Genomic DNA, 144,179 nt, shown 5'->3' with positions numbered 1-144,179 from the left:
CAAATTGGATACAGAAGTTGGGAGGGGCGCCAAAAGATCCATCTGCTCCCTGCTCCTGTCTTTTGATGGTCCGCTCTGTAGTGGTTAACTGCACAGCTCTGTCCAACCAACTTTGTTGGAAAGCTGGAGGTTCAATTAGGCAGCACTGGGAGTTGACGAGTCAACTCACTCCTCATCCTAGGATTGGGGCATTCAATGAGGCATTAGCGCTCCAATCTCTCTCGTCTCTCTGTCTCTGTCTCTGTCTCTGCCTCTTGTTCTCTTTCTTATCTCTCTTGTTCTCTCTTCTTTCTTATTTGTTCTCTCTTCCCTCTCTTGTTCTCTCCTCATTCTTGTTCTTTCTTCTCTCTTGTTCTTTCTCTTATTCTTTCTCTTGTTCTCTTTCATTCTCTCTCTTCTCTCTGTCTTGTTCTCCCCTCCCTCCCTCTCGCTCACCCCTTCTTAATTCCTTAATTCATCTCTTTTTTCTGTTAATATGTTGTTCTCACCCTGGAGATGTATCTTTGAAAGGTAGATACATGAATGTTTTAAAGGACTGATATTTCCCAACCTAAAATGTCATTTTTAGATAAGTTTGTTCTCCTAAACTGGGAAAGGTAAGGACAAGGCAGACATACAGAATGCCTTTCCCCAAAGGTACTTTTGGGAATATTTTTCTGAATACCTTTCTGTGTTGAAAACATACACAAAGTCTTTATTACTATGAATAACAAACAGAACTCAAAATACATAAAGTCCCGTAACCTTCAGAAGTGCTTGCACTCTTCCTGGATGAAATGTTTGAACAGATACTTCTGTCAGGAGCTCACACAATGTCTTCTCACAATAATCTAAGAGGTGGGCGCCTTGATACTTTCAGATGGGAAATTCCTGTCTTGGATTATGTAGTAAATGCCCACAGTCACGCACCCTGCTGAGAAAGCAAAGTTACACTCATCTGCCCACAGACTGATGCTAGCATTCTGCCCTGACCCTGAAGCACAGTGGCACTGAGTCTTCCAGTCTGGGTGACAGGTGGCTGCCACTTTCAGTGTGTGGGTGAAGAATATAAGTAGTACCAGAAATTACACACCGCAGGATGAACTCCTTTTCTACGTCTCTGGGTTCAGTGTGCTGTACTCCCATGCAGCATCCACACTGACTTCCACCTTGTTCTTCACACAAATTGTTGGCAGGAGGGACGCTTGGGAGAGCTCTCTCCTCTATTGGACCCTGGAAAACCCAGGGAGAGACATGGAAGAGCAGGGCGATGCCTTAGGACTCTTTCTTTCTCTAGTCAGGTCTAGAACCAATGTCTATCAACACATTTTCAACTAGAACTTAGCCTGTCACCTTCTAATTCACCTGGACTTCTGCACCTTACTTGCATGCTCCTATTTTCACAGCAGAAGAGAAGTGTCCCCAACATTCTGGACTCTAAAACATTCCCAGGTACCTGTGTTTGCCTTTGATCCTACTGCAATTGGACAAGAAACCTGAGAATTTACTTCAGACTTCAGAGCTTTGCTTTAACGCCTTCTCCGGTTTCTTCCACTTGTCCACTGTTTCTCCGACACATGCCAGAAAAGTGTGCCTAGTTTCTCTCTCCACTGCATCCTCAATCCAGTGACAGGGCCTATCCCTACTACCTTACAGACAACACCACTCCTAGTTAGGCTAAAGTCAACCAGAGCACTGAGCAGTGATGCCTTCTGTCTTCTCTAAGTCTTCCAAGGTCTCATATGCTCTTTCTCAATGAAAACCCACAGAACAAAAAGGAATCAGTTGCACCACAACATAGTCATTTTATTCATTCATTTTTACAACACACATTTCCATGACCTCTTCTTTATTGGACATGAAGAAAACAGATGGTCTGTGACTAATATACCATGCCCCGAAATGACTCTCAAGTTATGAGTATATAACGGAATAAAGTCTCAGATTGGGGCTGACTTCCAGTAATTGGTGCATTTTGCAGGGATGGGCAGACATACACAGAACATCATCTAGACAAGGTCAGGTCAAGGAGGGGATGTGTACCCCACAGTAACACATCCAGACTTCACTCAGTGATCACTAGGAGTGAAATATACATTAGCTAATATTGGACCAGAACCTTGAGATTCTTTTACTTACTCTAGTCAGGTCTAGAACCAACGTCTATCACATACATCTCCAACTAGAATTCAGCCTGTCACCTGCCGATTCACCTGTCACCTTTTTATCGCTATTCCTGGCTGGTTGGGAACTTATGGTGTGTTTGTAGGGAATGTGTAAAGAATCAAAATCACCCACCCGAGCCCATTCATTCAATGAAAATCGTGAGCAAGCAACACCATCATCATTTTAGCCACTTAGGTGAGGGTAGTTTGTTACATTGGAGTAAATAAACTTTGTGGGGATGCATAACTAAAGCTTCTAGGTCAGTGGAGAATGTAGGCCTTAAACAAGAAATATCCGTGAAGTAAGATGACCATTCGGAGTTCTGTGGAGTAAAGCGGATGACTCCTTCAGGGGAGCTTAAATAACCAGTTTCAAGACAGACAGGCACATTGTAGGCAGAGGCAAGAGCACGTGTGAGGCAAAGGAGAAAGAGAGCAGGCATCAAGAAGGAACATGCTGAACTCCAATGCAACTTAACCCTAAATCAGGAGGGGCAGTAAAATGCAAGGAGGGCGCACTTTAAGAGCAGTGGCTCTCAACCCTCCTAATGCTGTGACCCTTGAAACAGTGTGACTCTCAATCGTGGGATTATTTCATTGCTACTTCGTAACTGTAATTTTGCTACTGTTACAATTTGTAAAGTAAATATCTGATTTGCAGGATATCTGATTGTGACCCACAAAGAATTCGAAATCCATAGGTTGAGAACCAGTCCTTGAGAAGCTCATAAGAATGAAAGTAAATAACATTTCTCCATGCTCAGTTTCATCTCATTTATGGTGTGAGTATGTAACAAGCCCAGAGAATTGGTCAAGTCAATGGGTGGCGGCACAGAAAGTCTTTAAGTGTGTGGGACTATCTACCTCTATTCCTGGTTGGTTTGGAACATGTGGTGTGTCTGTTCTTGACTCTAGAAGCTTTGGTCCCCATACTTTGCTTGCCTTTGAGTAAGCTAATGATTGAGACCAGAACTGATGCTTTCCACATGAGCTGCCTATGAAGAGGCCTTTGGCACAAACTGGTACAGCTCAGCTCCAGTGTGTGGAACTGCTGGTTAGTCCACTCCAACATCCCACCAAAGACACCTCTTGTCTTAGAAACCCCACATCCCTGGCTCAAGACCACTGATTGAAGCTTGTTCTAAAATACAGCCAAAAGGAAGATGTAGATACAGATCCAAAGAGTGGACGTTTTGGGCAGGAAGATTTAAATGAGATGCATCTTGGAATCTACAGATTGCTACATCTGGCAGAGAAAACAACATTCACCATCGGCTCCTTCAATGACCTCTCCCACACTTATCCCAGCCCTCCCCACCCCCAAAGCCCATTGGAGAGCTTCTTTATATTCTTTTGCAAGCATATGTAGGTAAGTCATGTTTTAAATTCTTCTTAAAGAAGGATACCCTACATTGTATACATTTCATGTGCTCCTTAAGCAAGCTGAACTGTCTGTCCACAACAGTCTTGGGGCTTCTCTGTTCAGTGCAGCCTTTCCTCCCAGCTCTTGAGACTGTTGGAAGAGCTCCTTCTGACCCAATACAATGAACCCAGACTCAAGCCTTTTTAAGTCATAATGCAAGGCTGTGGGCAAATACGAGACTACATCCTGGCAAAGCCACCACTAGATCATGTGACTGTAAAAGTGCCTTTAGTAAAACTGCAAGCTCTAGGAAATGCATTCTAACACTGCCACACTGTCCAGGTTCCATTGCACCAAATTTCACCTGGTGGACTCCAGTTATATTAAAGCAGATGTGTATGAGACACTGCCAAAGGCATCCTTTTTTTTAAAAAAAAAAATGAAATTCGCTTAATTTCATTTTTCTTAATTGTATTTGCATTTTTGTGAAAGTATGAGGAACAACAGAGAGATATGCTGTGTATTTCTCCTAGTCTCTCCCACTGGTAACAGAGCAAACACAGGACAGTGACACATCTATCTATTGGACTGCCTTTTAATGTATGAACATCAGGTGTTCACGCCATTCAGTTGAAACTGAAACAATAGTTTACCAGCTGGGAGAGTGTGACAGATAAGATTATTATTTTTATTATTTTTTGTTTATTCTTGAGAATTTCATGTATGCACACAACAAAACGTGATCATATTCATGTCCCATTTTCCCCCTCCAAATCTCCCAACATGTCCCCCAACTAAATTTTATCTTCTTCTAAATTTTGTTTTCTAAATAACTCCCTAACTACAGTTAGTGCAGCCTATATGTACATGACACCGAGAACAAGTCCCTCCCATAGCAGCTAAATGTTATTAGCTCCTTGGTAGAACCAGGGCTTTCCCTCTCCCAGAACTTTGGATGGCTTGATGTTGTGTGGGTCTTACCCAGGTGACCACACCTGCTGTTAGTTCGTTAGTATGATAGCCATGTTATAGAAGACAGCATTTCACAGCTCTCCTCCCCACCCTCTCTAGCGTTTACATTATTTTGTCTCTTTTTTCTATGCTGCTCCCTGAGCTTTGGTTGGGTTAAGAAATGCTTCTAAAAATGTTCCATTTAGGGCTGAGTACTTAGTCACTCCAAATGTATCCTGTCATGGGTATATCTTCCTGTCGCTGGGAATAACTCTACAGTAGAGTTACTGTCAAGACTCTACAGGAAAGGGCTGGGAGATACACGTGAAACTGTGGGAGGCCGTTGTGTCAGGAGTGTCAGCAGCTTCCTACTGTTACTTCAGCCTCACCCAAAGCCAAGAGATGAAGGCTCCAAATGACATTTTTGAAATCTCATAGGCAGTTTCGATTCCACACAGAAAAGTCTTTTTTTTTATCTTTTTCTTATCAAGTGAACTTGACTGTACAAAGGAGCAAGGAGATTTACCCATGGCCCCTGTGACACTTTTCATCTGACACATGCCCCATGGTGCTGCGTGACATCATTCCTGAGGAGACATGAATAAATATCTATCTGCTCCAGTTTCTCACCGATAGTGGATTAAAGTAAGCAGACCAACTAAATCCAGTTTGGTGAACCATAAGTTTTATTGAGGTTACTTCAGAAGTATGAGTGAACTGTTTACCACAGGAGCAGAAATGACTCAAAGATGACATGGATGACAGCTCATGAAAGATGGAAACCTGGAGTGCACTGCCCAGCATCCAGGCAGATCAGCAGGTTGGAAAGTCTCTTTCCCAGTGCTCAGTCTTGAGCCTGTTGCAGACAACTCAGTGGGTTTGATACATTTGGAGGTAGCTCAGCTTGTCAGTTTAGTGAATCTTGTCAGTTTCAAGGTTTCCCTAAACCTAGTGAGTTGTTTACCTTATGAGTTTAAGAAATTTCCCTGCAGGATGAAATGTTTCACCTCCCCTTGTAATATCCTGTTCTATCAACTCTGTTCTAGTTTTCTTTTTCCTGTTGTGATAAAATACCATGACCAAAAGCAACTTAAGAAGCTTACAGCTTGTAGTTCATCATGAGGGGAAGTAAGGAAGAAAATCATGGAGTGGAGGACACAGAAACAGGAACTGATGCAGAGGCCATGGAGGAGTGCTGCTTACTGGCTTGTGCCCTGTGACTTACTCAGCTTGCTTTTTTGTACAACTCAAGACTGTCTGCCTTGGATTGCCTTGCCACACATACACACAGCTATGTACAATAACATGCATATCTGAGCCTCTCCTACAATGAGATAGGCGAATCTCTGCAAGTTCATGGGCCAGATAGCCTGGAGTCTGCAATGGCAAACGGGAACAACACTGGATATTGTTCTCCAACTCCCACACCTCCACATGCATGCTGTGACACATGCTCCTCTGAGATTTTAAAAAAGCCTATCCCCATATGAGGCATTTGTGTGTCTTGTCTGGTGTTTGTTCTTTATAATGTTAATGGCTATCAGCTTCACAGGATACCTTGTTCTGATTTCGTGCCATATTTTTACCAAGTTCTGCTTCTCTCCTCACCCATCGTCTGCCTCCCCATGCCTTTCTTTGTCCAATCTGAGCTGTTTCTCTAATGTTTCTCTCAAGCCTGGCTCATCCAGAGAATCTTGGCTGCTTCTCTGCTACATGAATTACAGTCCTGCCCAATCATATCCCATCCCCATAGGGGTCTCAAACAATGGGCAGCACATGTTCAAGGACCCTGGAGAATGTGGTGGGAGAAAGGATGAGATTCAATCATTTAAAATGAGTCTAAATTATGATGTTAATAACACCTCAGGGTTATGGTCAAACACATGAAAATGTTAAAGGTCAGGAGGGAAGAGAGCAAGATGAGGTATATCACCTCTTTCTCCACTTGCCTCCTGTGACTGTAGTCAAATGAATATGATTTATTCTGCCTGGTCGCTATGTGAGACAAATAGGAGAGCAGTTGATTTTGAAATAAGCTGGGCTATAGACAGAATATCTTATGTATTGTATGTATGTATCATATATCAATTACAAAGTCTATAGCCTATGGCTTGGGCAGGAAATAGAAGGTGGAGCATCTGGGAGGAGAAAGAATTCTAGGATAGAGTGAGGTGTGGCGATCCACCCGGGAAGATGTGAGGAGATGGACACACGGTTCCTGAGAACAGGTGGCCACCCATATGGCAAAATTGTAGGTTAAATGGGTGGATTGCCTTTAGTTATGATCTGGCTATGTGGTCAAGGTGTTTTTAAATATATTTTGTGTCTGAGTCTTATTTCTAGGATCATGGGACTGAGAGGCAGAACCCAGCTTAACTTCTACACTGGACAATGTACAATGGAATAATGTACAATGTACTTTTACAATGGAGAAAGCCTCTTGGCACACCAGGACTGGCTATTTTGTGTGTGTGTGTGTTTATGTGTATGTGTGTGTGTGTGTGTGTGTGTGTGTGTGCACCCCTTGTAAAAGCCACCAGCAGTAAATATGAAAGGGCTGAATATTGTCTGCAATCCCAAGCCCTGGACTCTTCCCAAGTTTGGGTGGGTCTCATATACTTGGCACAAGTGTGAAGACATCTGTCTGTTCCCTGCATCTTGATTTCGGCTGAAACTGATTTATTCCAAAATCTGCTATGTATTTAGGGTGTGTTGTGCCCAGAATACCAGATTTCAGTGCTATTCCAGTAACTTGTACAATTAATTAAATTTTATACATGGGCTATTAGGGCTTAAGGTAGCAGGACACATGAACATAGAGCAGATGCTGTGTAATGCCTCACTCAATGGTTCACTCTGGGATAGTGTGCTGGAGTCTGTAAAGCACTGCTCTTTCAAATCTGCACAATAATCCCCCCGAGGTAGGTAGCTGGGTGAAAAAGATCACGATTTTCATAATGTGAAGGATGAACTCAAAACTCAGAGAAACAAAAGGTGACAGAGTCAGAACTTGACTCCAAATTCCTCTTAAGAATTGCCAGGTAATAGGGCTAGAGGGATGGCTCAGTGGTTAAGAGCACTAACTGCCTTTTCAGAGGTCCTGAGTTCAAATCCCTGCAACCACATGGTGGCTCACAACCATCTGTAATGGCATCTGATGCCCTCATCTGGTGTGTCTAAGACAGCTACAGTGTACTCACACATATAAAATAAATTAATTAATTAAAAAACCCTGCCAAATAACACTCGAAATGTATATAAGAAATACTCAAGTTAATAAAAAAATATTAAAAAAAACCCTGCCAAATAATTTTAAACATGCAACTTGTATGCTTAAACATGTAATGCTTAGGGCACTTTTGCTTAAGATTCCCTGTCATCAGTCTGCATTTGATCTTTACACAAGATCTTCACTGAAGTACAGCTGTAACACAACAAACTGGACACATCTAAAGTACACAGAGTGATAAGTTTTGAGATCCATATTTACCCATGGGATCGACTCTAATTAAAATAGTGAGCAGATCCATCACTTCCAAAATTTCCTTCAGCCATTTTGTATTCCTACCTGCCTCTTCCACCCTCCCATTCCTGTGCAGTCACTGGCCTCTCATTGATAATTAAAACTAACCCTTCCAGCAATCAACAGGAGAGCGGCTACTAAACCATGACCAATACACAATCAGGCTAATGTTTCATAATGAAAACGAATGATAATTGTTATATGCTGCATTTTTATGTATTTTTATGCATTTTCACGATTGAGTGAAAGAAGTCACATATTTTTTAAAGACTTCGACCTGAATTTTTAAAAAAATATTCTAAGAAATTTAAATAAATTAATGGAATGAAAATCAAATAGCATGCAATAAAAAGTGTACAGCAAGACATTCTTACAACACACTTATTAAACTGTCGTATTGTTGCAAAGTATGAGGGAGGCAAACTGGGTCTGAGTGTCCCTATGTGGGAGTTCTTGGGCACAGGATTCCTCCCACTTTATCTTGGGGTGCTGGATGGTTAGACTTCATGTGGTCCTGGAGCAGCACAGTGGGTGGGTAGAGTCTGGGAGTCTATACTTGGGGTCAGACTCCGTGTGCTTCTGTGGTAGTATCTTCATCTATTTTCTAGAGTGTGGGGCAAGTGGACTGTGCCACCAGACAGAAGAACTGGTAAGGATGTGTGAGCTCAGATATTGGGAATTTCAGAGACCTGAAATCGGCAGGAGTTGAGCCATTCCACATCCATTTCTGTACCTGCTCTAGAACACATAACCATGATACTGCACTGAGAAGAACATGGTATTCAGTCTTGTATGGAAAATACCTAGAATCCTGCCCCATGCGAATAGAGCAGCACTAACATCCAATAGGAAACATCTACCCCTAAATCCCACCCCACTCCTCAATATTTATACAGTCTCTGTCCACATGAAATAAAGCACACAACTTATTTCACTCAAGATTGTCTGAGAGTTGCTGATTTCACTGTAACGCTTGGGGAAGAGTTTTTCTCCCAAAGCATTCATCACTGGACTTTGGACGTGCCTGGTTGCCAAGGCTCACACTGCACCACCACTGCTCCTAGCGCTGCTGCTGTAGCAGATGAGAGACTCAGGACCTCGACCTTTGTTTTCCTTCTAAGAGCTGTAATACTTCCAGCATTCCTGGCTAGATCCAATCCCCATTCCTCCTGGTTCTGCTTCATCTTTGAATAGACAAAGGATGACAGTAGATTCCCGAATTACCTGCCTAGAGAATGGTCTCACCACAGGGTGGCCAGGTCCTCAGTTAACTTTATCATAGACATACCTAACCTCATTGACACTGTCACCAGATGATCCTAGGTCGTGTAAGCCTTTACAAAAACGAAGCTCTTCAGTTCTGGTCAATATGCAGGCATGAAGTCATTGCCTAATCATGTATTAGGTACACACTGAACACTATATAAACTCAAACTACATTTCAAAAAGTCTGTAGTCTATTACATCCCTATCAGTTCCAGTTCTCTCCATTCTTGCTAACTCTAGACATAATCAGCTTTGCTCAACTGTGTTTATAGTGGCTTTATTCATAATAGCCCCTAAACTGGAAACAATCTAGATGAATGGATAAAGAAAGTATGGTACATATACACAATGTCATATTATTCAGCTGTTTAAAAATGACATCATGAAATTTTCAGGCAAATGGGTGGAACTAGAAAAAAATTATCCTGAGTGAAGTAACTGGTGGTTTAAATATGCTTTGCCCAGGGAGTGCCACTATTTGGAGATGTGACTTTGTTGGAGTAGGTGTGGCCTTGTAGGAAGAAGTATCACTGTGAGCATGGACTTTAAGACCTTGTCCTAGCTTCCTGGAAGCCAGTATTCTTCTAAAAGTCTTCAGATGAAGTTGTAGAGCACTCAGCTCCTCCTGCACCATGCCTGCCTGGATGCTGCCATACCCCCACCTTGATGATAATGGACTGAACCTCTGAACCTGTAAGGCAGCCCCAATTAAATATTGTTCTTGAATCTTAGAAAGGACTTAAAGAGCTGAAGGGACTTGAGACCCCATATGAACAACAATGCTAACCAACCAGAGCTTCCAGGACTAAGTCACTACCCAAAGACTATACATGGACTGACCCTGGATTCTAACCTCATAGGTAGCAATGAATATCCTAGTAAGATCATCAGTGGAAGGGGAAGCCCTTGGTCCTGCCAAGACTGAACCTCCAGTGAACATGATTGTTGGGGGGAGGGTGGTAATGGGGAGAGGATGGGGAGGGGAACACCCATAGAAAAGGGGAAGGGAGGGGTTAGGGGATGTTGGCCCGAAAACTGGGAAGGGGAATAACAATCAAAATGTAAATAAATACTCAAGTTAATAAAGATAAGAAAAAAATATTGTCCTTGTAAAAGTTGTCTTGCTCATGGTGTCTGTTCACAGTAGTAAAACCCTAACCAAGACAGTAACCCAGACCTAGAAAAACAAAAATGATATGTACTCAGTGATAAGTGGATATTAACTGTTAAGTAAATGATAATCAAACTGCAATCCACAGACCTAGTGAAGTCGAATAAGAAGGAGGGCTCTGGAGAAGATAAGATCTCTCTGGGAAGGGAAAAAGAATAGATTTTGGGGGTATACTGGGGACAAGTAGAGATGGGAACAGGAAGGATTGGGTGGGGAAGGGAAGAATGGAAGGAGAGAGTGCAGGAAGAGTTGATTAGAATGTGGTGGTGATGGTGGTGAGGGAGGCTTTGGAAAGCAATGTAGAACCCCAGTGCAGTAGAAACTTTCTGAAACCTATAAGGGCGGCCTTAGTGAGGGCTCCCAGTAATGGAGGATACCGATCCTGAAATAGCAATCTTCTGTAACTAAGCAAGGTTTCCAATGGTGGGACTGGGACACCAACCCAGCCATAAAACCATCCATCTACAACAACCTGTCCTGCCTGTGAGATGTCCTGGGGCAATGGTGACCCAGAACTTGTAGGAGTGGCTACATGCATATATCATGTGTCATGGTATTCATATTGATCACAAAGAAATTTTACGTATGTCTATAAATACTTCCTAGAAACCATATATGAATCTTGGTGTTTCCTTTTCATGTGTTTGTGACAAAGATGGAGCCTGGGGCCTTGCACACGCTAGGCAAGAAGTGAAGCAACGAAACCACATCCCCAACTCAACTCTCTTCCTTCTTTTTCTCCTTCCTTTGCTTACTTTATTTTAAAAATTTGGGGTGCATATATGGTCCCCTGAGTGATGTTGTCTAATCATGGCTCTGCTTCTTGGTTCAGAGAGGCTTTCAGGACCCCAAGACCATTCTGCCTTCCCATGGAATCTTTTGGGAGCTCCAAATCTAACTAGGTTGGAACCCTGACTGACCAATCCCATTCTAGTTGGATTTGCCTGCCATCCTAATTGGTCAGCCTGGAACCCAGCCTGTAGAGGTGAGTTTCTTGAGGTCCTCTGAGCCCCACTGTCTAGCTCTAGGCTCATTCCTTGGTGGAGTAACATTGTGGGACCCTAAGAGCATCCTGCCTCCTTGTGGAAAACTTCAGGTACTCTGAAACTAGCCAGCTTGGAACCCTACTAACCATCTATCCTAGCTGGATCCCCCTACCACCGCAGCCTGCAGAGTAGGCTCCACACCCAACACAACACAGACTGTAGAGTGGGATCTGCCTGACACACAGACAACCTTCCTGAGAAGTCCTGATGCCATCAGGATCATCCAGCCAACAGCAGGGAAAACCAGATGCCCAAAGGACAGCATAAGAACACAGTCAACAAGACACAGGACAATATGGCACCACCAGAGTCCAGCTATTCTGCTACAACAAACCTGGGTTATCCTAATGAAACTGAAACACAAGAAGAGACTCTTACATCCAATCTTATAAAAATGATAGAGGTCTTTAAAGAGGACACAAATAAATCACTTTAAAAATACAGGAAATGCTTTCAAACAGGTAGAGGCATTAAAAGAGGAAGCATATAAATATAAAGAAATACAGGAAAAGACAATCAAACAGGTGAAGGATATGAATAAAACTTTCCAAGACATGAAAAGGGAAATGGTAGCAATAATGAAAACACAAACTGAAAACGGAAAACCTAAGAAAGAGAACAGGAACTGTAGACATAATCATCGCCGACAGAACATAGGAGACGGAAGAGAGAACATCAGTGTGGAATAAATGATAGAAGAAAACAATCTATCAGTCAAAGAAAATGCAAAATCTAAAAAACATTCATGACAGAAAACATCTGAGATATTTGGGACACTATGAAAGACTAAACCTAAGAATAACAGGAACAGAAGAAGAAGATTTCCAGCACAAAGGCCCAGACAACATCATCAACAAAATCAGAGAAGAAAATTTCCCTAACCTAAAGAAGGAAATGACTATAAAGGTACAAGTAGCTTACAGAACACCAAAAAGATTGGACCAGAATAGAAAACTCTCCTGCCATATAATAACCAAAACACTAAGTATACAGAACAAAGAAAGAATATGTAAAGCAGTAAGGGAAAATTCCCCGGTAGCATATAAAGGCAGACCTATCAGAATTGCATCTGATTTCTCATCTGAAACTCTAAAAGCTAAAAAGGTCTGGGCAGAGCTTGCAGACTGTAGGAGACCACAGATGTCAGTCCAGACTACTATACCCAGCAAAACTTTCAATCACCATAGACGGGGAAACCTAGATATTCTACAACAAAACCAAATTGAAGTACCTTTCCTCGAACCTAGCCATATAAGGATACTAGAAGGAAAACTCCAACCCAATGAGGCTAACCATACTTAAGAAAACACAAGGAAATTTCAGAACTTTGAAACCAATACAAGAGAAACACACACACACACACAGACACACACAGACACACACAGACACACACACAGACACACACACACACATTCAACCAACACCAACATCAAAATACCAGGAAGTAACAATCATTGGTCATTAACATCGCTTAACATCAATGGACTGAGGAGTGAATGAATTCCCCAGTAAAAAGACATAAATTAACAGAATGGATGTATGAACAGAATCCAGCATTCTGCGAAACACACACCAGAAACAATGGCAGTTATTGTTTAAATATAAAAGGTTATACAAAGATGTTCCAAGCAAATGCCCCCAGGCAAAGATGAAGTGGCAGTTCTGATATTTAATAAAATAGACTTTCAATCAAAAGTAATCATAAGAGACAGGGAAGAACACTTCATACTCATCAAAAGAAAAATCCACCACGAGGACACCTGAATTCTGAACATGTATGCCACGAATGAAAGGGCACCCAAATTTGTAAAAGAAACATTACCAAAGCTTAAGCCACATATCAAACACCACACATTAACAGCGGAAGACCTTAACACCCCACTGTCACCAATGGTCAGGTCATTGAAACAGAAATTAAACAGAGACACAGGGAAACTAACAGTTCCATTTAACAGATATCTACAGAACATTTCACCCTAAAACAAAAGAACATACCTTCTTCTCAGTACTCATGGAACCATCTCCAAAACTGACCATATAATCATTCACACAGCAAGCCTCAAAAGATACAAGAATACTGAAATAACCTGATGTATCTTGACCTGATCACCACAGATTAAAGCTGGACTTCAACAACAATGGAAACAACAGAAAACCTACATACTCATGGAAACTGAACCTAAGATCATCTTTCCATAAAACTATATTATATATGTTATATTTTCTACTTTCCTATCCTTTTGAGATAATCTCTCTCTCTCTCTCTCTCTCTCTCTCTCTCTCTCTCTCTCTGTGTGTGTGTGTGTGTGTGTGTGTGTGTGTGTGTGTGTGTGTGTGTGTGTACTAAAAGCTGAAAAGTAAATAGACCAAGTCACATACAAAAGCAGGGTAATTTTAATAACACCTGACTTCTCAGTGGAAATTTTGAAAGCCTGAAGCACCTGGTAGATGTTCTGAAAAGAGTATACATTATATATATTCCCTTTACCTGTATCTATTTTAGGGAGCTTCTGCATTAGTGAGTTTCCATGTTTTTTCACATAGCCGTTAGTGTTAGCTGCCCCTCCCCATTTCTTCCTTTACCTATCTCTCGTATCCCTCTTTCCCTCTTACAATTTTTTCTATTCTAGTTTCTCCTTCGTGCCGCCATAAGACTACATTATATTTTTCTTTCACTTGGAGAGCATCTGCTCTCCCCATGTTCCCTTAATGTGTATTTAACTTCTGTGGTTATATGCATTGCAACATAAATAATGAAGGATAATATCCACATTTAAGAGAAAACATACCATATTTATCTTTTGGGGTCTGGGTTATCTTGATATGATGTTTTATAGGTCCATCTATTTAACCTGCAAATTACATCTTTTAAACAGCTGAATAATATTTCACTTTGTACATGTACCACATTTTCATTGTGCATTCTTTAATGGCATCCAGGCTGTTTCTAGTTTCTGGTTATTAAGAGCAGAGCAGCAGTGAGCATGGATACGTGGGTATCTCTGTAGTGTGAGTGAGAATTGTCTGGGTGTATGGCCACTAATGATGCTGCTGGATCCTGAGGAACCACTACATCGGTTTCCATGGTGGCTCTGCCAGTTTGCACTCTCTCTAGCAATGATAAGTGTTCCTCTGTTCTTACATCTTTGCTAGCATGTATTGTCATTTTTTTAATTGAACTTGACCATTCTGACTGGGGCAAGATGAAATGTCAAAGTAGCTTTGATTTTCATTTTTCTAATGGCTAAGTATGTTGAACATTTCTTTAAGTGTTTCTCAGTCATCTGTTTCATCTTTTGAGAGCCCCACTTGGTTCTATACCCAATTTTTTAAAAATGTTTTATTTTTAAAAGTTATTTGTTTTCAGGGTTTTTGTTGTTGCTGCTCTTTATATATTCTAGTTGTCAATCATTTACCAGCTTCTCCCATTATGTAGGCTGTTGCTTTTCTTAGATGATGGGGTCCTTTGCCATACAGAAGCTTTTTGGCTTCATGATGTCCTATTTATTAATTGGTGGTCTTAGTGTATTGTCAGTGTCTTTTAGTCCTCGGGATATAGTGTATTGTTTTATAGCTGTTAAGACTTGGCTGGTGTCCAAGTATGTGGTGAATTTTGGAGAAAATTCCATGAGCTGCTGAGAAGAAAAACATGTTCTTTCATATTTCTATAGAATGTTCTGTAGATGTCTTCTAGGTCCACTTGACTTTTGATATTAGTTAGCTATAGCATTTCTGTTTAGTTTTTGTCTGGAGGATCTTTCCATCTGAAAGAGTGAGGTACTGAAGTCACATGCTATCAGTTTATCACTATTGAGGGTCATTGTGTGGTTTTAGCTGCAGAGGTGTTCTTTCATGTACTTTGGTGCCCTTACATTTGTTGCATAAAAGTTCAGAATTGCAATATCCTCTTGGTGTATTTTTCTTCTAATCAGCATGTGGTGTCCTTCCCTATCTCTTCTTAGTTTTGGATTAAAGTCTATTTTATAAGGTTTAAAATGGTTATACCTACTTGATTCTTGGTTCCCTTTGCTTAGGATATCCTTTTCTATCCTGTAAAAGAGTAAACCTAAGTTGGTGTCTGTCATTGATGGTGAAATGTGTTTCTTGAATGAAACAAAAGGATGAATCCTGTTTTCTAGTCTAGTATGTTAAAAACTGTTGTTCCTTCTTATTGGGGAACTGAAACTATTACTATGGAATGTTATCAAGGAGCAGAGTGTATTGACTCTTGTTACTTGGTTGTTACAGTGTGTGTTTTCACCCTGTTTTAATGGACTTAATCTGGGATTATTTATTCCTCATGTCATCTTGGGTTTACAGGCTGAAGATTTCATTCTAGTATATTCTGTAGAGGCAAATTAGTATTACTTAAATTTGCTTTTATTATGTTTTTCTTTGTCTATTGTAACTGATATTTTGGCTGGGTATAGTAGTCTGGCCTAGCATCTGTGGTCTCTCAGAACTTTCAAAGTATCTATGCAGGTTTTCCTGACTTTCAAAGTCTCCACTGATAAGTCAGGTGTTATTTTAATGGTCCTGCTTTTATATGTGACTTGGTCTTTTTCTTTTTCAGATTTCAGTATGTCTTTGTTGTTGCTGTTGTTGTTGTTGTTGTTGTTTACATTTAGTAATTTAGTTATTATGTGTTGAAGGGAATTTGTTTTTCTAATCCTGTCTATTTGATGTTCTGTATGCTTCCTGTACCTTGATAGACATATACTTCTTTATAGATTAATTTTCTTCTATGATTTTGTTATAAATGTTTTGTATGCCTTTGATCTGAGTTCATTCTCCTCTTGTAACTATTATTTATAGGTTTGTCTTTCTATAATGTCACGGATTTCTTAGATGTTTTGTATAGTTTTTATATTTAACATTTAGCCTTTTGAGTTCTTTGCATATTCTGCATAACATTACCAAGTTAGATGTATAATTGGCAAAGAATGTATTCCCATCCTGTAATTATTTCTTCACTCACTAGCTCTTTATTTTAGTATATAAAGTTTTTTTGTTTTAAGTAATATCATTTGTTAATTATGTGGGTTATTTCCTGGGATATTGGAGTCTTAGTCAGGAAGTATTTTTCCAATGCTTTCTTCTAGAAATTTTGTCATTTCGTGTTTGAAATTAATGTCCTTGTTCTAATTTGTATTGATTTTTGTGTAGGAAGAGATAGATGTACTTAATTTCATTCTTTTGCTGGAAAAACTGATCATTATCCAATTATTCCAGTACTGTTTGTTGAATAGGCTTTCTTTTCTCTGTGCTTGCTTTTAAAGAATGTTGTCAAAACTAAATGACTATAGATAAGTAGGCTTATTTCTTGATCTCCTAGCCTATCTCATTAATCTATGCATATATTTTTGTGGTAATATCATGCTGCCTTTGTCACTATGACTTTGTATAATTTGGTGTCAGTGATATATTCTTTAGCATTCTTCCTACTTACGATTGTTTTTGTTACCCATGGTTTTTGTTTCCATGTAGATTTTAGAATAGCTGTTTTAGTTACATGAAAAATGTCTTTGGGATTTTTAATGGAGATTGCTTTGAATCATTAAATGGTTGATATAACCACTTTCACAGTATTACTTCTGTCCCTCTAGACTGGAACTTAGTAACTTTCTACCTAGATAGAAGTGTGCTACCTGCATACATAGGTGGAGGATGAGATTGAACTTAATGGAGCTACCACTTCCTTCTCAACTTCCTCTTACAAGGGGTGGTTTTGCAACTTCAGCCTCCTTTTTCCTTTCATCCTCATAACTCTTCAGTTAAACATTGCTTTCTGTGTGGTTCTTCCTACTGAACATATCTGCAATTTTTCCTCAAGTATCAATATTCCATATGTGGGTTTGGCCACATTTTGCTACTTTCTAGCTATTCCTTTTCCAAGAAGTTCTAGTTTATTGCTGTCACCACTGGGGTTTACAACAGCTTTCAATGTGGCTCCCTCATGACCCTCATTAATAGGCAGTTATCAGCTCTCCTCACATCAGGACACCAACCACAACAAAACCCAATACTGAGGTGTGGAGACCCTGTGGTAGTAACTTTTTCTTGGGGAACTTAAAGAGCTTCATGGAGGAGGACTCTAGGTAGGAAAGTGGAAAAGGCTTTTCTTTACAGCACGCAGACTTTCATCACACACACACACACGCACGCACACACACACACACACACACACACACGGGGTGTGTGTGAGTGAGTAATAATGTAAAGACACAGACAGAAAAATATGCCACAGCATCTCTGTTTTTATAAATTTTGAATCACAGCCATGAGTAACTGCAAGTTTTAAGGCCTAATACTCCTGGTAGTTGTTTAAATAAAAAGGCTAAATGAAGGAGCACTTGACAAAGGAGTTTAGTTGCTGACTGCTGTCTTTAATGTCCCGAAGGCATCACCTTTTGGTCTTAGATACATTTTAGTTCTGTGCTTGGAGCTTGGTGTTTCAGTTTTAGCCTCAGAAAAGGAATATCTTCACCATTGGTGAGAAATAGTCTCATTTCGAGTCTCAGATTTGGTTTTCTGAGTTGAATCTTTTCTGTTCACTGCCCCCATCTTGACTTAGGGTCATAAATATCAAATCCACAATTCATGGCTATCCATTGAGCTATGGCAGGCCTCACTACTCAGCCTCCTCACTGCAATCCTTCTGTCCCACTGATGATATTCTTGCGATTTGAGGACATAAGGGTAATTTCCTAAATTCACTATATAAATCTAAAATCAGGTGAAAAGGTTCTCAGCGGTTCTACACTTTAGACTCACTGTGATGGCTTTTAGGAATTGGCAAAGTAGTCACTGGTTTGAGGTCACACACAACTTAAAAAAAAACAAAACTGATGAAAGATTTCATTCAAGTCTTCCAACCAATAGGTCATTGAGTAACCCATGCCAGAAACTCAGAGGAGAGCCCAGCATTCTGCTCTCCCAGGCTTTTACAGTGATCTGGTCAGTGTTTCTGTGAAAGTAATGAGCACCCACTGGGAATTAAAATGGTACAGGGAGAGGACACCGGAAGGTGACCCCAGTTACAAGATACAGTTCTGTACAGTTGTCTTGCGTATGCGAGCTGCCCATGTCTGCTCACTCCAGTGCAGTCTTTGGTCCTACTTGGTTCCATTTCTCCTGGTGGTCTCTTGAAAGCAGTCAAAAGCTTTGCTGGAGGGGACTGTCAAGAACTATCAAGCTACTCTTCTTCAAGGAGAACTAGAAGGATCAGTTTCAAGGCATGGCAAGAGGGTAGCTCCACGCAAGGCCTCATCCATCAGTCTTCTTTGGAGTCAGGAGAAGAATGGAAGCTTTGAAATGAAGACAGTGCACGGGGAAAAGTACAGAAATAAAAGTTATGTGGAATGCAACTCTGGGAGAATGACCAGAATTCTTTTTCATAGAGACAGAGGTATCACTGGCTGGCAAGTCATGGGCCTCCACACACTACTCCCTGGGGCAGCTTAACTAGAGAGAGGTGTTTGATTGAAGACACTCCAATGCAGAAGGAAAGGCACCTTAGAGAGAGGCAGCATGAGAGCTCCACAGATGGAAACGGCCCTTTTCCTGCTAAGGGCTGAAAGCTGAATGCTAGTTCCCCTGAAGGTAGAGCTGCTCAACAGAACCTTGGTACCTTTCATGACTTACTCATAGCTCTGGGCAGATGGAAGCTGGAAACTTCACACCCACCCCAGAGAGGCAGGAGTCAGGTCAGCACAGTCAGATGACAGCTAATGGAGGAGAGTTTCTGCTTTGCAGACTGGGGCCTTCCATTAACTTTTGCCACACCTTTACAAAGTCAAGATAGAGGAGAATTTCTCTTACTGGGCAGTTCTAATGATTACCTAAAATTAATGTATGATAATTAAGTGGTACGTAATAGATGTCAACAAATGCCTGTCCTGTGTTCCTTTACTCCAGAAGTTCTCAGTGGCAGCATGATAAAAATACTACCTGCTTTTCCTTCAGTCTCTGCTCAAGGAATGGTCATCCAGAGCCTGTCCCACCTGGGGATCCAGTCCATATACATAGAGCCACCAAACCCAGACAATTGCTGATGTTAAGAAGTGCATGCTGACAGGAGCTTAATACAGCTGTCTCCTGAGAGGCTCTGCCAGAGCCTGACAAATATGGAGGCAGATGCTCACAGCCAAGCATTGAACTGAGAATGGGGTCCCCATTGGAGGAGTTAGAGAAAAGACTGAAGGAGCTGAAGGGGTTTGCAACCCAATAAGAACAACAATACTAACCAACTAGAGCTCCCAGGGACTAAACCACCATCCAAAGAGTACGCATGGACAGAGCCATAGCTCCAGGTGCGTATGTAGCAGAGGATGGCCTTGTTGGGCACCAATGGGAGAAGTCCTTGGTCCAGCCAAGGCTGGATCCCCCAGTGTAGGGGAATGTCAGGGAGGGAGGTGGAAAGGGGTGGGTAGCTGGGGGAACATTGTCATAGAAGCAGGGGGAGGGAGAATGGAATAGGGAGTTTATGGACAGGAAACTGGGAAAGTGGATAACGTAAAAAGTGTTCAATAAAAAAGAAAATAGGAAGATAAATAAATAAAATAAGCAAACAATTATAAATGAAAAAGAAATGATTTGGAGATCACTCTCATAGAAGCAGGGGGAGGGGGAATGGAATAGGGAGTTTATAGACAGGAAACTGGGAAAGTGGATAACGTAAAAAGTGTTCAATAAAAAAGAAAATAGGAAGATAAATAAATAAAATAAGCAAACAATTATAAATGAAAAAGAAGGGGAAGGGGCTGGGGATTTAGCTCAGTGGTAGAGCGCTTACCTAGGAAGCGCAAGGCCCTGGGTTCGGTCCCCAGCTCTGAAAAAAAGAACCAAAAAAAAAAAAAAAAAATAAATGAAAAAGAAATGATTTGGAGATCACTCTCATCGAAGAAGGGGGAGGGGGATGTGATGGGGGTTTATGGATAGAAAATCGGTAAAGGAGATAACTTTTGAAATGTAAATTTAAAAAAAAATCCAAGAAAAAAAAAAGAAAAAAGTTCTGTGGACATTAAAAAAAAGTACCATCTGCTGATCACTTTATTTCTTGAACTGGTTTTGAACACACCCCTATGGGGGTGGGGGGTTGAAAGTAGGAGGAGAGCAATGACAGCCATTTTCCTGCATGAAGAAAACAAGAAATATCCAGTGGCAGTAATTTTACTTTAGGCAAGCTCCTCAAGTCGTGATACCCCCACTTTGTAAGGATAATCTCAACCCACAGGGAAAGATCTCTATTCACTTCTGTTTACAGACAATCCATTTGAATTACCATGCTCCGTACATTTTCACTTGCCAGGACACCTACCATTTCACCACTGTGGGACACAAAGGTGGGCAGCCTAATGGAAGCTTTGTTTTAGAGAAATGGCGGGTATAGTACTGTGTGAGAATAGACCGTGTTCCTGAGGCCATAGCATTTACAGAGCTCTGACAATCAGGCTGCGCAGTCCATTTTACCTCACAGTATTATAGAGAATATTAAATACATGACAATTAATAATTAAATAGACCTACGTAAATCTAGATTGACTTCATAAAAATAAATGGGTATGCTTGCTTTTCTTGCATGTATGTATGTGCACTATATGTGTGCCTGGTCCCCTCCCCTGGAACTGTAGTTGGCCTGTGTTAGAACTGTGTGGGTGCTGGGAATCAAACAGGCTCTCTGAAAGAGCGCCCAGCATGCTTCACTGCTGCTGTCTCATCAGTCCCTAGATGGATCCTTTTAGAAAGAAAATATTTAAAATTATTATAACAAAACATTTCTGTTAAAATATTTCTCTTTTATGACCAGTATTTATTATTTCTACAAAATATTCTATAAGACATGATCAGAGTATATATTTTACTTTGATCTTATTTACCCTATTAATCTCTCTTGCACCTCTTGCATCTTCTGGTCCCTTTGTCTCCCCATAATCTCGTCTATTTTCATTCAGACTCCTTGAATATCAATGGCCACCTTTATAGCTCTTCTAGGCTGTGTGTACCATGCTTCGCCACGTACACGCTTACCCGCTTCCTTAGCTTGAGTGACCCTAATGGCTCCTCATTCTTATCTCTGTGTCAGATCTCACTCTCATCCTGGGGCTCCCCACAGCTTTCACACTTTGCCTACAGAAGGAAGGTGTGTCCCTCAATTCAATGCTTGACCACTCTGTCTTTACTCACTGAGCTCTAGCTTGATTGAGCCCATCCTCTCTTGCCTGGAATTAATCATCACCCATATTCTGATGACATCTACAGATTCAGTAATGCTCACCCCAATTGGGATTACATCTCTGCTTTTCCCAGCTTCTGAAGTTAGGAATGACAAATAAGACAGATTCTACCAAGGGACTCTGAGAAGCCGAGTGCTACTCCTAGCTACAGAAGCAAGCGGTCAATGTGTATATAATTCTTCAGCATCTTTCTCCTCTACCCTAGATGAAGACCCAGCTTTGTCAGCTTCAGTTCCCAAGTGAGAGTGAGCAGCAGAGTCCAGAACAAACACACATCTGACACATAGAATGGAATATTGTTTCTCAAGCCTCTCGGATTTGGGCATTGTCTGACACTTCAGGTTAAATGATCTGTCATCCTGATTTCAAGTCTGTTATCTAGCCTCAAATCTCCCTACAGTAATTAATAAATTATTTTTTAATCTAATCAATATTTCTAGCCCTGATTGTTTCCCAAGCTTTCTCTCATTGTCTTTTGTTTAATCGGCTACAGGACAAATCCATTACTCAGAAGCACCTCATTCCCAGTGCTATTCATCTCCGTGAGACATTAAATTAGAAAAATCGGGAACTGATACAGACATCTCCAGAACTCCCTAGACCACTCAAACCAAGCTGTGTTTCCTAAAACACCTTCTAATTGTTTCTTTGGTTTCCTTATTAGTGTGCCAACTATTTGTGTAGGGAAGTAAAATTGAACCGTGACTTTTATGTGTCTTACCCTTCTGTCAAACAATGCTCACCCTAGTCAAAAAAGATCCTCTAACTTACAAATATAGCCACACTGAAGATCATTTGTAACTTTTGTCTCTTTCCATTTATATCACCACTGGTTCTTGATTTATCAGTTGTGATCCACACCCATTTGCTATGCCATCCCCATGCCTTCGTTAGCATTGCCTTCTGCACAGTCATCAATCATTTCTTCTCTCCTAAGTGTAACTGGCTAGATCCTATCGATCCTTTCAGACACACCTCTACATCACCTCTGGCAGAAGGCCTCCCCTATCCTCACTTTCGTCTCTCCATGTTTTCGAGGTGAACTTTGCCTACACTAGGCAAAGAATGTCCCAAGATCTTGCTTTGACTCTATTACAAAGGTTCTCAACTTTCCCAATGCTGCGACCCTTTAATAGTAGTGGTGACCCTCAACCAAAATTATTTTCATTGCTACTCCATAACTGTAATTTTGCTATGCTATGAATCATAATGTAAATATTTGTGTTTTCTGATGGTCTTAGGTGAGCCCTGTTGAAAGGGTCTTTCTCCCCCGCAAAGGGGTCTTGACTCAGAAGTTGAGAACTGCTGCTCCATTGGGACATGTTTTATTTGGAGATTGTCTTTCCCTAGTTTCTTTCCTCATTTCAGGAGTCCTTCCTTCCTCCTTTTCTTCCCTGGCCCTCTTCTCATCCTTTCCTCTTCCTTCTCAAATCAGAATGACTAGTTCAAATCCAAGCTATACCACTTAGTAGTAATGTGACCATAGAAAAGCATCATAACATCTTTATTTTCTTTTTTAAAATTTTTATTGGTTATTTTATTTATTTACATTTCAAATGTTATCCCCCTTCCTGGTTTCCCCTCTGCAAACCCCCTAAATAAGAAAAGGCATGCTGCCTGTCTCTATTTTTGTCTTGCTGGAATACGCTAAAGATGAAATGAGGGGAGCATGTGGAATGCTCAGAATAATGCCTCTTACCATTCAAATGACTATTTACTGATGTTTGTGATACTCACATGACTATTTAATATTCCTTTGTTATACTCAATGAACAACTCAATGACAATCGACATTTAAGCATTTTTCTAACCCTGAAGCCATACAAGTTAAGCTGACTGAGCCTTTGGACTTGGGCCCAACTCCTTTGTTCACCCTGAGCTCTCTGTCTGGGATCCTGCAACCAATATTCCATAACCAGGGTTTGAGTCTTCTGACTTGAGATTTGTTCTCCTCTTAAATCACAAAGACCACATAAAGTCTTATCAATCATTTATAATGCCCTCATTGAAGTTGTCCCAGGCAAGCCCAGGTGGAAATAATAATAACCCATATTTCTGTGTTCATTGCAATTTATAAAGCACCCTCACACACCCTTGTTCCTGTGATTCCTACAGCACTGCTGTGGGGTGAGAGAAGTGGGAATGATTACCATTGCAGGGATGTGAGCCCTGAGACTCACAGACAGCTGGGAGTCTACATCTCCTTGGAGGGAAGACCATGTCCTTGGAGCTCATTGTTATGTTTTGTAACTCCTTAGCACACAGTCTTTTCATTCACAGTTCTTATGCATCCAGGGGCCTCTTGAGTGGCAGTACAGAATTTAGAACCAGGGTGCAGTCAGCTCACTCCTCACTCTATCACTTGCTGGTCAATCTTGGAAAAAGCACCTCTTATATGTACTTCAATGTTGCCACCTATAAAGCAAGGATAATATGTACTTAGTAGAGTTGTTCAGAGATAAACCGAAGCCATCCATTTTTAGCCCTTGGCCAATGAATGGCAGTCCCTTTCACTGATAATACTTTCTAACTGTAGTGTGTGACGTTGAGGAAACCTGAGGTAGAAATAGCTTTTCTACAGGCATTTCTAAATGAGAATGACACGTAGTGAACGGAGCAACACAGTGCTGGTGAATATGTTTAGGTGCCAAAGAAAGACTTTGAAGTGATGTTCAGGATTGGTTATGCTGGGGTAATCTGAGGAGGTAGGTAAGCAGAAAAAAATAGCAACTTGGTAGGTTTTGAATTCTTCTGGATTGTTTAGTTTGACAAAAGCTCCTGACGCCTGGTTGTCTTATCATTGTCTAATAATTGCATTAAGGTTTTTCATGAAAAAAATCACTGATACACATATGTGTGTATATATATACATAATGCATATATGCATATACATATAAGTATGTGTGTGTCTGTGTGGATATGTGGGAGTGTGAGAACCAAGACTTGTTTTGTTCCACAAATAATGATCTATGGAAGCTTAGAAAATGTGCACACAGTAAGCTGGATAATCAGGAGACCCAAAGTATGGTTCCAATCTGGAGACCAGAAGACCCAGAGAGCCACAGACGGAATATGGGGCCAGGAAAAGGGTAGAGCTCAGTTCAGTCACTGAGGAGGAAAAGTTTGCCTTTTATTCAAAGAAGGATCAGCCCTTTCTGGCTGCTCAAGCCTAGGGTGGCAGGGTGGTTGGAAGCCACTCCCTGCAGGGTAACTACCCTCATCACCCAATCTACCAATCAGGTGGCAAGTCATTCATAAGGCGTTTCAGTCTCAATATTCAGCCGCCAGGAGTGATAAGGAATATGGACTGAGTTATAGATGCCATCTGTGCTGAAGAGAGCTATCCTGGAGGCTTGAATGGGAAAATAAGGAAAGATCCCAGGACAAGGACTGAGCAGACCCTATGAGGTGTTCAGCAAACAGCACCCCTGGAGCAGACTACAGATCAGTGACACAGTGTTTGCTGAGATGCACCAGCCTTTGGTTTCACTCCCAGGAGTCACAGTGACAAAACAAAGCAAAAACCTATGATGGTTCTGGGGAGGAACTAGGGTTGCATAAATGCAGGCATAGAAGGAGGTGTTGGGGTCCACCATGCCTCTCAGGGGGAGCTGGCCTGAGAATCTAGACTCTCTTTTTGACACTTTTCATGGCTAGACTAGGATAAAGACTTCTATATTCTGGAACTTGAGTGTCCTCTCTCAGCCTCTGTCTAGAGGCAGACAGAAGGCTGAAGAATATTTCACTGGGATGAATACTGGTTAGACTCATCATATGAACACACAATACTCAGTTAAATTTTGATTTATCAGTAAAAATGAAAAGTTTAAAACGCAAACATGTCTATTCAGGATATACTTATAAAAATTCATTGATTGTATAAATTTTAAATTCAACTGTGTGTCTTTGAGTTTTTATTTTGGAAAATTTGAAATCAACACTAGATCTTTGTATGTGTGTGTGTATGTGTGTGTGTGTATGTGTGTGTGTGTGTGTGTGTGTGTGTGTGTGTGTACACGGACATGCATGCACACCCAGCTGGACAGTTAGTTGGCAATAGTTTACAAGAACTAAAAGGATTTATGTAAACGATATAAATGACTAAAGGAGGCTTCAACTTCACAGAGTATTTAAGAAAGAAAGCCTAACACAGCAAACAACATCAACAACAGAAAACACTGAGTCACAGTTAAGGGGAACATTGAAGTTAAATGACCTTTTGATTTTTTTTTCTTTTCATTTTCTCTTTATTAAATTGGGTATTTCTCATTTCAATGTTATTCCCTTTCCCGGTTTCCAGGCCAACATCCCCCTAACCTATCCCTCTCCCCTTTTCTATAGGTATTCCCCTCCCCATCCTCCCCCCATTACTGCTCTCCCCCCAAGAATCCCGTTCACTGACGATTCAGCCTTGGCAGGAACAAAGGCTTCCCTTCCACTGGTGCCCTTACTAGGCTATTCATTGCTACCTATGAAGTTGAAGTCCAAGGTCAGTCCATGTATAGTCTTTGGGTAGTGACTTAGTCCCTGGAAGCTCTGGTTGGTTGGCATTGTTGTTCATATGGGGTCTCAAACCCTTTCAGCTCTTTTAGTCCTTTCTCTGATTCCTTCAACAGGGGTCACGTTCACAGTTTAGTGGTTTGCTGCTGGCATTCGCCTATGTATTAGCCTTATTCTGGCTGTGTCTCTCAGGAGAGATCTACATCCAGGTCCTGTCAACCTGCACTTCTTTGCTTCATCCATCTTATCTAGTTTGGTGACTGTATATGTATGGGCCACATGTGGGGCAGGCTCTGAATGGACGTTCTTCACACTCTGTTTTAAACGTTGCCTCCCTATTCCCTGCCAAGGGTATTCTTGTTCCCCTTTTAAAGAATGAGTGAAGCATTCCAATTTTGGTCATCCTTCTTGAGTTTCATGTGTTCTATGCATCTAGGGTAATTCAAGCATTTGGACTAATAGCCACTTAACAGTGAGTGCATACCATGTGTGTTTTTCTGATTGGGTTACCTCACTCAGGATGATATTTTCCAGTTCCATCCATTTGCCTATGAATTTCGTAAAGTCATTATTTTTGATAGATGAGTAGTACTCCATTATGTAGATGCACCACATTTTCTGTATCCATTTCTCTGCTGAAGGGCATCTGGGTTCTTTCCAGCTTCTGGCTATTATAAATAAGGCTGCTATGAACATAGTGGAGCATGTGTCTTTGCTATTTGTTGGAGCATCTTTTGGGTATATGCCCAAGAGAGGTATCGCTAGGTCCTCAGGTAGTGCAATTTCCAATTTTCTGAGGAACCTCCAGACTGATTTCCAAAATGGTTGTACCATTCTGCAATCCCACCAATAATGGAGGAGTGTTCCTCTTTCTCTACATCCTCGCCAGCATCTGCTTTCGCCGGAGATTTTGATCTCACCCATTCTGACTGGTGTGAGGTTGAATCTCGTGATTGTTTTGATTAGCATTTCCCTTATGATTAAAGACATTGAACATTTCTTTAGGTGCTTCTCAGCCATTTGATATTCCTCAGCTGTGAATTCTTTCTTTAGCTCTGAACCCTATTTTTTTTTAAAGATTTATTTATTTATTATATACAAATACACTGTAGCTGTCTTCAGATACACCAGAAGAGGGTATCAGATCTCTTTACAGATGGTTGTGAGCCACCATGTGGTTGCTGGGAATTGAACTCATGACCTCTGGAAGAGCAGTCGGGTGCTCTTACCGCTGAGCCATCTCTCCAGCCCTATTTTTTTTTTTTAAAGATTTATTTCCTATTTTTAAATAGGGATATTTCTCTCCCTGCTGTTTAACTTCGTGAGTTCTTTGTATATTTTGGGTATAAGACCGCTATCAGTTGTAGGATTGGTAAAGATCTTTTCCCAATCTCTTGGTTGCCATTTTGTCCTAATGGCAAAGTCCTTTACCTAACAAAAGCTTTGTAGCTTTATGAGATCCCATTTGTTGATTCTTGATCTTAGAGCATAAGCCATTGGTGTTTTGTTCAGGAAATTTTTTCCAGTGCCCATATGTTCAAGATGCTTCCCCACTTTTTCTTCTATTAGTTTGAGTGTATCTGGTTTGATGTGGAGGTCCTTGATCCACTTGGACTTAAGCTTTGTACAGGGTGATATAAGAATGGATTGATCTGCATTCTTCTACATGCTGACCTCCAGTTGAACCAGCACCATTTGCTGAAAATGCTATCTTTTTTCCATTGGATGATTTTGGCTCCTTTGTCAAAAATCAAGTACCAATAGGTGTGTGGGTTCATTTCTAGGTTTTCAATTCTATTCCACTGGTCTATCTGCCTGTCTCTCTACCAATACCATACAGTTTTAAATCACTATTGCTCTGTAATACTGCTTGAGTTCAGGGATAGTGATTCCCCCAGAAGTCTTTTTATTGTTGAGGATAGTTTTAGCTATCCTGGGTTTTATGTTATTCCAGATGAATTTGCAAATTGTTCTGTCTAACTCTCTGAACAATTGGATTTGAATTTTTGATGGGGATTGCATTGACTCTGTAATTAACTTTTGATACAATGGTCATTTTTACTATATTAATCCTGCCAATTCATGAGCATGGGAGATCTTTCCATCTACTGAGACCTTCTTCAACTTCTTTCTTCAGAGGCTTGAAGTTCTTATCATACAGATCTTTTACTTGTTTGATTAAAGTCACACTGAGGTTTTTTATATTACTTGGGACTATTATGAATGGTGTCATTCCCTAATTTTTTTTCTCAGCTTGTTTCTCTTTGTGTAGAGGAAGGCTACTGATCTATTTGAGTTAATTTTATACCCAGTCACTTTGCTGAAGGTGTTTATCAGGTTTAGTAGTTCTCTGGTTGAACTTTTGGGGTCACTTAAGTATACTATAATATCATCTGCAAATAGTGATATTTTGATTTCTTCCTTTCCAATCTGTATCCCTTTGATCTCCTTTTGTTGTCTGATTGCTCTGGCTAGAACTTCAAGAACTATATTGAATAAGTAGGGAGAGAGTGGGCAGCCTTGTCTAGTCCCTGATTTTAGTGGGATTGCTTCAAGTTTCTCTCCATTTGGTTTAATGTTAGCTACTTGTTTGCTGTATATAGTTTTTACTATGTTTAGGTATGGGCCTTGAATTCCTGTTCTTTCCAGGACTTTTATCATGAAGGGGTGTTGAATTTTGTCAAATTCTTTCTCAGCATCTAATGAAATGATCGTGTGGTTTTTATCTTTCAGATTGTTTATAAAGTGGATTACGTTGATGGTTTTCCATATATTAAACCATCCCTGCATACCTGGGATGAAGCCTACTTGATCGTGATGGATGATTGTTTTATGTGTCCTTGGATTTGGTTTGTAAGAATTTTATTGAGTATATTTTGCATTGATCCTCATAAGGTAAATTGATATGAAGTTCTCTTTCTTTGTTGGGTCTTTGTGTGGTTTAGGTATAAGAGTAATTGTGGCTTCATAGCAGGAATTCGGTAGTGCTCCATCTGTTTCAATGTTGTGGAATAGTTTGGATAGTATTGGTATGAGGTCTTCTATGAAGGTCTGATAGAATTGTGCACTGAACCCATCAGGACCTGGGTTCTTTTTGGTTGGGAGATTTTAATGACTGCTTCTGTTTCTTTCGGAGTTATGGGGTTGTTTAAATGGTTTATCTTTTCCTGATTTAACTTTGGTACCTGGTATCTGTCTAGGAATTTGTCCATTTCCTCCAGATTTTCAAATTTGTTGAATATAGGCTTTTGTAGTAGGATCTGATGATTTTTTGAATTTCCTCTGATTCTGTAGTTATGTCTCCCTTTTCATTTCTGATTTTGTTAATTTGGACATATTCTCTGTGTCCTCTGGTTAGTCTGGCTAAGGGTTTATCTACCTTGTACATTTTCTCAAAGAACCAGCTTTTGGTTCTGTTGATTCTTTGTATAGTCCTTTTTGTTTCTACTTGGTTGATTTCAGCTCTGAGTTTGATTATTTCCTGCCTTTTACTCCTCCTGGGTGTATTGGCTTCTTTTTGTTCTAGAGCTTTTAGGTGTGCTTTCAGACTGATATTGTATGCTATCTTCAGCTTTCTTTCTTTCTTTCTCTTTTTTTTTGAGTCATTCAGAGCTATATTTTCTCCTCTTAGCACAGCTTTCATTGTGTCCCATAAGTTTGGGTATGTTGCACCCTCATTTTCATTAAATTCTAAGAAGTCTTTAATTTCTTTCTTTAGTTCTTCCTTGACCAAGTTATCATTGAGTAGAGCATTGTTCAACTTCCATGTATATGTGGGCATTCTTTCCTTATTGTTATTGAAGACCAGTTTTAGCCCATAGTGGTCTGATAGGACGTATGGGATTATTTCTATCTTTCTGTATCTGTTGAGGCCTGTTTTGTGCCCGATTATATGGTCAATTTTGGAGAAACTACCATGAGCTGGTGAGAAGAATGTATATCCTTTAGTTTTAGGGTAGAATATTCTATAAATATCTACTAAGTCCATTTGGTTCATGACTTCAGTTAGTCTGTCTACGTCTCTGTTTAATTTCTGTTTCCATGATCTGTCCATTGATGAGAGTGGGTTGTTGAAATCTCCTACTATTATTGTGTGAGGTGCAATGTATGCTTTGAGCTTTAGTAAGGTTTCTTTTATGTATGTAGGTGCCCTTGTATTTGGAGCATACATATTTAGGATTGTGAGTTCATCCTGGTGGATTTTTCCTTTGATGAATATGAAGTTTCCTTCCTCATCTTTTTTGGTGACATTTGGTTGAAAATCGATTTTATTCTATATAAGAAAGACTACTCCAGCTTGCTTCTTCAGACCATTTGATTGGAAAATTGTTTTCCAGCCTTTTACTCTGAGGTAGTGTCTGTCTTTGTCTCTGAGGTGTGTTTCCTGTAGGCAGCAAAATGCTGGGTCCTCATTATATATCCAGTTTGTTAACCTGTGTCTTTTTATTGGGGAATTGAGTCCATTGATGTTGAGAGATATTAAGGAATAGTGATTATTGTTTCCTGTTATCTTTCTATTTGGAGGTGAGATTATGTTTGTGTGCTTGCCTTCTCTTTGTTTTGTTGCAAAATGATTAGTTTCTTGCTTTCTAGGGTGTAGCTTGCCTCCTTGTGTTGGGCTTTACCATTTATTATCCGTTGTAGGGCTGAATTTGTAAAAAGATATTGTGTAAATTTGGTTTTGTTATGGAATATCTTGGTTTCTCCATCTATGTTAATTGAGTCTTTTGCTGGATACAGTAACTTGGGCTGGCATTTGTGTTCTCTTAGGGTCTGTATGACATCTGTCCAGGATCTTCTGGCTTTCATAGTCCCTGGTGAGAAGTCTGGTGTAATTCTAATAGGTCTGCCTCTATATGTTACTTGACCTTTTCCCTTACTGCTTTTAATATTCTTTCTTTGTTTTGTGCATTTGGTGTTTTGACTATTATGTGATGGGAGGAGCTTCTTTTCTGGTCCAATCTATTTGGAGTTCTGTAGGCTTCTTCTATGTTTATGGGCATCTCTTTCTTTAGGTTGGGGAAGTTTTCTTCTATGATTTTGTTGAAGATGTTTACTGGTCCTTTGAGTTGGGAGTTTTTACTCTCTATTATATGTATTATCCTTAGGTTTGATCTTCTCATTGTGTCCTGGATTTCTTGTATTTTTGGGCCAGTAGCTTTTTCCATTTTTCATTTTCTTTGACAGTTGTGTTGATGATTTCTATGGAATCTTCTGCTCCTGAGATTCTCTCTTCTATCTCTTGTATTCTGTTGTTGATGCTTATATCTACATCTCCTTGTCTCTTCCTTCAGTTTTCTATATCCAGGGTTTTCTCCCTTTGTACTTTCTTTATTGTTTCTATTTCCATTTTCAATTCCTTCACCTGTTTGATTGTGTTTCCCTATAATTTTTTCAGGGCTTCTACTTGTTTACTTGTGTTTTCCTATGTTTCTCTAATGGAGTTCTTTATGTCTTTCTTGAAGTCCTCCAGCATCATGATCAAATGTGATTTAAAATCAAGATCTTGCTTTTCTGGTGTGTTTGGATATTCAGTGTTTGCTTTGGTGGGAGAATTGGGCTCCGATGATGCCATGTAGTCTTTCTTTGTGTTGCTTGGGTTCCTGTACTTGCCTCTAGCCATCAGGTTGTCTCTGGTGTTACCTTGTTCTGCTATTTCTGACAGTGGCTAGACCGTCCTATAGTCCTGTGTGTCAGGAGTGCTGTTGACCTGTTTTCCTGTTTTCTTTCAGCCAGTTATGGGAATAGAGTGTTCTGCTTTCAGGGTGTAGCTGTTCCTGTCCACTGGCTTTTAGCTCTTCCTGTGGGTGTGTGTCCTGAGTCCACCAGGCGGGTCACTTGGAGCAGAAAAGTTGGTCTTACCTCTGGTGTCAGTCCCAAAGTCGCTCCTCTGGGCTAGGTTTCAACTCTCTATGAGGGCAGTAACCAGAAAGGCCTGCCCCTCCTTCCTCTGTGCCTCTACATATAGGGCACCCTGATAGTGCTAGACGTTTTCCTCTAGAGTCAGAAATGTGGGCAGAGAGTAGTCTCCTCTGGTTTCCCAGGTGTGTCTGCCCCTCTGAAGGTCTAGCTCTCCCTCCTACAGGATTTGAGTGCAGGGAGCTGTTTGTCTGGCCAGTTCAGATCTGGGTGCACTCTGGACCGCAGGGCTCCTGCAGCTTGACTGCTGCTATCTTCCTGTTCCCAGAGGCCCTATATAGTTTCCTCTTGGGCCATGGATGTGGGCAAAGGTGGGCAGAAGTGGTGGTCTCTCCTGCCCTGCAGTCTCAGGATTGCCCACACACCTGGGCAATGAGCTCTCTCTCCCACGTGGTTTGGGAGCAGGGAGCTTTGGGCCAGGATCAGCAAGGTTCGGGCGCCAGCTAGAGATCTTTTTCTAAAATATTATTTTTTAAAATATTTTATGTGTTTATTTTTACATATATGGGTACTTTGCATGTATGTTTGTGTACCACACGCATGCCTGGTGCCTTTGGAGGCTAGAAGAGGGCATTGGACTCTTTGGAACTGGAGTTACAGATGTTGTGATCTGCCATGTGGGTGCTGGAAATCAAACTTGTGTCCTTTGCCAAGCAATTAGAGATTTTATCTTATCTCCTAAGCCATCTCTCCACCCCCAAGTGATTTTTAAGAGAACTCATGTTGAAGTCATTAGTTCCCTTTGATGGAATCATATGACCCCAGCTCCCAAAACTGCCAGTCAGCAGGTGATGCCTGATGCTGCTTGGTTACCAAGAGACAATGTTGATCTAGGGACCCACAAGAACAAGAGATAGAAGACTCTGCTTGGTGCTTGGATTTTATGATGGGATGATCTGGGTTCAAATTCTAGTTCCATGATCTTAATGAAACCACTTATCCTTTCATGTGGTTTCTTCTGTGGACAATGAAAATAGGGGGCATGGAGAGACTACTCAGTTGCTTGCAAACAATCATAAGGACCCAAGTTCCAGCACTAACACACACACACACACACACACACACACACACAAAGCTGGGTGTAATGGCAACCCAACCTTTCTCAGCACTGAGGAGGTGGAAGCACATGAATCTCTGGCTCCCAATTGCTAGTGAGGCCACCCAGATCAGTGTGAGCCCCAGTTCCCAGAAGGAAGAGCGAACTGATTCCCAAAAGTCATCCTCTGACCCCTTTCTATGCCCACGTGCTGACCTCTGACTCCCACAGAAGGGTGTGCATGTGATCATGTGATGCCTTGAGGCTTTCCATATGATATGCTTATTATTTTCAAGGGATAGTAGTCGTGTCTTACTTTGAGAAACCACTTCCATATCTTCATTTCTTGTTTATGACTTTTTTTTCTTGGTTATTCAAGACAGGGTTTCTCTGTGTAGCCCTGCTTGATCTGGAACTTGCTCTGTTGACCAGGCTGGCCTGGAATTCAGAGATCCTCCTGCCTCTGTCTCTTGAGCACTGGGATGAAAGGGGTGTGTCACTACCACCCCACAGTTGTCATACATTTTTTAAAGGATTTATTTTTATTTTATGTGCATTGCTGTTTTGCCTGCATGTGTGTCTGTATGAGAGTGTCAGATCTTGGTGTTACAGACAGTTGTGAGGGGCCATGTGGGTGCTGGGACTCGAACCCTGGTCCTGTGAAAGAGCAGTCAGTCCTTTTAACTACTGAGCAATTCCTCCAGCCGCCAGTTGTCATACATTAACCATTATCTTGTGTCATAGTTTGTCGTTCTCATGATTTTCAAAAATATTTTAAAATTTACTTAGTTTTTATTTTATGTGTATAGGTGTTTTGCCTACATGTATGTCCGTGCACCACTTTCATTCCTGGTGCTCTTGGAGAGCAGAGGAAGGGTCAGATCTCCCGAAACTGACATTTCAGACATTTCTGAGTTATCATCGGTGCTGCATATCAAACCTAGGTTCTCTAGAGGAACAGCCAGTATTAACCACTGTGCTATTTCTCCAGCTCCTCCATGACCTTTAAAGAAAAAAGAAAAAGGAAATAAGTTGTTTTAAAGACCGCTGAGCATCTTGATGGTTGATGAAATGTCACTGCAGGACTGCGTGGTTTGTACCTGAACCTGGACTCCTTAATATGATTGCTACTGGGAAGGGGGTGGAGCCATGGTGTGTTTGTCTGTGCCAGGCTATGGGTCTCTGCTGACATTGACTGTTACAAGCTCTGGACTGTAGGAAACATTGTCTTGTCTACAGAACAATACTGAGCACAGATCCAAGGGTCCCCACTAAACAACTGTTATTTCTGTTCATGACAGTTCAAAGGTGTGAGGCCCACGAAGGCTAAATGAAGCTTCTCTAGGGATTTGCCAAAAGCAGCAGCAACAACAACAACAAAAATAGAGTGAAAAAGTTGATATGGAAAGAGCCCACTAAATGAACCGTCTGCTTTTGCTCCCTAGTGCATCTGGTGCCTGTGAATGGTGCCTATATACAATAGACTAGGAACAGCTCAGCAGGTCCAGCTCAGCAGGTCCAGCACACTCACTACCTAGCCAGTGTTGACTTGGAATGCACTATTGAGATTACAGTCTGCATTGGATATGAAAATAAAACAGTAAGAGCAGTTTCCACAGTCTTGCAATTTTTACTGCATGTAGTATGAGGCTGTGAGGTTAAGCAAGGATTGTCCCGTTTAATACTCTCATTGACCAGTGTAGTAGGTGTTCGAGTTTCCACTCACTCTCAGGAAATGTGGCAGCCCCCTAAAAGGCGAAAATGGCAGTGATAGGATGTGATTAAAGTCGATCAGAGTTGACATCCTCTCTCCTGCTCCCTGGAAGAAACAGGACCAGTAAATATCTATACAGAGGCTTTTTACTGCCTTGTGGGACTCGCCCCCAAGACCCCATCTCCTTTCCACTTCCTGGTCAGGAGGGGAGATCCAAGGCAGGGCAGCCAGGGCATGAAGTCGACCCTGGATTCCCACACTTCCTTTATAGCTTTCATCCCTCCCAAAGTAGCTGCAAAGAGGACGTGAGGTGAATATTAAAAGCCGCAGGCTGGAAGACCTACTCAGTTCAATCTCCCCCCAACCCCCAGTGCTGGGACTTCAAAGCGAAAGGAAGCGCGTGCAGAGAGGGAGGGGGCGAGGGTCCTCCCCACCGCCCGCCCGTCGGAGCTGTGAACATTTGCAGACCCTGTGCCCAGCGCGCACCAGGTGTTCCGGGCCGCTGCCCCGCCCCGCCGCGCCCCGCCCCTCCCGCGTCTGCCTTTCATGTGGATCAAGGCCTGGAAGATGACAAGCCTCCTGACTGATAGATACACCGAGGCTTCGCTGGTGATTTATTGGCTTTCTGCACCTGACTAGAACCACTAGGCTTATCCGAAGACGGAAATATATGGGCTTTCCTGACTCCAAGTGGCAGCCCCGGGGCGAGCATGTGATGTCAAGCTGGGCCGTGAAAAGCAGAGCTGTGCACCAGCCTGTGTTTTGTAAGTGGGTCTCAGTTATAAAAGTGTCAGCAAGCGATATATTTCTTGTGGGGGATCCTCTCTGGGCTGTGGCCAGCACCCTTTCTCCCGTGGCTGGCAGCTGAGTTGGCTGAGGATGTCCTTGTCCTCTTAGTTCAGGATGATGCAGGCCCAAGGTTCCCAGTCACTCTGCACTTCACTTCCAGAGTAGAACACTGACAGGGGCTTACCAAGGCCGCAGGCATGCATTCTTGTCCTTACTCCATTCTGGCGTCTCTCACGTCACATCTGGCCTTCGGCAGAGTACATGCTCAGAACCTGCAATCAAATAACTTGGATGGGAATTCTTGTTAGTTGGGGGAATCCTAAGCAAATTACATCATCCCTCTGCACCTGCCTCCTAGAAATGACATTAACATTAAACATGAAGCAGAGAGAATTGCTATAGGAAGCAAAATTCTGCCCTGACTCAGGATGACAGAAGTCATACTAAGAAGTCCCTAAGCACAGGAAGCACAAAGGACCTGTCCTGGACCGCAAAAAAGTAAGCAAGTCATGTTGGAGATAAGACCATTTATATTCTGTTCATTTTCCTGTACAGACCCAGCATGCTGACCTAGCTCTTATAGAGGGTGGTTATGCCCATCCAAACACTAAAGGGCGGTTGATCCAACTTCTCTATCAAACTTTTGCTGCCGCCAGTGCTGGTGTTTCTGGGCCCATCTGGTGCTGTACGTGGCCTTGCTCTCATGGCGTCACTCCCATGCAAACTTATCACAGCATTAAATTCCTGAACGCTGTGGAGTTTCTGTAAAGGATTGATCAAATTCACTGTCTCTTTTGTATAAAAAGTAATGATTCTAGACAATGAATTCATTATTTCCCTGGAGTGACTTAAAACTGTGTGCGACTTTATGCCAATATGGTAGCCTACCCCCTCCTACCTCAGCAAGATGTGAGAGCCTTCTGTTACTGACGGGAGCCATGACAGGGATGTTCTGAGAGAGAATATGTGAAGGCTGCTGCTTCTCCAGATTTGAAAACAGAGCTGAAAAGGGCCTCGGGAATCCTCTCAACCAAAGTCTGAGGACAGCAGGGGCTGGGGTTGGGGGTTAATCCACAGAAATAAAATGAACTGCTTGGGAGGGAAAGATTAGGCTTGCAATTTGAGCTCAATACAAAAGCTAAAAGAGTGAGTGTGTGTGGTGTTCACGTGGCATTATGTGCCCGGTACTGTACAGTGTCCTTATCCAGACCACCGATTAGGACACTGTGGTTATATTTGCGGGCACATGCTAATCATGGAAATGCTATCTTTGTAACTATAAGACAATATTAAGGGCGTTCCTTCAGCCATACCTAAGTGGCAGCTTCTCATCCTCAAGGATCAGTGTTGAGAAACAGAGTCGTCAAGGGGCAAGATGAAGCTGGTATTCTCCAAATCAGATATAAATATTCTCTCCACGAGACATCGACCTGGGACAATCAGGTGTGAGAATGGGGGACAAAATGGAGATGGGAAGGCCTTTGAAAAATAAAAGGGATTAGACCCATACTCCGAGTTGGTAAGGAAGTATCTACAACAAGTCATGACCTATATTGTCTTTACCTCAAATTACTGTTTGTGATTGCAGTACAGGCTCAGAACTAGGTTTGAGATACTCAAGGCACATCTTTGATCATCCCTTCTCAGAACTCCACCCCACCATGACAGTAAGAAATAAGCTAATGTTATATTGTATATGCAACTTGAAGATGTTTTACCCGCCCCTCATCTTTCCTTTTCCTCCTACCATGGTCTTAGCAAAGATTTCATGGGTAGATGTCCTGTTGAATTATTTCATTTAAGGACTCGGCGAAAAATGGTGGCTGATCAAACAAGCAAACAAAAACCAGCAACAGCAAAAAACCCAAACCTGTGAACACAGAAAGCAGCAACTCAAGCTACAGTTCAAAGTGACTGTTCGCAAGGTCACTCCAACTCTGCCTGCATCACATATGACCCCCTTCCCTCCACAGTTGTAAAACAGGTACATTTTCTCTCTTCTCTATACATTTAGCAAAACATGAGAAGGGCCACGATGTCCATTCAGGGCCCTGTGGCTTGGGAAATAGAACACAAGGGAAGTTTCAGCCCTTCAGTGAGTCAACTAGCTTGGGAACGGTGGCTTGTGTGAGGTTCTTCTGCACAGGCTCTGGTGGCCCATTCTGTTACCTGCTTTCCCGCCAAGATGTCCTTTGGGAATCAATGTGAATACCTGGAGTGCAGGCCCGTGAGACTCCAGCCCCAATACTTCCAGTGTATGTGATTTGGGACTCATCTGTTTATCTTCCGGGGTTACTTTTCCAGTCTGTAAATGGCTCTGGCTCCATCGACTTTCACAGGGTGCCTGTTGAGCTGAAACGATTCCCACTGAGCACTGATCTGGATACTGTAGGCCCTGCTTGTTTAACCACAGTCTGAGCTGCAAAAGTCTGTAAACGATTCCTGGGTCCACTCAGGCCTTAGAGTGAGTAAGAGACAATTGGATAAGAGAGCCTTTTCCTTTGCTCTGGACCCTAATGCTGCAGAACAATCTATCATAGGTGCTCTGGCTGTGCCCAACACTGCCTAGCTACAGGACATGGCAGTGGCCTCATGGCAAGTCCTGACAGTATGACCTTGGCCTTAAGTCAGTAACTGAGGAAGGTCATCGTTCTTAACTTAGATCCCCTGCAAAGAGCAAGTGCCTGCAGCCTTGCCCTAGTTTCTGATGTTTCTCATGGAACTTGAGTTACAAGACAATTTCAACACATTGCTTCCTGGTGTAGCCATAGGGCATTTAAATATTGCCAACAAGCTTGCCACCTAGCAGGACTTTGGTAAATGTTGCTGTGGAAGGCTGCTCCAAACTAGCATTGAGGGGATTATGCTCATCCGTTGCTTCATCCTCGACCCTGCTGCGAGCTGTACATTTTACTGAGAGGATTTAGATGGTGCCTCTTCTTTGACTTATTAGTTGTGTTAAGGCAGTGTCTGTCCTCACTCTGCTGGACCATATAATGTTCAATCCAAGCTGAAAGCGATCCAGGATGAGTGCTGAGGGGCACTTAGTCCTCAGACCCTTAATGAGCAACATTTCAACAAGAGTATAAAGGAGAACTGGGCCCTGGAAAGGAGCAAGGGAACGCTTCAATGTAGGATTTGAGGACAGAAGTACCTGGGGAGCAGAGCTTGGGAGCACCATGGAGAGGGCACCCTGGGAGCACTATGGGGAGCACAGACTGGGAGTACCACAGGGAACCCAGAAGCAAGGAATATCCTGGAGTCAGCTCTCTATCCCAACTTTCCAGAAGTATTAACTTTCCCTTTCCTTCAACAGCATGATGCTAATGAAGATGTTTACACCGTCATGAGCCCAACTTAAGGATGGTGTGGCTTTGTGCAAGGAACATATATATGTCTCTGAACTTCTTTCCTCATCCATTTACCTACCAAAAAATGTGAAAGTGTGACAGAATATCTATGGTTTAGCTAGATAACAATACATCTGAATGCATATTGCTTCATTCCTTGCTGGCCTTTTATAAATATTATTGCTATTGGCCTATTTTTTTTATATTATTGCAATGTTCTAAAGGTTTATTTCATTCATCACAGTTCTAAAAATGTGATGGAAAAAATAGACATGTTTTAAATTTACATTTTATTTTATCTACATGAGTGTGAGTATCTGTACCATGTAGGTATTTGGTATGTATCAGTAGAGGGCATCAGATCCCCTGGAACTGGAGCTACAGATGGTTCTGAGGTTCCATGTGGGTTCTGGGAAACAAACTCAGGTTTCCCTACAATAGCAATAAGTGTTCTTAACCACTGCACCATCTCTCCAGCCCTCAATAAACACATATTTTAAATTTTTTAATAAATGGGTGTGAGTGATCTCGTTCTGCTATATTTCAAGAATCCAGAGTCAATACAAACCTACCCTGGGTATGACCTTGGCCTTAAGTCAGTAACTGAGGAAGGTCATCATTCTTAACTTAGATCCCCTGCAAAGAGCAAGTGCCTGCAGCCTTGCCCTAGTTTCTGATGTTTCCCATGGAACTTGAGTTACAAGACAATTTCAACACATTGCTTCCTGATGTAGCCAGAGGGCATTTAGATATTTTTCCACCAGAGATCAGGAGTCATGAAGATTAAAAACTAAACAAAGAGCTTCCCAATAAGACTGTCAACTTGTCTGGATCTGGGTGAAGGGGAATCTGGTAGGCTTCGAATTTGACCACTGGCTCTCTTCCTGGAAATAGGTTTTTGTATTACGGCAAGTCTTTTCATACAAATGCAAAATGTAAATACTTTAGCATTTCCAGTCTTGGTCTCTGTCTAAGCCACTCTTTAGTGTAGCTTAGAGGTATCCATAGATTGGGCCGTTACAATACAACTATACAGAAGCAGGCATCAATCCAACTTTGCCCCACAGGCTGCGTATTGCTGGCCCCTGCTTCTTACTATTTATATTTCTGTTGCTAAAAGTTTTCTATGGGTCTGAGAGTAGTTATTTCTCCACATATACTCTAGTTTTGACAAATCGAGAGAGGTGGGGGGGGTGGAAGAGTGAGGATGAGATCAAACTGAGGCAAGCTGAAAAGGCGAAGCCTGGGTTTACATGAGACCTGGATAACGTCTGTCTAGCTCACTGCCTAAGAGAAGGCCCTTATTTTCTCAGTAAATAACCATTTACCTACTTGGTTGGTTTCTATGAATGGGAATTTACTGTTTGGTTGTCCTAGAGCAGCCTGGGTGCACAGGTCAAACACCAGCTTCACACCTTATCACCAATGAACCTTTTCTGCTAAAGTCAAGAGTGAAGTTAGCCAAGAGTCAAAGTAGCCAGGCTCAGGTCAAATCGAGCATCACCTCAGCTGATCTGAACATCTGTGGAAACTGCTGCAACACAACAGGTCTCAAGTCTCCTGGTTTCCCCCAGACATGTTTTCCTGTAACAAGCCCTTGGATTCCTTTGGGCCACTGGCATTGGGAATTCAGTGACAGGGAAGGTCGGCCTACATCTGAGCATCTTACAACATCTTGTTCTTGCTTTCCCCCTCAGTCAAATGCATACTTGATGCCTACATTCAGCTCAGAAAAGAGGCTGAAAGGGCCATGACCAGAAGGAAGGGGCGCCTCACTTTCTTCTGTGACTCTTTCCTTCCCTTTGTCTAAAAGGGAAGTCTAGTTTGAGGGCTTGGTCAGGCAGACAGATTTCCATGTCTCCCACATATTTCTAACATCACTTCTCTGCCATCACTTACCATCTGTGACTTGACATGTTCTACACATATGGGCATGTTGTACACATTAAGACATGCTTCCTGTGCTGGATTTTCCCAGACTGAGGACATTTCCCAAAGCAGAATTGAAGGATGAGTTCAGGCATTCAGGCTGACTTGAACATCCACAGGTCCAGAGGAGGTTTGGGCCATCTTGACTGTAAGGGTTTATAGTGGAGAGTCAGGGAATGCTAGTGGAAAGCCTGCTCTCTGTACAGTGGATAGCTGCTGTCTCCCCTATCAACAATGGATGGTACCCTGGCCTGAGCTGTCTTTTTCCTTCCCCTTCCACATGAGGAGAGGCCTGCAGCCCACAGCTCACCTGGAATGCCTCTGGCTGCTGAAGGGCTGGATGGAGACGCTGAGACAACCTGATGGATCATCTCATAAACAGAGCCCGCAGGAAGGAAAAGAAAATTATGCCAGCAGAATGCACTTATGGGAAATAGATATGTGCGGTGCAGGGAGAAATGCTTTGATATTAAAATTTTTTTGTAACTTAAAAAGGCATGAAAAATGATACCGACCACTAATCAACATTCCTCTGTGAATGCAGCTTCAGTTCCTAACCAAAAACACATCCCCCGCTATTGTCTTGTCTGAATCCAGATGCAAACATGATTAATTAAGTTTCAGGCAAGGAGTAGGAGGGGGCTGGTCAGGATGAATGGTTCTCCAAGGATCCTTTTTGTACACAGGCTGAGGAGCCTCTCTTCTCCACACGGCAGGCCTACAGCCAGTGGGCTCGGTAAAGGGACCGTATCCAAATCTGCAGGGTAGCTGGACATTCAGGAGTTCTCCAGTGTACCGCACAGGGCAGGGAAAATACATGCGAAGGCTGTGAGGAGACCTAGCCTCTGCTCGCCACATGGCTACTAAGCAGACTGGGCTCTTGGCAAGCTGCCTCAGTTTCCATACTCATGAAATGAAAGCTTGGACTAAATGTTTTTCACTCTGGAGTCTGGGTTCCCTCCCACTAGCAGGTGTAATCAGATGCTAGGCGGGTCTGTGTGTCTGTGACTGTCAGACCTGCTCACCGTGGGCAGGAGAAGGGTGTGACATGAACACATCCCACACAGGTGACCAAATTGTGCATCCCGACCAGCCCTGTGGGAGCCAGCAGACCTGCCATCTGATCCCTGATAGTAAATCTAGAAAGCACAAGGAAGACACCTGCCTCCTCTGTAGGACTCAACTCATCGGTGCTCTTACGCTATTTGGACAGAGGGGACAATGACAGCGTGCAGGCTCTTCCCCTGAAGCAGTCTGCTTGCCTAACCAGAGCCATCACCCTCTGAGGTATACTACAGATGAGTGCTTAGAAAAAGGACGGACTCAAACTGCCTGCGTTGAGGTTACTTAGCATCCTAAACCGTGATGTGTGTCATAGACATCCTTTGGGCAGATCTGACTCTCCCCATAAGATGAGAGTGAAAACCTCCTGCACGCCTTACACATTTGCTGTGAAAGTCAGAGAACATATGTAAAATGCTTACAGCCAGGACTTACACATTTAGCAAGTGTTTAGTAAGTGTCGGTGTTGTTACTGCAGGGCCTTCCCTAGCTTTGAGCGCCCACCGAGTGTTCTGTACTGGGTGGGCATGGAGTTCTGTGTCCTAGAAGAGGGAAGTAACTGGAGCTTCCTGAATGTTCAGTGGCATGGAGCAGGCACTTTTTCTGCTTTCCTTTGGCATACATCACTGAATTCTACAGCACATCCTTTAGCTGGGCTCTGGTGAGACATTAAATGGCGCTTCCAGCCTAGCTGAGACCTGGACTCACCAGAAGAGCATGTAGCAGCTGCCCTCCATGCTTAATACTTCTCCACAGGTGACAGAGTTTTATACGGTCAGGTGGATCCCAGGACAGTGCAGTGACAAGTCTAATACCAACAATTTCTCTGCATTAGACTTTGAAACCTAATGAGAGTTTGGTGAGCTGTTTAATGTTTTTTTCCTGTATAACCTGTTGATTTCACTTGTCTTTAGTCCCTGTTGAGGTCAGCTATAGGTACTAGCAGAACACCAGCCACACCCTCTCAAGTATTGAACAACAAATTGTCCCCCTCGAATACCACAGTCCCGTTTGATTCCCAAAGTAAACAGTATTACTTTTCCATGTGCCTAACTTCATCCCTGTAAACATTATGAACTATACAGCATCTTCTTACTTATGTGGGAAATCAAAAATGCTGTATCTTTTTATCCATCTTCATGTTTTCAAGAGAAGGTTTGTTATTCCCATTTCCCAGATGGATAAACTGAGAGCAGAGTCAGGAGACAGCTTACACAGGGCAGGAACCACAGTGAGATTAGGGGATAGAGCCAAGAATCAATTCTTATTCCTTGCCTCTAAATTCACAGCAACCTGAAAATGACCTTTCAGGATAGTGCTAGGAAATGGGTTAGAATGGAGAATAAAGATGGTGATTTCATAAGGAGTGCACTGCTCTCGAGAAGTCAAGACAAGTGGACTGTTTGATTGTAATTTAAGGTAATGCAGGTCTTCCAGGGAGGTTCCAAGAAGATCCCAATCACACGGACAGTGAGTTCCAATTCATGCTAATGAAGACTTAACTCTTACAAGGTACAGGGTATGGCTCCAATGAATGCTTTACAAAGTTACCAAGATGAGAAGGAATTCCCCTTGAAATAAGAGTGCAAGGATGTAGAGATAAAATTTTGACTCCCAAACTGTACATGAACTAGTCTGGCTTTGCAATTCAGCCAAGAGCAATTCACCCCTTGCCTCAATTTCCAGGCAGCTTCTACTCCTCCCAAAGTTCAAATGGCTGTTTCTTTTGTCCTCAGGCTTGGACTTGGTGTCTCTGCTTGGATTCCCTTGCTTTTGTCCTCAAGTCCTTGGGTTCAGACGTGTTGAGACATATTGTTTCAGCATCCTGCCATCAAGGTCTAGGGACCTCTGCTTTCTTTTCCTCTCCTCATGATCCAAAGAGCCCTAGCATTGAGCTGCTTGTCTAAGACTGGGGACAGAACAGGGCAGGAATTCAAGGCTCAGGAACAGAAGAGTCCTCACAGGTAAGCTTATGCAAGAACTGGTTACCCTTCTTGCTAATCTCTCTGATTAAAAATTCTGTCATATGCCCAAGTTTCAACACATTACATTTTCCACCCACTCAAGTCTGTCAGGGAAGGCTGTAAACCTCCTCCATCCTCAGATAGCCCGGATGCACATCTTAATGTACAGCCACTTTCTTGATCACTTGGAGGGTTTACTGGGGAGCTTGAAAGGACCACAGGAAAGGCAATGGGGGATGTGTTGAGAATCATGGATTGTTCTAAAGATCTTTGCAACTTCTCTTGAGTACTCACAACAACCTCATGTTGGAAAGATGGGCTTCCTGATTTTCTGAGAAACTGGGTCCCTAGGGGATACAAAAGCACCAGTTACTAAGTATCTGGGTGACTTGAAAGACTAGAAAGAAAATGCAAGCTGGTCAAATTCTAAAGCCAGAGTTCCGTGGACAATGTCAAAATAAGTATACCAAAGTCCAAAGAAAGGATTGGCAGAACTTTTGTTGTTAAACAAACACAATTCTTGAGCCACAGTCTTCTCTTGGAAACACATCCGTTTTGCTACATTTCATTGTTGTTTTAGTCACCTTGTAATACTGCAGAAGCTATGCTCTGCCATTAGGTCACAGTGCATTAATCCCTGAACAAAAGATCTGAGCATGGAATTGCATTTAGGATGAGGACTAACGTCAACACATTAATTACTGGTCTCACTTAGGAGGTTCCGTGGTAAGCACTGCTGAATACTGACAAACTAGCAGCTTCTGAAAGTTTTGTTTTGAAAATTTGTAATGAGAACAAAGCACCACCAGGGCCTAATCAAAATATAGGCATAGCTCGTTTATGAAGACCTTCAAAAATAACCTCTAGGCATGAATAATCCGTGCCATTATAAAATTGATCTATTTTAACATTTAGCTAATGTTGGGGCACTTCTCTGAAGCACTGAAGGGAGAGAGAGAAAAATCTGCCAGCCAGGCAGAGTCAAGGCAGGTCAGGGTCTGTTGGAAGGTTTCCCAACCTGCTGAGGCATGGAACAGAAAGGGGAGGTGCATTCGAGGCAAGGGACTGAAGATTCTATTGACCTTGGTGGAAGGACTAGGAAGGCTTTTGAATGGCAAGAGATGTGACTTTGCCTTCCAGAGAACTGTGAGGTATAAAAGGCCTAAGAAAAGTACATTCAAGGCTGGTATGGTATTGAGTGCAGCCCTCTGACATCTGTCTCTTGAATCTTCTTTCCACATTTCCTATCTTTAAACCTTGATTTCCCCCTCAGAGGCTGTTTGACTTCCTACCAGCAGGCCGGTAGAAGTACACATTCAGTAATTCTCAATTATCACACATACAATAGCCACGTTTCCTATTTAAGTATAAAACTGTACATTAAAAACACCCCACAAAACTGCAAAAGATATTGTTAGCCCCATTAACACTAAAAATGGGGCTAATAATGTACGCTGCTGAAATGGTATAGGCTTTCGTTCAACAGAAAGAGTGAGCCTGTGTTGTTGGCCAACTGGAAGGAGAAATTCTAAGAAGTTCGGTATGGACTGCTTCTTGCTTTTTCATACCAAGGCTTACCCTAGGTTTGTATTCTTCCTTTCCTTTAAAGTCAAAAAAATATAACAGTTGCATGTTGAAAGTCAAGCACGTCCAGTGATCTGCATATCACTTAAAAGTAAGTGTAAAATGGTTGCTATTTTCAAAAAAAGTGTAATTATTAATATAAGAAAGAATTGAATGGATGTCATTAAAAATCTAGAGGAAAAGTGTCTCTGACTTAGAAGTATATTCAACCTAGCAGGAGCTAGGTCAAACTCTTATTACAAGTAGCCATTTTGGTTGAAGTTATATTTAAAAAGGGATTAATATATGTTAAGCATTGAACGGGCTTTCAGTAGAGAACAACAGAATTTCCTTTTATCACAGATGTGAATGTTCAAGAGCAAAGTGCAAAGAGGCAACTTGAATATGTCTACTCTGAGGACAATAATTTTGTCACAAAGGCACCTCTTCTTATTAATCTAAATCTAATTATAGATAGATTCATGGTAGAGTATTCGTCCCCTTAATTGTGTACAGCTGATGACCCCACCAGGCTCCAAAGTATTTTTCCAATCTAGTGGTCATACAGATGACCCTAATTAACTCAATTGAATAAGAGAACAAAACCAAAAGTCATGAGTCTAGGAAAGAAACAAGGGTTTGGGAGGTTGACATTGTCAAAGAACTAACTTTAATAAAACCTGGTTAGCCAGATAAACAAAATCAGCCGAGGTATAATGAAGTACATTGTTTACCTGGTCGGTAAGTGAATTAATAATGTAATATATCACAATAGTGTCAGGTCTCTATATGGGCTACACAAAGCATTAAAGCTCACTATTATTACTGGAATCCCACTTGAGGTAACTTCAAACAACCAGAAAGCTGTGCAGCTGTTCTTCTTAATTGCCTCTTCATGGTGCCATGGTTGCCAGTTCTTATTTCAGCATGGTAGGACATCTAAGTTTTCTCAGTTTGTTCGAGTGATCTACAAAAAATGACTAACATGAGCTCAGGTGTATGGTGGATAAGGAAAAGCCATATTTGAGGTTTTAGTTGCCTTTCCAATGGTACAGTGCTTCAAGACCTTCAACAACATCATTTAAGGACTTTTGTAAAACTTGTGAGGAAATTGGTTGGTATTTTGTCTATAATTTGAGATAAAACGTCTTACATCTAATGATTATATGTTCAAGGTCACCTAGGAATGAAAAGCCCTGTCTGGAGCCTACCCAGGCCACTGCATGCCAGCTTAACGCTGTTCTTCTCAATCTGTTGATTCCTTTTGTCGGTGTTGGCAGGATAGGAGGTGGTTCAGCCGTGGGTGTTCTTTGAATCTTTCAAGAACTTCTATTCAGTTAGAAACTGGGCTCCCCGGATGTAGATCTCTCCTGAGAGACACAGCCAGAATACAGCAAATACAGAGGCGAATGCCAGCAGCAAATCACTGAACTGAGAATAGGACCCCCGTTGAAGGAATCAGAGAAAGGCCTGGAAGAGCTTGAAGGGGCTCGAGACCCCTTGTGAACAACAATGCCAAGCAACTAGAGCTTCCAGGGACTAAGCCACTACCTAAAGACTATACATGGACCGACCCTGGACTCTGACCTCATAGGTAGCAATGAATATCCTAGTAAGATCACCAGTGTAAGTGAAAGCCCTTGGTCTTGCTAAGACTGAACCCCCAGTGAACGTGATTGTTGGGGGGAGGGCGGCAATGGGGGGAGAGTGGGGAGGGGAACACCCATAGAGAAGGGGAGGGGGAGGGATTAGGGGGATGTTGGTCCGGAAACCGGGAAAGGGAATAACATTTGAAATGTAAATAAGAAATACTCATTAATAAAAAAAAGAAAGAAAGAAAGAAACTGGGCTCCCGGTTTCAGTGAAGAAAAACAAGGTAGTATAAAGCACAATTTGAGCTTATTGAAAGACATTTTAACATAAATCATAAGCTCCAGGGTTAATGCATTGGATGTGAGGCACTCAGGAAAGGAGTAAGACTTACCCAAGTGTGACCCATGCTTTTCCAATGGTGTGTGTATGTGTGTGTGTGTGTGTGTGTGTGTGTGTGTGTGTGTGTGTGTGCATGTGTGAATGTATGTTCTAGTAGAGAATATACACAGGTCTTTGGAAACATTGGGAATTTCATTGTTCAGCAAGTTTCTAAGAGACCCTCACCTGCTCTATCTCTATTTTCCCATTACCCCTTTCAACAGTAGAGATCACAGGCAGTTCCAAGGATGCCTGGGATGGGATTACAATCTGATAAGGCACAATCAGACGCCTCTGTGGCTACACATGAGACCTAGGACATGTACTTTTACTGTGAATGGCTTTTCTGGTAAGATTCCTACAAAGTCCCAGGCTTACAGCTGGGCAGGGAGGAAGTTAATTCTTAATTGTGCTGGAATTCTTGATTCTCAGCTGGTTGGAGGCTTCAACCAGATTCTGGGATGAGGAGCTCTGTCCCCCTCCACGTCCTCATAACATCTCTTGTCTTTAGATCCTGCATCACTTTTAAAGCAAACAAAACTCCCTGCCTTGAGGACTCCTGGATGGTGTGCTATGCTGTGTACCCTATAGAACAAAGACCAGCTGCACAGATGAGTGGCCAGGTGGACATAGAAGCCTGGCTCTGGGAAAATGCATGACACTGATGAAAGTGCTTCCCACACTTATTCTCAGACATGTCATCTGCTTGTGGCCTGAATAGCTGTGTATAATCCAAACACGGCAGAAAAATGAATACAAGCTCCGGCTTTAGAAAGAAACTATTGAAGGTAGGGTTTGTCTTCTTCCCTCCGTCTGTGTCCACTGCCCAGTCAATAGAAAAAAAGTGGGAGAGAGACTAGAGGGATAATGAAGAATAAAGTGTCATGTAGAAATTGGATATCTTTCCAATAATGAAATATGGATACACATGTGTCTAGTGGGAATATTCAACTTCTTTTAAACTGGGTCACCTGAGAGTGGAGAGAACATGAGTTTTGTTTTCTGTATGAAATCTATCTACTGAGTTGTTAATGTGATCTATTGTTATATATCAAAAGTAAGGTAGAGAATAGTAGCTTGACATGGTGTAGCCAGAGACCATCCTGAGTGTGTCACCTTGAATGTGGTTATGAAGAGCTATCTAAAACCATTGCTGAGGATAATGATTAATATTACTGTCAACTTGTCTTGATTTGAAATCATCTGACATATTTAACTCTATGCGTGATGATGAGGATAATTCCATGTGGCTAACTGAGGTGGCAGGGTCTACCTACCCTGAACACAAGTGGCATCGCCCTGTGGCCTGACAAGCCAGGCTGAGTAGAAAGAGAAAGAGAAGACCTGATGAAAATTATGCTTCCCCTTTCTCTGCTTCCTGACTGGCTCCATGGAGCAGATGCCTTCTTCTACCACACCTTCCCCACCATGATGGACCTCATTTCTTTGAACTCTGAGCCAAACTAAAGTATTTCTCCCTTAAGTTGCTTACTGTCTGACATTTGGTCACAACAATGAGGAAAATAATAAATTAAGACATGAAAACAATCTGGGGTAAAGTGAGCCCACTGGGAACCTTGAGGCCACCAGAGGTGAACACTGGTTCAAAAGGATGGAGTCCAGACATGGTGTTCTAAGAGAACATAGTTGCATCCTGGAGGACTGCTGGTATGTGGGAGCATAGCATAGCTGCACAGAGAGCAGGGCCTCTTGGAAGCAGTGTTAGCAGAAGATCAAAGCAAACCAGAACAAGGAGTATATGCCTATACTGATCTCCCTGAAACACTTGGAAGTGTAAGCAAGAGCGGCCAGATGTTTGTGGCTGAACGGTCCACTAAAATGAGGAGGAAGTGGGAGAAGAAAATCTTCACTGTGACTTTGTTCATAAGCTTTCCCATGGTGGCTTAGAAATCAGCAGGTTTAATGGAATTACTTAAGGAATTACATTCATGTGTCTCTGTTAATTTAAATGGAGATTCGAGACAGAAAGTTGGGCCTGACATAAAAACAAAACAAAACAAAACAAAACAAAAAAACTGGCACTTTCCTTCTTTGCTCGTGTCTGTTTAAAGAAATGTGTATTTAGACTGGCTATTTATCAAGTACCAAATATATATATATATATATATATATATATGTATATGTATTTCATGTATACCAACTCATTTATTTTAATCTTAACTATTATCATATTACTTTCCCTTCTCTAAAAAGAATGTGTTAACTATTAACTATTCGAATGAATGAATTAACTATTCGAAATAACCCACTAATCACAGACCTGCTTTAGACCCATATACACCTGTGCTTGTCGCTTTAGTCCCTGTGAGTTCATATGTGTCCTGCTTAGTTGGTCCAGAGGGCCATGTTCTTCTGGTGTCCTCTACACCCTCTTGACTAAATTGTTAGTTTTTACATAAAGGTATCTGTGGCTGCAACCCATGGTGCATCTAGATCCATTTCTTATCTGATTTAGCTTCATGCTCACATGTGTTATATTTATTATCAGGGAATGTAGAATCTCAGTAGTTTTTTAGTTTTCTTCTATAGAACGTTTTACCGGCCCAAGCATTTCAGGACAGTTGCAGTTTTCTTCCAGGAAGAGAATTTAAAATCCCTCACAATTCCTACGCGAGTTGGTAACTAATCTTCACTTGTATCTGTGATGGTCTTCCTTGGGTTACTATAGTGCTCCAGGCCTAGATTGTAACTCAAGCTCCTAGTTCCTTGATCTGCCCTCATTCTTCAGATCACAAGCACTGGCACCCGTGTCCTTATGTCTAAAGAAGCCCACACTATGAAGTGCGCCATGTGTGCCTGAGCATGTCCCCTCCCATGCTGGCAAAATTCACTACTAGTTTCAGTTCTTCACCCCACCCTACATTTTTGCCTTTTGCCATATGACTTTGAAGATTTTCCACTATAAAGAGCAGAGCGCATTTCCTGTCTCTTATAGTTAAATGTAGCCACGTGACTTGTCTTGACCAATAGAAAAGAAGGAAATTAGTCGTCTGCTCTAATACTGGGCTGTAAGAAGCCTTACACATTCTTGCTTGTGGAACTATGTTGAGCTACACCAGATACGACCTTCCTGGATCAGCTGCGCTTTAACGCATTTGAGCATGGCTGTCGGAAAGCAGATAAAGCACGCAGCCGCTAGCAGTACCGACTGGCCAGTCTTTAGTAACTACGAGAATAGAGTTAGTTCTTCCACCTTTTGTTATTGCCCCTCAGCGTCAACACGACCACTGTTAGGTGCTTCCTGGGATGGTTAGTTATTGTGTTCCTCGCTGTGATTCCTCCTTTCTTCAAGACAATGTGAATTTTAGGGACCCTCCTGGTCATCCCTCTCTCTGGCGTTGATCAAGGGAAGCCCAGTTCTACCTGCAGCAGCTCGCTCCCATTTTCTCCTAAAGGGGTAATTTTGCAAAAATTGTATAATTCCCTTTAAAAGGTTCTCTTCTCTGAGGCAGAGGCAAGTTTGTGAGTTTTAAAGATCAAAAGTCCAGTAGCACCCCTCTCCTACAACATGATAGTATGAGCTTTCAATTCCGTGAAACCCCCAGGGATGCACAGGATGGGCCTTAACAGGGTTTTGGAGACTTTTCTAAGTGGAAAAAGTCTCTGAGAACACATTGAGATAAATAAGTCTTTATTTGATATCCTATCGCACATATAATTCTAAGCTAATGGTTTTATAAAGCAATTTTAAATTTAAAAAATTGAACTATACAAAATCCGAACATTCATGTTAATTAACTTTATGACACTGCAATAAATGCCCTGGATAACCAACTTTTAGAAAGAAGGAAGTATTTTGTCTCATAGTTTTGAGAATTTCCTCCATGATCAATTGGCTCAGGTCTTTTTTGGGGGGTTGGGGGGCCGGAACTATGAAAGCATGTCACCACAAGAACATATGTCTTAGTTTCTTTTCATGTTGCTGTGATGAAATACTCCAAAAGAATCGAATTCAGGAGGGGATGGTTTATTTAAGCTCATAGTTCAAGGTTACAATCCGTCATCGTGAGGGATGGTCATATTGTATCCTCTGTGAGGGAGCAGACAGCAATGAATGAGTGGTGGCTCTTTCTCAGCTTGCTCTCACCACTACACAGCCCCGGCACTGCCCACAGTTAAGGTGAGCTTTCCAATATCAATAAACATAAACATAATTCATACAATCTCACATAGACATGGCTGGAGGCCTAACTCTCTGATGGTGACTCTGGATTCCTTATGCCCGATAAGAACAGCCATAATAACATGCACGAGATCCCCTAAGTTAAAACACCTAAAGAAAGAGAGCCACGGTCAAGACAGTTTAATAAGTTCTCCATTCAGTATCTTGCCATTTAAACTATGTAGAGGGCATCTGGGAACAGCCAGTAAAAGCTCCCAGCTCTCTGTTCTGTATGAATTAACAAAAGCAGTAATTGGCACATGGGGTTGGGAATAACCTGTGCTTCTTCCAGAAGTCAGACTGGAAGCTATAGACATCTGACACTCAAGTGAGCCTGCCAACTCTCTGACACTCAAGTGAGCCTGCCAACTCTCGACTCTGACAGTGGGAAGTAACCTTCCCTGGGAGATCAAGAGGACTCCTTTTTGTGAGCAACTCACTCCCCAAGAGGCGAATCTGAGCTGAGCATGCCCAGAAGATTCAGAAGCTAAGAAACTCCAGCCTTCCCTGGAGAACAATAAATAAGGAAACAAGGGAACCAGAAAGCTAAGTCATTCCCTTTTCAAAAGAAAAAAAAAGAGGAAATATTATAAGCTTCATGAAAATATTCTCACAGTATGTTGTATTCATTTACTATCAATTTAAGTGGGGCTTTATTAGAACAGTTCCCGTCACATGCTTCTACTGCCGTAAACCGAGACAGATGTGTCTTCTGTCTCTTTATTTTCAAAGACATTAACACCTTTTAAATTCTCAAATGGAAGGTGCTATGAAGTGCAGGGGCCTTTGTATGCAGCCGACCTGGCCAACTCAAGTATCAGAAAAACTCCCCTGTGTTTTATCAATTTGCTCACTAATAACAGGCTATCTTATTTCTAATAAAGACTTATCTGAATCCTATTACAGTTGGCCTTGCCCGCTTTCAGATGTAGTGTACTTTATTCTCAGACAGATTCATCTTCTTCTAGAAACACATCTCTTCAGAAAATTTAGATCCTCTGTGTGTTACCATTTTAGCATGTGCCCAACCCATGACCAAGTTCATCTGCACAGGGGCGTATTGGGGTCAATGAACATTCTACAGTACACATTATGTTATAAGAACCAATAGATGGATTCCCCAATGTGATTGCCAAGACTTTTTATAAGGTAGGTGGAGAGCAGGTATGGTTCCCATCAGATCCTGTCTCCACCATCTTACCATCCTGATTCACCTGCAGTTAAAAAGAATGAGGGTATGGAAGAGAGAGAGAGAGAGAGAGAGAGAGAGAGAGAGAGAGAGAGAGAGAGAGAGCGCATATGTGTGCATGTGCGCATGTGTGTATGTGTATATGAGAGAGTGTTTGTGTGTGAGTGTGTATGTGTGTTTCAAATTGCATTTTTTTTGGCTACATCTCCAATGAGATGATTAAAGAACTTTAGCTCTTTGCAACCAGCTCAGCCAAAAGTTTGACTATGTTTCACTTTCCCAATATGGTTCTCATTTGCCTCCAACCTCATTCATTTCTTATTATTTGTCTTTCAGAGAAAAAGGCAGCAAGAAAAATCAACCTTGGGCTTCGTTAATTAAGGCTCACATTCTTGCTGGTATATTTCAGGAAGACAGTTGGTAACTCTTGCCCTATCCTCCAGAGACCCTTATAATGTGGTCCTGTCCATTCATCAAGGCTCCGAGCAGCTCGGGGGCCCATACGGGTTTGGTGGTCTTGAAGTCTGTTTTCATGTGGAACTGTGGACATAGTATCAGCTTTTTAAAAGAGATTTTAGAAAGTGTCCCTCCCTGCAGAATTCCAACAGGCAAAAACTAGGATGGCCTCGTAGATAACCCCTGGGAAGAAAGTAGGAAGTAAGGATTTCGATCAGATTTGGTTATTTTTAAAAAATAAAAAAAAGAAAGAAAGGCACGTAGCAGTTTGCTCCCTCCACACGCTCTCCAGGACCCAATACAATCCCCTTACTCACTTGCTCTTTGACACCCTGACCCATCCTAGCCTTGTTTGTCATAATAAACAAAAAGAAATAAATGCAGGGAAATGCAGGGTTATTTTCCTTAACATGGAAGCAGACACGGGAAGAGAAGCCATATGTGTGCCTTCTGGTCTCTCTTTGTCCTCACATCTCTGCCTCTGGAAAGGAGACCAGTGTGATTCAGTCACTTCCCCTCAGTACCTTTCACTATTTTTTTCAAAATAAAGCATTCAAGGTGGGATTCCCAAGGTAGGAATGGCTCTTTAAATCAACCATCATCTGTTTATTCAACTCTTTTGCTAAAAGCAACTGTGCGGGTGTTCTGGAGAAGTATTGGGAAGTGAAGTCACAAGTCATATAAAATCCACATACAAGACAGAGTAGGACAGACATACAGCAACAAAATGAGTTATAGACAAAAATGTAAGGAGGGAAGGTGTAATACAGCCCTTATATGATGTCACTGTTTTGGCATAGGTTAGGCATACCCTACCTGATCGCAGTTTTGTTGGCCTAGTCCTCAGGCCCTCTGGATGGTCCTTTGCGGTAGGGGGTAAGAAGGCATGGAGTTAACAACACAGACTTTGAGAGTCAGGTGAGAAGCAGAAGCAGACTCATTTACTGCAGAACTGTGGAGTACCCTCCATCCATGCCCCATTGATCCATGACATCTCGCCCCTTGTTGCTGGCACCATCTGATTGGCTGGCCAGGTAATGCTCTCTGTCAGCATCAATCTGGAGATGCAGCTGTTGCACGTCGGTGGACCATTCTGGGCTGTCAGTCAGGGTATGATGGCTCATTCCTCCTACACGTTCTGTCACAGTGGCCAGGTAAGAAACGACAGGTGAACAGTGCCCTCCCATTAGAGGGCATGTCTGGTGGGACAGTCAGTCGCAGGACCCTCTTGTTCTGACTAGGTGTGATGGCAAAGCTGGGCTAAGTGGCCTGAGAAACCGGAAACAAGGAATTAATTCCCATGGCCTTAGATGGGGAATGGTACAGGGACACTGTTATTTTGAAATCAAGATGATAACAATGGAATGACCAAGGGAGGCTAAGAAAGAATAGCCAGCGAGCTGATAGCCAAGTCACAGTAGGTCTGCAAGTAAGTGCAACAAGTACCCGGTACCCTAGCATGGATGCTGCTAACATCTAGCAAGAGAGCAGAGTCTTAAATCCCAGGGTTAGCCGTGATTTTGAACTATAAAAGTAGAAACAAATGCCTGGTTTAATGGGAAGAATGGCCATGATTATTGACATCACTTATCATCGAAAAAAATCTTTGAAAGGTAAAATTAAGCATTATGCAGAGAGCAAGAGGCCTTAGGATGCTAAGCCCTGAGTGGGATGTCTCCACCAAATCCCTCCCCTTGGTGCTCAGAGAACCCTGTGGAAGTGGAGGCATAAAGAGAATCTGAGCCAGCAGGGAAGGAGCCACCAAGAGAACGAGTAAGAGCTCCTATGAACTCACGGAGACCGAAGCAGAGGTGCAGTGCCCGCTGGGCCTGCACAGGTCTTCTGCTTCTGTGCTGAGGTAATGGCTTCCTGGTGGGCTTTCATGTGATTACTGAGTGTCTGAAGGAGTCGGTCTCTGATTCTTGTACTTGCTCTTGGGTTCTCTTCCTTCTGTTTGTCCTGTTCAACTCTGATGTGACAGTTTTTGTTTAATCTTATGGTATTGTTAGCTCCTATAAGCCTATTCTTAGGAGAGACAGAAAGGGAGTGGATCTGAATAGGGGTGGGGGGAGTGGAGAGGAACTGGGAGGAGTAGAGGGCGTGAAAACCATAATCAGGACATAGTATGTGTGAAAAACATCTATTTTCATTATGAGGAAAAGAATTAAAGACTAGAAAGGATGGAAGGAAGGAATAAATCAAGCAAAGCAGGCAGGCTTCAGTGTTTGGATGGCTCTATTCTCCGTTACCTGTTCTTTCTGATGCTACAGAATAATTACCCTAAATTTTCAGCTTCCTAGAACAATAGCCTTGACTGATTTACAACTCAGTCCCTGAAGCTTCCATAATCATTTATTTGTTTGTTTAATCTTCATAGTGACCATTTATGGTGATTGGTATTATTGAACCCATTCTACAGATGAGGAAAACAAAGCACTGAGAGGTTCACTCATTTACCCAAGACCGTATACTCAGGAAGAGTTGAAGGCAGAATTCAAACAGCTAGACTGGCTCTTGGGCTCACACTCCCATTCCTGTGGGAAGGACCCAACACAAGCCCTCCTCCTTGAGTAGCATCTGCTTTTGAGATAATGAGGATCTTTCTTACAGTGCTTGCCTTTCTGAGCACCACATCCTTCTTCCAGTCACTGAAGGTACAGCAGCGGCATCGGAAGACTCACGGGAGCCCCAGTGTTCTGCATTCTCGACGCTATGCACGGGACTCCTGTTCTCTGTGATCTTTATTCACAGTGACCTCAGTCACTACCTCTGGAGGTTAATTAAAGAACTGGAGTGGTGATGATGGGCAAGGGTAGCCCAGGAGGCCAAGGCAGTGCCAGATTATTGGGGTAGGGGGACGACAGTTACCAGTGGTCCTCATGCCCCTAGCAATAAGTCTCACTGATAAAGTGTGACCGCGTTTCCTACATACTCTTTACAAGAAAGCGTGCTCACTGCCAGCAATAATCTGCCGTGTCTGGTTTCCCTTTCTTTGATAACCCCATCTAGCTATTGTTATATCTGATGGGATGACCCAAGTCAAGGTATCCCAATACGGTATTTCCAGGACTACTCCGTGATAGTGTGCCAGGACTCAGGGTCTATCCTTCCTCTCTGCCGTCTGGCCTTTTTAGCATCTTGTCTTATATACTTGGTAGCCTTCCTCACATCTAGTCCCAAGTATAACTGTTATTCACAAACATGGCAGTCTCCAGCAGTGGCTGTGTCTGAGAAGGACAAACTCCTTATTAGGAGCTGTCCATAAAACATCCCTCATACACATCGACTGGAACTGAGTACCATGCTCATCTCAAACCAAGCACTGGCCAAACAAAACAGAACAAGATGCCAGATCTTTCAACAAAGTAATAGAATTGGTTTTTCTAAGCACATGATTATAGGAAAGAAGGTAGAAAAGAACACAAGAACTAAAACAAACAAATAAAATACCCCCTCAGATTTCCCAGAGTTTTTAGCTAAGAGTGAAAGTTGGCCCCAGGTGAGTTTTATATGTGCAAGCCTCAATGTCTCATAAAGCAGCCCCTGTTGGCCACATGGATTGACTGCCACCTCACCATGTTGACTCATCCTGCTGGTTCTCAGAACTGAGCTGTGGGGAAATAGCACCTGGGTCAGTATGGCTTAGAGGAAGAGAGGGAAACAAAGCCATAGGAAAGGCTGGAACTGTGTGCTGTGCCTTACTGAGCAGATGGCACAATGTGAAGGTCGCTCAGGGAAGACCGAAGTGCAGAATGAAAATGTTCCCGTGTACACATCACTACCATAGGTCATTCCGTTAATCCTCATAAAATCCTTCCCAAATATGTTTATACATGCATATATACACATATATGTGTATACATACAAATACATATGTTCAGACACATAAATGTAGGTATATGTGTATGTATATCTGTATGTATACATATATATTCTATTACAGGCAAAGGGATAAAGAAGAAAGAGGAAGAAAGAAAGAAAGAATGAAAGAAAGAAAGAAAGAAAGAAAGAAAGGAAGGAAGGAAGAAAGAAAGAAAGGAAGGGAAGAAGAAAGAAAAGTGAAGGCAAGGAAGGAAGGAGAACAGAAAGGAAGAAAAGAGATAAGAGAGGAGAGATGAGGAGGGGAGGGGAGGGGAAAGGAGGGGAGGGGAAAGGAGGGGAAAGGAGGGGAGGGTAGGGGAGGGGAGAGAAGAGAAGAGAAGAGAAGGAAGGTAGGACAGGAAAAACTGAGTCACTCTTCAAGAGTTATATAGCCAAAGAATCTTGGTAGCTGTGGACATTGACTGAAGTTTTTTCCACAAGGCCAAACAATTTAAACAATAACAATAGCAAAAAAAAAAAAAAAAAAAAAAAAAAAAAAAAAAAAAAAAGGTCATCACCTGAGGCTTTTGGCCTTGTCTCTGTGAAGTCTTTTGACAAGATGGGCTTTTAGGAGACAGGAAGACTGAGAGTTGTTAGGAAAGGGGAAATTCACAACCCCCATCTGCTGAAAACAAGTCAGCTAAAAAGCAATTTGATGAAATTATTAACTGGGCAAGGTCCATGTGCCAAACTAGCAATTGATAACTTATTTCTGTTAGTTATTCATAGAATTTGGAGAAATTTTTGCTGTTAGCAGTCATTTCAACAGATTTTGCAGAATTCTCTCTTGGTCCTTTGAGCTTTTGTCATGGCCGGAAGAACAGGTGTCACAGAAGAGTTCTCAGAGGAGAGGTGTGCTTGATCTAAGTGAAATTCAAGTTTTCACAGAATTTTAAATGCATGCCTTTGGGAGGGATGCTTATAACGCAATCAAAAACAGTCATTTAGCCAGCCGGCAATGCCAACTCAACCAGGACTGGGCATGCAGGGACTAAGGTGACTGCCTGCACAGGTAAGCAAGTCAGGACTAGGGACTGAAACAGTCTACATGCTGAGTTATTAAATCTAAAATTCCCATAGCCGCTGAGAGGAGTATAGATGACACCTGTGCTAGCAGCTCACAGGAAGGCGGCATCAATTCACCCAGGAGGGTCCGTGCTCTCCACCACTGAACAAGGATGTAAACACTGTCCAAGTGCAGAAGCCATGTGCATGGCCGGCATCATTAACATTTGATAAATAGCCGTCCGGCAGAGTGCTACAGAGACAGCAGCTGCTGAGTCCATGGTTCAATCTGATAGCTCAAAATGACCCTCTGCAACCGATATTTAAAACTTCTGGGAGGGAGAACTAGATAACACATAAATTTAATGTAATCAAGGGGTTAAATCAGACAAGATACACAAAATGACAGTTTCATTTACATATTTCCCAATCGTTTATCTACTGGGTTGTTCCAAACAGGTATTTCAGGTTATTCAGAATCATTTAAGGCAATGGCTTTCAATCCTGAAATCTTGCTGGAATCTTGATTAAAACTGGCATCTGTTCCCTTCAAGCTGAATGACTTTGAACAAATTTCTTGTGTTCTTTGAGCTTCGTTTTCCTAGCTATACCACTCCTAAGACCTACCAAAGCTTTTATTGAAATGCTGCAACTGTGCATGTGGCATTTGAATGCAATGCTGGGCTCTGTCCACACAGACTGTCTCCTAGAGCACCTTGTAAATTGTTTGAAATTGGTGTGATTTAATGGTTTTCTTATTCCGTTCATAACATCGATTAAAATAAGAACAAGTAAAAAAAAATTATATGTGATTATATGTATTAAATCAGCGGATACGAAGATTCCACTTGAAGCCCAAATGTCAGTCCTCCGTGTTTGCTCTGCCTTACTCTGCCTCAGCTCTGGTAGCCCAGCTAGGGTGCCTACCTGCTGCTACCGCAGTTAGCAGTTAGCGGTTTCTCCAGTCTCAGTTTGCCCTCCTTGCCAGCGGCCTGGAGTCGACTTCCTCTTCCTGGTCTGGAGCGCCGCCTGGAGGTCTTGCTGTGCACTTGGCTTTCTTCTTTACACTGAAACCCATGGAGCTATTAAAAGGTGATTCCATCTCCTTTCTTTGTTTAATGCCCTCCATTCCCTCTAGCACTAACATCTTGACTCTGCCCCCATACATCTCTATATTGTAGGAAACTCCTTTTCCAAATGACAGGCTCATCTTACTCTTTGTGGCAAATTCTCCCCACTGGTGTTACCGCCCAATTCAGTAACAACAGCTTCCAACTCTAGATCCCACTTAAGTATCTCTGTGCAGCTCATTTTATATATACATATATGTATATATATATGTGTGTGTATATATATACACGCATATATGTGTGTACATATGTGTGCATACATACACATATATGTGTATATGTAATATATAATGTGTGCAATGTACATATATTTCTATATATGTGTAAAATACATATATCTGTAAAGAACATATATACAGATATATCACATGTGTATGCACACACACATACATACAAAGTTATTTATGTAGATAATAAGTCTATATAGTGGGCAATAATGAAAGAGGAGAGGTTTGTGTATTCAGCACAGAACATAAGTTTTAAATTTTATATGTGGATAATGTTTTTGTTACATTAATTAATAATTTTTATTGCTTAGCAGTTTTGTACCTTTATATAATGGGTTTCAGTAGTTTTATATACCCCGTGCCTCTACCTCCCCAGTACCCTTCTCAGTAAATCCCTCTTTACTCTGATACCTTCTTTTGTGTGTGGCCCACTGACTTTAGACTTTCTCACCCAAGCAGGATGGGAGTTTATTTGCTGGATCGGAGACAGCAAACAGCTTCATCACATGATATAGAACTCCATCAACCACTTTAATTGTCAGGGTCACTTTTCTATCCTTGATGAAATCCTGAGGGAACCAGTCCTGTGAGATGAGCACAGTTGCAGTGAGGTCGTGCGCACAATGGCTCTGTGATTTCCAGAGGACAATTGAAAAATCATTTCTAGTGCACCCTTATGAGTGTCAAGCCTCAGGCCTTAGAAGTCAGCTGTGCAAACCACTGAACTGAGAACGGGACCCCCGTTGAAGGAATCAGAGAAAGGACTGGAAGAGCTTGAAGGGGCTCGAGACCCCATATGAACAACAATGCCAAGCAACCAGAGCTTCCAGGGACTAAGCCACTACCCAAAGACCATACATGGACTGACCCTGGGCTCCAACCTCATAGGTAGCAATGAATAGCCTAGTAAGAGCACCAGTAAAATACTTAGAGGTCATTGCTGCTTTGGTCCAAGAAGGTCTGACTGCTGCTTGAATTTTCAGCTGAGCTTGGCATTGTAAACATACCCGTTTACAAGGAAGCCCTTGCTCCTGCCAAGACTGAACCCCCAGTGAACGTGATTGTTGCGGGGAGGGCAGTAATAGGGGAGGATGGGGAGGGGAACACCCATCGAGAAGGGGAGGGGGAGGAGTTGGGGGGGATGTTGGCCCGGAAACCAGGAAAGGGAATAACAATCGAAGTGTAAACAAGAAATGACCAAGTTAATAAAGATGAAGAAGAAGAAGAAGAAGAAGAAGAAGAAGAAGAAGAAGAAGAAGAAGAAGAAGAAGAAGAAGAAGAAGAAGAAGACACTCATGTTTGAAAGTGACATCTAATTGAGAGGCACACAAAGTGATGAATCAGAGGAAGATTTGGCACAATGCGTAAGAGATAGCATATTCCAACCTCTCATTAGAACAGACAGAAAAAAAAAAAGAGGCTACTTAAGGTAGAACTAGAGAAAAAAAGAAAGAGAAGGGGACAGTTTTACTGAGCGAGTTTTACAGAGAGAGGTTAAAGAGAGAACAAGCTAGATACAGGTGAAGACAGAACAAGCTAAAGAATGATAAGCCAGAAGACTAAAACAGATTGCCAGATTTAGGCTGAGGCCAAGCAGATTAAAAAGTCAAAGACAGAGAAAGAAGCTAGATTATGTCAGTCACCTTGGAGAGGTGTTTGAGTCAGAACTAGGCAGATACCCTAGTCAGAACCCTAGCCACAGATAGAATCATCCAGTAGGACTCACAATCCAGAGAAATTTTTCAATCAAAGGTTCAGAGTGTCCACTAAATTCAATACAACTTGATGGGAATGCAGCCAAGCACCAAGAAGACACTTCTATGTACCATTGTCTGCTTCTGTCGACAGGTTAAAGTTAACCCAGGACAAAACGCCTTAGCCCTGATTCTCCTGTAGGCAGGTAAAGTAGCCAGAAGCCTTCAAGGGAGAAGCCCCACTTGGGTGGCCAACTTTATAACTGACATAGGTCTGCTTCTGGGTAAGCACAAAGTCAGTAAGTTCAGCAAGGCTGTAGCGTAGGTGCTGAACCTCAGAGTATCTGTCTGCCTGCCAACAGTACTAGCTCTCATTTCAGGAGCATTTTCTGCTAATAACACAATGTCCTCTACACACCCCTCATTTCAGAACTGTGAGGTCATCTGGTGCCTATGTCCAGGAGTCCCAGTATGAGGTGGTGGTATGAAGTAAGTTGTTACTTCTCAATAAAAGAATTTTTTCTCATACTCTAGACATTGGCTCTTGCCACTTAATTTGCATTTAGTTGAGTTTGAGCCTCCATCATCATAAACCTTTCAATAAAGACAAACTATCTCCAATATGTCAATGGCTTTCACACCAATAGGTTTTTGCTAGTGGGTCCATAGTACCTTGCTGTGAGCACCTGTTGGAGAATTTCCTCGAGTTATTTGTTAAAGACAACAGGAAACCAATCATTGACCGAAGATATTGAGGCGGGATCTTCCAAACAGAACAGGAAGAGAAGGGGAGAAGAACAAGGTCAGATGAGATGGAAGACAGAGAAAGAAGAAGATGGAGGGAGAAAAAGATGAACCAGATCCATGTGGCCTGGAGGAGCCACAAGTAGCTAGGGATGTCTTAGGTGGGCAACAGAGTAACGGAGGGTGCATTTTCCCAATCTAGGTGTGCAGCTTGTATTTATATCAATTGAGTTTTGTGCTCTTGTGCAGGCATTTAGGGGTTGGAGATTTACCCATTATAAATCTGGCTGGTATATTAGAAGTATCTAGTGCTATCATTTTACTGGGCTAAGGGGATCTGAGTGAGCAGTAGCTGGCTTTCTGCAGGCTAGCCACAGGGGGTGGGTGGCCTGGGAAGTGCAAGCATCTCCAGGTATTTCAGAAAAGACTGGTTCTGTCAGCTTAGCAAGCAGAGAGGAGAGAGCTATCATCTGAGCAGTGATAAAGCACTTTTGACTAAAGTGGCTTGGCAGCGGGAATCAGGGCAAGATGGCCACTTGGGGCTGGCCATGGGGGCGAGCAGCACCACCGACACCAGTGCCTAGCAGGATTTAGCGTGGTTCTCTTTTAAAACTACTCACTACAGGCACCCACACTCATGATAGGAATATTGATGTCCTGTGCTATCTCTAGAATCCAGCTATCTCCGTGATCCAAGGAAGGATCAATCCCATGTCCGGACACTCCATTTGTTTCCAGTCTGATCTGACGTAGGTAGTGAATTCAGCAGCTGGTGAACAATTTTGACTCCACAAAATAAGGACAAATGATGTAAATCTATTTGTCTTGTACCCAAGACCCCCAAAAGTCCCTCTTTAAGTTTTCTTCCCATGTGTCCTTGTAACTATGCCATGCCTCTGGACCTACCAATAGCATAGCCACTGCTGAAGGTTCATAGCTTATAATGGGATCAGACATATGCAAACTTCTCTTGATATGACTTAGCCCTACCCTTGAATGATTTCAGTAACTGAAGTGTGACACTATGCTGATTACCTTCAAATGTCAAGCATGACTTTCAGTCTGATGGTCTTCAGTCATGCATAACCAAGTCTAGGGTTCATCCTGACCTGCAGAACTATCTCAAGTGAGACTCACCGTAGGACTAGAACAGAAGAATTCAATTGCTCAGGACTCAGGCATTTGATGGAGGGCAACTACTGCCTGCTTTCTGGCTGGATGATGACTACTTAGGATGGCAGCTCATTCTCCTCACCAAAACTAAGCAGGCACATTGCAGAAAAGGTAGTAATGGCCACCCAAGAAAGATAAGTACCACTTCCCAGTTGCACCCCAAGTTCTCTCAAAATCTTACTGGTGATGCTTGGTAGAACCCAGAGGAGTCCGAGACTGGTCTGTCTCACAATGAACCAATTCTCTAAAATGAAGAGATGCTGTCCAACTTTCATCTCAGCTGGTCCTGTCTGTGATCTTATATCTCCTATCCATTGAGAGTAACTCCCTTAGGTGAGGGTATTGGATACTTATATAAAACGTTCCATCTATGAAGAGGGATCTTCCTTAGCTCAGCTCAACAACCCAATTCAAAAAGGATCTAGGATGATACATAGCTCAAATTTGAGTCTCCTATGAGATCTTTCTCTTCTCTGCTACTAGCGCTCACCTATATCAACTCATTGCTTCTTGTGCTGGTGAGATTTTCTTCAACTGGATACAAGCTAGAGTCATTTAAAAAGAGAGAACTTCAGTTGAGAAAATGTCTCCATCATGCTGGTCTCTAGGCAAGACTCTGTGGACATTTTCTTAATGACTGAGGTAGGAAGACTCAACCTACTGGTAGTCACCCAGGACTGGTGGTCCTGTGCTATGCAAAAAAATAACAAAAATAAAACAGTCTGAGGAAGCCACGAGGAGCAAGCCAATAAGAGCACTTCTCCTCAGTTTCTGCTTCAGTTCTGGCCTCCAGGCTCCTACCTTAGCTTCCCTCAACAATAGATTATGACTCAGTATACTAGAACAAACACTTTCCTCCCCATAGCCAACAGAAAACTGGACACTTCTCATGGTGGTTTGAGAGATGTGAAGACATAAGCGATGTGCAGTGGTTAATAAGTATGGCAGTGGTGGTGCATGCCTTTAATTCCAGCACTCAGGAGGCAGAAGAAGGTGGGTCTCTGTGAGTTTGAGGCCAGCCTGGTATACAAAGTTAGTTCCAGGATAGCCAAGGATACACAGAGAAACCCTGTCTCAAACAAACAAATAAAATTAAGTAACATAGATAGAAACTAAAGCCTCATCTACTTCATGGTGTAATGGAAAATGTCAATTAAAACACTGTATGCTGTCCAGCTGTTGTTAGAGTTGACCACAGGTATACGTGTACTCCAGGGCTAAATACAAAGGGGTGAAAACCACTGTGCCAAAGAAATTTCCACATTAACTGCAGGCGATTTTGAAAGCATTTTTGAGATAGTATTGCCATCTAGTGGTCATCCTCCCGCCCCCCACCCCACCCCCACCCCAACTCCAAGCAGATAAAATAGGGAAAGTTTGGGCAACAGAAAGGAAAACTTCTTCTTCACTGGCACTGCAGATTCTGGAAGAAGATCAGGTCTCACTCCCACGACCATTAGAAGATATTGAAGTTCTGCAATGGCAGTCAGTGGGTCTTCCTGTGCTCATGGCCAATACAATCCACAAGGGCAGTGGTGTCAAGCCAGGGTTTAGATTCTCTGTGAGGACAGATGGTGACTATATCACACCAGGATCCACAGTCAGTGGGCAGGTCAAGCTTGCTTAGGGTGCTTAAAGGCTTATAAAATTTGGGAGTCTGAGGGCAGGGACATGCAGGATGGGCAAAGATCATTGACTGGAGACCTTAGGGTCCTGGGAATGCCTCATTAGCATGAGGAAGCACCTCAGGAATCTCAGGAGCTGGCTGAACAGGTTCTGTCAGAAGAAAGGAAATTGATTCTATAAACTAATTAAGGCTATGTGACATTCTTCAAAGGCAAGTGTGGCAGCTTAGAATTCCCCAGACAAGGTCGGAGAAGGAGAAACTCTGGTAATGAAGGGAGTCAGCCATTCCATGCTGAGCTCCAGAAGGCTATCCAGTCAACGGTAGACTTCCACCTGAATTGGCACTCTTCCCACAGCAGTATTAAGGTCAAGTTAGGTTTAGATCTTAATGGTGCTTATTAGTGTTAGTGTTCATCTTGTTTTTTCATCACTATGACTAAGTGCCCCAGGAATGCAATTTAAAGAAGAGAGAATTTATTTGTGCTCTCTGTTTAAAGGGAGTCAGGATAGTCCACTATAGGCAGCAAAGGGTGATCACGTCGTATCCATGATCAGGAAACAAAATGGTGGATGTTCCTGCTCTCCTATTTCTCTTCTGTTTTGCTTGTTCAGTCTGGTTTCGTTCTGTTTTGCACTGTTTTGCTTGGCTTTGCTTTGTTTGAACAGGGCTTTACGCTGTAGTTCATACAGTCTCAATCTCACCATGTAATTTAGGCTAGCCTTGAACTTCTGACAATCTACTTATCTTGGCCATCAGAATGACTAAATTGCACCCATGAACCACGACATCAACTTTTTTTTCCTTTTTTTTAAACTAAGTCTGGGGTTACAGCCTGTGGGATGGTGCCCCACAACATTCTGGCCAGATTCTGTTCAGCTCACTCAGACTATAGAAACACCCATACTCATACCCAAACACACCCAGAAAGGCATTGCCCAGGTGAGCCTAAATCCCATCAAGTTGACAGTCAAGATTAACCTTCACAGTGGTAATGGCTTTGAGCAGGTTAATTAACCCCATTCATTGTTCTGAAAAATGGGGGAAATGTCTAACCATGTGTCTGGGAAGCAATCAAAATATCTTCTAGAATGTGTCTGCTGTGTTGTAACCACTTAAAAAGTTACATGCTGTTGTAACGCAAAAACTTCTGATAAGAGCTGGGTAGAAAAAGAGAAGGGGGTCTGACAATTAATAAATTAGTCAGCTTGAGTGAATCAACCCTACAAGACTGTCCTGAGGGAATCAGTTCCCCCCCTGCACCCCCAAATACAGTTTCATTTCATCTTGCAGTCATCCTATTTAACTGAATCATGTTGTCCTCAGAGACATAAATGTTTGTCTCCTGCGTTAATTTGGTCGTCTATTTCAGTATGTAGGGCACCACACCATTCTTCTGCAGCCCTGTCCTGGATCCTCACTATCTTCCTGCCCATGGCTTTCAAGCTCTAATCTGCTTTCTCCGGTTACCACACTCTGGGCAAAGGCTCCTTTTTCCACTGCAGGATATTTTTTAACTCTCCACCTGAAATCACTCATATCTTTCCGTTAACCATTCTTATGAACAGGCGGCTGAAAAGCTAATAAACAACTACTTTATATTTTGAACTTTAATCAGGGCAAATCTCGGGATTTTTTTTGTATCTTTTAAACAACGAGTTTGGGGAACAAACATTACAAAGTCATTCAAGCTTATGTCAAGGCTAACTTCAATCTGGACTGGTTATTTATTACTTCCCTGATAACTGGTTAACCAAAAGGTTAGTGTTTATCCTTGAATATATTTTACCTCAGAGCTGGGCAATGAACCACTGTAGCGGGCTTTGCATTGCTGCCTCTACCTACAGCTATTACTGGTCATTGGAAGACCTTAGAGTCAGGTTTGTCTTGGGGTATCTTCTATATGCTTGGAACTTGGGGGAGAAGATGAAATAGTAGGTGAGGTTGGGGTAGGCATAATGAGAGCTTGGCAAAGAAAGTTACATGGAAATAGGTGGACGGGGTGCAGGAGAGGGGGAAACGGGACATTCAGGCACTACCCAAGGAAGCTGTAGTATCAAAGTCTGCAGGCAGAAAAGGTTCAGTGTAGTGAATTTAAACCTGGAAATGGCAGAAGGTGTGTGCATCCATAGGCGAAAATTAGCCAAAATATGTTCTTTAAAAAGGTTCCTGCCCTTAAATGTGCTTGTTATATGGAGCATTGGCTATACTAAGAATGCTGTCTACCACTTTTTTGAATTTCTTTTTTTCCATCTTTATTAAATTGGGTATTTCTTATTTACATTTCAAATGTTATTCCCTTTCCGGGTTTCCAGGCCAACATCCCCCAACCCCTGCCCTTCCCCTTCTATATTGGTGTTCCCCTCCCCATCCTCCCCCAATTACTGCCCTCTCCCCAAAAATCTCATTCACTGGCAGTCCTGCCTTGGCAGGACCCAGGGCTTCCCCTTCCACTGGTGCTCTTACTAGGATATTCATTGCTACCTATGAGGTCAGAGTCCAGGGTCAGTCCATGTATAGTCTTTGGGTAGTGGCTTAGTACCTGGAAGCTCTGGTTGCTTGGCATTGTTGTACATATGAGGTCTCAAGCCCCTTCAGCTCTTTCAGTCCTTTCTCTGATTCCTTCAACGGGGGTCCAATATTTGCCGTATTCTGGCTGTGCCTCTCAGGAGAGATCTACATCCGGTTCTTGCACTTCTTTGCTTCATCTATCTTATCTAGTTTGGTAGCTGTATATGTATGGGTCACATGTGGGGCAGGCTCTGAATGGGTGTTCCTTCAGTCTCTGTTCTAAACTTTGCCTCCCTATCACCTCCCAAGGGTATTCTTATTCCCCTTTTAAAGAAGGAGTGAAGCATCTGCATTTTGGTCATCCTTCTTGAGTTTCATGTGTTCTGTGAATCTAGGGTAATTGGAGCATTTGGGCTAACATCCACTTATCAATGAGTGCATACCATGTGTGTTTTTCTGTGATTGAGTTACCTCATTCAGGATGATATTTTCCAGTTCCATCCATTTGCCTATGAATTTCATAAAGTCGTTGTTTTTGATGGCTGAGTAGTACTCCATTGTGTAGATGTACCACAATTTTTAAATCCATTCCTCTGTTGAAGGGCATCTGGGTTCTTTCCAGCTTATGGCTATTTTAAATAAGGCTGCTATGAACATAATGGAGCATGTGTCTTTGTTATATGTTGGGGCATCTTTTGGCTATATGCTGGGTCCTCAGGTCCAATTTTCTGAGGAACCTCCAGACTTATTTCCAGAATGGTTGTAGCAGTCTGCAATCCCACGAACAATGGAGGAGTGCTCCTCTTTCTCCACATACTCGCCATCATCTGCTGTCACTGGAGTTTTTGATCTTAGCCATTCTGACTGGTGTGAGGTAAAATCTCAGGGTTGTTTTGATTTGCATTTCCCTTATGACTAAAGATGTTGAACATTTCTTTAGGTGTTTCTCAGCCATTCGGCATTCCTCAGCTGTGAATTCTTTGTTTAGCTCTGAACCCCATTTTTTAATAGGGTTATTTGTCTCCCTGCAGTCGAACTTGAGTTCTTTGTATATTTTGGATATAAGCTCTCTATCAGTCGTATAGTTAATTTTTTTCAAATAATGAGAACATTTATTTGGAGGTACTCTGTTCTTTGGAAGCAGGTGTGAGTTCTCTTCAGTAGAAGGACTTCTTGTGGTTGTGTTCAGTTTCCACACAAATCTGGAAAGGACTGAGAAGAGGAGAAACCAAGGCTGGGTGGTATTGGCATATAGATAGCCAATACTTGAATGGAATGGATGAATGAGGAAACAGAACAAAAGAAAAGGATGTTTTCTGTTCTTCTACAGCTCCCACAATGCACATCGCCTAAATCCTCTACTTGGAACCACTCCGTCATTGTAAATTTTACAGAATTTTTTAGTTCTTACAGGAACCCTGGGCTTGAGAGTGATGCTGTGATTTTATAACTTAGTAACAACTGGAACTTATACAAATGATATTGGGAATCATCTGAGATCCCCTTTGAGAAGAAATGGGAATTTTTTTCCATATTTCCAGTAGCTCTCCCTAGGAAAACAGTCATGTAAATCTCTAAATTATACCAGTAAACTGAGAATGAAATACTGAATCCTATCTTCAACTTTTACTGTGTCTTGAAAGCTGAGCCTGAAAAATGAGCTTTTTACTTAACCTGCATTGTTTAGGACAGTGCCTAGATATCTAATTAAAGCTAGTCACTATTGTAAAAATACACCCTACAACATCAGTGAGTTAATATAAAAATATGTATGTACAAATACACATTTTTTTTTCATTTAAAATCAACAGACCTACAAGGCTGCCCATTTACAAAGACAGATTTGGAAATCCAAGTTGCTTTTATCTCATAGATGTGGATTTTGGAAGATGGAGCACCTGGCTGGCTATAGCAGCAAAAAAAAGAATGTCTTACATCTTCTAGCAAACTAGTATGGTGGGACCACACCCAGCCAATTGGCCAGATTAGCCCTATAAACCCATCTGTCTTTAACAACTGGGAAATGTTAATAGTCTAGGGGAGCAGGAAGTGGTACAGCTATGGTAGTGGAATATTCTTGTGTGTATAATGGGATGCCCTGGGCAGGAACATGAGGTCTAAAAACAAGATTCGCTTGGACTTCACTCTAAGGTGCCAACTCTTTTGTACCGTAAACAACTCTTGGCAACAGATGATTTCTTCCTTTCATAGTGATTTACAGCCAGGCAACTGAAATTAAGAAAACACAACTAGATGTGTGATTTTTGTATGAAATGTCTTAATCTTTCACTTTTGAAATGGAGGAGAGCAATAATTTCATTTGGGGATGACAATGAGAGTTAATATATTAGTATATATAAGCCACACACAGTGTGCTCAGTATCATGACACACTAGACAGATGGTTACAGTGTGGCATTCATCATCATCATCATCATCACCATCATCATCATCATCATCATCATCATCATCATCACCATCACCATCACCATCATCATCAATTACTATTACTATTATTTAGAAGGATCAATTGTGCTGCTTTCAAATATACACAATTAAATCATTCCATTGCTTAACCGAATCAGGAAACCCCTCAATCTTTCTAAACTCTCTATTGCTGTCTTTTCTAGCATTCCCCCAACTGTCTCCAACTCCCATACAAAGCAAACAATTAACAGCATAGCTGAGCATCAACACTCTACCTGGGAGTTATTTCTTCAGAGCTCAGAACATATTGTTCCCAAAGATAAAATGATAGTGAAATAGTGATTGGATTCTAAGTGACAGAAAGCACTCCCTTGATTAGCGAAGCTTCTGAAACTTGGGACACTCAGGATACAAAAGGCTACAGAACAATGTTGGTGTGTTGGTACTAATCGTTCAACATTGGAAACTATAAAAAATATATTATACATAATTTAAGTTCTCGTGAATGTTATTTATGGAGAATAGTAACCTTTTTTTTTTTTAGCTGAGGACTGATCCCAGGGCCTTGTGCTTGGTTGGCAAGCGCTCTACCACTGAGCTAAATCCCCAACCCCAAGAACAGTAATCTTAATTGTTGACACCACAGAGTAAAAGAAAAATAAGGAATGACAAGATGCTTATGGTCTCTGGGATGAGCATGTTCTGGACCTGGGATACACAAGTCCCTAGAGTAGAACACAAGCATGAATCTGTCCCTTGGACCAGTGTAGATAGAGTTCAGAAAAACACAAATAGCACACTACCCATGGCAGCACAGGGCACAGGACAAGAAAGGAAGAAACATTAACAGGGAAGGGGAACAGCTAGTGAGAGTTTGAGGGTTACTGAACAAAAGAAAAGAGCTTATTTCCTCATCATGAAATCAATGAATGAGCATCACAGCCTGAAAGGGTCCTGTGCTTTTAATATGATGGACCAAAGATCCGACCAGAATTGCTTCTAGGCTGATCAATCCTTGTAGCCTCTGACTAAACTGATGCCTGTTAGGCCACAAGGGGCTTCTGTTCCTTTACTCTAATGTTTCTCAAAGTACCTTTTGCTGCAGCACTCCTTTCATGGTATTACTCTGATTCAAATCTTTTTCCTGTTAGTTACCTCCCCTGTTATTGTTTTCCTGGGACTATCCCCATGATTGACACTCTTTGCCTAAGGTACCTAAGTGATCAAGCCCGCTGTCTGAGACCCCTTGTCCTGAAAGCATGCAGAGTCTCATCCTGCTGTACTCTTTCCCTCAAGAATTCAGCCAAAAATTTAATTGTGCTTTTCAAATATTTATTTAACATTAAGATTAAGAATACTCAAGATAAATTGCTGTGGATAAAGGCTATGAAGGTTATCCTGACTTTTGCAACATCTATCTTTGAGGCTGGAATTGTCTTCCCAGAATCCATTTCAGCTAACCTTGGATCCCATAATCTCCCAAACTTGGCTTCAGGATGTGGTCCTTGATCTTATCTTTGACTTTACAAACCTTGGCCTAAATTCCAAGAGAGTAGGCCAAAGGATCTTGAAATGACATATCCTGAATTACCAAAGAAGCCTTCAGTGAGGCAAACTGATTCCCTTTGTGTCTCCCAGTGTGCTCTGTAATTCTCTCCTTGTGCCCTACAGAGGACCCTAGGGTCTTTGAACCAAATGCAAACTCTGATACCCCACAGTTTCTTAGGTAACAGCACAATGTATGCTATAAAATCCTCAAAGAAAACAATGCTTTGTCTAGGATAGTGGGCTCAGTTCAAATCATCACCCAGAACAAAACAAGGTCTTCCTCACCAGGGGAGCTAGCTCCAGTTTGGGTCTTTGGTCAAGGATCAGTGTTGGACCATCAGAGCATAGCAGCAGATACCTGAGAGCATCCTTGCTCTTGGGGTTTCATTTGTCTTTTCTGAAATGTTTCTCTTCATGTTCAACCCTGAAAGAACGAGTTTGAAGACACTCAAGGAGATAAGGCTCCAGAAACAAAGTCTGGCCTGCGTGTAAAATGCTTTCCTTGTGCCCAGCCTGTTTCTCAGGACAATCAGAGTCAAAAAAGAACAGACGTAGAACACATGAATGAGACCAAGGAAATAGTCCCACAAGAAACGGTTGGATGACTCAAATCTTCCCTTCAGTTTCTGGTTTCAACACTGTTATGAAGCAGATTGCAATATACAAAAATACTGCATGAAGCAAAGAAGTGCAGACAGACAGGAGCCGGATGTAGATCGCTCCTGAGAGCCACAGCCAGAATACAGCAAATACAGAGGCGAATGCCAGCAGCAAACCACTGAACTGAGAATAGGACCCCCGTTGAAGGAATCAGAGAAAGAACTGGAAGATCTTGAAGGGGCTCGAGACCCCATATGTACAACAATGCTAAGCAACCAGAGCTTCCAGGGACTAAGCCACTACCTAAAGACTATACATGGACTGACCCTGGACTCTGACCTCATAGGTAGCAATGAATATCCTAGTAAGAGCACCAGTGGAAGGAGAAGCCCTGGGTCCTGCTAAGACTGAACCCCCAGTGAACTAGACTGTTGGGGGGAGGGCGGCAATGGGGGGAGGGTTGGGAGGGGAACACCCATAAGGAAGGGGAGGGGGGAGGGGAATGTTTGCTCAGAAACCGGGAAAGGGAATAACACTCGAAATGTATATAAGAAAAACTCAAGTTAATAAAAAAAATATTGCACCAAGTTCCTTCTCAACTTCAGGAAAAGCTTTGAAAAGTGAAGTGTGATTCTCTTCAACTGTAACTTTTACATTGTTCCTTTAGTAAGAACAATGAACTCAGTACTCTATTGACCTTTGCTTACGTCATAGAAAGAAAATTGGACAATTGTATCTTTATGCTTCCAACCTTTTCTTAAATGTAATTTAACATGCAATTTAAATCACTGATCAAAATTAATATATATACATAATATATATAAAACTTACATAATATTTATATTTTAAATTTCTACTGTGACAACTTTGCTCCTTACTGTTGAATTGGAGGAGAGCATATATCTTTGGAGGCTAACAAGAGATATAGTTCCCAAGTCATTGCCTACACTAACTTATTATCCAATAATCCACAAATTTCCTATTTTCTGAACCCCATTCCCTCTGAATCAAAAAAAAAGAGAGATTAACAGTCCATTAGCTAATGTCTCTGTCTATTTGACAGAGAAGTTGACAGCTACTAATGGAAAGAAGAGAAGAGACAGTGAAAGTGAGATAGCTTCAGTTACATCTAAAGATGCTGAGATTAACACTTAATTGTCAAACATTTCAAATTCCATAATCACAGGTAATGGACGGGTAGTGCTGAGTTGCTTCTCATGAATTAGATTCCAGTTCTGTACAGTTTCTACGCTAGACCAATTCACAAGAACATTACCACGGGCATTTAATGTGTAGGAAGGCAGTAACTGAAATCTGATGAAATTTTACCCTTCCTCAAAAGCATAAACCCGGCACACAGGGGAATGCTAAATTGAAGACATCAACACGTCTGCATACTAATTTAGTTTTTTATCATCCCAAGGCCAGGGATACAGCTGTGGAATCAGTGTGTTCAGTAAGGGAACCCACCAAACTCAACACATCAGTGAGGCAATAAGCTATTTCAGTGATAAAATGCAAAGAAAAGTTAGGATAGGGAAAGGTCTGAGGAAAAACAAGTATAAGCTTCCAAGAGATGTGTTGAATTCTCTAGTGCCAAGATGAGACATGTTAGAGGCTATATGCCTACCAACTCGTGTTGGGGGATGTTTGTATGACCCCTCTCTGTAACAAAGTCCTAGGCTCCTAGAAGGAAAGCAGATGTTTAGTATAAATCACATTGTTAAAATAAGCAAACAGAACAGTTCAGTTAAACTAAATCATTCTTATCAGGCCCTGCTGTGGAGTAAGTTTCTACCTATAAGCCAAGTCCCAACCTTGAAAGCAACATCACTCTCCAAACTGCTGTACTAACTTTTCTATGCACACAGAACTGTGAATGAGGAATTGCAAGGTAGTTGGATGTAAAATAAGTAATTCATTTGCCTATGGTGTATTAATGCATCCAGGAGTAAGGTAGGTAGGGGTGGCACTTTGTCAGAATAGCTCAGCATTCGGACAGTGTCCTGCCCACTGACTGACAAGGTTGCCCGTGCAAAGCTCTGTAGATGTAGTCAAATGCCTCTTCCTAGCTTCCATGGAAAGTGCCCACGTCACAGGGACTTTTTTTCAACAGAACTCTTGTTTAGCCCCGTAGCTTCTCTGTTGGGTTTCTCTGGGCCTAGTTCCAGTTACCCTCAGACCAGTTCTGCTTCATCTCTACCCCAGCCAAAATATTCAGCACCCCCATTTTTGTCTGGATCTTGGGTCTTTTGCCATTTCCTGTTGAAGAGTGAGTTTCTGGTACATGTATCTTTCCCTCAGCCAGTAACTTAAATGCTCTTTGGTTTCTAGTTTTAGGCTCAAGGTAATTTTTACCCAATTATCTCCTGCACTAGAGTTGGCTAGGTATTTAAAGCTTGCATTTTCCATCCTTTCCTTTCAGAATCTTCTTGTGTAAGAGCCCTGAATGCTGTGACCAACCCCAGTGTCTACAGCATCTTTGCAGCTGTTAATCTCACTGTTCTCGTTCCTATTGAAGAAATTACTGGTAAGCCCTAAACTAGGCTCTCTTCAGTCCCTTTGGGTACTTGTATCAGAAGTCCCATGCACTAGATGCAGGGTTCATATCATTGACAGAAATAAACGGGAACAAAATATGCTCTTGGCAGAAATAACAAAAGGCAGAAGAAGGCAGTGACATTTTGGCAACATGTCCAATCACCCAGCCAAGGGGCAACCCAAAATAATCAGCTGCTTTCACCATGCTGTCCATAGCCTTGAGCAATTCAGATATCTTAGAGATCCTGCGAACTCTCACTGATATCAGAGCAGACCTGACTTCACACAGTGGTACGAATGCCATCTCACAGTGAAAGGAAACCCATTGAGACATGACACTGAGTAGGCGCTTAGGAGGTAAGGTCCTGGAAAGAGGTGAGTGAAATGATATGGGCACTAGATATGCAATGAGACTTCCATTTTATGAAGGTCTCACCACCCAGAAAGAGATGAAGAGGCAAAAAACCCTTCAGTTGTAATCCCTTACGGTACAGCACAGCCTTTACTGTCTAGAGCAATGTGTGCGGAATGTAGGAAGAAGCCATGGTAGACATTTAGAAGACCAAACGATCAGGTATGGGGAGTGGCTTTGAAAGGAAGAAAGTCTTCTAGTTTGGGGGTCAGCAGAAGTGCACTGAGTTAAAGCACACCAACAAACAGATGTGGCTTCACACGCGGCCCCCACCCCTGTATGCCCAAAGTGTTTTCACTGGGTTTGTTTTGTTTTTCTGTCTTGAAGGCCCAGAAATGCCTTTGGTGTGTTTGGCAGACTTTAAGGCACATGCGCAAAAGCAGCTGTCTAAGACCTCCTGGGACTTTATTGAAGGAGAAGCTGACGACGGCATCACCTACAGTGAGAACATAGCAGCATTTAAAAGGTCTGCTCTTTACCCTCTCCATTGTCATTCTAGGATGGATTGGTTGGAAGCTCCTGAGATGAGAAAAGTTCCACCTTTAGTGAATACAGTATAGACAGGGAGATGGCAGGCTTCTGTGTCTTATCATAGGGTGGGGCTGAGGGATAGGGAGCTGAGGAGAAATGTTATATATAATCTATCTTAGATCTAGGACAAGTGAGTGATCAGCTCTCTATATCCCAGCAACTTCATTGCTGGGAAGACAGAACAGGACCAATGGTCGTGTGGGGTGGAGAAAGCTGCATGCAGATCTAGATGTCCTGAGCTCCCAAAAATGCTGTCTTGGAGGAGAAAAATGTAAAGGGGGAGAGAGGACTCAAGTTTGGAGAAAATGACATTAAAAGATGTTTAGGGATAATGGAAGATTGATTTGGGTGAAAATTGGACTCGAAAGCTAAGGGTTGCAGCATATACTAGTCAACAACAAAATTTTCAAGTTTCCATGTGCTCTAAAATAATGTTTTAGATATCATTTGTGAATTACCCTACCTCCCATAAAGCAGTATATACATCAAATAAATTAGTTCCCTGAGGATCAGATGAGGGACATGATTGTTTTCTAGGATTTGGACTCTTGATTGCCTTGTCTTTCTTTCTGGGGATGCCTGAAATTTTCTTTCCCTGTCTAGTCATTACTGATAAAGACTAAATAAACTAAGCATCTAATCACTGAGAGTCAAGACATTGTGCTCTAACAGCACAAGACAGAAGCTAAGTTGGATTTTGGTTCACCAACAATTTAAATGGAACCGGGTTAATGTAGGCAATGGTTTCCTGGAAATTCTCCTCCTCCTAAGCCTATGCTGCTTATTTGGGATCAGCAAACTTATCCTAAGAAGGGCTCAGCAATCTAAGTCTGCTTAGATCTGCATTGTGAATTAGGGTCCCAGCTCCAGAAGCCTCAGCCATGCTGGAAAATAATCCACTGTATTGTCTGGCTAGTGCAGAATCCGCCTCCGCCCCCGATACCTGAGAGATATGTCAAAGGTGGACACCAGGACCACAATCCAAGGGCAGGAGATCAGTGCTCCCATCTGCATCTCACCCACAGCCTTTCACTCCATTGCCTGGCCGGATGGAGAAAAGAGCACAGCTAGAGGTATGGATCATCTCGCCTGAAGACTGCCTTTCCAGAAGGCCAGAATGAATGAGATATCTCACCCAGATAAGTGGTAGGGAGCATCAAGACCTCTTATGGAAAGATCTTAGGGACATCAGTCCCGTGGGGATTAGGAATGGTGACTAAGAGACTGCATAAGCCACAGCTGTGTGACACTGACGTATACTGTGGGAATGCTCGCTGTCCATAATAATGATCCCAGTGAAAGAGGAGCTGTTGATAAATAAGAGGTGCTGAGACCTCACGTTCTCCCTTGAAAGAGGGGTGCCCAAAGCCCCTGAATCAGACCAAGGGAAAAGGTGTACCTCAGAGGGAGGTACTAAGCATGGCACTGAGAAAGGGCCCTCTCTGAAGTTTTAGGGGCTAGAGATGGGACTGAATTCTGAGTTTATATTTAAGATGAGGAGTAATTGCCCCTAAATCCTTACACAGGGCTTGATAGCTAACCTTTTCTAAGAAGTCCTTGTCTCTTCTTGATTGACCTTGTCATCTTGTATAACAAAAAGGTTTTCAGAGGTTTTAGCTCCTTCCTAGTAAACCCCAGAGAGGTCTATCCCTGTGACCTCCACAAATAACACCATGGATAGTAACAGTAATGAATGAGAAGATATAGGACTGAACATATTCTTGGAAGTCCATTTTATTGATTCCAGGCCAAATATGGTTGTGTGTGTGTGTGTGTGTGTGTGTGTGTGTGTGTGTGTGTGTGTGTGTGTTTCTCAGAAGCCTTCTGATTTTTTTCCCTATGGACTTCATGATACATGAGGCAATCAGCCTGAGAATTCCCGAGACAAACAGTCACAGCTAAGTGGAAGCATTAATGTCATATATGAAGACGGTTGACTTACCTTACTACTGTGTTGTCTAGTAGTGGAGTGAAATAAGCTGTCTCCTGCTGTCATGAGGAATTGGCATCAATCTTTGATTAGAACAAATTCTCTGGCCATGGATGTAGTTTCACAGTGAGATCAATGTCCTGGAGAGATACACTGAAATGATCACAATAGAAAATGAGAAATAACAATTTCAGTATATATGACATTTATTAGTACCTTTCCCATTTAACAAATAAAGGAACTAAGTCTCAAAGCCAAAGAGCCCCTACAGAGCAGCTTACACAGAAGAGAACACAAACACTAACCTTCTCCATTGAACCATGCCATCTCACAAGGGGAAGTAGAATTGAACTCAAGCTTTCTCTCCGCTCACTGGGCAACCTGGCCAGAGGCTAGGTCAGAACAGCTTTGTGCCTCAGACTAGATCATACCCCTTGCTTTCCAGCTGCTCAGGAGGCCAACATCTGCTATGTCATCAGCAGTTATGCCAGCTATTCCCTGGAAGATATTGTTGCTGCTGCCCCCGAAGGCTTTCGTTGGTTCCAACTCTACATGAAGTCAGACTGGGACTTCAACAAGCAGATGGTTCAGAGGGCAGAAGCCTTGGGTTTCAAAGCTTTGGTGATCACTATAGATACGCCTGTACTTGGCAATAGGCGACGGGACAAGAGAAACCAGCTGAATTTGGAGGCAAACATATTGTTGAAGGATCTCCGAGCCCTCAAAGAGGTGAGAAAGGTATCAGACTCAATTGGCATTTATTTTAAGAAGGATTTAGGATAAAAAAAGATGATTAGTGTCCCTCCTTCTTTCTCTCCATTCTTCCTTCATACAACTATTCATCCATCCACCTCTCCCTCCCTCCCTCTTTCTTACCTTCCTTTCTGCAAATACTCTCCCCTACCTGCCTTGTTGTGGCAGACATTGGAAGTGTAGCAGTTACAGAGTCTGACCTGGATTTTTGCTTTCCAGGACCCAGAACTCATGACCGAATGCTCACACCTCTGGAACTGCTCAGTCTATTATCGCAGATGATGCTCAAGCCAGGGCTGAGGTTGGGAGACAGGGGAGCCTTAGGGAGGAGTTTTGCAGGAACTGGAGAGCAAACCAAAGTGTTATTCTCATACTTTCTGTTTCTTGGTGGGTTCAGAAAGTGATAATTTCACATAGGAGGTACAGGCAAACTGACTCTCTAGAGAGGACGCTCAGCACAATTGTAGAGCCAGTCAGTCTAGCCAGCTGGGGCCCTAATCTACTGCCTTGAAAACCTAGCACTGCAACATATCTTTTGGAAACCTTTCAATTGAGGAACTACTGTGATCACTTCCTTCATTAAATTCTGACTGAAGAAGATGGCATGTCCTTGAGAGCAAAAATCATGGCTAAGATAAGTCAGCTTTTCAGCCAGTGGGCCGCTAAGATTCCTCTGTGTGTCCCTGAACATTAGAATTTAAGGATATATGCTGCATAGTGTGAGCCAAGGCTAGATAATAAGCAGTGCCTGGTTTAAGATCCTTTTTGCTTTGGTTTTGTTAGCCCATGGATAGCTAAACCATAAAATGTCACTGTGTCCTTGGATATGTTTCTTAACTCGTCTCACATACCACATACCACATACCACACCCTTTTAAAGTACAGTTAATATCTTGCCTGTTATTGTGTCTATCTAGATCTTAAAATAATTATCAAGCAAAGTTGTTGAATAATGGTCAGTGAACGAGCAATCGAAAGTAGAAATTCTTCATGCAGCTTTTGGGAGAGGAAATAGCATCAGTGTTGAGTGGCACTGTTCAGTTTTCATAGTCTATGACAGTGCTGCAAATGCACCTCATCTTGTGAGTAAATCAAGTTATGTGAGCATTCATTTCAGACTAAGAGTCATCTTCTAATTCCCTACAGGAAAAGCCCACACAGTCTGTCCCCGTGTCTTTTCCGAAAGCATCTTTCTGCTGGAATGATCTTTCCTTGCTTCAGAGTATAACTCGGTTGCCCATTATCCTCAAAGGGATTTTGACGAAAGAGGATGCAGAGTTAGCAATGAAGCACAACGTCCAAGGCATCGTTGTTTCCAACCATGGTGGGAGGCAGCTTGATGAGGTTTCTGCTTCAGTAAGTAGGATGACATCAGAGGGGTATGTCTGAATGTTCTATGCCAACGCTCCCTACTATCTGGTGCACATTGCCCTCTGTCTTATCACAGGTATTGCCAATGAATCTTAAGGATGGGTTAATCACTAATAAGAGCCTAGTGTTCATCTGATTATTTTCCTAAACTGTGTGTAACATATCTAAACTTTGTGACACCACTACAAAATAGATATATCCATACTTTACAGTTAGGGATGCCAGAGTTGAGAGACATCGACTAATGAGTACCCATTCACAATGGACCAAGGGAGATGTTTGAAAGGCATCGAGGACCCTGTCTTCTGCCAGCAGTGATTGGATTGAAGCTAATGTATCTTCATAGACTTTGGAACTTTCAAGTTTTCCTATTTGACACAATGCAGGAAGGAGAGACATTTTCCAAAGTAGAAGTGCAATGCCAGATGCACTAGTCCCGTAGTACGCTGACGAATCTTTTGCTGAATCTATAACACCCTACATTAGCTCACAAATATATATCTGTTGTGCATGGCGATTAGGAGAAAGAAAATGAGGAAAGAAGAGTTGAGAAAGAGTCTTTATGTGGAAACTAGTTAATTTTTCTTCATAGACATATTTATGCTATTGTTTCTCCAAAGGTTCTTCCAGTAATGCATGTCTCAATTTAACAAAGTGAAGCTTTTTCTTCCTCAGTTCCTTTGACCTCTTATGAAAATATCCATGAACAAAAAGGAAATTGTTTTTTACATCTCTAATTTTGCCACAATCATTGGTGTTATTGTCTTGATGCTTGTTAATTCAAATACATCTTTTTTTCTGGTTTAAAATATATTAATATGTTTCATAATTTCCTTCTTTTCAGTTATCTACTGTATCAGGCACATACTTTTATTTCAATATAAGTCTCTCTTCCTTTTAACAATGTCTCACGAATAGAGAGTTTATATAATCAACCCCTTGCTGTCAAACATCTGCTTTGATTCCAGTATTTCCTTACTCTGTTGCTTTTTCTTCCATTTGTTGGTTTGTTGTTTGATTGTGACAAGGTCACACCAGATAGCCCATACTAGGTTTGGGTCCTTGATCTTCCCATCTCTGTTCCCTGAGGCAGGAAATTAGAGGCCTTTACACACTATATCTAGCTTATTTACTTATTATTTATTTATTTATTTAACTATTTTTAAACAATGAATCAGTAACATCCTTAAAATTAATATCTTAACTTGATTATTTTTTAATTTTTTATTATATATTTCTTTACTTACATTTCAAAGGTTATTCCCCTTCCCGGTTTCCTCTCCATAAGCCCCCATTCCCTCCCCTCCTTATGCCCCATACAGGTATTCCCCCTATACATCCCCTTATTGCCCTCCCCCATATTCCCCTGCACTAGGGGGTCCAACCTTGGCAAGATCAAGGGCTTTTCCTTCCACTGGTGCTTCAACAAGGCTATTCTCTGCTACATATGCAGTTGGAGCCCAGGGTCAGTCCATGTATAGTCTTTGGGTAGTGGTCTAGTACCTGGGAGCTCTGGTTGGTTGGCATTGTTGTTTTTATGGGGTTGTAAGCTCTTTCAACTCTTTCAATCCTTCCTCTAATGCCCCCGAAGGGGGTCCTGTTCTCAGTTCAGTGGTTTGCTGCTAGCATTGACCTCTGTATTGGACATGCTCTGGATGTGTCTCTCAGGAGAGATCTATATCCAGTCCCTTTCTGCATGCAATTTTTAGCTTCATCAATCTTATCTGGTTTTGGTGGCTGAATATATATGGGCCACATATGCATGAAGTTCTGAATGGCCATTCCTTCAGTCGCTGCTCTAAACTTTGCTTCCATATTCCCTCCTATGAATATTTCCCCCCTTTTAAGAAAGAGTGGGAGCATCTGCATTTTGGTCATCCTTCTTCTTGAGCTTCCTGTGGTCTGTAGATTGCATCTTGGGTAATTTGAGTTTTGGCTAATATTCACTTAACGATGACTGCATACCAAGTGTGTTTTTCTGTGATTGAGTAACCTCACTCAGGATAATATTTTCTAGTTCATTCCATTTCCCTATGTATTTCACTAATCATTGTTTTTGATAGCTGAGTAGTATGCCATTGTCTAGATGTACATTTTTTTAAATCCATTCCTCCATTAAAGGGCATCTGGGTTCTTTCCAGCTTCTGACTATTGTAAAGAAGGATGCTATGAACATGGTGGAGCATGTGTCTTGGTTGTATGTTGGAGCATCTTTGGGGTATATGCCCAAGAGAGGTATAGCTGGGTCCTCAGGTAGTGTAATGTCCAATTTTCTGAGGAACCTCCAGACTGATTTCCAGAGTGGTTGTATCAGTCTGCAATCCCACCAACAATGAAGTAGTGCTCCTCTTTCTACGCATCCTCGCCAGCATCTGCTGCCACCTGAGTTTTTGATCTAAGCCATTCTCATTGGTGTGAGGTGGAATCTCAGGGTTGTTTGGATTTGCATTTCCCTGATGACTAAGGATGTTGAACATTTCTTTAGGTGCTTTTTGGCCATTCAATAATCCTCAGTTGAAAATGTTTCATTTTGTTTTGTACCACATTTTTTAATAGGGTGATTTGGCTGTCTGGAGTCTAACTTTTGAGTTTTTTGTATATTTTGGATATTAGCCCTCTATCAGATGTAGGGTTGGTAAAGATCTTTTCCCAATCTGCTGGTTGCCATTTTGTCCAAATGGCAGTGTCTTTTGCTTTACAAAAACATTGCAGTTCTATGAGGTCCCATTTCTTGATTCTTGATCTTAGAGCATAAGCCATTGGTGTTTTGTTCAGGAAATTTTCCCCAGTGTCCATGTGTTTGAGACTCTTCCTCACTTTTTCTTCTATTAGTTTGATTGTATCTGGTTTGGTGTGGAGGTCCTTCATCCACTTGGACTCAAGCTTTGTACAGGGTGATAAGAATGGATCAATTTGCATTCTTCTACATGCTGACCTCCAGTTAAACCAGCACCATGTGTTGAAAATACTATCTTTCTTCCACTGGATGGTTTTAGCTCCTTTGTCAAAGATAAAGTGGCTATAGGTGTGTGGATTCATTTCTGGGTCTTCAATTCTGTTCCACTGATCTACCTGTCTGTCTCTGTACCAATACCATACAGTTTTTATGACTATTGCTCTGTAATACTGCTTGACGTCAGGGATAGTTCCCAGAAGTTCATTTATTGTTGAGTATAGTTTTCACTATCCTGAGTTTGTTGTTATTCCAAATGAATTTGCAAATGGCTCTTTCTATCTCTATAAAGAAGTGAGTAGGAATTTTGATGGGGATTGCATTGAATCTGTAGATTGCTTTTAGGAAAATGGCCATCTTTAATATATTAATCCTGCCAATCCATGAGCATGGAAGATCTTTCCATCTTCTGAGATCTTCCTCAATTTCTTACTTCAGAGACTTGAAGTTCTTGTCATACAGATCTTTCACTTGCTTGGTTAAAGTCACACCAAGATATTTTATGTTATTTGGGACCATTGTGAAGGGTGTCATTTCCCTAATTTCTTTCTCAGGCTGTTTATCCTTTGAGTAGAGGAAGGCTACTGATTTGTTGAGTTAATTTTCTACCCTGACATTTTGCTGAAGTTGTTTATCAGGTTAAGTAGTTCTCTGGAGGAACTTTTGGGGTCACTTAAGTACACTATCATATCATCTACAAATAGTGATATTTCGATTTCTTCCCTTCCAATTTGTATCCCTTTGACCTCCTTTCGCTGCCTGATTGCTCTGTCTAGGACTTCGAGTACTATATTGAATAAGTAGGGAGAGAGTGGGCAGCCTTGTCTAGCCCCTGATTTTAGTGGGATTGATTCAAGTTTCTCTCCATTTATTTTGATGTTGGCTACTGGTTTGCTGTATATGGCTTTTACTATATTTAGATATGGGCCTTGAATTCCTGATCTTTCCAAGACTTTTATCATGAAGGGGTGTTGAATTTTGTCAAATGCTTTCTCAGCATCTAATGAAATGATCATGTGGTTTTGTCCTTTCAGTTTGTTTATATAATGGATCACGTTGATGGTTTTCCGTATATTAAACCATCCCTGCATGCCTGGGATGAAGCCTACTTCATCATGGTGGATGATTGTTTTGATGTGCTCTTGGATTCGGTTTGCCAGAATTTTATTGAGTATTTTTGCGTCGATATTCATAAGGGAGATTGGTCTGAAGTTCTCTTTCTTTGTTGGGTCTTTGTGTGGTTTTGGTATAAGAGTAATTGTGGCTTCATAGAAGGAATTTGGTAGTGCTATGTCCGTTTCAATTTTGTGGAATAGTTTGGACAGTATTGGTATGAGGTCTTCTATGAAGGTCTGATAGAATTCTGCATTGAACCCATCTGGACCTTGACTCATTTTGGTTGGGAGACTTTTAATAACTGCTTCTATTTCTTTAGGAGTAATGGGGTTGTTTAACTGGTTTATCTGTTCCTGCTTTAACTTTGGTACCTGGTATCTGTCTAGGAAATTATCCATTTCCTCCAGATTCTCGTTTTGTTGAATATAGGTTTTTATAGTAGGATATGGTGATTATTTTAATTTCTTCAGATTCTTTTGTTATGTCTCCCTTTTCATTTCTGATTTTAATTTGGATACACCCTCTCTGTGACCTCTGGTTAGTCTGGCTAAGGATTTATCTATCTTGTTGATTTTCTCAAAGAACTACTTCCTGGTTTTGTTGATTCTTTGTATATTCCTTTTCATTTCTACTTGGTTGATTTCAGCACTGAGTTTGATTATTTCCTGCCTTCTACTCCTCTTGGTTTTATTTATTTCTTTTTGTTCTAGAGCTTTTAGGTGTGCTGTCAACCTGCTGACATATGCTCTCTCCTGTTTCTTTTTGCATGCACTCAGAGCTATGAGTTTTCCTCTTAGTACCGCTTTCATTCTGTCCCATAAGTTTGGGAATGTGGTCTCTTCATTTTCATTAAACTCTAAGAAATCTTGAATTTCTTCCTTGGCCAAGTTGTCATTGAGCAGAGCATTGTTCAACTTCCAAATATGTGTGAGCTTTCTGTCATTATTGTTGTTATTGAAGACCAGTCTTAGTGCATGGTGATCTGATAGGATGCATGAGGTTATTTCTATCTTCCTGTATATGTTGAGGTCTGTTTTGTGACCAATTATATGGTCAATTTTGGAGAAGGTTCCATGAGGTGCTGAGAAGAAGTTCTGTCCTTTTGTTTTAGAATGGAATGGCCTATAAATATCTGCTAAATCCAATTGATTCATAACTTCTGTTAGTTTCTCTATGTCTCGGTTTAATTTCTGTTTCCATGATCTGTCCAGTGATGAGAATGAGGTGTTGAAATCTCCTACTATTATCGTGTGATTTGCAGTGTGTGCTTTGAGCTTTAGTAAGGTTTCTTTTATGAATGTAGGTGCCCTTCCCTTTGGAGCATAGGAATTTAGGATTGAGAGTTCATCTTGGTGGATTTTTCCTTTGATAAATATTAAGTGTCCTTCCTTATCTTCTTTAATGACTCTTGTTTGAAAGTCAATTTTATTTGATATTAGAATGGCAACTACAGCTTGTTTCTTGGGTCCATTTGCTTGGAAAATTGTTTTCCAGCCATTTATTCTGAGGTAGCATCTGTCTTTGTCTCTGAGGTGTGTTTCCTGCATACAGCACAATGCTGGGTCCTCTTTACGTATCCAGTCTGTTAGTCTATGTCTTTTTATTGGGGAATTGAGTCTGTTGATGTTCAGAGAGATTAAAGAATAGTGATTGTTGCTTCCTGGTTTTTTTTTCATTGTTAGAGGTGGAATTATGTTTGTTTGTCTCTTTTGGTTTCATTGCAAGGAAATTATATTCTTGCTTTCTGTACGGTGTAGTTTCTCTCCTTGTGTTGGAGTTTTCCATGTATTATCCTTTGTATGGCTGGATTTGTAGAAAGATATTGTGTAAATTTGGTTTTGTCATGGAATATCTTGGTTTCTCCATCTATGTTAATTGAAAGTTTTGCTGGATACAGTAACTTGGGCTGGCATTTGTGTTCTTTTAGGGTACGTATGACATCTGTCTAGGATCTTCTGGCTTTCATAGTCTCTGGTGAGAAGTCTGGTGTAATTCTTATAGATTTGCCTTTATATGTCACTTGACTTTTGCCCTTACTGCTTTTAATATTCTTTCTTTGTTTTGTGTATTTGTTGTTTTAACTATTATGTGATGGGAGGAATTTCTCTTCTGGTCCAATCTATTTGGAGTTCTGTAGGCTTCTTGTATGTTTATGGACATCTTTTTCTTTAGGTTAGGGAAGTTTTCTTCTATAATTTTGTTGAATATATTTACTGGCCCTTTAAGTTGGGAGTCTTCACCTGTTCTATACCTATTATCCTTATGTTTGATCCTCTCATTGTGTGCTGGATTTCTTGTATGTTTTGGGCTAGGAGCTTTTTGCATTTTATATTATCTTTGACAGTTATGTTGATGTTTTCTATGGTATCTTCTGCCCCTGAGATTCTCGCTTCTATCTCTTGTATTCTGTTGTTGATGCTTGTGTCTACGGCTGCTTCTCTCTTCCTTTGGTTTCTATATCCAGGGTTGTCTCCCTTTGTGCTATCTTTATTGTTTCTATTTCCATTTTCAATTCCTCTACCTGTTTGGTTGTGTTTTCCTGTAATTCTTTCAGTGATTTTTGTGTTTCCTCTCTAAAGGCTTCTACTTGCTCACTTGTGCTTTCCTGCATTTCTCTAAGGGAGTTCTTTATGTCTTTACACGTCCTCCATTATTATAAAAAAATGTGATTTCAAATCTAAATATTGCTTTTCTGGTGTGTTTGGATATCCAGTATTTCCTTTGGTGGGAGTACTGGGCTCTGATGATGCTAAGTAGTCTTGGTTTCTGTGGATTAGGTTCCTGTGCTTGCCTCTAGCCATTGGGTTGCCTCTGGTGTTTACTTGTCTTGCTGTTTCTGGGAGTGACTTGGCACTGCTGTAGGCCTCTCCTCTACAGCACTCTTGTAGAACTGTTTTCCTGTTTTCTTTCAGCCTTTCCTGAGAATAGGTGCTCTGATTTCAGGTATGTCGGAGCTCCTGGAGACTATCTTCAGTTCTAGGCATGGGCAGGAATCAAAGGGTCCTGCCCCTGACTGCTCTTGTAGGTCCTTGCACCCAGTGGGCACAGTTGGCACTATGAGATTCCCACTTGGGTCTGGACTGTGGGCAGAGGGTATTCTCCTCTGACTTCTCAGGAGTGTCCACAATTCTCCCGCACGGGATTTTGAGTGCAGGGAGCTGTTTGGCAGGATCAGTTTGGTCCTGGATGCAGACCAGAATCGTGGGTACCGGCGGTTGCCTGTCCTATATCCTTCTGTCCAGAGGCACTGTGCAGTTTCCCCTGGACCAGGGATGTGGGCTGAGGTGTGCAGAGGTGGCAGTCTATCCTGGGGCCTCGAGATGTCTGCCTGGTTAATTATTTCAAAGTTAGATTCTGAGAGAAGCAGAAATGTCCAAGCCGCTCTCTTGTGGCTTAAGGCTTGTGGAATTGAATGATTTCTGATACCCATCACTCCTCCACTAGGCCCTCATTAGGGAGAGCAGGCAGTAGACAGACAGGTCTGTCTGGTGAGAGGCTCACTCTTCTGTGTCTCTTAGTGAAAGCTGGATTGGAAGGTACAGTTATGCTTCCTTCTTCCTAAGACAGGAGAAGACAAGGGAAATTAAGGAACATGGAGCTGCAAGGGGTCCCTTCTCTCCCGGAATCAGGCTAACAAACCTGCTTGCTCACAGAGTGAATAGGGCCTTATTGTTAATAATGGGGTTTGACTCTGCTTTTCTCATTTCTTCTCATATAATTACTTTCAATGAGTAAAAAGTTGAAAACCTCGGTGGAGATAGCCTTGACATAATATTGCTCTCTCTGAACCATGACTCAAACGAGAGGAACAAACCAACAAGGAAGCAAGCTTAAGGACCAGAATGCAGCTTTTGATTTCAGCCTTATCAACAATTCCGGCTCACCTTTAACCCTGAACAAAGAAGGCCCCTCACAGTTGCATCTGTGAAAGAAAGTCCTTACAAGAGACCAGCTGCCCATTCTGTGTGTTTCCATAGCAAATGCTGTCACTGTATTTCCTCCTGCAAGCCATAGGCAGCCTTCTCAGAGAACTGCAGTGAATATTCTGTGTGGATCTATTGAAAAATGGACTAGTCTGTACCCTAAGCTGAATTAATTTCTATCACTTTGCTTTGTACTTTGTTTGGGTGTGTGTGTGTGTGTGTGTGTGTGTGTGTGTGTGTGTGTGTGTGTGTGTTCACCTGTGTGTATGTGTATGGGTGGGTGCACCAAGTGCTTTCCACTGCAGAAACATCTCAGAGGCCCTAGTTTTGATTCCTCTGAGGTAACTTATGTGGCCTTAGGTAGCCCAGGCTGGCACTGAGCTCCTGGTTCTCTTCGTCTCTGCTTCCTGGGTGCTGAGTTTGTAAGCACCACCACATTTGGCTTCTCCACTCTATTTCTAAATCATTGTCAACTGCACTAGTGAGTGTGACTAGAGGAGCTTTTGTCAATATGTTTATTTCCTTTTTGTAGCATCACAGATACTCCAAATAAAACTTGGACATGAGTTTTCTCCAGTTATTACATGTAAGTCCAAACTACACCCAATGCTTCCTCCATACACACGTCAAAGGACAAAGTTGTTTTCTCCCTGTTATTCAGCAGCAGCAGCATCACCACCACCACCACCATCATCACCACCACCACTACCACCACCACCATCATCATCATCGTCGTCGTCATCATCATCATCATCAGGCTCAGTCTGAGGCAGCATTCTAATAGGTTCTTTGCCCAGTGTCAGAGTCTGAGGGCTCTATTTCAATTCCTCTCTCCCAGTTTCCTTTAGAGAAGTACAGATAATAACCCAAGGCAGCTCAGAACCATCTCTTCAAGGATCCTTGTCCCAGGCTTCAGGTGGGACCTGCTGTCCTCATCCTCATAGGACTAGAGAAGTCTTCTGGAGATCAGTGAGCAGGAGCTTCCAGTCCTCAGAAGTCTCCAGGCTTCAGGAGCAGCGCCCTGAGTTCCCTTAGATGAAAGCACAGTTGGAGAGAAGGTCTTTATGAAGGTCTTTGCCTTCGCTTGTATTTCCTGGTCCTATCCTACTTTGCAAGGACACTCATCCCATGACCTTTCAAGAAGCAAAATAGAAATACCTGAAGCTGTGTGCATATTTTTGTTTCAGATTGATGCTCTGAGAGAAGTGGTGGCTGCTGTCAAAGGGAAAATTGAAGTGTACATGGATGGTGGGGTTCGAACTGGCACTGATGTGTTGAAGGCACTGGCCCTTGGAGCTAGGTGCATTTTTCTTGGGAGACCAATCCTTTGGGGCCTTGCCTGCAAGGTAAGCTTGCTAGCATGAGATACAGAGCTCAGGCTTCACTCCCATCATTTTCCATAACCCACCTTCCAATGAAGATATTTCTTCACTTTCTTGCAAAGCTGCTGCAGGTCACCTCACCTTCAAGCCTCTGAAGTATTCCATAGACTTAAGCAGCCCTCACCTCAGCCTTCCCCTACTGGTTTCTTTTCTTCTACATTATTCTGATTCCATAGATTCTATCCTTCCCCACAGCTCTTCTGAATGTACACGTGGTATGGAACTGTCTGGTAGCTCAAATGTTCTTTCAAACTTCTGTCTCTCCCTTCTACTTTTCAGGGTGAAGATGGTGTTAAGGAAGTTTTAGATATTCTAACAGCAGAACTCCATAGATGTATGACCCTTTCAGGTATGGATTTTGCTCATTCCTCTAGAATGGAGATTCAGGTGGGAGGTCTACAGATGGGAGTTGAAGGTCCTTCATGCTGGTTAACCTTGCCTTGACTTGATAGCTGTCCTGAAGACTGAACAGTTATAGAAATGTCCTACAAAGAGATCAAGAACTGCTCTCTGACAGTGGAAACCCTGTAGTTTTCTCTAGGACAGTGTTAGTGCTAAATTGATTCAATTTGTAGGCCACCTAAGGCTTCTGCCCCCGGTGTGAAATTTCCTACATTTCTATTTTAGGAAAGGAATCTCTCATTGGTTACATTTTGTGATATACTTTGTTCATGTTTTGTGTGTATTGGTGAAGGTGGCTACATAGAGTTCAATTCTACACAGACTCTGACTAAATTCTACCAGCTATTTCATTGTCTGTCCTTGATCACAGCTTCCCATGCATTGATTTCCCTTGCAACCAGGATTTCAAAACACATTTGATATAAATAACATTTTATCAAGATGAGCACAAAGGCGAAAGGCTTGCTCCTGATGCATCATCCCAAGCAATGAAGGAAGAGAAGTGAGCGAGCTCTGTAATAGAGAGGGGAACACACACACACAAAGAGAGAGAGAGAGAGAGACAGAGAGAGACAGAGAGAGAGAGAGAAACAGAGAGACAGAGAGACAGAGACACAGAGACACAGACACAGAGAGAGACAGAGACACAGAGAGACAAATACAGTGAAAGAGATAGAAACAGAGAAAGATACACAGAGAGAGTGTGCAGGGGCAGGTGTGGAGGTAAAAAGATAACTCTTGGGAGTTGCTTTCTCCAGCCATTTTTTGGGAACTCGGGATCAAACCCATGCATTAGATCTGTGTTCAAAAATCTCTTCCTGCTAAGTCTTCTCACTTGCCTAGAAACAAGCTTATAAAGTGGTTGATTCTTTCAGGCTGCCAGTCAGTTGCTGAGATTAGTCCAGACCTGATTCAGTTCTCCAGATTATAAGGACCTACTGAGATCCCTACAAGAGGAAGACAAGACTTCAACATAGTGTGTGAGCCTATTCTTCTTCGGTCCGATCATACCTAGTAGTTTGAGCCCTCTACCTTGAGAAATCCAGATGGATGAAGAAAAGATAGCTAACAGCTACCAGAGGGGTGCATTTGGATGAAGGAATAACATCTAATGTTCTACAGGATAACTATAACTGACAATTAATTGACTATGTCCAATAGCCATGTTCCAGAAAGAAAGGAAATAGTTACATCTGGTGTGACATGCCAATTACCTTCATTTGATTATTATGTACACTATACATTATTGAAACGTCATACTGTGCCATAATTATGTGCAATTACTATGTATCAATTAAAACAACAATATATATTTAAAAATGAAGACAGCATTATCCTGATGTTTTACTCATTCCCTCCTGCAAGAAATATTTGGAATTTAATAAACTTTAATCCATGAAGTCATAATGTAGCAGAGAGCAAATGAATGTGTGAATTATGCAAGGTTCTGACACAGCATGTTACTGAAGTGTTATGATCTATTGCCTAATGTCCATTATTGACAGTAGCTGACCTCAAAAAAAAAGAGGAAGATTTTGAAACTCATTTTCCAGGATACATGACTAAATTAACTATTCCAGCCACTTACTGATATATGAAAAAGAAGATATCTTTATTCTGGTCATAATCATTTTGTCAAATAAATCTAGACCTTTTCAATAAAGTGTATAGAGTGAAAATAATTGTGAAGATTAAAGTTTGAGAAAATTTCTGCTACCCAAAAGTCAGCCAAGAACATAGTTTTGTGCAAACTCATACATGAAAAACAAGCTTCACCCATTTCCAGGAGGGTATGACCACACCTAGAAGGACTTTACTCTTCTTTAACATGTTCCACAGTCCCCAGACTCCCTTGATCACAACCTAGATCTGTGTTTCTAAACATAGCATTATGTATGCATCAGGTACCCTGGATTTCCACATCCCTCCATTTATACATCAATGACTTAGGTCTCACCATTCTCATCCTACTAGAAACAACACGAAAACACCTAGTGCTCATTGGCCCCTGTGATTGTCATAGTTATTGTTAGCCGTTAATATGACACAAACCCAGAGTAACCTAGGAAGAGGAAACCCTAACTGAAGAACTCCTTCTATCACATTGCCCTATAGCCATGTCTTGGAGGAATTTTCTTAATTACTGACTCACAGAGAGCCTGGCCTACTATGTGCAGTGCAATCCCTGAGCAGGTGGGTCTGAGCTACATGAGGGAAAAAAGCTATCCGAACAAGCCAGAGGGCCATGTCAACCTTTACCCTCTTCATACGATTTCGTAGCTTAACTTGTTCATGCTCCCCCTGACTGATGGATATGCTGTGAAATTTGCCCCAGCTTCCTTGGGAGTTACTGTATACTTACTGTAGTAACTGCCATCTGCCACCACATAGCACACTTCATCCTTAAACTCAGCAGCTGGAGCTTTGATTGAGTTTCTGTAGATTTGTTTGTTTTCAAGAGAGAAAAAAAACACAATAGTTCAAAGTCTGAACATAATTTGACAAGCAGATAGTAGGATTATTTTGTTTAGAAATGTAAGTTTTCCCTGAATTCAACTTCTTGAGTGACAGTCCTGTCTTTTCTGGATCCTGGACCTAAAATAACTAAACTGCATTTTCTTCTAGGCTCCAACAGATAGCCTGGAGACTCCAAAGGAAGAAAGCAAGGCTATTACATAAAGAAAGCACCAGTTAGGTATTCCCTAGTGTCAGAACCATGAACATAAAAGCTTGCACACTGACCCAGAGGGCAATAAGTTCATGTAAGAAAAATACAGAATACCATACTTATTAAGCCAATTAAGAGTATCAGTCATACTAAAGAGATGACTAAGCCCTTAACAGCTAGGATCACCACCAAAAATCTAACAGTATCAGAGTCTTAATTTTTGCCAGTGACCAAGAGCGGCTCATGCCTCAAAATCCCTAGGCATTGAAGTTCAGGGATACAGCATTTAAAGAAGCAAAGCCCACAACTACAACAATGTTAAGTGAAGGTCAGAGGAACCTTACCAAACATTTGTTTAGTCCCAATATGATAGTTATTTCAGACATAACATGACAATTGTTTTCAACTGAAGCCTTTTTATTTTTAAACATGGATTATTTTGATTAATACATCTGGGCCAGGGTTATGGCCATATAGATCTCAGATGTGTTGCCAAGGCAGATATGACTGTGGTGGGGTAGAGGGATGAGAAGTTTCTAAGTAGACACAAAAGGGAGTCAAGACAAGATGGCATTACCCTAGTTACTTCAAAATAAATGCATATTAAATCTCAGAAAGAAGTGTTTTAAAACCTAAAAGCACCCTTTATTACAATAAAGTATGAGAGAAAGCAGACAAAAGACACGAGCAGACACTTCACCAACGGAAGTATGAAGATAGAAAATAGTCACATAGCAGGATGATCAACACCGTGCACACTAAAGACATACAAATGAAAATAATAGGAACCACTGTAGACCTCCTGGAATACCACAAAGTCAAAACAACACCAACACCAAATTTTAGCAAGAATGCATATTGCGTGTGAGCACTGCCACGATTTATCACGAAACTAAGCATCTTTATTGAGTAAACTGGCAACTGTGAGCTACCATGTTTACCCAAATATGTTTACATCTGTGTCCACTACATAGAAAACAACCATATGGGAGTCTTCACAAAAACTCCATCACAACTCCCCAAACTTGGCAACTTCCAAGGTTACTAACTAGTAGGTTAATGGATAAATGTTGGATAGCAGATATTATTTGGTTCCAGGGGGAGAGGGTCATCAAACCATGAAAAGACATGGAGGAACCTTAAAGATATGTCATTAAAGGCAAGGAGCTGGTGATAAAAAGCCATGTCTTTTAAAATTCTAAACATATGCCATTGTGGAAGAAGCAAAGCCACGGAGATAGCAGGCCAGTGCAGATTCACTGATGTGACAACTGCATTCTCTCAGGTTAGGACATTGGTGGAAGGAGCCTCTGCACTTATGGGCTGTGTAGCTATGGGAACCTTGTACTTCCTGCCAATTTTGCTCTGAAACTCAAACTGCCTTTAAAATAATCTATGTAGATACTAATTCCTCCTGGAGGAACATAGCTCAGTGGTAGAGCATTTGAACATCATGCTTGAGATTCTGGGGTCAATTCCAAATAACAGGAAAAAATGATTAATGCAAATAAATACTAAATGTATTAGGGTTTTTATGTCAAGATTCTTATGGGCAAGATGGGCCATATGACACCTTGATATTGTATTAAAATATTTGATTTTATGTATGTGTGTGTGATGTACTGTATGCATGAATGTGTACCACATGTGTGTATGTGTGTTATTTCCAGAAGTCTGGACGGGTGTTGGAGCGTCTAGAATGTTACAAACAGTTGTGAGCTACGATGTGGATGCTGGGGACCAAAGGCAAATCCTCCACAAGAACAGGAAGTGTTCTTAGACACAGAGCCATCCCTGCAGTCCCCCTTGACTCCATCTTAACAATTTACTCTTCAAATATTTTGAGAGGACTCATTGGAAATTAGTGATAAATAATCAAATGATTTTTATCAAGGACACACTTGCTTTAATTTACAGTTCCACCAATAGAAAATTTTCCTATATATTCACCAGCACCTAATGATTTCAACTCCTTATTTGCAAAACTAGTTGTGGTTCTTGAGGACCTAGTTTGAACTAGACTTAGTGAAGGCTTAATGTATATTATAACTGAGAAGAAATCCCCAAGAAGGAAAGATAAATGACTAAGAACCATGACAATTAACTTTCTTCTTTTCAAAAGAGTGGAGTTACAAAATCAGAATATTGGCACAAAGTGATTAGACATGGGGTTTTGTTTTTGAACTTCTCGTGATGTTCAATTCATGATTATTTATAATTACTTAGTAGTAAGAATATGAGAAATTCACCCAAACTTTCAACAATAAAAAGTTATTATTTGTAGTATATTTGCATGTGGGAATGTCACAAGGACATAATCTGTTCAAGGAACACCAATGTCAAAAGAAACCCCTTTAAGTACATTCATGTGCCATTAAGCAGGATAAAACACCACATCTGCCTATATCTCAATGTAGAACACACACAAACACAGGTGCACATGTGCAAGTCTGTAAAATCCCCCAAGGTGAGACAGAGGCACACACGTGTGAACAAGACTATCTTGTAACAGGAATTTGCTTTTACTTTATTTCTTTGTGATTTTCTCATTTCCAAATTATTATCAATAAAAAATACCAAAGCGTTGAACGATGCCACACCCTAAGTGAACCTTAGACATGACACTAAACAAAAGAAGTTGGCAAAATAATCAAATATTGTATAAGTCCCTTTATATGAAATCTTCAAACAGACCAAACTGTAGAGACTTCTGCCCAGAGTTAGGAACAGACATGGAAAGCAGGTATCAACTATTGATGGGTATGTGGCTTTTACATGGGTAAGAAATATGCTAAGTTATACAGTGCTGATAGTTTTACAAGAGTAAAATATCTTTGAATTTCTATTTTATTTTATTTTATTTTATTGGTTCTTTTTTTCAGAGCTGGGGACCGAACCCAGGGCCTTGCGCTTCCTAGGCAAGCGCTCTACCACTGAGCTAAATCCCCAACCCCTGAATTTCTATTTTAATTATGACCCATTCAGTACATAAATTTTGTAAATAAATTTGCTTAAACAAAATATAATGTAAGCTTTGTAAACAATATTTCGCTAAAATATTTTGAAGGGCTTTATCTTATTTCTAATTTTTTAATTGTGTATATATACATGTGTCTGCATGCATGAGTGTAAGTGCCCACAGAGGCTAGAGGAGGGTGTTGAATTCTCTGGACCTAGAGTTACAGGTGGTTTTGGATCGTGAGTCATAGGTGCACAGAAACAAGCTCTGATATTCTTCAAGAGCAGTACACAACACTCCTTTAACCAGCCAGCCATAGCTATAGGCCCTGAAAACATTTTGAAAGGAGGAAGGTTAGAGATGGGAACAAGAGCCCAGGGCAGAATGTGACGATGCAGTGCCACTAGTCTGAATATTATCCTAGCCTTGACCCAGGTCCAGAGTAGATGACCCTTTGGGAACAAGATTTAGAGGTGCTCCCAGAAACTGCCCTACCCTTAAATGAGAGCGGTTAGCCCTGAAAACAAGCTATAAGCTGTATCAAAAGTAATCCATCGCCTGAGAGCAACTCGGCTGCTGAAGCAATGCACGTTTCTTCAGGCTACCCTGTGGGACTGTATCTAAGATAATCATGGTCCGGACCACATCTTCACCGTAAGCAATACTAACTAGTTGAGCATTCCTATTGTCTGCTACCCCAGTTCTTCATCTATTGAAACTCAAATTTCATGTCACTGCCTAACGATAGACTTGAGATCACTGGATCCCTTTGTTAACTGATGTTGACAGAAAGAAGAGGGACAGGTTGCAGTGGAGAGAGACAGAGAAGCAATGCTTTTGTTAAAGAGTCTAAAGATCAAATGGCTAAACATCAAGATTTACAGAGAGTTAAAATATTACAGACTGGAGCCAAAATATCATGGGGTATTTTTGGTTCCTTTGAAAATCTGACATTTACCAAGTGAACTAAATCCTTGTGGTTATCTATTTAAAAAGACCTTGATCACATGGAAACCTACCATTGCAGAAGCTTTCTGAAACACACACACACACACACACACACACACACACACACACACACACACGAACACACGAGAGAGAGAGAGAGAGAGAGAGAGAGAGAGAGAGAGAGAGAGAGAGAGAGAGAGAGCACCCTGGTCAAGAATACCCAGCTCTAAATAAAACATACATGACGCAGCCCCTCCTCCAAAGTCCCAGAATTCACTGCAGAAAAGGGAGCAGAAAGAGTATAAGAGCCAGACACTGCTGACAGCAACAAGAAAGCAGAGTCTTCTGGACACGGCAAGAAAGACATACAGAGAATGGTTATGAAAGCATGCTTAAAGCCTGTACAAACACAAGACAGACCAACTCTCATCCCTAGCTGAAGAGCAATTTGCAATTATTTGACTGTTTGAAGAGGGAGGGACAGTTCCATCCAAGAGTAGAGCTCCTGGTAGGTCTACCATGCTCCAGTAGAAAGCCATACTTTCAAAAATGTTTGACCAGCACATTGGTCTCAATGGATTAAGGAGAAGGGGGGGGGAAGAAAAGGAAGATGTTGTTGTTGTTGTTGTTGTTGCTGCTGCTGCTGTTGCTGCTGTTGTGTGGGTCAGAAGGAAGGTAGAACCGAGAAATGCTGGCATGGGGTACATGGTCAGGGGATGTGACTATGACCATGAGATGTCATATTAAAGTCTCAAAGAACTAATAAAAAACATTTAAAAATTTAAATTATTAGCATAAATTCTATTTGGGTTATACATGAATATTATCTGAAATCTTCACTAAAACATTACCCTTACAGTATATGCTTAGCAGACTGCTATCTTTCTTGAGCCCTAAAGCTAAGAATGTCATTATCCCTTTAGTCTATAAGTAATAAAATTCCATGTAACCCCTTCCACAGAGGAACATGGCATTTGCGAAAAGCTGAATCTGTGTTCTTCGTCCATGATCACTTGTATGTGGTTCTGAGTAAACTGTCTGTGTGATAAAACATTGTCACACAAAGCAGCTTGGGAAAGGAGTTGTTCAACTTACATTTCCATGTTATAGTCACCATTGAGGGAAATAAGAGCCTAACTCAAAGCAAAGCCATGGAGGTGGGACCATGGAGGCGGGACCATGGAGGCAGGACCATGGAGGAATGCTGCTTATTGGCTCGCTTTCCATGGCTCAATCAGGTTGCCTTTTAAAAATACAACCAAAGACCATCTGTTCAGGGCTGACATTGCCCCATAGCTGGGACCTCCCATATCAGCCAAAATGCTTCATAGACTTGCCTTCAAGGCAATTCAATAAAAACATTTTTTTTTCAATTGAGGTTTCTCTTCCAAGATGACTCAAAGACTTTGGGTAGCAACCCCTTTGGGTGTTGCTCCAAGGGTCATCTAAGACCATTGGAAAACACCAATATTTATATTATAGTTCTTAACAGTAGCAAAATTACAGTTTTGTGTAGCAACACAAATAATTTTATGGTTGGGGTTCACCACCACATGAGGAACTGTATTAAAGGGTCGCAGCATTAGGAAGGTTAAGAAACACTGCTCTATCATGTGCCACGTTGACAAAATTAACTAATATAGTATTTATTCCTTTAGTGGTAAAAGCTTCGTCTTTACAATGACTTTTTAAAAAAAGAAAAAGGAAGAAAGTCAGATAATCCTCGATTCCCTCTGATTAAAATTGAGTTGTGGATAGACTAGACCTAGGTAGAGTCCATGCACCTAAGGGAAACATTAGTATTAGATTGGGCTTTTGTAACAATCCCAGCCCTGTCCCTCCAAACTCTTTTTAGTCACCTGCACTCTTACAACAACAACAGAAAACAACTATTTTTAGGATAGTGCCAATAATAAATCTGTGGCCTTCTCGATGGTCAGCGAGCACTCTGCTGCCTTCCCTTATTTCCATCTCATCACACACGTTTTTGAGGGTTTAATAGAGATAACAGAAATGGGAAAATATCCCCATCAGAAATAAGGATATGTGGAGATTTTTGTGGCTTGAAAAAGTTCTCACTATGAGAAAAACTTAGCCCACAGATAAGATAATTTATCTTGAATATTTGAAATTCTTAAGAATGGGATCAGATAAACTTGGTATTGATTATAGTGTGTAATCACAGACCATTTTGCCCAACAGCTAAAACAAATTCTAAGGTCTCATAGTTACAAAACAAAGCTTTGAATTCAACAGAAAAATATTATGCCACTATGAAAGGAATGAACATCAAGAGAATGATCAGAGACAATCATCAGTCAGCATGACATTGGCATCAATGGTGCATAATTCTGTTCCTCCAATTCTGGCATCATCTAAGGTTCCTGCTCCTCTTTGACCCCCTCTCTGAGAATTACAAGTTCTCACCACCTCTTAACCAGCTATCAATTTCACAACAGGAACGCAGCATCGAGCCCCTGAGTTATTAACGGGAAAAAAGTTGAGTCTGATTAATATTTAACATGCAGAAAATTTAGACCTGGCCTTTTTCTGTCTTTTTATGTGTTCCTCCACCCACAAAAATGGACTGGAAACTTAATGTTTTGAAAGATGAACCTTAGTTAAAAGAGATAAGGCTGTTAGGGACTGGCCTCTACATACTGATTAGTGTCACTGTTTTGAGAGTGTTCCTTACCAAGGGAGCAGTTTCTTTACACAAGGTTAAGTCTAGACTCCTTATGTGTTTCTCACTATTTACATGTCTGCTGTGGAACAATATAGCAAGCTGGCCCTTGCTAAATGTATCCACTCAATTCTGGGCTGCCACCCAGATTTTGACACATTTATATTCAGTCTAAATTTCCCTATCTCTAGTATCCTTGTTATAGCAGAATAAGCAGGCTAAGACATCTACAAAGGCATAGATGTGATCATCTATAATCCATATATTCACCATTAACTTATTAACACATGCAACAAATGTCCATTAAACTTCTGTTTACCATGTACTCGGGGATACAAAGTCAATGAAGCAGGAACTTTCTCCTGGGGAAGTTTAAGCACAATGTGTTTGCCATATAAATCCAAGGGTCCTAGGTAACATCATGAGTAGCTGAAATTTGTATGGAACTCTCAGTACTTGTCCATAGGACAATGCTCATGAAAACCCCTGGAACTTTGATTTTTTTAACTAGATTTCTGAGATTATCAGAGTTCCAAACAGACTAGCTTACATTTTAGATAAAAACTAATAAGGTCTCAATCTAAGGGATGTCACTAAACATGGCATGCCCAGGACCACATCTAGAAGAAAATCAATAATAATTGAACCCAGATCTCTCCTGACTTGATAACTGTTAGGATTTCACTCCAAATAGCTCACGGAGAGAAAGTGAATGAACAAATGAACAACAAATCATGGCTACAGATCTACAGAAACCTCATAATGACAACTTCTGCTTATGCTCAACCACCAGATCAATATTCCTTCTTCACCAAAGGCTCGCCTGCATCAGTTTTCTACTACTGTGTAACAAGTGTGTCAAACTTAGCACATGGTTAGTACTACAGTTTCAGCCCCAAACACTGATGTAAAACTTTTCTAGATGCTTGGCTTTAGGGCTTCTCATGAGACTACAACACACAGGGCTCCAAGATCTTATCTGGATCCATCTGGAGTGGGGAAATGCACTTCCAAGCTCACTTACATTGTTACTGGAAGACTTCATTCCTTAAAAGCTATTGAATAGGAACCTCTATTCAGTTTCTTGTTGACTATCAGCTGGAGGCTACTCTGTGTTCTTTAGTTGTCCTCTACAACACAGCATCCTACTTTATCATAACTAATTCAAGAAAAAGAGTTAGCATGCTAGATAGAAGGCAAATCCTTCCTAAACTGGAAGCAGCATTCCTTCAGCTTTGTCTTTCTATATTCATTAGAAGCAAGTGATTGGGTTTAGACTGTGCTCAAAGGAAAAGGGTTAGATAGGTAGAGATATGGGAGTGACTCACACACAATCATTCTCAGCCCCTGAAGTACACACTTAAGAGCACCCACGACTTCCCTAGGGAGCTGGAAGGCAGAGTAATGGGTAAGAGATGAGAACCAGACTCATAACTTTCTCTTTCCTCACTCCCATTGCCTTTCTAGCAAAGACAGCTAAGCTGTATTTACCGAGGTAAAAGAGATATGACTTTAAGCCTCTCATTGTAGCAAAGGATACAACACATTCTCCTTTATGATAGCTGGTACTTCAAACAGTTCAAATACTTGAGACTCTATGGATGACCATCCTTTAAATGGGAATAAAATTATTTTTCCTCTACAAATTGTTTTGCCCTAGACAGTAGTTTTAGTCTCCAATTGGAATAAAATCTTGAAGCCTTAGAGTATTTTTCTTTTTAAAAAATTGAGTTAACTGAAGACAGCTACAGTGTACTCATATAAATACAAATTAGTAAAATTTAAAAGAATGATTTAATTTGTTTATTGTCAGTTTAATATATGTATATCGTGCATTCTCTTCATTTTAACCTCTCTACTCTCTTTCTCCTTCCAAACATTCTTATCCCCAACTCTTCCCAGCAAGTCTCATTCCCATAGTCATGCCTTTTGTATTTTGTTTTGTAACTCTGATTTTAACCAGTACTGTCTATGTGGCAATGGGTTTGGAACTACATATTGGAGCCTGGTGGGTCTCCATTTGGTACACAACCAAAGGCAAGAACTGCTTACACACCAGAATCTATCAATTGGCAAAGAGACAATCGTGAATCCACCAATTTTTTTTCTGGTAGCCATTTCTTTATTCTATTTGCTTATAGGTGTTGATGCACAGATTTAAAAAAAACTATTTGGCGGCTAAAGATATGGTTCAGCTGCTAAGAGCATGCATTCCTCTTGCTGAGGACCCAAATTTGGTCCCCAGCACCCATGTATGATGTCATGATGATGTTACCACCTGTAACTCCAACTCAGAGGATCAGACATCCTCTTCTGAACAGTTCAAACACTTGAACTCAAACCCACAAAGCCAATTCAGATGCTCATAACTAAAACTAAAGTATTTTCATAAGAACAAATTATTTTAGAGCCCTTGACTGTTCACCTTCCTACTCATAATTTAATCTATTTGACAGCACCTATTAAGCTCCCAGTATGTGTTAGATATAATGCAAGTTCTTATGGTGCTAAAAGGATTCATAAGAACCAAGTGGACCAGGGTTATAAAGTGAAAGTCTGTCTCGATTAAAAACAAAAAAGCCAACAGAAAAAAAAAACATAACTAAGATTACTATTACAGTGATGAAACATCTTGAACAAAAAGCAACTTGTAGTGGGGAAGGGTCTTTGTGGCTTATGCTTCTACTTCACTGCTCATCATTTAAGGGAAACCAGGACAAGAAATAAACAGGGCAGGAACCTGGATGCAGGAGCTGATGCAGAGTCCATGGTGGGGGCAGGGGGCGGGAGGTTGCTGCTTACTGGCTTGCTCCTTGTAGCTCTCTCGAACTGTTTTCTATTATTGGTTTTGTTTTGTTGTTGTTGTTGCTACTGCTGCTGCTGCTGCTGCTAATTTTACATCCAATTACAGCTTCCCCTTCCTCCTCTCCTCCCAGTCCCTCCCTCTCACCTCACTCCCCATCACCCTCCTCCCTTGCTCCTCAGAAATAGGGAAGGCTTCAGTGAATATCAAACCAACATGACATATCAAGTTGCAGTAGGACTAGGTGCATCTCCTATTGAGGCTAGACAAGGCAGCCCAGTTAGTGGAAAGGGATCCAGTTTGGCAACATTGTCAGAAACAGACCCTGCTCCTGTTAGAAGTCCTACATGAAGACCAAGCTATACAACTGCTACATAAGTGCAAAGAGCCTAGGTCCATCCCATGCATGCTCTCTGGTTGGTGGCTCAGTCTCTGTGGGTCCCTATGGGCCCAGGTTAGTTGATTCTGTAGGTTTCCTTGTGGTTTCCTTGAACTCTCTGGCTCCTTCAATCTTCCCTCCCCACCTTCCATAATAGTCCCTAAGCTCTGCCTAATGTTTGGCTGTGTGTCTCTGCATTTGTTTCCGTCGGCTGCTGGGTGAAGTTCTCATCTGCAGGTATAGCTGGGTATTGTCTCGTGGCAGGAGGCTCAAGCTGGTCTGGGCGTTGGTTGGCCAGTATCTCAATTTCTGCTCCGTCTTTATCCCTGCACACTTGTAGGAAGAACAAATTACGGGTCAAAGATATTGTTGCTGGGTTGATGTCCTTATCCCATTTGGAAGTCTTTTCTGGTAACAAGAGATGGTCATTTCAGGCTCCATATCCCCCATTGCTAGAAGTCTTAGGTAGGGTCCTCATAGATCCCTGAAAATTTCCCTTGTCCTCTCCTTCTAGATTGTCCCAGAGATGGCCCCGTACCTATTCCAATTCTCTCTCTCCATACCCTCTCCCTCTGCCCTCCCCTGACTTGAATCATTCTGTTCCCTTCCTCATACCCTCCCCAACCCAGTCCCCTTCCTCCATTCACACCTGATGTCTGTTTTATTTTCTCTTCTCAGTGAGATCCAAGTTTTTCCTAGCCCTCTTGGAGCCTCCTTGTTACTTAGGTTCTTTGGGCTTGTGGATCGTAGCATGGTTATCCTGTATTTTATGGTAACACACACTTATAAGTATAAGCCATGTTTGTCTTTCTGGATCTGGGTCACCACACTCAGAATGATATTTTCTAGTTTCATCTATTGCATGCAAGTTTCATGCTGCCTTGCTTATAATAGCTGAGGAATAGTCTATTGTGTAAATGTACCACATTTTCTTTATACATTCTTTGGTTGAGGGACATCTGGGTTTTTTCCGGTTTCTGACTATTAAGAATAAAGCTGCTATGAAAATAGTTGAGCAAGTGACCTTGTGGGATGATAAAGAATCTTGTATATGGGGTTGGGGATTTAGCTCAGTGGTAAAGCGCTTGCCTAGCAAGCGCAAGGCCCTGGGTTTGGTCCCCAGCTCCGGGAAAAAAAAAAGAATCTTTTATATGCCCAGAAGCTGGGTCTTGAGGTAGAACTATTCCAAATTTTTGGAGAAAACACCAAGTTGATTTTCCAAGTGGTTATACAAGTTTGCACTCCCAACAGCAACGGAGGAATGTTCCCCTTCCTTGCTACAATTCTTGCCAGTTTTTGATCTTAGCCATTCTAATGGGTCTAATATGGAATCTCAGAGTTATTTTTGATTTGCATTTCTCTGATGACTAAGGATGTTGAACATTTCTTCAAGTGCTTCTTGGCCATTAGAGATTCCTCTGTTGAGGAGTCTCCGTTTAGCTCTATACCCCATTTTTTTTAATTAAGTTATTTTGTTTCTTGATGTCTAGTTTCTTGAGTTCTTTATATATTTTGGATATCAGCCCTTTGTGGAATGTTGGGTTGGCAAAGATCTTTTCCCATTCTGTAGGCTGTCATTTTGTCCTGTTGATGGTATCCTTTGCCTTTTAGAGGTTTTTCAGTGTCTTAAGGTCCCATTTTAAAATTACTGAGCTTAGTGCCTGAGCTGTTAGTGTTTTATTCATGAAGTTGCCCTCTGTGCCTCTGCATTCAAGGCTATTCCTCCTTTCTCTACTATCATATTTAGTGTACCTGGTTTTTGTTGAGCTCTTTGATCACCTTGGACTTGAATTTTGTATGGAGTTATAGACATGGATATATTTGCAATCTTTTATATTCATTCAAACATACAGCTAGACCAACAATGTTTGTTGAAGATGTTTTCTTTTTTCCATTGTATGTTTTTGCCTTCTTTGTCAACGGTCACGTTCCATAAGTATGTGGGTCTTTGATTTGATTCCGTTGATTAATTTGTCCGTTCCTATACCAATACCATGCGGCTTGTATTACTATTGATCTGAAATACAACTTGAAATTAGGGACTCAATACCCCCAGAAGTTCTATTATACAGGATTATTTTATCTATCTTGGGCTTATTGTTTTTCCATATGAAGCTGAGTCTTATTTCAAGGTCTGTAAAGAATTGTGTTGGAACTTTGATGGAAATTGCATTGTATCTGTAAATTGTTTTTAGTAAGATGACCACTTTTACTATGTTAATCCTTCCAATCATGAGCATGTAAGACCTTTCCATCTTCTTATGTCTTCTTCAATTTTTTTCTTCAGAGACTTGAAGTTCTTGTCATACAGGTCTTTCACTAGCTTGGCTAGAGTTACACCAAGATATTTTATATTATTTGAGGCTATCATTAAGGATGTTGCTTCCCTATTTTTTTCTCAGCCTGTTTATTATTTGTATATAGGAGGGCCACTGATTTTTTTTGTCATTAATTAATTTTGTCTCCAGCCACTTCACTGTATTTATTAAATACGGGAGTTCCCTGGTAGAAATTTTGGGGTCACTTATGCACACTATCATATCATCTGTGAATAGCGATACTTTGAGTTCTTCAAATTTGTATTTCCTTGATCTCCTTTAGCTGTCTTACTGCAGAACTTGAGGTAATATATTGAGGTCATCGTGTGGGTTTTTTCTTTCAGTTTGTTTATATGTTGGATTATGTTGATGAATTTCTGTATGTTGAATCATCCATGCATCTCTGGGATGAAGCCTACTTGTCATGGTGGATGATGTTTTTGATGTGTTATTGGATTACATTTGTGAGTTTTTCCGCATCAATGTTCATAAGGGACTTTGCTCTGAAATTTTCTTTATTGAGTCTTTGTATGGTGTACATATCAGGGTGACTGTGGCCTCATAAAATAAATTTGACAATGTTCTGTTCCTATTTTGTGGACAAATTTAGGGAGTTACTGGTATTTGATCCTCTTTGAAAGTCTGATAGAATTCTGCACAGAAACCTGGGCTTTTTTGTTTGTTTGAAGACTTTTACTGATTGCTTCTATTTCCTTAGGGGATATTGGTCTATTTAGATTGTTTACGTGATCTTAATTTAAATTTGGTATGTGGTACTTTCCCCATCTCTTAATTTTTGTTAAAATTAATTTATCTAATAAAAGTCTATTTTATTACATATTAGAATAGCTACTCTATCTTGTTTCTTAGGTCCATTTGCTGGGAAATTTTATTTTCCAGCCTTTTACTCTTAGGTAATGTTTATCTTTGTTCCTGAGGTGTGTTTCTTATATGCAGCAGAATGCTGGATCCTGTTTTTACATCTATTCGTTTAGGCTGTGCCTTTTTATTGGGGAATTGTTTCCATTGATGTTAAGAGATATTAATGACCAATGATTTTTATTTTTAATTCCTGCTATTTTGATGTTAGTAGTGGTTGTGTGTGTGTGTGTGTGTGTGTGCGTGCGCGCGCGCGCGCGCGCGCGCATCCCTGTGTCTGCACTCCCCTTCTTTTGGTCCTCCTGGGTGTAGAATTATTTATTTCCTGTCTTTTCCTGGGTGTAGTTTACCTACTTGGATTTAAGTTTTCTTTCTAGTATCTTCTAGAGAGCCAGATTTATAGATAGATACTATTTATATTTGGTTTTGTCATGGAATAGCTCATTTTCTCCCTTTATGGTGATTGAAAGTTTTTCAGGGTATAATAATCTGGGCTGGCATCTGTGGTCTCTTAGAGACCTCCCGACATGTAAAAGCCTTTTTGGCTTTTAGAATAAATGCTGAGTACAATTCTGATAGCTCTACCTGTATATATTGCCTTAGTCCTTTTTCCGTGCAGATTTTAATATCTTTTTGTTCTGTATATTTAGTGTTTAGATTATTATGTGGCAAGGGGATTTTCTTTTCTGGTCTAATATATTTGGTCCTCTGTAAGTTTCTTCTATATACATAGGCATCTCTTTCTTTAGGTTGAGGGAAATTTCTTCTCTGATGTTGTTGAAAATATTTTCTGGAACTTTGATCATGGAAACTTCTCATCATCTATTACTGTTATTCTTACGTTTGGTCTTTTCAAAGTGTCCCAGACTTCCTGGATGTTTTGGGTCAGGAATGCTTTAGATTTAAAAATTTCTTTGACCTCTGTATCAATTTACTCTATCGTATTTTCTGTGCCCGAGAGTCTCTCTTCCATCTATTGTATTCTGTTGGTGATGCTTGTGTCTGTAGTTTCTGTTCTCTTAGGTTTTCCATCTCCAGGATTCCCTCAGTTTGTGTTTTCCTTTTTGCTCCTATTTTTATTTTCAGGTCTTGAACAGTTTTATTCATTTCCTTTCCCCTTTGGATTGTGTTTTACTGCGTTAAGGGATTTATTCATTTCATCTTTTAAGGCCTGTATCATCTTCATAAGATTGAATTTAAGGTCATTTTCTTGTGCTTCAGCTATGCTGGAATACCCAGGGCTTGCTGTAGTGGGATACCTATGCCCTGATGATGCCATATTGCTCTGGTGGGTGTTGATTTTTTTTTACACTGGCCTCTGACTATCTGGGTATTACAGGTTATTTTAGGTTCATGTGCTGATTTCTGATGTTATCTTTGTTAGATCGCTTTTTGGGAGGAGGTGGTCTCTTTGGTTTCTGTTCCTCTTGGTCTTCTAGCCTAAGTAGCCTGGGGCTCTGGTGACCAGTGAGTCTTCAGACCCAGTAGGGTATCTCCACTGGGTTTTTGTATCTTGTGTGGCTTCTTAGGCTTGGAGTGCTAAATTTGTCTCTGTGGTCCCTATTACCAGCATGGCCTGGGGTCCCTGATGCCTGCATATATATGAGGTTCTGTTTACTGCTGTTGAGTATGCTTTGAAAGGATTGGCTTGGGTCTTACCTGGTCTCTGGTTCTGGCAGGCCTCCAGGAAAGGAGCCCCAATTGTGGGGTGGGAAACTGAGCACAGGGTATGTGTTAAAGTTGACAGCTGTTGGGTGTACTCTTTGAGATTCATGGGTAAGTGCTTAAGGCAGGGTCTTATCTGGTGTCCTTGTGCCAACAGGCCTCTGTAAAAGCAGGTAGAGTTGTGGGCCTGTTATTTTATAGAACCCAGGAAATGCCATCCCAGTGGTGGCACTACACATAATGAACTAGATTCTCCCTCATAAATTGCTAATTAATGAAATGACCAATAGGCTCTATTACAGCCCAAGATTATGGAGGCATTTATTTCAATTGAAGTTCCCTCCTCTTGATGACCCTAGCTTGTGTCAGGTTGATTTTAAAACCAGCTGGCACAATTTATCCTTTGTCAACTTGACACCCAAACACGTCACTTATTGTGTTGGCTAGTTTTAGCACAAGCTAGAGTTATCTGAAAGGAGGAAACCTCAATTAAGAAAATGGCCCCATAAGATCCAACTGTTGGGCATTTTCTTAATTAAAGATTGATGTGGTAGGCCCAAACCCATTGTGGGTGGTGCCTTCCCTGGGTTGGTGGTCCTGAGTTCTATAAAAGGTAGGATGAGCAAGCTATGTTGAGCAACCCAGCAATCAGCCCCCCTCCATGATTTTTACATCAGTTCCTGCCTTTAGGTTCCTGTTCTGTTTAAGTTCCTGCCATGATTTCTTTCAATGATGAACAGTGATACAGAAGTATAAGCTAAATATACTCTTTCCTTCTCAACTTCATTTTTTGTCATGGTGTTTTGTGGCAGCATTAGAAACCCTAAGACATTTTTTCTTATAATTTATCATAGCTCCACTTCTCTCCTCTGTTAGATATATGGCTGGTGAATTAAGCACAACCTTTCCTTTCTTGTGGTTCCCAAGATCTCATATTAATATTAATATTACAACATAAAACACTATAAATTTTAAAAATCTACAAATTCAAAAGCCTTAGAAGTTCAGTCTCTTTTAAAATTCAATGTTTCTAAATAACTCTAAAGTATTTTTTTAAAAGTTCCAGTCTCTTATTGGTAGAGCTGGCTCAGCCCCATGCCTGCCACAGCACTCAGGAGAACAGGTCCTGTATCTCATTTGGGCAGCACAGTTTAATTGGCCCTGATGGCCTAGGCATAGATGAGTCATCCTGAGGGCATGACAGCAGGAAAGATGGTTCTGCCCCCTTGCTGGCTGAGACACTGGATAGGCTAGCCAAGGCAGGGCAGTAGAGTTTGCCCCAGTATAGTGGATGCAGAGCTGGCAGACTGACCAGTCCAGACACCTTTCAGTCCTAGATCCATGGCTTTGAATTGGCTCACCCCAACACCTACCCCATCTATGAACTGCTGGACTGCATGAAGGGACCAGTCCTACATATCCAAAATTATAAGATCTCCATGACACAGGACCATAACAGGATATCCAAGATGAATCCAGTGAGGTTACAGTATTGATGGTGTAGCAGAACCTAGAGTCCTTTAATCAGACTTACAACTCATTGCAATAAACACCTACAAGCAAAGAAGTACTACAAAAGTGTATTTTATGGGACACAGTGACACACTACAGCTTCCACAACAATAATTTTTTCTCTGTTGATCGGAGTTAGGGGAGGTTGCAAGGGTGGAGTGTGGGTACACAAGGAGGCAGAGATGCATGGGATTGGGGTGCATGATGTGAAATTTACAAAGAACCAATGAAAAGTTTTTAAAAATATTCAACTCTCTTAACAATCAGGTCCTACAAAGACAAATTATTGATTTTTACTTCAAGAAGAAAGAACCAGAGAACACAATCAACTCCAAGCAAAACTCAACTGCAACTAAGTAAATAACTCAATGTGTTCAATGTCTCCGATCTACTGACAATCTTTTGGGCTTCTCCAAAGAACTTGGGTCATATATCTGCCTCCACCCTCTGCAAGCTACACAGATTGTCTCTTAAGTTCAGGAATGCTCCACTCCACAGCTACTGCTGTCTTGATGGCCATCCCATTGTACTAGCATCTCCTAAGTGCTGGGGTCTCTTGCTGCAACCAGGCTACACTTCAGCCAATAGACTTTCCTGGACTCTCTTCAGAGATTCCAGTGCTGTCACAGCATGCTGTGTATCAGCTCTTCTTCATGCCTTCAAAACCAGTACCATTTACGTGACTCTTAACACTAACAGTTTAGCTGCCAGCAAAAGATACAACCTTGGTCACCTCTAGAATGCAACTTCTGTGTGCTAACTCTGAGGAAACCTTTCCCAGAAGATTTTACCTCAATAATGCTTGTTTTCTTCTTCATCAGTGATAATTTTTCAGCTCCAGCTAACCAACATCAGATAGCCAAGCAAAACAAAGCAAAGTTTCATTTTCATCATCCTCTGGTCTGTTAATCACAGTTACTTCTTAACCCCAGCTAACCAGAACCACAGATTAAACTACCCACTGGAATTTCACAAGCCAGGCCTCCATTGTCAACACTTCGTTCCACACTCTTATCTTCCAAGCTCCCACAGTACAGATCACCATGCTTTGAATACTCAATAGCTTTCTAGACCAAAGTTCCAAAGTTCCCAATCCTCCCAACAGTATGCTCAGGGCAGTCACAGAAATACTCCACTATAGTTACACCAGTTTCTGTCTTAGAATTACTATTACAGTAATGAAACACCAAGACAAAAAGCAAATTGAGGAGGAAAGGTTTATTTGCCTCACACTACCACATCACTGTTCATCATCCAAAGATAGGGCAAGAATTAAACAGAGCAGGAACCTGGAGGCAGGAGATAATGCAGAAGACATAGAGGAGTACTACTTCCTGGCTTACTCCTCATGGCGTGCTCAGAACTCTTTCTTATAGAAACTAAAACTACCAGGCCAAAGTGACACCACCTAACTGGACTAAGACCTCTCACATCAAATGCTAATTAAGAAAATGCCCAACAGTCTCCATTAAAGCCAAGTCTGATAAAGACAATTTTTCAAAGTTTCTTCCTCTCAGAAAGTTCTGGCTATGTCACTTTGACTTTAAAACCAGCCGGCACACATCTACAACATTCTAGATTCATAGAGCAGCTTTTTTGTAGAAATTGCAAAGTTACTAATAAACATGCTCTTCCCAAAGCCAACATTCATCTCTTTGTGCTGAATTCATAGTCTCTACTATTTTGGCTACCTACCCTACTAGGAGCTTTATTAATAAAGAAAATAGCTCAGATTTTAAAAGCTACATAATAAGAACACACGTTTGACCCCATTGCCTACAATATTTTTAACTGAGATCTTCAATGTACATATTCATCTGAAGGGCTGTTGTGTGTGTACATTCCCTTCCCTATTTTTTTATCTGCTCCTCCATTCCCAGATAAATCTTCTGTAGTCTTCCAACTTGATTTCAACACAAATACTTGACAACATGGCTCTTACTAATGAGCTTACTATTACCCAAACTCTGTCTCTTTGCATTAAACATCTTTATGACATCCGATACTCTCTTCCTGGAGATGCTCTTTCTTTTTTTTTAATTTAATTTTATTTTATTTATGTGTATAGATATGTACTACATATGTGTAGATATGAAGTCCAAGAGAGAACATGGGATCCCCTGGGCCTGGAATTACAGTAGTTGTGATCCACCTGAGAGAGTACTACAAACTACACTCAGGTCCTCTGGGAGATCATCATATACACCTAAACTTTGAACCATCTCTCCTGCCTAAAACCCTCTGTGTTACTTGACTTCCATGATACCATACCATCTTTACTGTCCTTACCTCCTACCTCCTGTTCAGTTTCCTTAGAAAAAAAGGAAAAAGTCCTCCTGGACCTCTGTTCAGACTCTTAATGTTGACACATCTGTCCAGGATTCTATCATGAGACTTGACTCCTTTTTAATCAATGAATATTTTAATTTTAGACTATTCCATCTAGTCCTGCCCTAGACTGCTCTGTCACCAAAAACAAAATGCCTCTCTAGGACTAGGGCAGGGGCACAATCATTCAAAAATTTAGAAATTTAGAAGTTTAAAAAATTAGGAGGGAAGATTCCACAAGTCTCAAGAACTCCAGATACTGGACACTTTTTACCCTTATTGCCCAAGTGAATGACTACTACATGAGAACCAGACTATCTAGCAGTACCAAACTAGGTGTTCCCTGGTTAATAAAGCTTCTCTTTCTGTGCTTCCTTGACATAAAAATACAACAAGAAGGGTAGTACTCCAACACTATTCCCAGTTGGCTTTCTCTGCCTACTGTTTTTAGATCAAGATGTGAGCTCTCAACTGTTCACGCCACCATGCCTTTATCTTGACATCATGGACTTTAGCCCTCTGAAATTATAAGCCCAGTTAAAAATTTTCTGTTATAAATTGACCTGGTTGTGTTGTTTTATTCCACCATTAAAACATTAACTAAGACAGAGTGCGACATAGATGTCTCATGTAGAGCTGAGCACTCCATGTATCTTATTCTAGACAGACTGATAGGGAGCAGGTCTCTGCATTAATCATCATCTACTACAAAAAAAAAAGCTTCACTGGTAAAGGATGACTTTTTAAAATATTTTTTAATAGATTAGATACTGTCTAGAGTTGAAGAATGAAAACAATGAGTGGTAGCTATGTGGCTTGAGAGATCTTTGTGGGATTAGAAAAAGGTCCTAAAGCAAGATGATGATTGTGGTGGTGGTGGTGGTGGTGGTGATGATGATGATGATGATGATGATGATGATGATTACACAAGTCTCAATTTTACAGGAAGTCATTGAACTGTACAGTTACAACTGATGAATGCATAAAAATTAAACCTCAGTAAACAGATTGAAAAAGAAAGTGATAAGAAGACCCCTCATGTTGTATCTCATTTCCGTAGAATTAAACATACATCAGTTCCACTCGGGAAGCCTGACTGTTTACTCTACCAGCTCCTTTAATAAAAGCAATTCTCAGAGAAATACTAGCTTCAATCTACCAGCTCTGACACCACTATAGCTTAGGAATGAATGCTCCAATCTTAAAGGGGTCTGTGAGGTACTCTGTGCCATCAGATACAGTGGGCAGAGATGCCCTAGATGGTTACTGAGAGAACCATAAGATGTTAAAAAGACCAAAGACGGTTAAGTAATGAGGAAGCTGCTCCATGTACACAGGGTCATCCTTCCCTGAGGGAGATGTGTGCTGAAGCACTGGGATTCAGGATCCAAGGTGGGATGGGAAAATATCTTCAACATGGAAAGAATGTGGTTCAAATTAAAGCTATTTCCATCCATTTCAGAAAACATCCATTAAAACTATTCTCAATAAGCATCAGAGTCAAATCATACAGTGGTCATGCTGTGGTCAAATGACAACTAAATTAAACATCAATAACAATGAAGCTCAGGAAACACCACCCTTCCATAGACTAGGAAGCACATTTGTAATAATACCGAAGTAAAAGAAGGGACTGCTGGGGACAACAGAAAACTGTCCCACCTGGAGAGGATCAGAGCTGAGGGACACATAAAATCCGTTGGTTAAGCTTTTTTTACAGATGCCAGAAAAAAAGCAAGATAATTAAGTCCAAAATCAATACATGGAAGCAAATAATAAAAATAAAAGAAATAAATGAAGTGAGGAAGAAGTAGACAAAAATAGAAAACGTCAAGTCTTTGAGGGGTTTGTTTTTGTTTAAGTTTTTTTGTTTGTTTTTGTGGGGTTTTTTTTTTTTTGAGTCTAACAAACCTTAATGTTTCAACATATATCAAGAACTCTAGGTAGTTTAGAAGGGAATAAAATGTAAATTTCATAGACATAAGATCAGAAATTAGACATCTCTCAAGTAGACTGGGGGTAGGTGGTCTGTTCTATGTAAAGACAGGAGAGTTCTGGGACAGTGCACATGCTCTGTGTCCCTGTTTGCATGGAGTATCCACATGAGGAATGACTGACCTGAACACCTGATGTCTGGCCATCTTCACTCATGTGATCACAACTGCCTGTTTTAAAGGTAGAGAGAAATCATGCTCGAAGCAGCACATGGCTGGGTTCCAGAAGACCTCTGGGTATTTAGCCAAAGGCTGAAGTTCCCCTACCATCTTCCATTCAAGCTACTACAAGCCTCCATAAGGAGAGCCTCTATGAGACCAAGTTACAATTTCTCTTGCGACATCCGTCACATAGACCATATGAAAAGGCAGATGCTACTAAATTGTTTTTTTTTTAATGCTGTGTTTCTACTGGAGGGCAAAGGTATCATGAGAAATAAAATCTGAAAAATTTGGGAATCCACATGCATTACTTAATGAAAGTGCCACCGTTGCAAGTTCCTAAAGTTTGCAAGCAAGGATAGATAGTTCTGGTCCCACGCAGAGCTACAGACAAGAGAAAGCCTGCTGAGGTGTCATTTCTGTACAGCGAGCTCACAGCAGGACAGACTCTAGCACTGTACCTAGGGATTTATCTAATTTTTGCAGTTAAACCTCGCACACTGCATACCAGGCCATTTTGCAGACTGGTGGCTTTAATGATAGAAAATCCATGTCTTTCTGAGGATTATTCAACAAGTTAAAAAGTAATCCCCTTGATTCTCAGAATCCTTGGAACAGAAGCACAGCACATTCCTACATTTATGAGAGCTCTTTTCTCTATATTTGCTTCTTGGTTTTTTTTTTCCTCCAACCTACTTAAATAGACCAAGATCAAACTCCAAGGTTACATAATCCTTGAAGCCGCCCCTGATCTTTCCAGGCAGCATTGAACCTTTTCTTTTCTTTTCTTTTCTTTTTTAATTAGATATATTTCTTTACTTACATTTCAAATGCTATTCCCTTTCCCGGTTTCCTGTCCATAAGTCCCCCCATACCCTCCCCAGCCCCCATACAGTTGTTCCCTCCATCCATCCCCCTTACTGTCCCGCCACATTCCCCTGCTTGGGGGTCCAACCTTGGCAGAACCAAGTGCTTACCCTTCCACTGGTGCCCCAACAAGGCTGTTCTCTGCTACATATGCAGTGGGAGCCCTGGGTCATTCCATGTACAGTCTTTCAGTAGTAGTTTACTCACTGGGAGCTCTGGTTGTTGGCATTGTTGTTCTTATGGGGTTTCAAGCTCCTTCAACTCTTTCAATCCTTCCTCTAATTCCCCCAAGGAGGTCCTATTCTCAGTTCAGTGGTTTGCTGCTAGCATTGACCTCTGTATTGGACATGCTCTGGATGACTTTCCCTCCGTTTCCTACATTCTGAACTCAGTAGCTACTGCACTTGTTCTGCGTACCTTTTCCTTAATTCATGATTTTTATTCACTTTACATCCTGGCTATGCCTCCCTTCCCTCTTCTCCTCACAGTTCCACCCTCACAAATGCCTCTCCCCAAGACCATTTCCCATCTCCCCATTCACAAAAAAAGGAAACCCCCACACCCAACCCTACCCCAGGTACCCACCCACCCTGGGACAACAAGGTACAACAGGACTGAGAACATCCTCTTTCACAGAGGCCTGACCAGGCAGTCCAGATAGGGGAAGGGCACTAATACATGGCAACAAAATCAGAGACAGTCCCTGCTTCACGTAGAGACATGAAGGCCAAGCTGGATCATTTGCTGCAAATATATAGGAGCCCTAGGTCAAGCCCCTGCATGCCCCAGTACTTTCACAACTCTTCCACCTAACTCCCTTAGCACCTCCCGATGTTTGGCTGTGGGTCTCTGCATCTGTTTCCAACCTATGTTAGATGAAGCCTCTCAGGAGACAGTTATGCTAGGTTCCTGTGTATAAGCGTAGCAGAGTGTCATTCACAGCACCGAGGCTGGATCTCTCACATGGGATGGGTCTCAAGGTGTTAAGTAGGGCCTCCAGGAAAGCAGGCCTGCACATGTACATTATAATGAACTCTGTAAATGTATAACTAGTTGTATGGCTTCATTTCTTAATAAAGTATATTAAAGACAATGTTAGCATATACATTAAAAACTATTTTTATAAAAAATATTTTGAATAATAAAAAGAATATTTTGAAATCTCAATAAATGCTTACTGGGTTGCATTGTAGACATTCATAAAATAAATTCAAATTCTTGTAGAAAGTTGATATAATTATTCGTAGATTCAATCTACTAAACTTCTAATTCTTTTTTTGTTTTGGTTTGGTTTGCTTTTAAAGACAAGGTCTCACTATATAGCCCTGGCTATCCAGGAACTCACTATGTACACCAGGCTGGCCATGAACTCACCTGGCTCTGCCTTTAGAGTGCTGGGATTAAATGCATGCACTCCACTACTGCTCCCATTTTTCTAATTCTTTAGTATTTTCTTTCTGTTGCTCCATTTTACATTAACGATAATACTGTGAGAAGTGCACATGTCCAAACAAAATAGTCGTTATCACAAGGGAGCCTTGAAGCTGACATTTCTTCCTGTGTCAAGAATGAAGGACAGAATGTTTATCAATCACTGGGAAGGAGGGACCACAGAGAAGAATAAATAATGACCACAATGCAAGTGTGAGTCAAGATATGGTGAGTCAGAAGACCAGGGAATAAAACTCTAGTCCTGATCTGAGGGCTGAGGAGAGCCGCATCCAGACTTTCTCATCTGATTTTGAACAATTTAGCAGGTTGGATTTTATTTTGTTTCATTTTATTTTAGCTTCTCTTGCTGATAGTGTGCTCATAGTGTGCAAGCAAAAATTGGGTAGAGGGAATTCAAGGAATGACTGGAAAACTGGTTTCATTGGATCTTTTTGTCTAGCCCTCCTCAGGATCACCATACATCACCACTGCTCCGCCTGTGATCTGTTTCCTGGGTTGACCATGCCTGGATGGAGCTGCCTGGTGACAGGAGCAGGAGGGTTTGTGGGCCAGAGGATCATCCGGATGTTGGTGCAGGAGAAAGAACTGCAGGAGGTCAGGGCTCTGGACAAAGTCTTCAGACCAGAAACCAAGGAGGAATTCTCTAGTAAGTGAGTCAGAGGCTCTGTTTGTGTGACTGTTGGGAGTGATCACTGAGGATTGGGAGGGCTTCTTGTCTAGCAAATATGGAGAAGCACTTGGAACTTAAGGCTTCTCCCATGCTCAAACACATCAGGAAGATTCATGACCACACAGCATATAATACACCACACAGCTGTAGGTCTAGAGTCTGACTTGTGTCTGATCTAGAGATAGTGGCCACAAGGACAACTGCTGGAGCTCCAGACCTCTGTCTTTCTTCCCAAGTGGCAATCTCACAGTTGTGTTCTTCCTGTAAGGTAAAATTAGTATATATTGGTCTACGGGAAGGATGCTGGGTTGGGGGCCTCCACAGAGGGTCCCTGCCTTTTCTACTTGGTCTGGTTGTTTGTTCCTTTCCTTGTGTGGTTCAGCAGAGGACACTCAGTGAGCATTCTCCAACATGGAGTTGAAATAAAAAGTCAAATCAGTGAGTAAAAGAGAGACAGAGAAGGCAGAGAATGAAAGACTGAATCACACAGAGCATATACGAAACAGTATAATGACCAGGGTCAGGTGAGGGCCATGGACTCCTCACCTCCTTTCTCCAACGTCATTCCCCTCTATCCTTCATCTCCACAGAGGAAATGACAGAAGACTTGTCTGGAGTCTGGCATTCTTCTTAGCTGAAATTGCTGCTCCTAGGGCAAGAGCAAGCTCTGGAATGACAGTGCAGATTCTTAGCTGCATTGTCTTCACACCCTCAAGATATCCCTGCAGGGACCATAGGAAAAGAGCCTCAGCTATGGGGACAGTGTCAGGAACTGGTGCAGACTGCCTATGTCACATACTCCTTTGTGAGGAATTTATCTGACTACGTAATTAACAGGGTCCCCCTGTGGATTCCATAGAAGCTAAAGGTACTGATGCATCCACGGCCCTGGCTTCCTGTCTGCAGCCGAGTCCTCTTATGGGCTGACTTGTACTCAGCATCGATAAATGCTTCTGTTAACTGCTGTATGCTGACTGACAGTTCTCTCAGAGGCTCCATTCCCATCTCTGTAATTCAGATAGCTCTTCCTTTGTTCTCAGTCCAGACCCAGAATATCAAGACCTATCAAGGTCAGGGCTGAAATATCTTTGTGCCTCACTCTTCTGAATCCATCTCACTGGAACTCTGGAGGACATAATCTGGTTATTCTGTTGCTGGTACATATTTCTCTCCTGTCTTCACACCTGTGTAGTATATACCAAAGATTGGTGTCACTGCCTCCAGACTCAGAACTCCGGCTATTGTTACTCCTTCAAATCCTAAGAGTATTTCCTCATTCTCTATCAACTAAATCCTAGCCTCCCTCCTTACATTTGAGTGCCACCTCCTCTCTGGTTACTTTAATGAATATAGGAATTTCCCATAATTCCTTGTTTATGTGTAAAGCACAAATGGCATCTTACTGCTCAGATGCATTTTCTACAAAGGGATGGGGTGGAAATAGATGCTTCCTCCTACCCTACAGATGCTACATTCTGATTTTTGAGCGTTTATGCTTCCTTCAGTAGAATGGCCTCCTCCCCAGTGTCTTCCCCCCATAGCTTCCCTTGAAGGTCTAAGTAACTGACACCTGTGTTAGGAAATTTCCATCCCATGCAGAAAGCTTCCCAAGGATCTGCTTTGTGTCCACAGAGCTGCAGACAAAGGCCAAGGTGACAATGTTAGAAGGAGATATTCTGGATGCCCAGTACCTGAGGAGAGCGTGCCAGGGCATCTCTGTTGTCATCCACACCGCTGCTGTCATTGATGTCTCACATGTCCTACCCAGGCAGACCATCCTAGATGTCAATCTGAAAGGTACAGTACCTGAGGACAACATGGAGCATGTAGGAAAATGAGAAGAGAAGAACAGGTAGTGGGGGGGGGGACTCCTAATTGGAACATGCTGTGCCCACACACATCTCTGACAGCACTGCTCACAGTCCTGATATTTCCTTAAGATTTTATTTTCTTTTGTCTCTGCATCACTGCTATGTATGATTGGTATGATGAGTGCTGATGGGGAAAGAAAATGGCATCAGATCGCTGGTCCTGGTGTTACAGGTGGTTGTGAAAAGCTACGTGAGAGCTAAACTCTTAAGCTCTTTGCCATCCCTCTTGTCCCTAGTCTCCAGTGAAGAAAACAGGCTGCGGGTGGTGGGGGAGGAACATGATTAAGACTCCAGATGAGGAAGGGAATGAAGCTTTAGAGTCAAGCTCCCAGTCCACTTCTCCTTCATCCCAGTGCAGTTGCATTCCAAGACCCAACCCTCCATGTCCACCTAGCCAGGGCCAGCTTCCAGGACAGATCCAGCCATTAGACAGTCCAGTGTGATTTACCGTAGTTCTGTGAGAGCCACCCTGCACCCATGCGGCAAGTTGTCCCTGGCAGAGACCAGAGTAAAGCTCTTTCACAGAACCATGCTGGGAAGAATGAACCAGCTCTTGTCCTCCCATGCACTTTCCTTAGGAGACATTAACTCCCATGTCTTTAACATAAGTTCTCAGCCCACTGTGGCCCTCCTCTGGAGGAGGTAAGGGTTTTTCCCATGATCTTCTTCTTTTTCTCTATTTTACTTTTAGTCAGTCTTTCTGAAGTATAGCTTCATAATGTTATAAGTTATGATGAAGCAGGTAAATTCACATGGGATTTCTATGTAATATCCTCACTTGCACCACCAAGGACCAATCTCTTTATCACCACTACACCCTCCTCCATATAAGTTCTTTTTTGGTTAATTTATCCTCTCATACAGTAGACCTCAACTGCAGCATCCTCTCCATCTTTCCACCCCCCTACTTCCTTCATCAGCTTCCTCACCTCCTTCATTCCCATCCATTCCTCCCATGTTTCCTTTCAGAAAAGGGCTGGCCTCGCAGGGATATCAATCAAACCTGACATAACAAGTTGAATTAAGACTAGACAGAGACCCTCACATTGAGACTGGATGAAGCAACCCAATAGGAGGAAAATGGTCAGAAAAGCAGGCAGAAGCATCAGAAACAGTCCCTGCTCTCTCTCTCTCTCTCTCTCTCTCTCTCTCTCTCTCTCTCTCTCTAGCTCTAGCTCTAGCTCTAGCTCTAGCTCTAGCTCTAGCTCTAGCTCTAGCTCTAGCTCTAGCTCTAGCTCTAGCTCTAGCTCTAGCTCTATCTCTAGCTCTCTCTCCCCCAAAACACCAAACTCCACAATGAAAACATATATACGGCCTAAGGTAGACACATGCAGGCTCCCTGATTGTTGGTTCAGTAACAGTGAGCTCCTAGGAATCAAGGTGTTTTGATTCTGTGGGTTTTCAGCTTGAGACTCAAGCCACCAGGGGAAGACCACCATGAAAATGCCTGGGGGCACAGAAGACAGGTAACAGATATTCCAGGAACCTAGGATAGAACCATCTGCAACAGGCAAATATATATATGAGTGAAGTTATGTCTAATGATATTTTGCTATACTCATAGATTGATGTCTAGCCCAATTGTCACCAGAGAGGCTTCATCCAGGACCTGATGGAAATAGATGCAGAGACCCACAGTAAAACATGAGGCAGAGTTCAGAGACTCAGGCTGAAGAAAGGGAAGAAGGGAATGTAAGAGGCAGAGTGGTCAAGGACACCACAAGAAAACCCACTTGTGTTCCTTATGTGTGACTTTCAATTTCATCACTCCAAGACTTTTTGGCAAAAGGAAAAATAATTTAGATTTTCCTGGAACACCTTCAAAATGTCCCTTCTAGTTTCTAAACCACAGCCCTGACACACATATTACTGCAGAAAGATGGCTAAGGACCCTGGTGTTCTTAGCCTGCCTCTCCACTATAATGCTCACCCACTGCATATCCCAGCAGCAGGAGACGTGAAGTGATGAGGATGGTGAATAGGGCGTTATCACTAGAGCATTGTCACACTGAGAAAATGTGTCACGGTGATAGCTATCAGCCCTCACTAGCAAACAAAACCCAAATTTAATTGGCAAATATATTAAACTTAAGAACATGAAGCCATTTCTCCAGGAATCGAATTACTGAGTGACTTTTAATGTCAACAAATGAGTGGGTGATAGTGGACTAACTCCTTGCCTGGGACATTACTTCCTTCCTCCGAGATCTGCAGGTCTGTACTGTGTCTACAGTGTCCTTCCAATCCAGGAGTGACCAGCAGTAGGCGCATATTGTTTTCAGCTTTCTTGCAGGCCCAATAGAAAGTAATATGAATGACAAATCTCGTTCTTAAAGCTATATTTCCAAATTACACAGTAGAAAGCTTTTCTTCTTCTCCAGAATTAAAGGTTTAGAAAGAGAAAGAAAGGAAGATCTGTAAAGCCTCGGCTACCAGACAGTGCGTGTCACTTATTTGATTCTTTATATTTGTTTACTTACTTTTCATTGCTCATGTGCCCGTGGCATAGTTGTGCTGATTCACAAAAAGAAAAAAGAAAAAAAAGTGCACCAGAGAGCTAGAAATAGGGTAGAAATAACAGGAAGGAGACTCTTAGATTTTATTTCCCAACACTGACACTGACGGTGTGTTGTCTGTGATTAGGTACCCAGAACATATTGGAGGCCTGCGTCGAAGCCAGTGTGCCAGCCTTCATCTACTGCAGCACAGTTGACGTTGCAGGGCCCAACTCCTACAAGAAGATCATCCTGAATGGCCATGAGGAAGAGCATCATGAAAGCACATGGTCAGATGCATACCCATACAGCAAAAGGATGGCCGAGAAGGCAGTGCTGGCAGCCAATGGGAGCATCCTGAAAAATGGTGGCACACTGCATACTTGTGCCTTAAGGCCCATGTACATTTATGGGGAGAGAAGTCCATTCCTTTCTGTCATGATACTTGCGGCCCTCAAAAATAAGGGTATTCTGAATGTTACTGGCAAATTCTCCATAGCCAATCCAGTGTATGTAGGCAATGTGGCCTGGGCACATATTCTGGCTGCCAGGGGCCTTCGAGACCCCAAGAAGTCACAAAATGTCCAAGGACAGTTCTACTACATCTCAGATGACACCCCTCACCAAAGCTATGATGATTTAAATTGCACCCTGAGCAAGGAATGGGGCCTCCGCCTTGATTCCAGCTGGAGCCTTCCTCTGCCCCTGCTCTACTGGCTTGCCTTCCTGCTGGAAACTGTGAGCTTCCTGCTGCGTCCATTTTACAACTATAGGCCACCCTTTAACTGCCACTTGGTCACACTGTCAAATAGCAAGTTCACTTTCTCCTACAAGAAAGCTCAGAGAGATCTGGGCTATGTGCCACTTGTCAGCTGGGAGGAAGCCAAGCAGAAAACCTCGGAGTGGATCGGGACACTAGTGGAGCAGCACAGGGAGACACTGGACACAAAGTCTCAGTGACAGAAAGGGGGCAAGGATGTGGTTCTGGGTGTTACCAGGTCCTCCAGCTAGGACAGAGGCACAATCCAGGTCCTGATGCCCTCTTTTGACACAGACTCTAACTCTATGTCTTTATGACTTCACTGGAAGCCTTGCTAGTCCACAAGCTTTCTTCCCTAATCCCCTGTCCAGAGACACACAGGTAGTTGTGCCTCAGCTGCTGTGACCAAAGGCTTCAGCAATGACAATTTCCTGTCACTTAGAGCTGAGTATTACTTTTCTGTTCCTCTTCAAGTCCTAAATCACATCCTGCTTTGGTTATATCTCATTGATTTATAAAGCAATAAATATTGTAATGCCTTACCTGGAGTCAGCATCTTTCTGTTCTTAGGCACTGCTGTGATTTCCCTTCCATAGCCAGGCCCTTTCACTTCACAAACAGAACAGAGAGTGCACCTCACTCATTGGAAGTAGCAATCTGAGATTAGCCTTCATCATCAAGATGTGGGTGTTATGCAGGGGTCAACAGGGAAGACTACGCATACATGAGTTTAAGTGAATAGAAAAGACTTTATTCTGTCTGCCAGATACACTAGGTGCTGAGGACCCCAGGGTAGCCCTGAGCTTTTCTTTCAGTGAGGGTTTAAGCACAAAAATGATGTTCTAGGTTGACAATTTCAGTTAATAAGAATAGACAAGAAGCAGAACAACAGAAGCTAAAAATGAAGGCTAGTAGATTATCAGGCTTTCCAAAACTGGATGGACTTTGAAGGATTAGAACTTTGTTTTGGTTTTGACAGGAGGTTCTGTCTACATTCTGAGTTTTATGGCCCAAGTGGTATTGCCATCATGGTGTCAGTTATGCTAAAGTCTGTGTCCCTGTTACTATGGGCAGGAACTGTGATTGACATAGATTAGCTCATTTTATACTCCCCAGACAGGTAGCAAGGACTATCATTCCTGCATCATAGGTGATGAATCTTCATCTCCACCTCCCTGTCTGGATGTTGGAAAGTTGTCCACTTCACCAGAGAGACCGAAATGAACCTTCTCATATTCTCCTTGCACCTTTCACTTGCTTGTAAAAGGGACATCAGTGAGTGTCCAGGCTCACCAGAATCTTAAGGAAACTGGGTATTCCTGAAGAAACAGGCCTAGAAAGAGAGAGACAGAGAAGGGCAAACTCTCAGCCACAACCTGTAATGTCAATGTCCTTAAAGATTCTAGAACACATGTAGTTATATTTGTTTGTTTGTTTTGGGTTTTTTTTACTGGTTATTTTTATTTACATTTCAAATGTTATTCCCTTTCTCCATTTCCTGGCCATAAGCCCCCCTATCCCATCACCCCCCTTCTTCTATGAGTGTGTTCCCCCTCCCCAACCACCCACTTACTACCCCCTCTGACATTCCCCTGCAATGGCCTTGGCAGGATCAAGGGCTTCACATAGAGATATTTGTGATAGTTTGATCATTCGTTAATTAACTAATTAATAACCACCTATTTATACTTTAGAGTGTACATGATAAAGACAAGCCTAAGTTCCTCGAAGCTTAGAAGGAAGAGAACTGATTCAATCACACATGTGTTTTCACTCAGTCTAGAATGTGGAAGACATTATCCCTATCTCCTGATTTAATACCAGTCCTTTCATCTTCTACCTCTTCAGCTCATTTCTGCATGGCATTCTCTGACACTGTGCCCTTTCTTTCCTTCCAGTTCTCTCCTTAACCTTTTCAATGTGTCCAAGAAGCCAGTCAGATAATGTGTTGTAATGTAAGGAGAACAGAGCTCTTAACCAACAATTAACAGACAGTTGTCCATTCCACACAGACAGAAGTAAAGAATGCTATTTTAGGTAACAGTAGTCCTTACTGAAGCCCTTACTGGAGCCAAGGGAAATAAGAGGTGGGACAAGACTTAATCTGGGTTTAGTAAGTAACATGGGGTGTCCTAAGTGTCAAATAGAACTGAGCATTAGACAAGGGTAGTCAGTAGGGACCCAGCACAGTGTCCAGTGGATGTTCTGTTTAAAAAATCACCTGCCAGAGAGTGTCAGGGTTCCAAAGGATATTAATACTTGATACTGGATCTCCAAATACTGGACTGTGAGCATTGGGCAACAGAGAAAGTAGGTCAAGGAAGAGGGTAAATGTGTGATCATCCATCTGGATAAAGTGGGGATATATCTGTTCCTTCTTGATATGTTGTCCCAAAAATTTATTTTAGCAAATGTGATGGTTTGCCCATCTCAGCCCAGGGAGTGGTACTATTAGAAGCTGTGGCCTTGTTGGAGGATTGTGTCACTGTGGGGGTCAACTTGGAGACCCTCTCCCTAGTTGACTGAGGATGCCCACTCTGCTCTTGGCTTCGTTCAAATGAACATATAGGACTCTCAGCTCCTCCTGCACCATGCCTGCCTGGATGCTGCCAGGCTCCCTTGATGATAATAGTGAACTCATGCACCTGTAAGCCAGCCCCAATTAAATGCTATCTTCTATAAGACTTGCCTTGGTTGTAGTCTCTGTTCACAGGCATAAAACCTTAATTAAGAAAGAAGTTGGGGGTGGTTAGTGGGAGTCCCAAACCCGCGGATCCCTGCCCGCAGCAGCTCTCTGCTCCCAAACCCCATGGGAGAGAGACCTCACCGCCTGGTCAGGTGGGCACTCCTGAGGCTGCAGAGCAGAAGAGACAACCAACACTGCCCACCCCTGCTCACATCCCTGGCCCAAGAGGAAATGGTATACGGCCTCTGGGTTCCCGTAGAGGAGGGCCTAGGAGCAGCAGGTCCTCTGCATCTGAGACACCGCCAGAACCTGAAGGGACTGACCTGATAAACAGTTCTCTGCACCCAAATCCCGTGGGAGGGAGAGCTAAACCTTCAGAGAGGCAGACACACCTGGGAAACCAGAAGAGACTGCACTCTGCACACACCTCTGACGCCAGAGGAAAACACCAAATGCCATCTGGAACCCTGGTGCACGGAAGCTCCCAGAAAGGGCGGCACAGATCTTCCTGGTTGCTGCCGCCGAGGAGAGCTCATAAGCAACACCCCACGAGCAAACTTGAGCTTCGGAACCACAGGTAAGACCAAATTTTCTGCTGCGAGTGACCTGCCTGGTGAACCCAAGACGCAGGCCCACAGGAACAGCTGAAGACCTGTAGATAGGAAAAACTATACGCCTGAAAGCAGAACATTCTGTCCCCGTAATTGGCTGAAAGAAAACAGGAAAACAGGTCTACAGCACTCCTGACACACAGGCGTATAGGACAGTCTAGCCACTGTCAGAAATAGCAGAACAAAGTAACACTACAGATAATCTGATGGCGAGAGGCAAGTGCAGGAACTCAAGCAACAGAAATCAAGACTACATGGCATCATCAGAGCCCAATTCTCCCACCAAAGCAAACACGGAATATCCAAACACACCAGAAAAGCAAGATCTAGTTTCAAAATCATACTTGATCATGATGCTGGGGAACTTCAAGAAAGACGTGAAGAACTCCCTTAGAGAACAAGTAGAAGCCTACAGAGAGGAATCGCAAAATCCCTGAAAGAATTCCAGGAAAACACAATCAAACAGTTGAAGGAATTAAAAATGGAAATAGAAGCAATCAAGAAAGAACACATGAAAACAACCCTGGATATAGAAAACCAAAAGAAGAGACAAGGAACTGTAGATACCAGCTTCACCAACAGAATACTAGAGATGGAAGATAGAATCTCAGGAGCAGAACATTCCATAGAAATCATTGACTCAACTGTCAAAGATAATGTAAAGCAGAAAAAGCTACTGGTCCAAAACATACAGGAAATCCAGGACTCAATGAAAAGATCAAACCTAAGGATAATAGGTATAGAAGAGAGTGAAGACTCCCAGCTCAAAGGACCAGTAAATATCTTCAACAAAATCATAGAAGAAAACTTCCCTAACCTAAAAAAAAGAGATACCCATAAGCATACAAGAAGCCTACAGAACTCCAAATAGATTGGACCAGAAAAGAAACTCCTCCTGTCACATAATAGTCAAAACACCAACGCACAAAATAAAGAAAGAATATTAAAAGCAGTAAGGGAAAAAGGTCAAGTAACATATAAAGGCAGACCTATCAGACTCAAACCAGACTTTTCGCCAGAAACTATGAAAGCCAGAAGATCCTGGACAGATGTCATACAGACCCTAAGAGAACACAAATGCCAGCCCAGGTTACTGTATCCTGCAAAACTCTCAATTAACATAGATGGAGAAACCAAGATATTCCATGACAAAACCAAAATTACACAATATCTTTCTACAAATCCAGCACTACAAAGGATAATAAAGGGTAAAGCCCAACATAAGGAGGCAAGCTATACCCTAGAAGAAGCAAGAAACTAATCGTCTTGGCAACAAAACAAAGAGAAGAAAAGCACACAAACATAAACTCACATCCAAATATGAATATAACAGGAAGCAATAATCACTATTCCTTAATATCTCTCAACATCAATGGCCTCAACTCCCCAATAAAAAGACATAGATTAACAAACTGGATACGCAACGAGGACCCTGCATTCTGCTGCCTACAGGAAACACACCTCAGAGACAAAGACAGACACTACCTCAGAGTGAAAGGCTGGAAAACAACTTTCCAAGCAAATGGTCTGAAGAAGCAAGCTGGAGTAGCCATTCTAATATCAAATAAAATCAATTTTCAACTAAAATTCATCAAAAAAGATAAGGAAGGACGGGGCTGGGGATTTAGCTCAGTGGTAGAGCCCTTACGGACACTTCATATTCATCAAAGGGAAAATCCACCAAGATGAACTCTCAATCCTAAATATCTATGTGCCAAATGCACGGGTACCTACATTCATAAAAGAAACATTACTAAAGCTCAAAGCACACATTGCACCTCACACAATAATAGTAGGAGATTTCAACACCCCACTCTCATCAATGGACAGATCATGGAAACAGAAATTAAACAGAGACGTAGACAGACTAAGAGAAGTCATGAGCCAAATGGACTTAACAGATATTTATAGAACACTCTATCCTAAAGCAAAAGGATATACCTTCTTCTCAGCTCCTCATGGTACGTTCTCCAAAATTGACCATATAATTGGTCAAAAACCGGACCTCAACAGGTACAGAAAGATAGAAATAATCCCAGGCGTGCTATTGGACCACCAAGGCCTAAAACTGGTCTTCAATAACAATAAGGGAAGAATGCCCACATATACGTGGAAATTGAACAATGCTCTACTCAATGATAACCTGGTCAAGGAAGAAATAAAGAAAGAAATTAAAGAGTTTTTAGAATTTAATGAAAATGAAGGTACAACATACCCAAACTTATGGGACACAATGAAAGCTGTGCTAAGAGGAAAACTCATAGCGCTGAGTGCCTGCAGAAAGAAACAGGAAAGAGCATATGTCAGCAGCTTGACAGCACACCTAAAAGCTCTAGAACAAAAAGAAGCAAATACACCCAGGAGGAGTAGAAGGCAGGAAATAATCAAACTCAGAGCTGAAACCAACCAAGTAGAAACAAAAAGGACCATAGAAAGAATCAACAGAACCAAAAGTTGGTTCTTTGAGAAAATCAACAAGATAGATAAACCCTTAGCCAGACTAACGAGAGGACACAGAGAGTGTGTCCAAATTAACAAAATCAGAAATGAAAAGGGAGACATAACTACAGATTCAGAGGAAATTCAAAAAAATCATCAGATCTTACTATTAAAGGTTATATTCAACAAAACTTGAAAATCTGCAGGAAATGGACAATTTCCTAGACAAGTACCAGGTACCAAGGTTAAATCAGGAACAGATAAACCAGTTAAACAACCCCATAACTCCTAAGGAAATAGAAGCAGTCATTAAAGGTCTCCCAACCAAAAAGAGCCCAGGTCCAGACGGGTTTAGTGCAGAATTCTATCAGACCTTCATAGAAGACCTCATACCAATATTATCCAAACTATTCCACAAAATTGAAACAGATGGATCACTACCGAATTCCTTCTATGAAGCCACAATTACTCTTATACCTAAACCACACAAAGACCCAACAAAGAAGGAGAACTTCAGACCAATTTCCCTTATGAATATCGACGCAAAAATACTCAATAAAATTCTGGCAAACCGAATCCAAGAGCACATCAAAACAATCATCCACTATGATCAAGTAGGCTTCATCCCAGGCATGCAGGGATGGTTTAATATACGGAAAACCATCAACGTGATCCATCATATAAACAAACTGAAAGAACAGAACCACATGATCATTTCATTAGATGCTGAGAAAGCATTTGACAAAATTCAACACCCCTTCATGATAAAAGTCCTGGAAAGAATAGGAATTCAAGGCCCATACCTAAACATAGTAAAACCCATATACAGCAAACCAGTTGCTAACATTAAACTAAACGGAGAGAAACTTGAAGCAATCCCACTAAAATCAGGGACTAGACAAGGCTGCCCACTCTCTCCATACTTATTCAATATAGTTCTTGAAGTTCTAGCCAGAGCAATCAGACAACAAAAGGAGGTCAAGGGGATACAGATAGGAAAAGAAGAAGTCAAAATATCACTATTTGTAGATGATATGATAGTATATTTAAGTGATCCCAAAAGTTCCACCAGAGAACTACTAAAGCTGATAAACAACTTCAGCAAAGTGGCTGGGTATAAAATTAACTCAAATAAATCAGTAGCCTTCCTCTACACAAAAGAGAAACAAGCCGAGAAAGAAATTAGGGAAACGACACCCTTCATAATAGACCCAAATAATATAAAGTACCTCGGTGTGACTTTAACCAAGCAAGTAAAAGATTTGTACAATAAGAACTTCAAGACTGTGAAGAAAGAAATTGAAGAAGTCCTCAGAAGATGGAAAGATCTCCCATGCTCATGGATTGGCAGGATTAATACAGTAAAAATGGCCATTTTACCAAAAGCGATCTACAGATTCAATGCAATCCCCATCAAAATACCAATCCAATTCTTCAAAGAGTTAGACAGAACAATTTGCAAATTCATCTGGAATAACAAAAAACCCAGGATAGCTAAAACTATCCTCAACAATAAAAGGACTTCAGGGGGAATCACTGTCCCTGAACTCAAGCAGTATTACAGAGCAATAGTGATAAAAACTGCATGGTATTGGTACAGAGACAGACAGATAGACCAATGGAATAGAATTGAAGACCCAGAAATGAACCCACACACCTATGGTCACTTGATTTTTGACAAAGGAGCCAAAACCATCCAATGGAAAAAATATAGCATTTTCAGCGTATGGTGCTGGTTCAACTGGAGGTCAGCAGGTAGAAGAATGCAGATCGATCAATGCTTATCACCCTGTACAAAGCTTAAGTCCAAGTGGATCAAGGACCTCCACATCAAACCAGATACACTCAAACTAATAGAAGAAAAACTAGGGAAGCATCTGGAACACATGGGCATTGGAAAAAATTTCCTGAACAAAACACCAATGGCTTATGCTCTAAGATCAAGAATCGACAAATGGGATCTGATAAAACTGCAAAGCTTCTGTAAGGCAAAGGACACTGTGGTTAGGACAAAACGGCAACCAACAGATTGGGAAAAGATCTTTACCAATCCTACAACTGATAGAGGCCTTATATCCAAAATATAGGAAGAACTCAAGAAGTTAGACTGCAGGGAGACAAATAACCCTATTAGAAAATGGGGCTCAGAGCTAAACAAAGAATTCACAGCTGAGGAATGCCGAATGGCTGAGAAACACCTAAAGAAATGTTCAACATCTTTAGTCATAAGGGAAATGCAAATCAAAACAACCCTGAGATTTCACCTCACACCAGTGAGAATGGCTAAGATCAAAAACTCAGGTGACAGCAAATGCTGTCGAGGATGCAGAGAAAGAGGAAAACTCCTCCATTGTTGGTGGGATTGCAGACTGGTACACCCACTCTGGAAATCAGTCTGGAGGTTCCTCAGAAAATTGGACATTGAACTGCCTGAGGATCCAGCTATACCTCTCTTGGGCATATACCCAAAAGATGCCCCAACATATAAAAGAGACACATGCTCCACTATGTTCATCGCAGCCTTATTTATAATAGCAGAAGCTGGAAAGAACCCAGATACCCTTCAACAGAGGAATGGATACAGAAAATGTGGTACATCTACACAGTGGAATATTATTCAGCTATCAAAAACAACGAGTTTATGAAATTCGTAGGCAAATGGTTGGAACTGGAAAATATCATCCTGAGTGAGTTAACCCAATCACAGAAAAACACACATGGTATGCACTCATTGATAAGTTGCTATTAGCCCAAATGCTTGAATTATCCTAGATGCCTAGAACAAATGAAACTCAAGACGGATGATCAAAATGTGAATGCTTCACTCCTTCTTTAAAACGGGAACAAGAATACCCTTGTCAGGGAATAGAGAGGCAAAGATTAAAACAGACACAGAAGGAACACCCATTCAGAGCCTGCCCCACATGTGGCCCATACATATACAGCCATCCAATTAGACAAGATGGATGAGGCAAAGAAGTGCAGGCCGACAGGAGCCGGATGTAGATCGCTCCTGAGAGACACAGCCAGAATTCAGCAAATACAGAGGCGAATGCCAGCAGCAACCACTGAACTGAGAATAGGACCCCCGTTGAAGGAATCAGAGAAAGAACTGGAAGAGCTTGAAGGGGCTCGAGATCCCATATGTACAACAATGCCAAGCAATCAGAGCTTCCAGGGACTAAGCCACTACCTAAAGACTATACATGGACTGACCCTGGACTCTGACCTCATAGGTAGCAATGAATATCCTAGTAAGAGCACCAGTGGAAGGGGAAGCCCTGGGTCCTGCTAAGACTGAACCCCCAGTGAACTAGATTGTTGGGGGGAGGGCGGCAATGGGGGGAGGATGGGGAGGGGAACACCCATAAAGAAGGGGAGGGGGAGGTATTAGGGGGATGTTTGCCCGGAAACCGGGAAAGGGAATAACACTTGAAATGTATATAAGAAATACTCAAGTTAATAAAAAAGAAAGAAAGAAAGAAAGAAAGAAGTTGGGGCAAGGGACTGGGGTTTTGTTGTGATGGTCCTGAAGATGCTTTTGTTTGGAAGAATATGGATTTGGGGACTTTGGATTTGGAAAGCAGTGGAAGGCTTTACCTGGGGCTAAATTGGACTATGCTAGAAGGAATACGAAAGACTTTGTTGCTAAGAGTAGTTTGAATTGTGCTGACCTGACCCAAGAGGTTTCAGAGGAGAGGAATTTTAGTACATGGCATAGAGATTGTTTCTGTTGTAGTCTATTAAAGAATGTGGCCACTTTTTGCCTGAGGCTAAGGTGAAGACACTGAGATTAATTGCCTTAATTGCATTGACAAAGGAAGTCCCAGAAATGCTCTTCATAGACTTTGTTCTCTGGTTAAGTCTCATGAGGGGCATTTTAAACAAGTGTAGCCAGCTGAGAAAGGAAAACTATAAAATATAAAGTTTGAGTATTAATGGGATATTAGAAAGTCAAATGGAACTGAATCCTGTATTCAAGGAGATAACAAATTAAGGGAATAGGACTTTTGGGCAAGATCCTACCTGCTAAATTTAGAACCAGGCATGGTGGTACACAGCTTTAATCCCAGGATACAGGTATGCAGGTCTCTGAGTTCTAGGTCAATTTACAGAACAAGATTACAGACAGCCAAGCTTAGGTAGTGAAGGAGTTGGAAAACAGGAAGAGATAATGGAATAGAATTAGGAATGCCATGCTCCTGCCCCAGTAAGCAGAAGGACTCAGCAGCTTTGGCCATATGGCTCTGGATTTAGAGTCCAGAATAAAAGGGATGACTGGGACAATTGATGCTAGTTAGCTGGAGCTTATAAATTAGTGGTGATTAACTAGAGACCAGCATCACTGAGGTGAAATCTTCTGGGAAGTATTTTCTGAGAACACAAAGAAACTGTGTTCCAGAGATAGACAAGGTTGTACCTCGTGCTACAGCTATACTTGGTAATGTATACAATTCATCCAGGTGGTACTGGTTTTGAAGGCATGAAGGCAATATAAAGAACAGCTGAGGCTTGTCACTCTGAGAAGCCATGGAGGGTCATTGGTTAAGGTGCAGCCCCAGTTGCAATATAAAACCCAGGACTAAGGAGGTATGCAAAAATATTGAGGCTTAGCACCATGAATAGAGCCTATGAGAGGTTATTGATAAAGCCTAGTTGCAGCAGAAGACCCCAGCATATTGGAGATGCCAGTACCAGAGAGTGACCATCAAGAGCAGCAGTGGCAATGGAGGGGATCAAGGATCAAACCTGAGCTATAGGGGGCAGATCTGAAGAAGTGACACCAGCAATTTGGAGGAGTCCAGAAAATCACGTGTGGACCCTAGACATTGAAAGAAGAAGTTAGAGTTCCCTGCACCCAAATTCCATAGGGAAGAGAACTGACCACCCAGGAGTGCAGACATCCTGAGACCGCAGGACAGACTGCCACCCCTGCACACCTCAGCCCAAATCCGTGGTCCAAGGGGAAACTGCACAGTACCTCTGGACACAGGGATATAGGAACAGACAGCTGCCTATACCCGCAGTTCTGGTCTTTGCCCAGGACTGAACTGAACCAGACAAATAGCTCCCTGCACCCAAATCCTGTGCGGGAGAGAGCTGGAGCCTCAGAAGTGTGGGTACCCCTGAGAAGTCAGAGGAGACTACCCTCTGGCCAAAGTCCAGACCCAAGAGGGAATCACATAGTGCCAACTGTGCCCGCTGGGTGCAAGGACCTATGAGTAATCAGGGGCAGGATGCATTATTCCTGCCCATGCCTAGAGCTAGAAGACAGTCACCAGGAGCACCTACACACCTGAAATCAGAACACCTGTTCTCAGGAAAAGCTGAAAGAAAACAGGAAAACAGTTCTACAGGAGTGCCAAAACAGAGGCCTACAGCAGGGTCAAGTCACTCTCAGAAACAGAAAGACAAGCAAATACCGGAGACAACCACATGGCTAGAGGCAAGCGCAGGAATGTAAGTAACAGAAACCAAGACTACTTGGCATCAGCAGGGCCCAGTTATCCCACCAAAGAAAATACTGGATATCCAAACACACCAGAAAAGCAAGATTTAGATTTAAAATCACATTTTTTGATAATGATGGAGGACTTTAAGAAAGACATAAAGAAGTCCCTTAAAGAAATGCAGGAAAAAACAAGTAAACAAGAGGAAACTCTCAGAGAGGAAACACAAAACTCCCTGAAAGAATTACAGAAAACTCAACCAAACAGGTGAAGGAATTGAAAATGGAACTAGAAACAATAAAGAAGCACAAAGGGAGACAACTCTGGATACAGAAAACCTAAGGAAGAGACAAGGAGCTCTAGATACAAGCATCACCCATAGAATACAAGAGATAAAAGAGAGAATTTCAGGGGCAGAAGATACCATAGAAAACATCAGCACAACTGTCAAAGATAATGTAAAATGCAAAATGCTCCTAGCCTGAAACAAACAGGAAATCCAAGACACAATGAGAAGATCAAACCTAAGGATAATATGTATAGAAGAAAGTGAAGACTCCCAACTTAAAGGGTCAGTAAATATATTCAACAAAATTATAAAAGAAAACTTCCCTAACCTAAACAAAAAGATGTCCATAAATATACAAGAAGCCTACAGAACTCCAAATAGATTGGACCAGAAGAGAAATTCTTCTCATCACATAATAGTTAAAACAACAAATGCACAAAACAAAGAAAGAATATTAAAAGCAGTAAAGAGAAAAGGTCAAGTGACATATAAAGGCAGACCTATAAAAATTACACCAGACTTCTCACCAGAGACTATGAAAGCCAGAAGATTCTGGACAGGTATCATACAGAGTCTATGAGAACACAAATGCCAGCCCAAGTTACTGTATCCAGCAAAACTTTCAATTAACATAGATGGAGAAACCAAGATATTCCATGACAAAACCAAATTTACACAATATCTTTCTACAAATCCAGCCATACAAAAGATAATAGATGGAAAACTCCAACACAAGGAGAGAAACTACACTGTACAGAAAGCAAGAATATAATTTCCTTGCAATGAAACCAAAACAGGAACAAAAAAACATAATTCCACCTCTAACAATGAAAATAACAGGAAGCAACAATCACTATTCTTTAATCTCTCTCAACATTAACAGACTCAATTACCCAATAAAAAGACATAGACTAACAGACTGGATATGTAAAGAGGACCCAGAATTTTGCTGCATGCAGGAAACATACCTCAGAACAAAGACAGACACTACCTCAGAGTAAATGGCGGGAAAACAACATTCTGAGCAAATGGCCTAAAGAAACAAGCTGGAGTTGTCATTCTAATATCAAATAAAATAGACTTTCAACCAAAAGTCATTAAAAAAAGATAAAGAAGGACATTTCATATTCATCAAAGGAAAAATCCACCAAGATGAACTCAATCCTATATATCTATGTGCCAAATGCACGGGTACCTACATTCATAAAAGAAACATTACTAAAGCTCAAAGCACACATTGCACCTCACACAATAATAGTAGGAAATTTCAACGCCCCACTTTCATCAATGGACAGATCATAGAAACAGAAATTACAGAGACATAGAGAAACTAACAGAAGTTATTAACCAGATGGATTTAACAGATATTTATAGAACATTCCATCCTAAATCAAAAAGATATACCTTCTTCTCAACACCCCATGGAACCTTCTCCAAAACTGACCATATAATCACTCAAAAAACAGGCCTCAACAGATACAGGAAGATAGAAATGATTCCATGCATCCTATCACCACGCACTAAGACTGGTCTTCAAAAACAGCAATAATGACAGAAAGCTCATGTATACATGGAAGGAGAACAATGCTCTACTCAATGACAACTTGGTCAAGGAAGAAATTAAGAAAGAAATTAAAGACTTCCTAGAATTTAGTGAAAATGAACATACAACATTCCTAAACTAATGGGACAAAATGAAAGGGGTACTAAGAGGAATACCCATACCTGAGAGCCTGAAAAAAGAAACAGGAGAGAGCATATGTCAGCAGTTTGACAGCACACCTAAAAGCTCTAGAACAAAAAGAAATAAATACAGAGGAGTAGAAGGCAGGAAATAATCAAACTCAGGGCTTAAATCGACCAAGTAGAAACGAAAAGGACTATTCAAAGAATCAAAAAAAAAAAAAAAACAAACAAAAAAACAAAAAACAAAAACCAGGAGTTGGTTCTTTGAGAAAATCAACAAGATAGATTAACCCTTAGCCAGACTAACCAGAGGTCACAGAGAATGTATCTGAATTAACAAAATCAGAAAACAAAAGGGAAACATAACAACAGAATCCAAAGAAATGAAAAAAATTGTCAGATCCTACTACAAAAGCCTATATTCAACAAAACTTGAAAATCTGGAGAAAATGGACAATTTTCTAGACAGATACCAGGTACCAAAGTTAAATAAAGAACAAATAAACCATCTAAACAACAACATAACTCCTAAAGAAGTAGAAGAAGTTAATAAAAGTCTCCCAAACAACAAAGAGCCCAGGTCCAGCTGGGTTCAGTGCAGATTCTATCAGACCTTCATAGAAGACTCATACCAATACTATCCAAACTATTCCACAAAATTGAAACGGACCACTACCAAATTCCTTCTATGAAGCCACAATTACTCTTATACCTAAACCACACAAAGACCCAACAAAGAAAGAGAACTTCAGACCAATTTCCCTTATGAATATTGACACAAAAATACTCAATATACTTCTTGCAAACTGAATCCAAGAACACATCAAAACAATCATCCATCATGATCAAGTAGGCTTCATCCCAGGGATGCAGGGATGGTTTAATATATAAAAATCCATCAATGTAATCTACTATATAAACAAACTCAAAGGTAAGAACCACATGATTATTTCGTTAGATGCTGAGAAAGCATTTGACAAAATTCAACACCCCTTCATGATAAAAAGTCCTGGAAAGATCAGGAATTCAAGGCCCATATCCAAACATAGTAAAAGCAATATACAGAAAACCAGTAGCTAACATCAAAATAAATGGAGAGAAACTTGAAGCAATCCCAATAAAATCAGGGACTAGACAAGGCTGCCTACTCTCTCCCTACTTATTTAATATAGTACTCAAAGTCCTAGCCAGAGCAATCAGACAGCAAAAAGAGGTCAAAGGAATACAAATTGGAAGGGAAGAAATCAAAATATCACTATTTGCGGATGATATGATAGTGTACTTATGTGACCCCAAAAGTTCCACCAGAACTACTTAACCTGATGAACATTTTTAGCAAAATGTTGGGGTATAAAATTAACTCAAACAAATCAGTAACCTTCCTCTACTTAAAGGATAAACAGGCAGAGAAAGAAATTAAGGAAACGACACCCTTCACAATAGTCCCAACTAATATAAAATATCTTGGTGTGACTTTAACCAAGCAAGTGAAAGATCTGTATGACAAGAACTTCAAGTCTCTGAAGACTAAGAAATTGAGGAAGATCTCAGAAGATGAAAAGATATTCCACATTCATGAATTGGCAGGATTAATATAGTAAAGATGGCCATTTTGCCAAAAGCAATCTACAGATTCAATGCAATCCCCATCAAAAACCCTACTAAATTCTTTATAGAGATAGAAAGAGCAATTTACAAATACATTTGGAATAACAACAAACAAGGATAGAGAAAACTATACTCAAGAATAAAAGAACTTCTGGGGGAATCACCATCCCTGACCTCAAGCAGTATTACAGAACAACAGTCATAAAAACTGTACGGTATTGGTACAGAGACAGGCAGATAGATCAGTGGAATAGTATTGAAGACCCAGAAATGAACCCACACACCTATGGTCACTTGATCTTTGACAAAGGAGCTAAAACTATGCAGTAGAAGAAAGATAGCATTTCAACAAATGATGCAGGTTCAAATGGAGGTCAGCATGTAGAAGAATGCAAATCGATCCATTCTTATCACTCTGTACAAAACTGTCCAAGTGGATCGAGGACCTCCATATCAAATCAGATACATTCAATCTAATAGAAGAAAAAGTAGGGAAGAGTCTTGAACACATGGCCACTGGGGAAATTTCCTGAACAAAATACCAATGACTTATGCTCTAAGATCAAGAATCGACAAATGGGACCTCATAAAACTGCAAAGCTTCTGTAAGGCAAAAGACACTGTCATTAGTACAAAACGGCAACCAACAAATTGGGGAAAGATCTTCACTAACCCTACATCTGATAGAGGGCTAATATCCAAAATATACAAAGAACTCAAGAAGTTAGACCACAGGGAGACAAATAACCCTATTAAAAATGAGGTACAGAGCTAAACAAAACATTCTCAGCAGAGGATTATGGAACAGCCAAAAGGTACCTAAAGAACATCCTTAGTTATCAGGGAAATGCAAATCAAAACAACCCTGAGATTCCACCTCACACCAGTCAGAATGACTAAGATAAAAACTTCAAGTGACAGCAGATGCTGGCGAGGATGTGGAGAAAGAGGAACACTCCTCCATTGTTGGTGGGATTGCAAACTGGTACACCCACTCTGGAAATCAGTCTGGAGGTTCCTCAGAAAATTTGACATTCCACTACCTGAGGACACAACTATACCTCTCTTTGGCATATACCCAAAAGATGCCCCAACATATAAAGGAGACACGTGCTCCACTATGTTCATAGCAGCCTTATTTATAATAGCCAGAAGTTGGAAAGAACCCAGATGCCCTTCAACAGAGGAGTGGATTTCAAAATATGTGGTACATCTACACAATGGAGTACTACTCAGCCATCAAAAACAATGACTTCATGAAATTCATAGGCAAATGGAATGAACTAGAAAATATCCTCCTGAGTGAGGTAACTCAATCACAGAAAAACACACATGGTATGCACTCATTGATAAGTGCATATTAGCCAAAAAGCTCGAATTGCCCAAGATGCAATCCACAGACCACAGAAAGCTCAAGAAGAAGGATGACCAAAATTCGGATGCTCCCACTCCTTAAAAGGGGAACAAAAATATCCACAGGAGGAGATATGGAAGCAAAGTTTAGAGCAGTGACTAAACGAATGGCCACTTAGTGCCTGCACATGTGGCCCATATATATACAGCCACCAAAACTAGGTAAGATTGATGAAGCTAAAAAATGCATGCTGAAAGGGACTGGATATAGATCTCTCCTGAGAGACAAATCCAGAGCATATTCAATCACATGCACATCAATGCTAGCAGCAAACCATTGAACTGACAAGAGGACCCCCTTTGGGGGGAGAAATTAGAGGAAGGATTGAAAGAGTTGTAGGAGCTTGCAACCCCATAAAAACAACCATTCCAACCAACCAGAGCTTCCAGGGACTAAACCACTACTGAAAGACTATACAAGGACTGACCCAGGGCTCCAACTGCATATGTAGCACAGAATAGCCTTGTGGAGCACCAGTGAAAGGGAAAGCCCTGGTCCTGCCAAGTTTTGACCCCCAGGGCAGAGGAATATGGGCGGGGAGCAGTAAGGCAGATATATGGGGGGAAAACCGGTATGGGGGAGGGAGAAGAGAGGGGATTTGGGCTTATGGACAGGAAACTGGGAAGGGAAATAACATTTGAAACGTAAGTAAAGAAATATATCTAATAAAAAATTTGTAAAAAAGGAAGAATAAGCTACAACATTGAAGTTGACTTGGAAAATCCAAGATAATAAAGATGCCAGAGCCATGGGATATGTGCTGAGGAAAGCTGCAAACAGAAATTGGAACCAGCCCAGTAGGAAGCATTTGCTGTAGTCGACACAGGTGAAAAAGAAGTTGGAGATCTGAAGACTGCTTTGACATCAGCCATGGAGATGCAGAGTATGGAATTTGCCCAGCTGGTTTTCTGTCTTGCTTAGGGAATTACAGTTAGTGATTGGATGAATCTCAGAAGAGACTTTGAAATTTGGACTTGTAACACAATTGAGACTGCAAGAGATTATGGGGACTTTTGAAGGTGGACTAAATATACTTCGTCTTATGCTATGTTTAGGTATGACCTCGCAGATTCATGTTTGAACAAGCCTATGGGGAGAGGAAGTGGAATGTGATGGTTTGTACATGCTCAGCCCAGTGAGTAACACTATTAGAAGGTGTGACCTTATTGGATAAAATATCCCACTGCGGGGGTGGGCATAGAGACCCTACTCCTAATTGTCTAAGGATGCCCAGTCTGCTCCTGGCTTTATTCAGATAAAGATGTAGAATTCTCAGAGCCTCCTGCACCATACCTGCCTTGGTACTGCCATGCTCCCACCCTGATGATAATGGACTGAAATTCTGAACCTGTAAGCCAGCCCCAATTAAATGTTGTCTGCTATAAGACTTCCCTTGTTCATGGTGTCTGTTTACAGCCATAGGACCTGAATTAAGATAGTATATCTTAACTTTCTGAATGTTAATAATTGAGTGGAAATAAATTTTTAGATAAGTTAATTGGATGATAATTAAGTATACAAACTAAAAAATCCTATCTGAAGGCTAATCATTTACCTCTGCCCTCCAGTTCATTGTCTAGTTAAGACAGAAAACTGGTAGTGGTACAGAAAGAAAGGTGTGTAACACTTGGTAAAGGTAAAGTCTGGAGGCAATACTTGGTTTGAACAAAGGATTAAAGAAGCTACCTATTTGACAAAATGATGATAAATGGGTGGGATTCCACAGTTGTGAGGGGGGAAAAATAATATAGGTAGATGCACTGGAGCCCATAAATGCAAATGTGGGATTGTGGTTGATCCTGAGGCTGTAAAGTAAACAAGTTAGGACAGAGTAAGATGTACAAGTAAAATAGATATCTGCAACAGCATAAGAGATGTAGCCATTAATACAACAATTCTAAGATTAAGAAAGGTAACTATAATCTGCCTGGAGAGAGCTGGACTCCTAGAAGTGCTTAATTTCAAAGGTGATACAAACACTACTGCTCCAATAACTGCCCAAAGACGGACCTGCCAGGAAACCACAGGGCTCAGGAAATAAGGAGCAACTGGGGACAGGACACTTTTAAGTATCCATCTGCACCCTGGAGTGAACAAAGTGGCACAGCTTTTCAGACCCAAATCCCACATAGAGATAGCCATTCTCTGAGGAACACAGTCACTCCTAAGTTCAAAGGCTCACAGGCTCACAGGCTCACAGGCTCACAGGAGGAACAGTCTCCAGTCAGAGACAGCAAGCTCAACTAACACAACAGACACACAGATGGTGAGAGGCAAGGACAAGAACCTAAGCAACAGAAACCAAGGATACTTGGCATCATCAGAACCCAGTTCTCCCACTACAGCAAGTCCCTGATACCTCAACACATCTGACAAAGCAGATTAGAATTTAAAATCACACCTCATGATGATGATAGAGCACTTTAAGTAAGACAGAAAAAGTTCCCTTAGAGAAATACAGGAGAACACAGGAAAACAGGTAGAAGTCCTTAAAGAGGAAACACAAAAATCCCTTAAAGAATTAAAGGAAAACACAAGCATAAAGGTGAAGGAATTAAACAAAACCATCTAGGATCTAAAAATGGAATTAGAAACAATAAAGAAATCACAAAGGGAGACAACCCTGGAGATAGAAAACCAAGGAAAGAGATCAGGAGTCATAGATGCAACCATCACCAACAGAATAAAGAGATAGAAGAGAGAATCTCAGGGGCAGGACATACCATATAAAACATTAACACAACAGTCAAAAAATGCAAAATGCAAAAAACTCCTAACCCAAAACATCAAGGAAATCCAGAACACAATGAGATGACTAAACCGAAGGATAATATGTATAGAAGAGAACAAAAATTCCCAACTTCAAGGCCAGTAAATATCTTCAAAAAAATTATAGAAGAAAACTTGCCTAATCTAAAGAAAGAGATGCCCATGAATATACAAGAAGCCTAGAGAACTCAAATTGACTGGACCAGAAAAGAAATTACTGCCACCACATAATAATCAAAATACCAAATGCATAAAACAAAGAAAGAATATTAAAAGCAGTAAGGGGAAAAGGCCAAGTAACATATGCAAGCAGACCTATCAGAATTACACCAGACTTACCACCAAGAAACTCTGAAAGCCAGAAGATCCTGGGCAGAAGCTAAATAGACTCTAAAGGAACACAAATGCCAACCCAGGCTACTATCCCAGTGAAACTCTCAGTTAACATAGAAGCAGAAACCAAGCTACTCCATTACAAAACCAAATTTATACCATATCTTTGTACAAATCCAGACTTACAAAGGATAATAGATGGAAAACTCCAACACAAGGAGGAAAACTATACTCTAGAAAAAGCAAGAAAGTAATCTTCTTTCAACTAACCCAAAACAAGAGAGTCATGAAAACATAATTTAACCTCTAACAACAAAAATAATAGGAAGCAAGAATCACTATTACTTAATATATCTTAACATAAATGGATTCAATTCCCCAATAAAAAGACATAGACTAAGAGTGAATATGTAAACAGGACCCAGCATTTTACTGCATACACAAAACACACCTCAGTAACAAACACAGACACTACCTCAGAGTAAAAGGCTGGAAAAAAAATTTTTCCAATCAAATGGTTCCAAGATAGAAGCTGAAGTAGTCACTGTAATATCAAATAAAATCAACTTTCAACCAAAAATTATCAAAAAAAAAAAAAGAGGAAGGAAGGACACTTCATACTCATCAAAGGAAAAGTCTATCAAGATGAACTCTCAATTCTGAACATCTATGCTATAAATGCCAGGGCACTCACATTCATTTAAAAAAGAAACTTTCCTGAAACTCAAAGCATGCATTGTACCTCACACAATAATAGTGGGAGGTTTCAACACCCCACTCTCATCAATGGACAGATCATGGAAACAGAAACTAAACAGAGACACAGAGAAACTAACAGAAGTTATGAACAAAATGGATGTAACAGATATCTGTAGAACGGTTCATCCTGAAACAAAGCAATGTATCTTGTTCTCAACACCTCATGGTACCTTCACTGAAATTGACCATATAATTGGTCATAAAACAGGTCCCAACAGGTACAAGAAGATTAAAATTATCCCACACATCCTATCAGATCACCACAGAATAAGGCTGGTCTTCAATAACAACAACAACAAAAAAAAAAAAAAAAAAAAAAAAAAAAAAACAGAAGCCCACATACACATGGAAGCTGAACAAACGCTCTATTCAATGCTAACTTGGTCAAGGAAGAAATAAAGAAATTAAAGATTTATTAGAATGTAATGACAATGAAGGCAACACATACCCAAACTTATGGGATACAATGAAAGCAGTGCTAAGAGGAATACTCACACCACTGAATGCCTCCAAAAAGGAACTGGAACATACACTAGTAGCTTGACAGCACATATGAAAGCACTAGAACAAAAACAAGCAAATACACCCAAGAGGAGTAGATGGCAGGAAATTATCAAACTCAGGGTTGAACTCAACCAAGTAGAAACAAAACAAAACAACAAAAGTTTTAAAAAAAGAAAAGAAAAGAAGAACTACACAAAGAATCAACAAAACCAGGCATTGGTTCTTTGAGAAAATCAACAAGATAGGTAAATCCTTAGCCAGACTAACCAGAGAGAAAGGAAAGGGTATCAAAATTAACAAAGTCAGAAAAGAAAAGGGAGGCATAACAACAGAAACCCAGGAAATATAAAAAAAAAAATCACATCCTACTACAAAAACTTATACTCAACAAAACTGGAAAACCTGGATGATATGGACAATTGTCTAGAGATACCAGGTACCAAAGTTAAATCAGGATCAGATAAACCACCTAAACTGTCCCATGACCCCTGAAAGAAATAAAGCTGTCATTAAAACTCTCCCAACCAAAAAAACTCAGTAACAGATGACTTTAGTGCAGAATTCTACCAAACCTTTAAAGAAGGACCAATACCAATACTCTACAAACTACTCCACAAAATAGAAAAAGAAGGAACACTGCCCAATTCATTCTATGAACTCACAATTACACGCATGCCTACACCACCCAAAGACCCAACAAAGAAAGAGAACTTCAGACCAATTCCTCTTATGAATATCAATGCAAAAATACTCAATAAAGTTCTCGAAAAGAGAATCTGAAAACACATCAAAGCGATCATTCAGCATGATCAAGTAGGCTTCATCCCAAGGATGCAAGGATAGTTCAATGTACAGAAATCCATCCATGTAATCCACTATATAAACAAACTCAAAAGGAAAAAACACGTGATCATCTCATTAGGGGCTGAGAAAGCATTTGACAAAATTCAACACCCCTTCATGGTAAAAGTCTTGGAAATATCAGGAATTCAAAACGCACTCCTAAACATGGTAAAAGCAATATACAACAAACCAGTAGCCAACATCAAACTAAATGGAGAGAAATGTGAAACAATATCACTAAAATTAGGAACTAGACAAGGCTACCCACTCTCTCCCTACTTATGTAATAGAGTACTTGAAGTCCTAGCCAGAACAATCAGACAACAAAAAGACGTCAAAGGGATACAAATTGGAAAGGAAGAAGTCAAAATATCACTATTTGCAGATGATATGATAGTACAAGTAACTGACCCCAAAAATTCCACCAGAGAACTTCTTAACCTGATAAACAACTTCAGCAAAGTGGCTGGATACAAAGTTAACTCAAACAAATCAGTAGCCCTCTCTACTCAAAGGATAAACAAGCTGAGAAAGAAATTAGGGAAATGACACCCTTCACAATAGTCACAAACAAAATACCTCCCTGTGACTCTTACCAAGCAAGTGAAAAATCTGTATGACAAGAACTTCAAGTCTCTAAAGAAAGAAATAGAAGGTCTCAGAAGATGGAAAGATTTCCCATGCCCAGAGACTGGCAGGATTAATATAGCAAAAGTGGCCATCTTACCAAAAGCAATCTACATATTCAATGCAATCCCCATCAAAATTCCAACTCAATTCTTCTCAGAGCTATACAGAGCAATTTGCAAATTCATGTTTTTCATAAGAAAAAACCCAGGATAGGGAAAACTACTCTCAACAATAAAAGAACTTCTGGGGAATCACCATCCCTGGCCTCCAGCTGTATTACAGAGCAATAGTGATAAAAACTGCATGGGATTGATACAGAGACAGGCAGGTAGATCAATGGAATAGAATTGAAGACCCAGAAATGAACCCACACACCTATGGTCACTTGATCTTTGACAAAGGCACTAAAACCATCCCGTGGAAAAAAGATAGCATTTTCAGCAAATGGTGCTATTTCAGCTGGAGGTCACCAAGTAGAAGAACGCAAATGGACCCATTCTTATCATCCTGTACAAAGCTCAAGTTCAAGTGGATCAAGGACCTCCACATAATAGATACACTCAAATGGAAAAGAAAAGAAACTGGGGAAGAGCCTTCAAATACATGAGCACAGCGAAAATTTTGCTTAACAGAACACCAATGGCTTATGCTCTAAGATCAAAAATGAATAAATGGGACCTCATAGAGTTGCAAATCTTCTAAGGCAAAGGATACTGTGACATTAGGACAAAACGACAGCCAACACTTTGGGAAAAGATCTTTACCAATCCTGCATCCTATATTCATAGAGGGCGAATATCAATCATATCAAAGAACTCAAGGAGTTAGACTCCAGAGAAACAGACAACCCTGTTTAATACTCGTTAATAAAAAAAAGAAAAAAATTAAAAAAAAAAACAAAAAAATGGGGTACACAGCTAAACAAAGAATTCTCAACTGAAGAGTACCGAATGGCTGAGAAGCACCTAAAGAAATGTTCGTCATCCTTAGTCATCAGAGAAATGCAAATCAAAACAACTCTGTGATTTCCCTCACAAAAGTCAAAATGGCTAATATCAAAAACTCAGCCGACAGTAGATGTTAGAGAGGATGTGGAGAAAGAGGAACACTCCTCCATTCTTGTTGGGATTGCAAGTTGGTGCAAGCACTGTGGAAATCAGTCTGTAGATTTCTTAGAAAATTGGACATAGTACTATCTGAGGACCCAGCTATACCACCCCTGGGCATATAGCCAAAATGTGCTCCAACATATAACAAAACCTTGTGCTCCACTATGTTCATAGCAGCTTAACAGAATACACAGACCAAATGAAGCTCAAGGAGAAGAAAGTCAAAAGTGTGCTTCACTCCTTCTTAGAAGGGGGAACAAAATGCTCAAGGGAGAAAATAGAGACAAAGTGTAGAGCAGAGACTGAAGGAAAGGCCATGAAGAGGCTATCCCACCTGGGGATCCGTCCTATATGCAGACACTAAACCTAGACACTATTGTGGATGCCGAAAAGTGCTTTTTTACTGATATATATAAATATATATATACATAAATATATATAATGTATATAATTTC

At 41.3% G+C, this 144,179-nt stretch overlaps 2 protein-coding genes and 1 long non-coding RNA gene across 15 annotated transcripts; 2 read left to right on the top strand and 1 right to left on the bottom strand.

The window, feature by feature from the left end:
• Positions 1–23,751: 23,751 nt before the first annotated feature.
• Positions 23,752–98,915, bottom strand: LOC120100894 (uncharacterized). 7 transcript variants are annotated; one of them, XR_010063895.1, is made up of 6 exons: positions 98,759–98,892; positions 91,544–91,617; positions 77,294–77,434; positions 35,842–35,929; positions 34,881–34,973; positions 29,939–34,157 (listed from the first exon to the last, which is right to left on the bottom strand). It is a non-coding gene; the product is annotated as an uncharacterized LOC120100894 (long non-coding RNA). The 7 variants fall into 7 exon arrangements; XR_005501145.2 differs by lacking the exons at positions 29,939–34,157; positions 34,881–34,973 and adding an exon at positions 23,752–24,114; XR_010063894.1 differs by lacking the exon at positions 29,939–34,157 and having other exon boundaries at positions 34,765–34,973.
• Positions 58,141–90,860, top strand: Hao2 (hydroxyacid oxidase 2). Of its 7 annotated transcripts, none has more exons than XM_006233024.5 (10): positions 66,512–66,662; positions 74,293–74,397; positions 74,625–74,765; positions 75,148–75,286; positions 76,273–76,424; positions 77,727–78,010; positions 79,181–79,390; positions 88,585–88,743; positions 89,059–89,128; positions 90,057–90,860. In XM_006233024.5, exons 3-10 carry the CDS (start codon positions 74,741–74,743, stop codon positions 90,110–90,112), a joined length of 1,095 nt encoding a protein of 364 aa, XP_006233086.1. In that variant the 5' UTR covers positions 66,512–66,662; positions 74,293–74,397; positions 74,625–74,740; the 3' UTR covers positions 90,113–90,860.
• Positions 98,916–115,013: 16,098 nt separating the features above from the next.
• Positions 115,014–121,134, top strand: Hsd3b1 (hydroxy-delta-5-steroid dehydrogenase, 3 beta- and steroid delta-isomerase 1). The gene is made up of 4 exons (NM_001007719.3): positions 115,014–115,103; positions 115,238–115,444; positions 117,101–117,265; positions 119,983–121,134. Exons 2-4 carry the CDS (start codon positions 115,300–115,302, stop codon positions 120,792–120,794), a joined length of 1,122 nt encoding a protein of 373 aa, NP_001007720.3. The 5' UTR covers positions 115,014–115,103; positions 115,238–115,299; the 3' UTR covers positions 120,795–121,134.
• The last annotated feature ends 23,045 nt before the right edge of the window (positions 121,135–144,179 follow it).

The sequence above is a fragment of the Rattus norvegicus genome, chromosome 2 (genome assembly GCF_036323735.1).
Source record: "Rattus norvegicus strain BN/NHsdMcwi chromosome 2, GRCr8, whole genome shotgun sequence".
Taxonomy (NCBI): domain Eukaryota; kingdom Metazoa; phylum Chordata; class Mammalia; order Rodentia; family Muridae; genus Rattus; species Rattus norvegicus.
This window is presented reverse-complemented; position numbering and strand designations above follow the sequence as displayed.

What these genes read in the sequence shown, in the direction of transcription:
- Hao2 (XM_063282643.1), top strand. Translation starts at nt 74,741, where the DNA reads ATGACACTGAGTAGGCGCTTAGGAG. An exon ending in AGAAAAGAGCACAGCTAGAG is followed by an intron (nt 76,425 to 77,726) that starts GTATGGATCATC and finishes CTTGCTTTCCAG; the next exon opens with CTGCTCAGGAGGCCAACATC. An exon ending in TTGATGAGGTTTCTGCTTCA is followed by an intron (nt 79,391 to 88,584) that starts GTAAGTAGGATG and finishes TTTTTGTTTCAG; the next exon opens with ATTGATGCTCTGAGAGAAGT.
- Hsd3b1 (NM_001007719.3), top strand. Translation starts at nt 115,300, where the DNA reads ATGCCTGGATGGAGCTGCCTGGTGACAGGAGCAGGAGGGTTTGTGGGC. An exon ending in AACCAAGGAGGAATTCTCTA is followed by an intron (nt 115,445 to 117,100) that starts GTAAGTGAGTCA and finishes TTGTGTCCACAG; the next exon opens with AGCTGCAGACAAAGGCCAAG. An exon ending in CCTAGATGTCAATCTGAAAG is followed by an intron (nt 117,266 to 119,982) that starts GTACAGTACCTG and finishes GTCTGTGATTAG; the next exon opens with GTACCCAGAACATATTGGAG.